This window comes from Acanthochromis polyacanthus, chromosome 11 (genome assembly GCF_021347895.1).
Source record: "Acanthochromis polyacanthus isolate Apoly-LR-REF ecotype Palm Island chromosome 11, KAUST_Apoly_ChrSc, whole genome shotgun sequence".
NCBI classification, from domain to species: Eukaryota; Metazoa; Chordata; class Actinopteri; family Pomacentridae; genus Acanthochromis; species Acanthochromis polyacanthus.
In genome coordinates this window covers 27889009-28030909 of record NC_067123.1, presented here as the reverse complement: position 1 = coordinate 28030909, position 141901 = coordinate 27889009, and the positions used below count along the sequence as shown (strand labels likewise).

Genomic DNA, 141901 nt, shown 5'->3' with positions numbered 1-141901 from the left:
GACAAACCATTTTACTTGTAGTGTCTGCATCAAGTCTGGAAGCAAGGGCTCAATTTTAACAGAATCCACCTTAAAATCTCTCCCTTAACTTATGCCTACCTTCCGCCACTTTGAGTGAGAATATCACAGGACAAGGGGGGAAATAAAGACGCCTTCTGGAAAATTTCGGGTGTTAATAGGACAATATCTGTTCGCGGTGGAGAGGGGAGAGAGACAACAGCACAGCGAGAGAGAGAAAACCGATTTGGTCTTGAGAGAGAGGGGGGTGAGTGCTCTCAAGGCAGAAAATTCGATGATGACCATGACTACGATGGCTGACGGTCTGGAGGCTCAGGACTCGTCCAAGTCTGCTTTCATGGAGTTTGGACAGCAGTCGCACTCACAGCAGAGCTCCCCATCGATGGCCAGCGGCCACTACCCGCTGCACTGTCTCCACTCCGGCTCACACGCTCACCACCAGCACGACAACACCCCGTACTCCGGGACCAACACCTACAACAGGTCGTTACCCTACCCCTACGTGAGCCATCCGCACCACAGCCCGTACCTGCCATCCTATCACAACAACACGGGAGGACAGACAAGGTTAGACGGCGCAGGTAAGAGACCCCCTTTTCACCAGCCAAGTGGGGAAAAAAAAATGCAGCGCGTCGCGTCCATCCCCGGCGCCTGACAGTACCATTAACGCATACCTTCTTTTAGCACGGGTGGCCCACAGTGGGGATCAAACCTTTCTCTCCTGCCAAAGCCGGTGTCATGCCCGAGTCACGGCGCGGTGCCACTCCAAATTCGGGAATGATCTTTCAAGCGTAGGTGGGCGATTACATCGGAGAAAAATCGTGCGTAAATGGCACCGGATAATTCGAGCGAGCTGCAGCCTTTGCTTGTTTTGCCGTCCTGGTTTAGCACTCCCCTCAGTTCCCCACAAAACCTGTTTTAATGCCCGGGGTGGGATCATCTCGACCGTGCAATCCTCACCAACTACTCGTGGAAATTAGGCAGCCCGCACGCCTTGAATGTTGTAATTAGCATTTAATTGACATGTCATTACCAGCAATATCCTAAATATGACAGCGTATGAGGATTGTGGCTGCCACGGCGCTTAAAGGCGATGAGAGATGTCAGCGTTTATCAGCTACAATTTTCATTTTTTTTAAAGACCCCTTCTCGCGGTGCGCTTCTGAATTTATCCACACTCTTACGCACATTCTTTCTTTTTTTTGACACGTTGTTCCTGCACAGTGAACACAAGCCCGGCTGCGGTTTCGAATAATAATAACAACATTGCCTTGTTTTTGTTGCAGAGCAGCAGAAAACGACAGTCATTGAAAATGGGGAGATTCGTTTTAATGGGAAAGGCAAGAAGATTCGCAAACCTCGGACAATTTATTCCAGTTTGCAGCTTCAAGCACTGAACCACCGTTTCCAGCAAACACAGTACCTCGCTTTACCGGAACGCGCCGAGCTGGCTGCCTCTCTAGGACTGACACAAACGCAGGTATGAGGACCAATATAAGCTGCTTTACGTTTTAACTGCATTGCCTCCAAATATATATATATATATATATATATTAAATATGGTATTTATTGCAATAAAATACTTCATCCCTCTTCATCTTTCGTGCTTCTTTTTGTATTCCTGGCTGCATACATTATTTTTTCCATCCATATTCCCTGCACTAACTGCATGCACACCTTTCAAATTCTCCCCCAGGTAAAGATTTGGTTCCAGAATAAGAGGTCAAAGTTCAAGAAGCTGCTGAAACAAGGCGGCAACCCACACGAGAGCGACCCCATCCCGGGCTCCATGTCCCTATCCCCGCGCTCCCCGACCATCCCTCCAATCTGGGATGTCTCGGCCTCTTCCAAAGGAGTAAACATGCCGGCCAACAGCTACATGCCCGGCTACTCTCACTGGTATTCCTCCCCACATCAAGATTCAATGCAGAGATAGACTGAACGAGGCGAGAAAGGTCAGTGAGCTGTCTTGGAGGCCTCCGGATCTCCGCCATGCAGTTTCCAACGTAGCCTACAATTTGTGTCAGCGCAACAGACTGGATGCTGGAGAGGAAGAGGAGGAGGGAAAAAATGCTGCTGCTCCTCTGCTGAAGGATAAAAAACACAGCCAAGCCTCGGTGTGATGACACAAAACAAGGGGACCTAACCATTCTTTTTTAGCGTACATGGCTGTTCAGTGGACTCGCATTTGTTATGCTTTCATTCATGTCAACATCCTGACCGTCAATATACCAAATATTATCAGTGACATTTCAGCCACTTTGGGGCAAATACTGACTGACTCTCCATGCGCTGCGGCGCCCAGAACACTTTCGCCATGGTGGACTCCTGACTGCTTTTTTAAATTTTTATTTTTCTTTCATTTTTTTTTTGGGTTGTTTCTCTCCAACATGCAAAACCAAGCAAATTGTCTGTCTGTAAATATAATCTGCGATTTTAGTTGTACATACACTTTTTATGTTTTGTCAGATTGAGTAAACCGTGACTCAAAACAGACGCCTGCTGTTGCATGATTTCCAAAAAGAAAAGAGAAAAAGAGATTCATTTCAAACTAGGCCTTTTTATGCTTCATATTGGGCCAACATCACATTCTAACAGGCCTATTTCCCGTCAGCCTGCTGCATACAAGCGTAGAACAGACAATAGGAGCATAAGTTAATGACACAGTGCTCAGTGAAAAGCCCATTTCATCCGAGTAAACATATTTCATAAAAAAAGAAGAAAAAAAAAACCCCAAGCGCTCAGTGGAAGATGAAGAACGCCACAGTATATAGATTTATCAAATGCACTCAACACCAGAGGAAATTAACTTACCCTCCACCGCTGCTGTCTACATTCACCTCGAAAGACATTTGCTCCAGGTCCAGCTTATCTTGTCATTTCACCCTCAATTATTAGAAGTATTGACAAAATGTTTTCTCCCTTCTCTCCGTCCTAATGCAGGCCGTTAAATGCCAAGCTCCACGGGATCGATGTTGAACAAAGCAGCCAGCTGCAGTGGCGTTCAATATGAAGGAGATATTTGGGACAATTTGTGGGTTTTTATCCAAGTGAGGCTTTTTTTCCCTCCATTCTCATAAATGCAGGCATAATTAGGGTAATTTTTGATGTAGCCCGCTGATTACAGCGTTTTTACCGTCAAAGATAATTACCTGTAATTTTCTACCACTTTTAATACTAAAAGGCATCTTTATTTGGATTTGAGGTAGCACAGATGGAACAAAAGGGAAAATTATTCGGTTATTCATATACAAATTGCCGAGAAGAGTGAGCGCTCGGGATATTATCTGAAATTACAACGCTGAAAAGCTTCATGCAGCTGTCAAGTCGCGGATGTCCCACTGGCGCACATTCAGCCCGTACCTGGGGCCCCAGGCTGGGGCCTATCTGCTCCTGGGCCGCGCTCGGGCTGCAGGGAGCCCGAAGCAGCACTCGAGTAAACATCAACAGAGCTCATAAATACACAGTTGTGCGCATTCAGCTCCAAGAACTGACGCGTTTTCATCGTGTTTTCTGCACATGGAGAAAGGCTTTGATGATGAGCAAAATGAAACCATATGATAGATAGATAGATAGATAGATAGATAGATAGATAGATAGATAGATAGATAGATAGATAGATAGAGTAACGTGCAGCAGATGGGGGTGGGGATGCAGGATGGGATGTGCCCAACACCACACTTCTTCTCACATCAAAGCTACAAATGGACACACAACCTCACAACCACATTAACTGCCTCCTAAAGACACCCACAGCCCAAACACTGCCTCTAACAAATACAAGAAAGAAAGAAATCAGATTGCAGAGGTAAAAACAGAAGCATTTTCCCTCCTTTCTAAGCTCACAAGCCTGTCTTTTAATTCTGAGTCCACATATCTCCTCTCAGAACGCAACAGAAAACATATTAAGACCCATCCTTACCTTTTCTCCTCTTCTCTACAACCTAGACTAACCAAAAAGCGCTGCACGGTTTTACTGCTGCTGGTTGAATAAGCAAATCCAGGTGGGAAAGTGTTTGCACACCCCGGTAAGCTCTTATATATTGCCTGCAAAATTAGCTGTTATTACTGTCACTGTTTAGTGATGGCGAGCTTGGAAAAAAAAAAGCCCTCTGCAATCAAGAACCAAGCGCATCTTTGCAAATTATAGGTAATTGTCAATGTCCAGATTATGATAATGGAGGCCCTAATCCTGGAGAATAATTATTGTGGAGTGTTACAGTTGAAGCTGTCCAGTAAAGCTAACTGTCATTATTTAGACTCGATTTGCAAAACGGGGGGAAACTAGCTGAGTGGAAAATGTTCGGTTGGAAATAAACGGGGGCTCTCGATATAATGGCACCACGAGTGTGTGTGTGTGTGTGTGTGTGTGTGTGTGTGTGTGTGTGTGTGTGTGTGTGTGTGTGTGTGTGTGTTTGAAGGAGAGAGAGAGAGAGAGAGAGAGAGAGAGAGAGAGAGAGAGAGAGAGATGGATGGTGGGAGACATACAGAAGCTGTGTGTGCATGACAGAAACAGAAGCCTATGTGTGTGTGTGTGTGTGCATCTGTGCGCGCACCATGCTGATCTCATGCACGCGCAACGTGAACATCTAAATTTCTACACTGACCTGCTGGCGTCGTGATTGTTTAGCCTGCAGCAGAAATTAAGTTGAAAAAAGGCACCTTTTTCTTTCCTTCGCAGTGTGCGTAAAAGCGCATTCAGGAGGCTGCAATCAGGACTCTGTGTCAGGTGGAAATGGTAACATGCATGGGTCAGTGTGTGGGTCGGATGCAGTTTTGTTTAGCGTGTGTTCGAGAGAGAAAGAGAGAGAGAGAGGAGAGAGAGATGGAGAGGAGGAGGGAGGCTTCTGTGCTACATTGTAAAATCTCACTTATATCATCTTGGCGCACATGGCCGTGCAAATTCAATTAGATCAATTCTCTGATGTTTCTCACAGCGGCACGGTTTATTTAGCGGTTTTGCAGAGGCTGCGCTGGTATTACTTCCTGCTAATAACATGGTGAGAATGTGTAGGATTTTTTTCCCCCCTTTTCTTTCTTTTCTTAATTTTTTTCTTTACCCGGAAGGTGGGCTGCAGCCGGGAGTGGCAGAGCTCTGGAGCCGGTCTACCCCCACTGGAATGCGGATTGTCTCAGATCTCTGTGCCGCCCCCCTCGCCTCCTCTCTGCCATTCAAAGCGGCTAATTGTAGGGGACACAAAGCGAGAGCGGCTGCAGACTGTCTGCTGCAAGAAGCAGGCATTTTTCCTTTACAGCCCGAGCTGGAAAGCAGCTGAAAGGCTCAATCAGGTTCTCCACTAAAAAAACAATACGAATAATAATTTAAAAAAAAAAAAAAGATGATCATGCTGGCTGTGATCAGAGGTAGTATAATAATAATAATAATAATAATAATAATAATAATAATAATAATAACAACAACAATAATAATAATAATAATGTGTTTTCCTTGGAAATATAAAGTGTAAATATTATAAAAATCCCAGCTAATTTGCAAATATTCTATATAATAATACAACACCAATAATACCACCTATAAATCTGGCTGTAATAATAATGCTATCAAGCTGATAAGCCACCGTGACATGCACAAACATAATATTAGCCTTCATAAAATATTATTAAAGCATTATGTTGGTTTTCTGCAGAAATCGGTGCAGCACTATTATAAAATAAATCAAATGGTGATTTTTTTTTTCAATTAAATTAACTGTACTTATTATGGTAGATTGAGGGTAACTGTGGTACATAGTACACATATTTTCTTTAAAATATTTGCAATAAAAAAAACCCCAGCTTAGTGTCTTCTCAGTGAGAAATTTATCCTTTAATTCTTACTTTTTTTCCCCATCCTTCGCAAATGCACGATGAACTGATTTGATTAAGAAAAGGGGCAAATTTTTCACATAGGATCAGATATTTTCCAGACAGTTATTAAGTTTGTCTGCGGAAAAATCTGCAGACATAAACGACACAGTCTGTATAATAAAAATAGAAAATATATATAGACAGATAAAGCCTAAATCGCGGCTGTAGAAGCGAGTGAAAATGATTAAGATGATTCATCTCTCGCTGCTGTGATTTACAACCTTGTGTGAAAACGTCACCTGAGGCTCATGAACATTATTTATGTCTGCGGTTCCTTTCTTTTCGGTGCAAATTAAAATATCAAGAGACTGCAGTGAGGCGGGAGGTTGCAAAGTTCCATTGTCCATTTAAACGTTTAATAGTCTTCAAAAATGCAATAAATTACATGCACACATTTACACATTTTACACGTTTCTTCTATGACTGTCATCAAATACATTGCATATTCCTCTGAAATTTGAACACGAGTCCCATAGAAGGAGGAAAAATAAAAACTGAAATGAACAACAAGGAGTTTTTCAATATAACGTCCCCGCTCCAAGAGCCAACGAGTGCTGTATCGAGTTCGGGTTCTGAAGGTGGGAAGTCATGGAGCTGCCGGCGGAGGTGTACCAAGACCCCGCGTTTTCCAAAAAGTTAGACGCCGTCGTGTTGATGCTTTGTGGCTGTAGGCTGTGCGGCCTCGAGGGACCCTGTGTGTCCCAGACGGCCGGAGACTGTGGGGAGTTGCAGGCCATGGGGTCGCTGGAGCTGGGGCTGTGCTCCGGGGGAAGCTCGCCGTTCTTCATGATCTTCTTCATTTTTGATCTTCGGTTCTGGAACCAAATTTTGACCTAAAAAAACCCCCAACAAAACAAAACAAACCTGTTAATATTTCACATTTAACCTTCCAAACAATAGACGCACGTTGCGTAAATACGCACAAAACAAAGCTCACCAAAACAGACATTATTTCATTTTAAATGGATTTAAAATATTTAAAACGACACAACAAAACATTTCCAGCGCTTTAAAGAGAAAATGAACGTAGGATGATTTTTTTTTTTCCCATCTGAAATCACACCTGTGTTTGCGTGAGTCCCAGCGAGGCGGCCAGCTCGGCTCTCTCCGGCAGCGCCAGGTACTGTGTGTTCTGAAACCTCCTCTGCAGGGCGGCCAGTTGGAAGCTGGAGTAGATTGTCCGGGGTTTTCTCACTTTCTTCGGCTTGCCATTCACCATCCTCACCTCAGGCTCGCTTAGCTCTTTCTCTGTTAGAAATAATCGAAACAAGAATAAGTGCCGATTTGTATTGTCTCAAAAAAAAACGTTTATCGTCTAACTTATATCCCTTTAAAAAAATTTAAAATCCAGTTTTACAAAGCAAATTCAATAAATTCCAACCAAAAACGAAACAACATGCTTTCGAATAATATCAAAAATGACTTTGAACAAAGCAGCAATTGCGTTTATATCTTAGCTTTGGTTTCGGATGCCACATTTATGGGCTTTTCACGCACAGAACAATCAGAAAAAAATGCAGGAAAATGATCAGATCGTGTAGAAATTAGTTGGTAATTTGATGACCAGCAAACATCTACTTTAATTAAATTTTTTTTTTTTTTTTAAAGACATTGAGGCCCTTACCTTGTGGACTCGGCTGGGCTTGCACTCTGCTGTAAGTCCCGGCGTACTGGTGGTAGGCGGGGGTCGTGTACGAGCTGTAATCAGTGTAGGATTTTGTCGAGTAATTTCCAGCGGATCCGTTTACACCCGGGTACTGGTACTGGTAGGCATTCAGAGGCTTCCCATACGAGCTGGAGCTGGGCGAGCAGTAACCGTGAGTGACTCCACCGGCGGGACTGTAGTAGCCAGAATCCGTGGCGGAGGATTCGGGTAAAGTAGGAGATTCCTGAGACGGATGGTGCATGGTGGAGAGTTGAAAGGAGCTCTGGAAGTCTGCGGGTTTCACACTCGGGATCCTTCGGTCGAAAACTCCAGTCATACTTCGCGAAGGAACACGTTGGTTTTGTTTTATTTAATTAGCAAATAACAATAGTAATAATAAAAAAAACGAGACGGTCTGATTCCAAAAGTGGTATGAAAACTACACTGGCATAGTTGCAGGGCTCTCAGGCCGTCGGGCTCTGCTGAAGACTGCAGCCAGCCCCGCAGCAAAGACTTGGTTAAATCCTAAATCGCGCTCTTACGCACTGCAGGGAGGATCTGGTTCCATTGGCCAAGGCGCACACAGACACAGCTACACCCAGTTCACTCCGCCAGCTTTCTTATAAGGGGGGAAACTACCCGGGCTATGAGGCTGCATTGTTGTGTTTTTATACTATCAATCAATAGGAGCAATTAAAGTGTCGCAAATCGCCGTTTTCAGCGGGATAAATTAGAAGGACAAAACCCCTCGTTACCAGAAAGGTCCCTTGTTGCAGCACTGACCGATTAACAGGGTTGTCTTTATTAGCCTGTTCTGTATTTATGCATTTTATCAAAGCAGACTAAGCGTTGTTCTATTTCTTTAGGCACAAACGAAATCGTGGAATCAAATGTTTCAATTACCTCGCATAGAAAAGAAATCATGTACAAAACAGCGCTTAGGTGGAGCATGGAGCTCATTTGTTATCATTTTATAGGCGGATTCTGAAAGAATTGTTGCTCACATCTAACAGATCATCAGGTCAAACGTTAAAAACAACCCACATGTTATCGATTAATACAATATATCCACGCTATTTAGGCCTAACAGGGTAATTAAAGATTCATTTTATGCTGCCCATTCTTAAAGCCTACAGCCGAGCAAATCAATGCTCAGTCCCTCAGTGTGAACATTCATTGGTGGACAGCGCCGCACAGTGGACAAACCGAGGGGCTGCATTGCAAACTCAAATGGCAAACCAGCACAAACACATAAATAAACAATGTTTTAGTAAGGAACCAACAGCGGATGTTGTTTCTATAATTCTTAAATTCTCTAGTTTTCTCTAAATTAATAACTGTAACCATCAATCTTATTCTTTAATTTTTAAACTGCCTAGTTCATTTGTTTGATATGAGTGCTAATCGAGCTTATTATTCATTTAATTTATTATCAGTTTCCTGTATCTTGCTTGACTTTCAAAGCACTTAATACTGTTCTTAATGGTGCTATATGAAGCTATTATTATTATTATTATTTATCTCAACTTAAAACCAGTGTTGTTAAAAAAAATAAGGGCAACATGGTCTGATTAAAACACAAACTTAAATGGATAAATCACATTTTTCAAAAGATTTAAGTGGAACAGGTGTGTGGATATAAATCATAATACCTGATGCACTTAGCTGTATATTGTGTCAGATAGAAGATGCTACCATACATGCTTAGTATTGTTAAAATGGGGACAATTTGCTGAATCTGCCTTAGCTCCCAATCTGATATGATAGAAACATAAACTCACTTACCACAATATAAAGAGAAAAAAATAAAGATTAAGAAAATCCAGAGTGGATGATTCCATTTTAAGCACAATATGATGCTACGGACTTAAATTTTAATTCATATTATAAAATAGAAAGGTTACATTAAGCATTATAGCTAGGATCCACTGTCATATTCACAGTCTGATGGTTATTTTGTCACATATACATGTGTACAGAGACTACTCCTGATAGACAAACAGACAAACAGGATATGAGAAAACTGTTTAAAAACATACACTAAAAAACTAAACTAAAAAGCTTATTTTTTGTCTTTTCTACTTGTTCTACTGCTCTTTGGTATAGTGCATCTTAAATTTGATGAAATTATATCTGGTCTGTAGCTTAGTAGCTTTATTTTCAACAATCTGAAGCCTGATTTTACTCTGTTTTCTCTTTTATCTTTCACTTTTAAAGCTCTACCTCTTTTTTTTTAACTCTAGTAAGTTCCTGTTCCTGTATGATATCAACTTGCTCTCCCACACTGAGAAAAGAAAATTGTTGGACCAACTTAAATTGAATTCCTTCAAATGGTAGCACGCAACTGTTTATCCAAATTAAGTTAACATTTGCTATCAATAGTTGAAGTTAGATTTAATTCAGTCATTTGATTTCTCTAAAGTAATCGCAACTCAAAGTCTCTAAATATATCTCTCTATATATCTAAATATTAACATAAAATATGATTTTGCCATGAGACTTCTCAAATTGTGTTCTGCTCAAACAAAACAACGGTTGAGCTGTTGCTGAAAAATCTAAAGAAGTGTGGACATCCTGAGACCAGATGCAAAATGCCAATAAAGAAGCGAACCTAATTTTTCCATCTTGACCAAAATTAGGATACTAGTCTAAAGGGACTAATTGCAATTTCTAGTTGATAGAATCCACACAAGTAAACTGCCATCACCATGAAGAAAAATGAACAAGATTCATTCCAAGCAGTATTTTACTTCCATATCCTCTCTCCATGTACCTCTTTGCAGTTATTTCTGTCTCTGAAGCTGCACAGGTCTAAACTGGACCCAACAATCTGCCCACTGTTTAAAAACTCTTATTTACTGCCTCTCTCTGCTATCTTTGTCCCCTTCACCCCAACTGGTCAATGCAAATGGCCACCTTCCCTAAAGCCTAATTCTGTTGGAGGTCTCCTACTGTTTTAAGTGAGTTCTTCCTCTCCACTGTTACCAACATGCTGCTCATATGGAATATATTGAAAATCTGCTCCTACAAATCTTTACATTTGATGGGTTTTCCATGTATAATACTGTTGGTAATAACATTGTAGGATCACGATTCCTCAACTTAAAAGTTTGTCAAGTAAATTAGCATTTTATACAAAATTGAAAGGTTTTAACCTTAATACTTAATTAAATCAAGTGAATTTGCTAATTTAATTGCAATGTAGGGAATTAAACGTAATATTTAGGTGAGTCTGGTTCATTTGGATAATGCATCATGTTGCAGGGTTTTAACCCTAATATTTAAATTAGTCTGGCAAACTTTGCAGAATTATGAATTAGGTAGGGTTTTAACCAATGCATTTAAATTGGCTTGGACAATTTGCATGATTATTAACATTGTGGGGTGTAAACCTCCATATTTAAGCTTTTAAACTGATTTTCTAACCACTTTGGCTCAGCGACTGTTGGTTTAAATGTTGTTTATAAAAAACGGTGACAACACGACAAATGTCACTAAACTAATTTCCCTCATCGAACGTCCTGTACAATTCCTCTGTTTATTTCGTATCAGCATTTAAAGTAGTAAATAAAAACAACAAACTACTGACAAACATTTCCAGATTATTCAAATTAGCTTACCTGGTTCGGTGCCCCGGAAACAGTTCTCCATACCTGAACTTCTTCCGGTGGTTATCCAGTCGCTGACGAAGTTTTATTACCTCGGTTTAAGGTTCACAATTTATTCAAGAAAAACAATATTGTTTGCTACAAAATATAGCGTCAATGTGTGTTTTTAATTAAGAAAACTAAGAAAATCGCCTTTGTGTCGAAAACTCGATTTGAATTCGGAGCAACGCCGAGAGCGCGCAGCGTGCGTCTGACGTCACCAAAGAGTTTTTACTGACAAGATAATTCCCCCCAAAACCTGCTCAACTGAACCTCACCTGTGACTAGTATTATCAGAAAACTCTACTGTAAACCTCATAGAGAAGGCACCGAGCAAATTGTATAAAATGTTGTAAAGTTAAACCATCAGTTATTAAGTCTCTTTTGACGTTATTAAAAAAAACTTTGAAAGGGTTAAAGTAGATTTCTTATGATTAAAATTAAATTTCACCTGTGCCTAAAGAATGTTTTGCTTTGTTTCAATAAAGGTTGTAGCAGAAAATCAAAGAATATACAGAAATTACCTGCTTATTCTTTTTAAGCAAAGTTTCATATCCACAAATTCTAATTTAGCATCTCGAGGTCCTTGTGAATTAACTTTGAAAATTAAACTCCACTGTAAAGTGCTACAGAATAATGTCCTTGGAGTCAACTTTTTTCTAATTTCTGGTTGTAAATATATAAGTTGTTTTTCTGGTTAATTGAATTTAAAATGCCTAATTTTTTTTTACACTACTTTAAAATTCAAAAATATGAGTTCCTACAACTTGAGTCATTTGAATAAATGAACAGCTGAGAGTTGCTTTGCTTAGTGCATTAGATTAAGCTTACAAGGAGCGAAACTAGCATATATGTAGAAGCTTAAGGATGCATTGTTGACAAAGGCCAATATCCTGCGCCCCTAGATTTTTAACTTATCTCATTGTAACCGGGAGCAACCTACCAGATTATCTTTGTACTGTTTCTGGTCGAACCTGTCCAGGGTGTCCCCTGCCTTCCCCCGAGTCAGCTGGGATAGGCTCCGGCACCCCCCGCTACCCTAGTGAGGATAAAGCAGTGTATAGAGAATGGATGGATGGATGGATGTCTCTGGTCGAAAATGGCTTTGTTATAAATGAAGATGAGACACAAATAAGAAGTTATTTCTTCCAATAACAACAAAACAATCAAAACAATCATTACTTGCACTTCTTTTGGTGTATTTATGTGAATAAATAATGTACTCTGGCTTTGTAAACACACACTGTCCTCTGGCATTTTGATTTATTTTAATTTGTTCACCTTACCATGAACAATTGATGAAGGTTTTCACATATGAGGATTTTAGCTTGGTGCTTCAGAAAACAGTAACTGCTGAACTCTGTACATGTGTTTCCATTTTCAGGAGTTTGCAACCATCTATAATATAATATATGTGTCAGAAAAGTTGATTCATCTAAGCCGTAAGCAATTTATATAAGAAGCAACACATACAGTATACGGGTTGTTTTATTTTATTTGCTCACTCGCACTCGGATTGTTTGTGTGACAAAAGGCAAGGAAAGGGTGTGAGTTTTGTTCTGTCTGAATGAAAGTGACCAAAGACGTAAGCATGTGGGAGGGAACTCTCTCGCTACGCATGCCTATTTATGCCTCTCCACTCTCTCGGCTCTGGTGGTTTTGTGTGTTGGGGGGATGGGGCCGTGCCGAGGATGAGAGACTCCAAATATTTACCACTTGGCTAACTAAATATCTTTCATTTTCGAACTGGGTTTCCTCCTTTGTTCTTGGGCATCTACTTGCTTTTCGGCCACGCATGAGTTTCGGTGGAATTTGGCCAAACTAAAGTGGAGTAGCCGTACGTCCACGACACACGCTTAAAAAGTCGACAAAATGTATTCCTCTGCTGGAGGTAAGTGCTGCTGCTGCTAGCATTAGCATCGGCTAAGTGATGCAGCTAGCAAAAATTAAAACTCTAACTTAGTTGCTGTATTTTTCGGTTACGTCGCAGCGAGCCGTTGGTGAAACACACACTAAATGTCTGTTTAATTCAGCAAGTTAACATAAAAATCAGTCAATCCTTTGACGAAGAACATGTCGTCCTAGTCTTAAGTGGAGGCATTAGTAACAGAGGCAAGCTTAGCTAGCGTGCAACAACAACAAGCTGCTGTTAGCCAAGTTAGCTTCAGCGGCACCGCGTTTTCCGAACTTGATTTTAGTAAACTTTCCTCTGTAATTCATCGAAATGGGCTCGAGCGGTATACATTTTCTGAACATATCGTGCCATTACAAACACATAGATCTTCATTTTGAGTGGCTCACAGTTGAAGACAAAGCACATAGTTGAAGCAGTATTCAGCGGCCGACCATGCAGCCTAATCTCATCCACAATCTTCGCTATGATTAGCTTAACAGTATCCAACTTAAATGTGATTACTTTTTTCGTGATTAATTGCTTCGCACTCTTTGTATAGTAGCTAACTCCATCAAATTGCATTGTTAAGGCATAGCTGCCTTTGTGGCATTAAAGAATAAACGAAAACTATGTTCATGAAGTTTGGCTGAGGGTGGTACAGTTACAGTGTAGAAACTTACTGTACTCGTTTGATTAAAATAATTTTTTATGCATTGTAGCCATCATCATCTAGCTTTTTTTTTTAAACCTGAGTAAGAGAGGATAAAATCAATACCAACACTTTTATGCATTTCTCAAATGCAATAATTGTTTTTGGGGTTGTTTTCTTTGTGCTCTCTGCAGAACTTAAAATGGCTTGGTGTGTAGCAATAGGCTATATCCAGGAGGAAGGGTGGCTTCAGTAGGGTTAGATTGCCAGCTTGCTCGATAACTTCTGTTTGCACACTGATAAGAGTCTCCTGATTGTGGACGATGGTGCTGTGAAAGTGATAGGAGAGCAAGACATGCTGAAAAAGAGTCACAAATGTTTGCAGTTATTATTAAGAATGAATGGCACGTTGTACTTTCCCTCATTTCTTTACTAAATAAAGATGTTATTCTTAACTCGTGTAAAGTATATATTTTGGCCTCGATTTATATTTTAGTACAGTGTGTATCAGGTCAAGAGGATTTTTGAGCATTTGTAACATGGAATTTTTTGTCCTCTGTAGCTACCGAGATGCTTGAGGGACCCCGTTCCTCTGGGTCAATAAGCTCTGGTAAGTTTTTTCCATATTTGGACTTTAAAGCTTTAAACTGGTCCCAGCACTGGTCCAGTGTAATTGGCCACATTATGATTTTTACATCTTTCAAGCACCACAGTATGTACTTATCTGAAGTGCAACTGAATTTCCAGACAGAATGATGAAATTGTCTGGAAAATAAGACACAGATGAATTGGTGCCATAGGTGAGACTGTACACATGGCATCATTCGACAAAGCCAATTTCCTTCTAAATGTACCACTTTTTTGTGCTCTGAATTGCATTGCACTTTTACACGCACACATATATATATATATATATATATATATATATATATATAGCGAGGTTTTATGGGTGTCCTTCTGTTTGAGTGAGTGGGACTGGAGCACAAAGATAAGACACTGAAGAGAAAGGAGTGTTTGCTCAGACAGTCTGAAATATCTGAACTTGCAGATATGCAGCATTTTGATGTCTACCAGTGATGAAAGCTTAGTTCATCTTTTCCAGGATCATACAAAGCATGCATGCACATTAAACCATGCACACCTGGAACTCCAAACAGTCAAAGCTATGCAGTGTTGCTTACCCCTAACCCTAACCCTTCCTCAGTGTTTCTAAAACGTGTGAGCCGGGTGGAGGAACGACTCAATTAACATGTCAATGAAAGAAACCGGTTCGACTACTGCCTTGAAACGACCCCTTTTCAAGCCACTGGTGGAGTAATTCAATCAGTGCTCATTGAGGAATCTCCTGATTTAAGCAAATGTCCATGTAACTTTTCACATTTTGAAATTTGTGAGGCATCACGACTTGTTAGAATGAAATTCTGTGTTATAATTTTGGCCACATGCTAAAGGCTGATTATCTGACCCGGCTGAGGAGGTTATGCAGAACTCATCCTGACATGTTTCATAAGAGAAGTTATTCATTTAACCACTCTTTTTGTAATTTGGTTTCAAATATGTATGTATAAAAGGTGTACCTGCTACCTCACTTGCATTCATGTGTTGATTACTTAAATAACAGCAGATTTGTTGTTCAATATTTTTCCAATAATGGCTAACTCATGGTTCAGTCAAGGTTTTATTTTGTGTTATCAGCTTAGAAACACACAGTTATCGATGGTGTATAAGCACAGTTCTTATTTTTGAGGTTATATGCTACTGATAAGGGTCTTTCTCATGTAAGTACAGTGTGAGCTTTACTTTGCTTCTGTTGTTTTCCTTCTTCTGACCCCCCTGGCTCAGACCCCCCATCATCCCCGGTGCCAGAATATGTGTTCAAGCCACCTTCACGGCCAGACTTTGGGACAATGGGCAGGACAATCAAGCTCCAGGCCAACTTCTTTGAGATGGAAATTCCCAAATTGGAGGTCTACCATTACGACATCGACATCAGGCCTGAGAAATGCCCCAGGAGGGTTAATCGGTAATCCATGTCTCTTTCTTCAGCAGATTGGTGAGGAAAATGCTCTGGTCCTCGTGGTAATTTACTCTTTCATTTTTGTTCTCAGTGAAATTGTGGAGCACATGGTCCAGCACTTTAAAGCACAGGTCTTCGGTGACCGAAAGCCGGTTTACGATGGAAGGAAGAACCTTTACACTGCCATGCCCTTACCCATAGGCAGAGACAAAGTATGTATTTACAGGACAACTTGCAACAATAAAAATCTACACCTTTTAGGAAAATTGCTTTACATCTGCCATTTTGTTTTTGTTCGTCTTTCACACAGGTGGAGCTTGAGGTGACAATTCCTGGTGAAGGCAAAGACCGCAGTTTCAAAGTGGCCATCAAGTGGGTGTCCTGCGTCAGTCTGCAAGCTCTGCACGAGGCGTTATCAGGACGACTGCCCAGCGTCCCGTTTGAGACGATTCAAGCCTTGGATGTGGTCATGAGACATTTGCCTTCTATGAGGTAGGCCTTTGATCATTGTTGTGTGGATCGTCTTGAACTTTTGTTGTTCAGGCCTTTAAAATGATGCCATCAAATAATCCTATTCTAATGCACAGCCAGCTTCTGCTTGTAGTTATAAAAAATGACCACTTATGTTTGAACATTGTTACAAATTTGCCGTCCCGTTATTGCTACTCCAAGGCATTCAACATGCAGACCTGCAAAGATCAAGCCATTCAAGTCCAAGTCCACTGTCAGTCATTCAAGTCCACTGAATGTGTGAAAATCTGGTCACACTGTATGAGGGAATACACAGATGTACTTACATTAACAGAGACCACATTTACTTAAGGCCAAAAGGTATAAACATAGCATAATAGAAAAGTGCTGAATGGCTTGGTTTTCACTCAGCACTACTTAATTTTCTCCCTTCTAGGCAGGGATTGGTTCCATATGTTCTAATATTGTGAAGGGTTGAATCTTGAAATAGACAATCTGTTTGACTACATACTTAATTTAATATTCGTTATTGCATAGTGTATAGTATTCCGTATCGCTTTTTCCTTACATGTCTTTGTTGAGGAACTTTATTTTAACCTGTTTGTTGAATGGTTTCTCTTTGCTGTTATTTAGAGTTGAGCACTGACTGTTTCCTGTTGCAGGTATACCCCAGTGGGGCGCTCTTTCTTCACTCCTTCAGAGGGATGCTCCAATCCTCTTGGTGGTGGCAGAGAGGTGTGGTTTGGTTTCCACCAGTCTGTCAGACCTTCCCTCTGGAAAATGATGCTAAACATTGATGGTAATAATTTCTGTTTCTTGGAGCAAAAATGATATAAAAGTGAAGTGGGTTCGATGAATCTAATCTCTGCGTGCTCGTTTTGCCTGCAGTTTCCGCCACTGCATTCTACAAAGCCCAGCCTGTAATTGAGTTCATGTGCGAGGTTTTGGATTTCAAAAGCATTGAAGAACAACAGAAGCCTTTAACAGACTCTCAGCGAGTGAAATTTACAAAAGAAATCAAAGGTAAGTAAAGTGTGGAATGTGACCATCGATGCCTGGCTGTTTACTGATTTTTGATGGCAATAGGGGAGGGGGTATGGGGACCAAGGGTTAACACCCCCATGGACAGAAACAGCTCCCCGTGTGGGAGTCCCACCGCCGGGAAAACACTTGGAGAATTAAAACACTAAAACTGAAATAAATAAGATAAAAATAAGTTAAAATAAAAGTTAGAATATATAAAACCACGAAACCCTAAAAGTTCAAAAATGGAGTAATAATAGAAGATGGAAATCAGGACTTTATTCAGATTTGATTTCAACTAATTAGTTTACAGGCTTTGAGGGTACGAATCTTAAATCTAATATCGAGGTTTATAGTAATAACAATAGTTCTATTTCTTGCTTGTGTTCTGTTTTGTTTGTTTTCTAACTATTTCTGTCACAGCAACTCATAATCACATTTTTTTTTCCACGTAGTTTTTGGGTGTTTTTGAACCTCTGCAATCCTTTACTGTGATTTCTCCCATCAGGCCTAAAGGTTGAGATCACTCACTGTGGCCAGATGAAGAGGAAGTACAGAGTGTGCAATGTGACCAGAAGACCAGCCAGCCACCAAACGTGAGAAAACTCTTTTATATTCTCTTTAATCAAAATGTGGGGTGCTCTGTTTATCCACATACAGGGAGGCAGAGAGAATCATCCTTGTATAACCACATCCGGACTGTTTACTATTTATGAAGCACACTTTGGTCCAGATGATGTCTGGGAAATATCCGATACCAAATTAGTGACAAACTGGTGTGAAAAGTCTCCCACTGCCTGTAAACTTAAAAAGCTTCACAGACATGCTGAGTGTTTCATTTGTTTATTCCTGTAGGTTCCCCCTGCAGCAGGAGAGTGGCCAAACTATTGAATGCACAGTAGCACAGTACTTCAAAGACAAGTACAAGCTCATCCTGCGATACCCCCACCTCCCATGTTTACAGGTGGGACAGGAGCAGAAGCACACCTACCTACCTCTAGAGGTAAGCATCACCAACCCCCTTTTGTTTACAGCATTTGCTTTAGGAAAAGCGACCTTTGGCATTATTGATTTTCTTTCAAACATGTTTTGTTTTATGTGGGACCTCTCTAGGTGTGTAACATAGTGGCAGGACAGCGCTGCATCAAAAAGCTGACTGACAATCAGACCTCCACTATGATCCGTGCCACAGCCCGATCAGCACCAGACCGTCAGGATGAGATTAGCAAATTGGTAAGTTTTTCTAAGATAAATGTGTCCGGACATTTTCTGGTCTCTTCTTAAAACCATCAACATCACAAACCTTTAAGGCTCCCGGGTTTTATTAGCGTGGTTTCCAGAATTTTTACGCTTTTATGCAACAACATGAGAAAGAAAACTAAAAGTGTTTGCATTCTGCCGACTGCTACAGACCAGGATTGATCAGGAGTGTTTGCCCGTTGGTGTGGAGCCAATAGCAGATCATGCCAAGATGGTGAGCTTGTGAGCTCACCAGTCCCATCAGGCTGCTGCTATAAACGCTACCAAAAAACAACAAAGGCAAAGTCTGTGTCATTGAAAGTGGCAGACGACGCCGATAGTTCAGAAAAGAAACCTGAGCAGATATTGATTTTTAAAAATAAGAATCAGCCTGCTTTAAGAAAAATGTGCTTTACTTCTGCTCCAGATACAGCTTTTTTCAATTTTACACCAAACCCAGGCATAGTGTTTTTTCTGATTGGTTTATGATGATGTTCACACCTGACTGGTACCTTACCCTTTTTTTTAAATGAATGACTTTTGTTAGAAGCCATAAACATGCTTTGTAAGATTATGCATATTTGTCAGAGTGGTCTCACATTCTGACTTTATTTGATGAATACATTTAAAACATTGTCTGAAGTCTTGAAGATTGACACCGTTCAGATAAAGTTTGAAGTTGAGATACTCGCAGTCATTTCACCTGCTGTGTTTTTTCGCTCCCAGATGAGAAGTGCCAACTTCAACACTGACCCTTTTGTTCGTGAATTTGGAGTGATGGTGAGAGATGAGATGACAGAAGTGAATGGCCGCGTCCTGCAAGCACCTTCAATACTATATGGAGGCAGGGTAGGTTGAATGCTGGTTTTTAATGTGTTGGTGGCTGCCTGGAGCATGTAGCTGCAACACAGTTTATTTATTAAGTTTCATTGGAATAACTGCATTGTGTGTCCACTGACTAACCCTAATATGGTTGTTGTTGTTATTTCACCTTGCAGAACAAGGCAATAGCCACACCAATCCAGGGAGTATGGGACATGAGGAACAAGCAGTTTCACACTGGGATTGAGATCAAAGTGTGGGCCATCGCCTGCTTTGCACCACAAAGACAGTGCACAGAACTCCTGCTCAAGTAAGTGAGATCCATAAAATATATCTGCTCCACCACGGTGCAGATGTATTTCATGCTTTCATGTATGTGTGGAAACACTGATTTATGGCAGTCGGCCTTTAATTACAGACCTGGTAATGGTGAGTAGTTGGAGCATAGTGTAGAGGCTGAAACAAACGGTATAGATGAAACGGAGATTTAAAAAAAAAAAAAAAGAAAACACAGATACATTGAACTTATTGCGCCTTGTGTGTCTTCAGATCTCTGACTCAGTGCATGTGTTAGTTAGAGGATCAAATGATGCAGCCAACGACTTGATGTTGTATTTGTGCTTCTGTTCTTTTTCACCACAAATCTTGTGATAACCCAGTTTAGCAAGTGGTTCCCTGTACAAAGGTAGCTCTGTGGGGTTGTTAGAGCACATGCTGACCATGTACAGCTGTGCTATGTATTTGTAGTGCATACGCCTGGCTTTATCCGTTGCATTCATGTACCTAACTGCATGACTGGCAGGCCCCATTTTATCTAGGTCTGCAGCACTAAACATAATGTTGCTAATAATATATTCAGAGTAAGTGTTCAGTTAAGACAAGCATTCATGTGGTTCAATTCAAAAACGTCTGCTTCGACAGAGTTTGGTAGTCCAGACAGTATATTGCACTTTTAGCAATCAGTATCAAATGTTTGAGTCATTTTTCTACGATTGTTTTCTCTTTGTTGATTAACTTTCCTTTTTTATTCAGAGATAATGTTGGCTATACATACTCTAAACTGCTAGAGACCTGCTAAACATCTCTGACCTTTAAATAATCAAGGTCTTCTTCTCTCAGAGCTTTTACAGATCAGCTGAGGAAGATCTCTCGCGATGCAGGAATGCCCATCCAGGGTCAGCCTTGCTTCTGTAAATATGCCCAGGGTGCTGACAGCGTCGAGCCAATGTTCAGGCACCTCAAGTACAGCTACCAGGGCCTCCAGTTGGTGGTGGTCATCCTGCCGGGGAAGACGCCGGTTTATGGTGAGGGGCCTACATAAAATTCATGAAAATTACACTTTACATTGCCAGTATGGCCTTGACCTAACTCTGCTCCAAGAATCGCTGTAATTAGTCAGTCTGTGTGTGTGCATTTTTGGTATGCACTGGAGCAGGAACACCCACTATCTGATCAAGTTCAGTTAACAAATGCGTCCTTGCTGCTCTGATGTGTTTTGTAGCTGAGGTGAAACGTGTTGGGGACACGGTGCTTGGCATGGCCACACAGTGTGTGCAGGTGAAGAATGTTCAGAAGACAACACCTCAGACCCTCTCCAACCTCTGTCTGAAGATCAACGTCAAGCTGGGCGGCGTCAATAACATCCTTCTCCCGCAGGGCAGGTTAGTGGAAATACTGATACAGTTAAAATTATGCAGTTATTCAGGTGCATTTACGTCTAGCGTGTTTAAGAAATGCTTATCATATCAAAAAAAAATTACGTTTAGCGTTCCATCGCTGCTACAGCTATTTCGTAGAATTTTGTCTGCATTTCTTAGTCTGAGTTTTTTTGTTCCAGGCCATTGGTATTCCAGCAGCCAGTGATCTTCCTTGGTGCAGATGTGACTCATCCGCCTGCAGGAGATGGAAAGAAGCCTTCCATCGCTGCTGTAAGTATCATCACACCACTGCAAGAAGGTTAACTCTTCATTGAACACTTCACTTGTAAAGAGTCAGTCAGTAAAAAAAATCTTGGACAGACACAGAGCCATGTGACACCTTATTTCATCTTAAATGTGACCCTCACAAATGGAGATGTATTCCGAACCTTGTAACCAGTACCTCTAAAAAAGAAGTGAAACAAAAAGTGAAGTGTGGCTTTGTTCTCAGAACTGTCACTTTTTCATTCAGCTGTAGTCTGCAGATCTAAAGCAGAAGTAGCTTTTCAAAGGGGGTTGAATGCATATTACAAAGTTCCCCATTTCACTGGGATTATTCAAAGGTGTGCCACCCTTTATCAGTTACGTTGTCATTCTGGTTTATTCCTTCACTTTAGTTATATTTGCTTTTCCTTTTTAGGTGGTTGGTAGTATGGATGCCCATCCCAGTCGATACTGTGCCACAGTGCGGGTGCAGCAGCACCGTCAGGAAATCATCCAGGACCTGGCCACCATGGTGAGGGAGCTGCTCATCCAGTTTTACAAGTCCACCCGCTTCAAACCCACCAGAATAATCTACTACCGAGATGGCATCTCCGAGGGCCAGTTCAACCAGGTGACACTTGTCAGTGATGATACAAAATAATGTAAAAAAATTTCAGATTATGTGAACAGTTTTATTTATGCATGTGTACCAAGCTAAAAAAAAACAAAAAAAAAAAACAGTTTACAGTGGCTACTGTTAATGTCTAACCCTACATTTGTATCATTGTAAATTTAGTGTATGTAAAACTTGACTTGTTAAGCTTTCTCTTTCTGGAAATCTTTCACATCTATTGACTTTGTTACCTGCAGGTTCTTCAGCATGAGCTGCTGGCGATTCGTGAGGCCTGTATCAAGTTGGAGAAGGACTACCAGCCTGGTATAACCTTTGTGGTCGTGCAGAAGAGACACCACACAAGACTGTTCTGTATGGACAGAAACGAAAGGGTCAGTATTGTGTCGTTTGTAGTGAGCTTAATTTTATACGTTTCATAAGCAGTGAGAAAGTGCATACAAATATAAGGAATAGAAAATGTAATATTGATTGGCGAGTTGGGAAAAATATTCATCAAAGTTGTGTTTTCCTCCCACAAGACTAGGTTTGTAATTTCAAACTTTAACGTGCCGAACGAGCATTGAACCATTTTTGTGTATTTTTACAGGTTGGGAAGAGTGGAAACATTCCAGCAGGCACCACGGTGGACACCAAAATTACACACCCATCAGAGTTTGACTTCTACCTTTGCAGTCATGCTGGCATTCAGGTAAGAGCTGGACTATGATCAGCTGTGGTCAAACTAGTCAAATAGAGTAAAACTTTTGTAAATGTCCCAATATGATTCATAAACCCCTCTGTAGGGCTTGTGTGATACGCTGAAATAAGAGGCAGGGTTCTTGTTAAAAATTGACGGGAAATCCCAGGTAGAATGGACTCGTGTCAAAGTGTCTTTGGTGTCCTCGTACTGGTGTGGTTTTACAGTGCATTCATTTATATAAAGGCATATACAGGCCCGGTCACACCGCCTGAACTTTGCTGGAGCGTTCCTGGAGTGGTGAAAAAAATTCATCACCGCTCGTAACCGTTCACCTCCGTTTAACAGAAGTTGGCCCCCGTTAAAGCAACGCCGTATACGCTCGGCCACCGCTGATGTTTCTGGAGGGGCCCTCCTACCGCTCCGAAAGTTTTGAGCTGCACAAAATATTGTGAGCGGTGAGGAGGGGGCAATTTTCCGCCCCGGCAAAGTTCACCCCCGCTCCACCAACGCCCAGTCAAAGTTTGGCATCGCTAGACGCAAGTTCGTGGACGCTTGGGTCCGCTAGGCCAACGCAGAAATCTTGAACGCTGGACCACCCCTGCTTCGCCAGCGTTGCCCGGGCGGCGATTAAACATTGCACAAACTTCGGTGGAGCGGTTGTAAGCGTTTTATGAGCGGACACGGGGTTGCTGGAACGGTGTCAGGTGTTGAAGCTGTTGACAGAAGGAGAAGAGAGAGAAGGAGAGACGGAGTTGTGTGGGTCAGACAGTGGATACTGAGAAGGCCTGAACATGGACTGTATGACAAGCTGATGGTGGAGCTGAGGAATGAGGATCCACGAGCCTTCCAGCACTTCTATCAAAAATCAATCAGAACTTGTATCAAAACGATCCGTTCAGCTCCATAGTCACAAGCGGTATGCCGCTAAACCAACTTTATACCCCTGCCGAGCCAACGCCCACATGCGCAGAACGCCGCTAAAGCAACGCCGGCTTCAGCGGTGCACCGCTAAACCAACGCTAAGCCAACCCCCGTGTTTTCGTTTTTTTCCCCATTATGTGCGCGGTGACGAGCGTTGTCGAAATTCGGCCCCCCCTCCCTACCGTTCAAGGAACGCTCCAGCAAAGTTCGGGCGGTGTGACCGGGCCATGTAAAAACCAACAACACACAATTGGAGTCCTTCTCTTCAGGATACTCCAGTTCAGGATACATTGGTCTAGGTAATAGGGATTAGGGGAATGTGATTCAAAGGTAGCCCTCTCAGTTGCTCTTTTGTGCCTCTCCTCTTACCCTGCTTCTTTATATTTCAGTGAGACGTGCTGATGAAGCCCATTTTGCTTTAGTCACGGTCAGACTCATGAAGATTTAGGAAAGGAGGATTTTTAAGTTTTCGCAGAAAGTCTGTAGTGTAAAGAATCTTGTTAGACTGAGGGTCAGTGAGCCAGCCTTCAGCCAGGTAAAGCTTCAACAGTGCCACCAGCATAAACGCAGCAGTCCAGTCCACATTGCAAACAGTATACTGAATTCACCACAGTGTAGGTCAAGCAGCGATGACAAACAATGGTAGAAAGAAACAAGTTGTTGAATACATTGTAGGCTGAAAAAAAAAACCTGCGAGGTTCCTTTGTGTGCATATGCTCAAGGAGTACACAACTAAAGTACGGACTGGAGGTTTCCCATGCGCGTGTGTTTTATAAATCTTCTCATAAACACAAATGCTAAACCTGACATCCATTATCACCTCTTGCAGGGAACCAGCAGGCCGTCTCACTACCATGTGCTCTGGGACGACAACCACTTCTCTTCGGATGAACTGCAGGTCCTCACGTATCAGTTGTGCCACACTTATGTACGCTGCACCCGGTCAGTTTCCATCCCAGCACCAGCCTACTATGCCCATTTGGTGGCTTTCCGGGCTCGCTATCACTTGGTGGACAAAGAGCATGACAGGTGAGGACTAGAACATTTACTCTTTCAGACATTAATTGTCTTATTAAACAGCTCCGTGCATCATTTTATGATTAATCAAGCCTTATCAAAGGTTTGTGACATGTGTCTAATGTGTTTACCAATCTGCAATTTGTTTCCCTTCCAGTGCTGAGGGCAGTCATACGTCAGGCCAGAGCAACGGGCGTGACCACCAGGCCTTGGCCAAGGCAGTTCAGATCCACCAGGACACCCTGCGCACCATGTACTTTGCCTGAGAGCGAGCACACAAACCCAGGTTGGCGTGGGTGAGACCCAACTGATGGAACACACTACCCCTCGCTGTCTCACTGTCAGCTGTAGATAGCATCACAGTGGTTTCACATCGTGATCTCCCAACCTAACAAACCTGTCGGTTACAACTATGTCTACAATTGTACTTCAGCCCCTAAACCCACTAAAACCAAACCAGCTATTAGACTGTAAGATGCAAAAGAAACCCTCTTTCTTGAGGAGCTGGAAGAGGTTTTATTTACATGTTTTGCATTAGTGTGTATTTGTATTTGTTGTAGGGAATTATGTTGCAAAGTATGAGAAGAAATGGGAAACTTTTTACACTGATAAAATAAATCCACCATTTCTAAACTATTTGGCTGTAACAGTAAACCATGAGGAGGTCATGAATTTGAAGATGTGACTCACCCCCCTCCTTCTGTTTTGGTTCGTTCGAGTCTCGGTGCTTGAAGGGAGAAGGAAAAATCTAAAGATGAGGGGGTCCATTCACTGTTGATATGCCTAATGATTTAGTCCTCTGACAAACATTATTTATCAGCCAATCAAAGCAAAGTGCACTGACCAGAATGAGTACTTCAATCAGGACAAAAGTACTTAATATATTGAGGGTTGTGTGTGATTTTTTTTTTTTTTCTTTTTTCACATAGGGCACTATGTGATTAAAAGTGCCATTTGAGACCATCTTTTTGTTGTCACTTCTATGTAAAACTTTGAATGAGTTGGCCCACATCCGCTGGGTTTTCAGTATTTGTCCTTGATTGACACCGATGACCATTTAATGCCAAATCTGGTGGCAACCACAGGATTTTTTGCATCAGATTTGTTCAACCCGTGAACCAACACTTTATAGTGTTTAGATAGAGATTGAAAGAACATAATTTTCTTCTTCTCTGCTCCATTTTTAGTCTGAACTGATAAAGTTGCAACAGTAACCTAATTCTCACACAGAGAAATAGTGTATTGGGACTGGCTCCCAGCAAGGACACCTTTCTAATGTATTCTGAGCCGTGTTGATGAAAGACACATGATGTAGAAATCATCGTTAGAGGGGAACACAATGAAACCTTTTTCTTTTTGGTTCCCTTCTGTTTTTAGTCTGTTTCTGTTTTTTTGTTTTGCGATGAATATGCATGTAGCTGACTCATGTTTTAGACATTTAAGCATTTGTGAGAATTGTCTATTTCTTCCTTTCTACACACATCAACCCTATTTCTATGTTGTAATGTACATAGCAGCAGGATAGTGTTTTCTGCAGTGTCGCTGTCGGAGCGGGATTTTTGGGTGGCTTCTCGATATCCGGGCATTCGGTACTGTGGAGTGAAAGCTGCGACGTTTTAGACTTTAACTGATCGAAATTCCCTAAAAGAACCTGTTTTAATACAGTGTTTGCTCCGAGAATCAGGAGTGGTCATCGCACAAAAGCCTTGGTTTTATGCAAATGACTTTTTGTGAGTCTTTATACTATATCGTAATGTTGGTAATGAGGTATATTTTGAATAAGCTTTCAGTGGAGGCTGCTGACAAATTATAGAGAATTTTTTAAAAGACTGGCCCACATGTAGTCTAAATTAACACTGTCTATTTGTATACAGAGTTTAAATGCAAATATTCTCTTGCCTTCTAAGACTGTTAGTCTTACTAATAAACATTATTACTGAATAACATCCCACCTAAGTTTTACTACTAAGTTAAGCTGGCGAATGTTCACATAGTCTTGATTGGAGGCGAGTAGTCTATATTTTCTAACTATGCATCATTTTTAACCAAGAGATTTAGCAGTGGGATATCTCACATGAATTTGGGTCATTTATAGATGTAGATAATCAGGGCTTTATATGTTGTTTTTTCAGCATATTGCATTGAGTAGCGTTTTTAGGGCTTATCAGCGTCTTCATGCCTTTCCAACGGGATGAAGTATTGATGTGGTCATTTGTAACATTGCAGATTTTATAGCCTCAACATTGGCTGCATCCTTTGTAACACACAATCTTTCCTAGCCAAACAAGATTACAAACTTTTACATGATTAATATTCAAAAAGACATGGAAGCACAAAAGGACATCGTGATTCTAGGTGCTAGAAGTTTTCACTGTAAACCACCTTAAATCCTCACTGGACTGGTCCACAAGGCTTTTTAGTTGTGCGCTAAAAAGATGCTTCATCATTTTGAGGATCTTCTCTCTCCCTTTGATGACCTCCTTTATGTTTCCCTTTTTACTCGTTACCTGTTAAGCAACTAGAAATCCGACTGACTGTGTTTGTGGGGCATTCTGAAAATCATGTACTTGATATTTACTGTTATGATGTCAATATTGTTCTTATCGGTGCTGGTCTCACAACATGTAAATTTGGATGCACTTTTGATAGCAGAACATTTGGGTATGACTTCTATAGATGTGTGTTCCTCAATCGAAGCGGGAGGCTCGGCCATATTGCGTGACACTTGCGTAATTGTATGGAAATGGCTGTGTGTTCTACCTCTTGTTACCTGTTCAAGTGTTATGGTAACATCACACTGCTGGCCATTTCCTTATAATTACCCCTGCTATCTATCTAATTGGCATTTGTTTGAGTCTTGCATTGATAGAAGTTTTAAACGCTTGGTGTGCATGATGGTGAACGCGCTTTTTCAGTTTAAATATTTTTTTTTTCATAGTTTTGCTCAAACTGATGAGAGAGAATGTGTTTTTTTTTTTCCTTGTAAGAGTTTTTAGTGCTGAGCTGTACGACCAAATTCTTGAACTGTGTTTTTATCGACACACAGCTTTCCCTGCTTTATTTCCTTTTATTCTATGCACCGCTAAAATGACAGACTTTTTGACACGTTTGGTTTTCCACCAGAGCAGTTTAACAGCAATTGCAAAGCCCACATCTGCTGCGATCGTTGCATATCCTCGGTCAGGACAGTGAACAACAGTGACGCCGTTAGTCAGACTGAGAATCAAAGTCGCTTAGAAGCTAAAAGAGACGAGAAAATACCCAACGTGTAAAAGGTCAGCCAGAGAGATCTCACACGAAGACTGTTGATGATGCGAATTCCAACACAGAACAGTTATTACTCTGTGCAATCATGCCTGTAAGTTCTTCATTTAAGCACCGGTCTTATTCTGATCTGGTCACAATGAATAAATGAATCTTACATTTCAAGTGAAACCTCTGTTTGGGAGTAAATGTCCTAGTCCTAGTGAGTACCGGTCTTTGTAATTCGACCATATGCCTTTCAAATCAGTGAATTTATTGTATTACTATCATTCGAGGTTGTCCCACAGAGGTTATGAAGTGTGGAAAGTGATTAAAAATGCAAAAGTTAATGCCTGCAACATCACAGACATTACCTTTCTTGAAAACTTGTGCGATAACGAGACGTGGGTTTGTACTTGTTGTTACTGCTTTACTGCTTTTTACATTACCTATACCAGCACCTTATGAAACCAGATGAGAATGGCATTGCTTTTCCTGGACGTAAAACTCAAATATTTCACAATGTTATTTTTGCACTAAATAAGAATGGACTTCGTAGCTATTCATGCATTAAGAGTATTTATCAGGGGCCAGACTGGCAGCCTCTTTATTTTCTTTGGCATTGGTGGCTCTTCAAAATAAAAGACACTTAGCCAACAGGCCTGAGAGTGTCGACGTGTACGCTCGCCATTCAGAGATAGGCAGACTAGCTGATCGGGAGGGATTCTGTTCGGCCAACCAGCATTCAGTGTGTCACTTTTCAGAACTATCCTAATGCCTTTAAATGATAACGAAAGAGTGACATTTGCAGTTGAGTGGAGGGTTGCCTTTGTACGATGACGGTGAGAAAAAGGTGCTTTATGCAAAACAAAGTGACAGGTGTTGAAAGGAGGTGATTAGCGGCGGCTAGTAAGGTTTTTGTGATCCCTTCTTGTTGGATGCCAAAGTGCTGTGAGAGGATAAACTGTGCTGGAAGGTTTGACATGGTCCCTGTCAAAGACTGCAAAGTGCATATAAAATCATACTTCAAATGAGGCCTCTTTGTGTCAAACACCACCGTAAACTATACATATCAAGACTCAGAAGAGGCTTTTCCTTTTCGCATAAATCATGTTCGTCACAATGAGTTAAATCAAGAATGTTTTTGAAACAAATACTCCTAGCCTGGATGAATGTGGCACCGTTTACAAGTAAAATGGTGCACAAGGTGCTCAGTAAGGCATTCGGTGACATTACAGGATACTTTTATTTCTCAAATGTAATTAAATGCATACGTTCACCTCAGTTTGGCTGTTCTTCCGTTGTCTTTTGAAGTGGCCAAAACCTGGATAAAGCAGGTTGTAGAAATGGCTGTTTTGTAAAGTTATCGGCATATCATAAGCTAATTTAATCAGTTAATTGTATTTTCAAAATCTTTTCCTTTTCTTTTGTTTTTTTCTAAGGTGTGTGTAAATTTTAAGTTGAAAGAGGCTGAGACAAAAATTCTCCAAGTGTAACGATCAGCCTCTTTACTTTTTTGGACTTTGAATGGTCTTGGAATAAAAGATTTGAAGCAAAGCAACAACCAATACATCCATTTATTCCATACCATTACCCTCTGTATAGTAATGTCTCTCCTTTCTGCCGCTTATCCGTCTCTTGTAGAGAAACTATTGCTGATGTAAAGAAATCTCTTGTAGAGTAGAGCCTATTTTCCTAGCTCCAAATAATAACAATGAATGTAATTAGACCCTGCGTGGTTTGTATTATTGTATAGGCTTATCCATCCAGTACATTTATACTCATCTTTGCTTCTCGTGTACAGCCTTCTTGTTTCATTATTATTTTTTGGTGTTTTTCTCTTATTTATAGGCTTTAATATTTCCGAAAGTATTATTTTCTTCTTTAAGATCTCATTCATTTAGATATTACCCACATCACGGCTGATATCGCGGATCTTTTCACCCATTAACACGAGATAAACAAGTCTACAGTTGAGATGTCTTTCTCTGGATGTTGGCTACTGTAGTTTTAGGAGACAAACGTTTCACACTGGTGCAGAAGAGTAGTCATCTTACCTGTTCTGGCGTCATGCTTGTGTGAGGTGCCGTAACATAAGAGTTGTGTGTGTGTATATATATAATTTTATATATATATGATGGTTGCTTCAGTGTGTGATCTTGATTGCTGTTAGATTTTCAGCTCTCAGTTTGATGTTCCTGTTCAGCCCTTGCAGAGTCGCCCTGTAAATTGTTCAAATCCTCCCTGAGTTTGGCTTTTTTTAACTCCTTAGCGCGGTGAAAAAGCAAAGAAGCTTTTTGTTTGTCGCTCGTGTCCCTTGCTTTTGTCAGGTGTTTTGCTACGCAGCTGTTTTTCTGGATTTATAAATGACCGTCTGTGATTCACATAGCACTCGACTGGCTTCAGCGGGCATGATTTTCCTCTTCCTATTCTTAGATGACAGTTATCACGCCAATATCCACCCAGTTATCTGTAGCCACGTGACACCGGTGTGGCGTCCACAGGGCCCGAGCAGTTAAAGTTCACCTTTGTTATTGTTTTTCGCCTCGATTATTGAGTACCAATTCAAACGGGATACTAACGTACCTGAGGAGCGAACCATGACTCTTCTTGTCTACTGGATGCAGATGTGTTGTGTTTTGAGCGTATTTAAGCCGTTTGCATAGTTTAGAATTGTTTTGCCAATACTTAAAGCCATGCAGGCAACACAGCTTTTACAGAAGGAAATGGTAAATCTAATCTAAATCTAATTCGTTGAGATTTTTATTGTCTCAAAGGAATGAATTCCATTTCATTTTCCTGTCAATTTCTACTAGTTGGGTTGGCGTGGCTGACTAGTACTTGTTTTTTTGTTTTTTTTGCCATCTTATCCTCATCTTTTTATCTGTAATTTGCTGTTTCATGTAAAATGACATTGAATATTGGCATATCTGTACATCGACAAGTAAACTTTAAGCCTAAGAGTCACAGAGCCAGAACATGACAGCTGCATCTGGTGGATATTTGGGGCAAGGCTCGGTATTAATCAGATCTTGACTGAGGAGAACTGTTACAGAGCTTCACCAAACCAAACCAATGCCATCCAGCTGATCTACATGCATCCAATCTTGCAAGACTCGTGGGTATTTTTTTGTAATTTTTTTTTCAAAGCATTTCTAGTCTCGACAATGACTTGGCTTTTTGTTTTCCAACTCGGAGTAAAATAAATTTTAAAAAAAAAACTACCTCAGAGCAGTGTCAGGTGCTAGCTAATAATATCCCTAATTTATAACAATGGTAACAAAATCAAAAATTGTAGTGACCAAACCAATACAAGCCAATATCACACGAGAGCACTGCTCTTTTCTTGAACCTTAACGAATGGAAAACCAAGTGATTGTGTATGACTGGTTGCTCGCTTTAGTTGGTTACATCTTAGGGGACCAAATTTTTGTAATTGGGAGTTTCGTCGTTCAATGTGAGTCCTTTTTTTTTTATTTTGTTTAATTTTTCATTTCAAAAGACTGAAGCAACCCAGCCCATCTAGGACTCATTCACATTCAAGGTAGACATGACTGAATCTTTCAAACGTGCCATCGTAATTCCCATTCACTACGATAATGTGTTCATGCTCCAGCAAAACCTTGATGAGGAATGTTTGTAGAGGCGGCGATGGTTTGTTGAAAGACGTATGTACAGCAATAATGTTAGCATGTGGCTGTAGATCATTGGTACTTTTGGTTTTTAGACCAGACAAGAGCGCTCAGTAAACATGTTGGACTTTTAGTCAGCGGGACAAGGTGGCTGTTTGATTAGATAAACTTTGTCTCAGTATTTGGAACCGGCTCTTTCTGATTTCACCAGAAATACAAGGTTTCATCGTGGATAGAGTGATCAGACGCCTCCATGTTTCTGCCATGTTAACCCACGACAAACTGCAATAAAACCAGGGTGCATGTCCCTGTCTCATGCTCATACCGTCACTTCTGCTTTTCCTACGAGTAGCCGCACCCAGCGCCGTCTTTGTAAAGGGTTATAAGATGTAGTTTGCGTGTGACGATTAACAAAGGGAATCTACACATTTGAATACACGTTACAGCGTATCAGATCATTGTAAACTTCGACGAAAAGGTACATATGAGGTGAGGTGGCGTGGCTGTTAAACCGCAAGTTGTCGTCGTCGTCGAAAACACCCGGCGTGTTTGTAGTGTTTATTTTTTTATGTGTGCCTTTTGTCGGATCTCTCTCTCTCTCTTCTCCATCTGCCCCGAGCGTTGGGTTTGTGAGTCTTTTCAAAATAAAGGTTTGACAAAAATCTGCCATGCCGCATAAAAATGTAATTTCCATTTCTTTTTTTAATTATCATGCAACCTTGCGTGTAGATGCTGCAAAGAACGATCAGTATTTGTGTTTTGCACTTTCAAAGCAGTCTCAAAAAAAAAAAAAAAAAAGTCGCCCACGTGAGGTTGGGCAGAAAGTAAAAAAGAAATAACTGACGAGGTATTTTATGCTATCAATAGGAATTATAAGGAATAATATGACTTTGAAGAGCTTTTCTAAAAAAAATTGATATATCTATATATATTCATGAAGTACCTCATAAGCCTGATATATGCTGCATTGACTTTTTTTTTCTCTTTAGTGTACTTCATATTGTCCAATAACATTTTCATTTTCCCCTCTCGGGAGGTTTGAATGTCACTACAGGCTGTGCACATGCCACAACCAGTTAACCTGACAGTTCTGCTGTTACGCCTTGTGGCCAAATGATAATGTGTCATTTATGCAATTTAAATCTCATCCCAATATTCCTGAGCACATTGTATTTTCTGTCCTTTTTTTGTTTTTTTTTGTTGTTTTTTTGCATATTCCCTGTATCCGTATAGCCAAAAACTATCGAGTGTAGTTGACAAAGAGTTGATGTGCGCCAAGCATCTGTGGTAAAACGCAACTGTTGACTCAGGTATTGCCGTGAAAGGGCTGTATCTGCTCACCGCCACCACCCCACCCCCCCACTCATCCCCCTCTTCACACACCTTTGTCTTAAAATAGCCTTAGATCTACACGTGAGGTTTCTATTTGGCCTTAAAAGTTGAACAAATTATGCACTACAATTTCACAAACTTGACAGAAAGCTTGATTCCCATATAGACACGTTTTGTTTTTTTTTGTCTTGTTTTTAGAGACTTCGCGTTGAGTCGTTGCCATGTTATCTACCTCCTATGAATGTAGGGTCTGTCCTGGAGTTGCAGTCGACTGCAAAACTTTTGATTTTTCTCTTTCGTTTAAGGACAACAGACAATCATCTGTAGACTCTTGAAAGATATAAAACATATTCCCCTCGTCATTCACAGAACTGATTCCAGGACACTCCGTTTTTCTTCGTGTATTTTTCCCTCCGTTTTCATTCTCTACCTTGTGTTTTTTTTGTTTTTTTTTTGTCAAATGTGATGGAGAAGCAAAGTGACCAAAGTCTCTTGGCAAAGGCAGCCCTGCAAAGCTGTGTGAATTCAAACCTCCCTTCATTTGTGTCATTTTGAGCTCAATTTTGAGTTATATATACTTATTTTTTTTTTCTCTTTTTTTCTCTATTCTCCCTTATTTAAACCACAACATGCCAAAACTGAATTTGCTGTCATTCCTGTTCTGGTGAGGGTCTTTATGTTGCTGATTTAATTTGTTCACATCCACTGCTAAGCTCCTTGTTCTTGTTGTTGTAAAGTTGTAAGCTTTGATTTCTATTTTACATTTCCTTATTTTTTGGTAACACTTACGCTTACAGAACACAAGATATGCTGTAAAACCCTGTTAGGACATAATGTGAATACGTATCACTTAATATAGTTCACTCTTTGGCTTGACTGTAAGTTGCGTTAATTAATAAAACTGTTGAAAAAGTCTTCCTGTTCATGATTTCTTTATTTAATACAGTTCTGTGATTTATGCTGACGGTGTATCATTATGACATTTTTATATTCTGTAACCATTTGAACCACAAAACCCATCGGCAGGATAGAAAGCCGTGCTTTCTTTAAAGGGAGGACATAGCTTTGCTCTGCCCATTTGTTGTTGTGGGACACGTTCCATGCATCACAATTATTATTTAAAATATTATGTTGATTAAAAAAAGGTTCCCATAATTGCAAGAGTCATCAATGGAGTCAATAATGCCAAAAAAGGAGGTTTAAATTTCATTTTAACTGTTTTGAGATTCAATTTGGTCATTAAGGCGGTGGGATAAGAGAAAAATGACATTTTAGGGGAACTCCAGACTTATTTGGTCTTTAAAAAAAAAACACTCAAACCTTTTTTTTCTCTGAAATTTTTTAGATTTGGTCTCAGGACAAGTACATTTACACATCTGCATGTTTTAGTATTTTGTACATAGATTATTTGAAATTTGATGGGTGGGATGTAAAATATCCTTAAAAAAACAGGATCCAGGTAAGGTAAGATCATCCTTTATTGCTCCCCATGTCCGGGGAAATTTCCCATGTTACAGCAGCATGCATAAGCAACAATAGACAATATAATGATAAACATAACAATCACAATATGTTCAGGAGTGTAAGATGTAAAATGTGGCTTATGTAATGATGTGAAGTAAAAGTAAAATAGCTCAAGAACTGTGCAGATTATGTGCTAAAGGATGATGTGATAGAGTCCAGTTTTGTGTTAACATCAGCCAGTGATGCTGATGTTATAAAGTCTTGTAGCAGATGGAATGAATGACTTGCGATAGCGCTCCTTGCAAGTTAGGTGTCTCAGTCTACTGCTGAAAAAGCTACTTTGAGACTCCACAGTGTCATGCAGTGGGTCAGAGGGGTTGTCACTGATCCTCTCACCCACCTCCTCTATGGAGTCCAGGGAACAGTCCAGCACAGAACCGGCCCTCCTGACCAGTCTGTTCAGTCTCTTTCTGTCCCTTTCAGAGCTCCCTGCTCCCCAGCAGACCACTGCATAGAAAACAGCAGACGCTACCACGGAGTCATAGAATGTCCGGAGCAGAGTCCTGCACACTCCAAAGGACCTCAGTCTCCTCAGCAGGTGGAGACGACTTTGGCCCTTCTTGTACAGGACCTCTTTGTTGTGTGACCAGTCCAGTTTGTTGTTGAGGTGAACGCCCAGGTATTTGTATGAGTCCACTATCTCAATGTCCAAACCCTGGATGTTCACCGGTGCAGTCTGAGGTGTCCTCCTTCTGCGGAAGTCGATGGTCATCTCTTTCGTCTTACTGGCGTTGAGCTGCAGATGGTTTTGCTCACACCAGTCGACAAAAGTCAGAGATGACTGTCCTGTACTCCATCTCGTCCCCATCAGACACACACCCAACAATGGCTGTATCATCCGAGAATTTCTGGAGGTGACAGCTCCCAGAGTTGTAGTGGAAGTCTGATGTGTACAGGATGAAGAGAAAGGGAGAGAGCACTGTCCCCTGTGGGGCCCCCATGTTGCTGACCACTACATCAGAAACACAGTCCTGAAGCCTCACGTACTGTGGTCTGTTGGTGAGGTAGTCGATGATCCAAGCAGCCAGGTGATGGTCTACTCCCACTCCCTCAAGCTTCACTCTGAGCAGAGAAGGCTGGATTGTGTTGAAAGCACTGGAGAAGTCAAAGAACATGACCCTCACAGTGCTGCTGGTGTCCTCCAGGTGAGTCAGCGATCTGTATAGCAGGTAGACAACTGTGTCATCCACTCCAATGTTCGGTTGGTAAGCGAATTGCAGTGGGTCCAGATTAGGGCTCACCGGGGGGCGTAGATTCTTGAGGATGATCCTCTCCATCGTCTTCATCAGACGAGAAGTGAGGGCCACAGGTCTGAAGTGGTTTGGCTGTCTGGGGTTCCTGGTCTTTGAGACAGGAACCAGGCAGGAAGTCTTCCACAACACAGGAACCCTCTCCAGACTCAGGCTCAGGTTAAAGATGCAGCACCTGACAGAGCTGGTCTGCACAGTCTCTGAGGATTCTGGAGGCGATTCCATCAGGACCTGCGGCTTTCCTGGTCTTGATCTTTATTAACTCACTTCTCACCTGATCAGCTGTTATGGAGAGGCTGGGGGTGGAGGAGGATGACCGGAGAGGGGGTGGTGGTGGTGGTGGGGTGACAAGGAGACTGTATGTGGAGTCCAGAGGTGGTGGAGGGTGGGGGGAGGAGAGGTGGTGTGGAGCTGAGGTGTGAAGAAGGAGCTGGCTGGTCGGTGCTTTGATGAGAGCGGGGAGGAGTGAGAGCAGAGTCAAACCTGTTAAAGAACAGATTCGACTCACTGGCCCACTCCCGGTCTCCTGCTGCAGCTCCCCTCTCATGGCCTCCGCTGTAGCCAGAGATGGATCTCAGGTCTTTCCAGACCTCCCTTGTGTTATTATCCTGCAGGTGAGATTCCATCTTGGTCCTGTATCTAGCCTTGTCCGCCTTGATCTTCTTCTTTCTCTCCTTCTGCACCCTCCTCAGCTCCTCTTTTAGTGGCCTCGTCAGACCACTTCTTCACATACCTTATGGTGGGGGGTTGTTTCTTCACCATAGGTATGTAAATGGGCTGCAGTCTCAATAGGTTGTGATCTGAGCTGCCCAGCGGGGGGAGGAGCTGTATGCATCTTTGATGTTTGCATACAGTAGGTCTAGGGTTTTACTGTCTCTGGTCTAGCAGGTCACGTACTGAGTGAACGTGGGGAGAGTGGCAGAGAGTGATACATGATTAAAGTCTCCTGAGATGATAGATAGTCTTGTCTGGGATTAAATGATGCAGAAAATCATGAGGAAACAAACAAACCACACTGTTTTCAAGTGAAACAGTATTAATATATTATTCAAGCAAAGGCAAACAAACACATGTGGACTCCACATCTTTAGCAGGATTGGACAAACATAAGGAGTCTGAATTACACACCAGCAAGTGGCATTCAAACCGACACATGCAGTTTTCTACATGACCTACAGGGGGAGCCAAAACAACTGAAACCCCATACCTGCCAAAAACAGAATCTACAGTAAAGCTTGACAACAATGAAGTGAGTCTGAATGGATCAGATCCTGAAAATAGCCAACAAATACTCAACAATATCATTTTTTTTTGTTTTCCTTCTTTACCTCAGTTCAATCTGAAGAGTCCAACCTTCTCACAAGCAACTGCAGATTTCATCATTCACACAGTCTGCACCTGAAAAATATCCATAAAAGGCTGCTTCTTCTGCTCAGCTTCTCAAAAATGTTCTGTTTCAGAGATTAAGTATAGCAGTGTCCATACCGGAGGACCCAAAACAAACACATATTAATTGTATAGCGACTGAGAAGTGCTAAACTGTGGCTGACATAAAGAGGGAAAATGACAAAAAAAAAGCAAAGCAGTCCATCATGAGAGGCGTGAAGAGGGATGTGACAGTCTGAATTATTCAAAACAGGGAATATTAAAGTCTCGAATACTGTTGGGAGAACCTGATCTGCTTCCAATCCAATAATAAGCCAATAAAACATTCAATCAAAAATGAGTACGGAATATATGGCAGAATGAAGATTAGTTTGCTCTGTATTTCGGTTTTGTTAATTTAATCACCATAAATGTATGAAAATGGAGGATTTCAGGGCAGAGAAGTGTTTTATTCCCTCCTTGACTCAAACATCAGGTCTAGATCACTTTTTAATTCCATTCTCACCCTAAGAGAAAAGTGTAAATGATAGTAAATTGGTAAATCTAATTCATTTGCATGCAGCTAAGAACAAATGTCTTGATACAAGTGGGGTTTTCACTGCGCACGTTATGTGATTCAAAATTGAAACCGGCCTTTATTTTAAGGTGTTAGTACTGACATTAAGAACGTCTGTGTTGTGCCTGAGTGTCCACAAAAGCTGTGACAGGATCTCAAAACTGAAGCAGCTAAATGGAACTCTCGGCCACAACTGTGCTATTTCTACTGCTACATGTCGAAATGTGTTCTGAGACCACGTCCACCTTAAATCCAGCTCTGAGGGGCCGCTTCTATGTCACTTACAGGAACAGTTCAGAGCAGGTTGAGCTGAACTGGAACATGCAGGAGTTTAAAGCACAGCTGCGACCTCACCTGATTCCTGAGTCACAGGAAACGCTCGCTCTGCTGAACTGCAGATAAAGTGTAAATAAAGCAGATGTATGATGAGGTTAGGTCTGAGGCACAAACAGGATTTCATAGGAGCATCTGCTGTTTATTTACATGGAAAATGTCAATTTTAGAGGGAAATACGGTACCAGTGGAACAATATACATTTTTAAACATTTATAGTCCAGTTTCTGCTTTGGCTGTCACTGAACTCCATTTTAATCAGTCTAATACAAGTTAAATCATATTACAAATGACTCTGTACCTTTACAATAGACTGCACTGTCAATCTTCAATCTCAGTTGTATTAGCTCACATTAAAATTAGAAACACTAGTTGCTATAAAATGGCCAGATAACCTTTAACCACCTGAGGCAGATGTCAGACCTTTAAATATATTCATACAACGCCTTCCCTTCATTTAGCTTTGAGGTTACTTCACCTGAATTTCAAATTTTTCCACTTACCTCTTGTGATCTGTAGCCTTGCAGAAGGTTTTTTCTTCTTAGATTTCTCACCTCGTGTCAGTACAGCAGGACGTTTTCCACAGATGACACAAGGCAGCTTTCGTCAGTGTTAACAGCATCGCCTCCGCTTTTCCTACTGCGACCAGTCAAGACATCTGCTGGGACAAAAGGCTGGTGGAGAGGAATGGGATTTGTGGTGCACTAAGCATCTATATTTTCCAAAAAAAAAGGACTTGCTTACTGCATATTAATCAAAATATGTAAATAATGTAAGTAAAACTGTCTAAACCAATACAAAGTCAAGATTCTGTTTACTGCACCATTATTTGTCTGAATCTTTCCTGCTTGTGTGGCTGAATTACTCCATCGTTACATCTTGACATTGAGTAGCATAGAGTAGTTTTACAGTGTTTAAGGAGAGGCATAGGTGAGCTGCTTGAACTGCCCTGAGTGTGGAGGAGTGAACGGAGAGAGGCGAGGACTTCATACATCTACACATTCTAGAGAAAGAAAAGGTGTAGATGTTTTAATCCCTGCTTCAGCATCTGCCCTTCTTCCTCCTTTTCCCTCTTTCTCCTATTGTTCCTGATCTGTTTCTCTTTTGACCTGTCTCTCTTTGGGCTCCCTCTGTCTGTCATCCCTCCCTCCTGTCTGTCTCTCTCTCCCTGTTGCTCTTCCTGCTTCACCTGCCTGCGCTCTACCTGCTGATTGCTACAATGATTGTCAGCTGCAGTAATCAGCTAACTCAGAACACCTGCTCACTGGCTCACCTCCAGGGATTTAAGCCTTGTTCGTCCACTCACACCCCGCTGGGTCATAAACTCACAACCTGTCATGGACTCAGTACTGTCTTTTGGATTTGCCCCGCTTCAGTCTCCATCCAGTTATTCCTATCTCATTTCCATTTGCCCCTGGATTTCCTCAGTCTGTTTTCCCCTCTGTATTCAGTTCCCCCATCTTGTGAATACCCCTCCTTAGTTTAGTTTTGTAAATTCTGTTTAGTTTTGGTAGACTTCTGTTTTTGTATTCTTAGTGTTTATCGTAGAGTTTTAGTTGTTTGGTTTAGTTCTGTCCTCTCACTTCAATTCTCTCTTTATGTATTGGTTTAGTTTTTTGGGGTTAAATAAATCTCTTGCCTTTATTCACCAGTCTGCCAGTTTCTGTGTGTCTGCGCTTGGGTTCTCCAGCCCCCCCCCCCCCCCCCCCCCCTCATTTAAAAAAAAAACAAAAAAACTTCTAAATATGCAACTTTGATACACAGATGAGTTTTTAGGGGTTAAATCAACAACCAGAGAGAAGTTTTAATACCAGCTGTTACTGGTGGTGTCATTTGAAAGCTTAGGTTACTAATGCCAATACTTAAAAAAAAATAAAACTTAGATATGTCATTACTCCGACAAAGAGTTATGTGATAATCGGCATACATTTCTGTCTGGCAACATTACTCAGAAACGGACTAACGGATTTGGATGAAATTTTCAGAGGAGGTCAGAAATGACACAAGGACCAACTGATTAGATTTTGGCAGTGATGTGGCTTGTAGTCTGGATCCACGGATTTGTTAAGCGTTTCTGTATCATTGCGAGATAGCAGCATGGCGTCACTGTAACTATGACAACAAGTAAACACTACGTCAGCCGCATGATGACGATCACATGATGGTGATCCTACTACAAATCCACCGCTGCAGGCTGATCAGGACTTATGTCGGTAATGATACAAGAAACATTTGATTAAATTGCAGGAGTGTTTCCAGTCCCATCAATTCCCACCGCCTGCAACATATTTAGAAAAGTCAACATGAAGGGAAAATGGCTTCAATGTCCTGAAGCTGTGGATCTATCGGACACCATTCATTGAAAAGATGTTTCCTCATTTGCTGTTTTGATGGTGGTGGAGAGTCTAACACATTGGTTCAACATCTCCCATCAGTGTTAAACAGCCAGCTGATATGCTTTCTGTGGAGGTCAAAAGTTCAGGTTTTTTAATTTGTCACCCATCAAATACATGTTACCATGTTATGCACATTATCTAATAAGAAAGTAGTTTGTGAGATTTATTAAACTTTATTCATCATAACTTTGCTGATAGAAATGTAAAAAGAAATCTGTGAGACATGTGAACAGGCAGGAGGGCTGGCACAGATCCACCTCAGATTTTATAATGTAACATTTATTCCAAAGAATATCCATATAAGCTAATTTATTTGTCTTTATTTTTCCTGAAGTGCAAGATGGGTTTCAGAAGAAATGATTCTGACATGAAAACTAAGGTCACCTCACCTCTGTGCCGTTTGAAAATATTGAACTTATTTTGAGACAGACATCATAAAAACATCACAGGACATACAGTAGTTCTACAGTTTTACCATTTGGCTTTGCTAGATGTGTTTACCATTCAATGTCACATTATTTTCTATCAGATTTAAGAATTTCCGACTTTATTTGGAGCACGATCAGGGCTTTGGCATACTGCAACACTGAAGAGGACCATTAAGGAGAGACGGGGTTTGTGCCACATTCACAGAAATAAAAACATGAACAGATTGGCTTATGTAGACGGTAAAGATGATGGGCAGTGACACTGTGACAGTCATACTCCAGACAAACACAGCGGACAATTGAAAATGAAGCAAAAGATCATGTGTGACCAAACACTACACGCTATGAATCACCACATTGATAAAAACCAAGAGAAAGAAAACAAAACTAGACAAAATCAACAGACACAGTGCTTGATCTTTAAAAAGGAAAATTATAAAGTCATTTTTCTTTTACATACTGGAGGGCTTGTGCACAAACAGGCCTTTTAAGCTCCAGTGGAAAACGCTGATCCGAGAGTTTAAGACCAGCAACACGAAAAACACTAAAGGATTCAGTTGAATGAAGGTGAAATAAAACACAGCTACACAGTTTGATCAGACATGGCAATGATGTGACACAGACAGATTTCTTGGACAATGTTTGCTCAGAGATCTTGTATTCCATCGCCTTTTCTTGTCTTCATTCTGGAGCTTGGATGGCGATCAGGAATGAAAGACAAACACGTAAAATCAAGGGAAACGACTACAAGTAAGACATGTAACTACAACAATAAATTAATGCACAAATATGGCCCACGTACATAACAAAATGTTTTTTTTTGTTTCATTCTCACTGGAATTACACATTGAATAGAAAGATCTTTCATAAAAAGTTATAAAATAAATAAGCACTCTTTCCCTTTGAGTTTTGAGTAGAAAAAAAGTTGCACAGCCTGCAGGCCCAAGAGGAGGAGGAGCAAGAAGATTTCATTAATTATGTTATTTTGCAGTAGTAGTATCTCGGAGCTCTTCTCCTCTGCTTTGGCCTTCGTGGTCGGAAACACACACACATGCTGGTGGGTGACGGTGACCCACTCAGAGCGGACAGTGGAAGCTCCGGTCCTCAGTACACCCAGTTCACTGGGACCCACTGGGGTTCACTGCACAGTTTGTCCACTTCCGCCTGTAACGTCTCAAAGGCCTTGTCCAGGTTGTCGTTTACGATGGTCAGGTCGAAGTAGTGGCTGTAAGCCCTCTGGATGCGGGCGCTCTCATCCACCGTCTTCCTCAGGTCCACGTCCTGATAAAACACAAAGGACAGGTCACTTCTGGAAACATGAAGGCTGTAGACCGAAGACACTTTACACATGTCACCATTCCTGCACAGAAGCCAGCAAGTTTATATATACAGTATCTTATCACACATAGAGGTAGTTTAAAGTGCTCTACAGGCAAATGTAAGAGTGCAACACAATAAAACTTAAATTAGTCAAAAACAGTACAGAAATGTTGAATAAAGCACACACAGATATATAGAAGAATTAAAACTGATTGATATAACAGCTAAAAAATGGAAGATGAGAAAAATAAAAGCATAAAAGAGAGAAAGTCTGCAATAAAATAGAAATGAAATTAACTAAAATGACCTGAATAAAGGTGCAGGCAAACTAAACCAGACTTTAAAATAACAAAGATAAATTAGAAGCAGTAGAAGAAAGAATGAGGGAGAATGAATGAGTGAATGACTCCAGAAAGAAAAATGTACTGCATTTGGTAGAACTTTTCATTTCAGTTATAGCCTTTAAACTAGGCACCACTCCACGATTTTAGTCTTTTAGTACATGATTATTGTGGAAGAAAGGAGTTCACAATCAGAACTACAAGTGTAGCAATATCTAAAATACTTATTAATTAGTCAAATTCATATTTAACTTTGTGTGTTTTGTCTGTGAATAACATGATATCAATATTTCTTTTTATAAACTGTGATTGTCAATACTGGCACATTGCATCACCCCTAATTTGCACACAACATTTTTGAGTTACCTGTAGATCAATATTTTACACATAAAGCATGATTTTTGTGAGTTTTAAGAGAATCTTTTGCTGTTGATAGTTGAAGTAGCTCTATTTTTGCAAACTACAAGGTGAAAATGCTGTGTCCATGTTGCTGTACCTCTACATTTTCCTGGCAATACCTCTTCTGTGTATGTTTACAATGTGGTTAAGCTATTTTTACTGAGGCTAAAGGTGTTTAGCTTCCGCCACTTGCGCAGACCTGGATGTTTAGTTTTCTTTTCCTAGTGGCTACATGTAGCTATCATAAGCACATCGCCGTATGTGTGCGTTGTTGTGTATGACAGTTGGTAGCCTACCGTGAGCTGCTTAGTTGTGATGCCTGCATCCACCACAGCTTTGTGCATCGCCTTGAGAGTATCAAAATCTGGCGCTGCGATGAAGACCACGTAAGGCATGAACTCGGCTGTTTTCAGTACCTTCAGAGCCTGGAGAGACAAAAAGAGTCAAACCAAAAAAATGAGAGATTCTTCAAGACAGTTAAGTTCTACATACATTACAGGCCAAAAGTTTGGAAGCAATTTCAAGTTTCTGCTCTTAATGTCTTTCTTAAAAAGGTAAAAATAATTTTTAAAAAAACAGTGTGAATTATATGGATTTTGATGTAATTAGACTTTGCTTTCATTGATGCGCATCATTTTCCTCAGTTTACCTTTAGGTATGTATTGATGTTACCAAGCAATTGCTGAATAAATGTTAACAATAGAAAAGAAGGGCTTAGTTTTAGAATTGAGAAGATTTGCAGGAGTCACAACTTCAGTGCAAAAGTTAAAAAAAAAAAAATCTCAACTTGCATTATTCACTTCAGCTCTTTGGCTTTGGAGAGTTTGCAGACAAAAATCCCAATAAATCTCAACTGTGTCCATGTCTTTAGAAATACTACAGAAATGACTAGAAATAAACAAGTGAGTAAAGAATCAAGAGTACAGACACAAATACCTGATAATTATAGCAAAAATGTACTCTGATGTGTTACTCTTTATATATCAGTCATGTATATTTTGTTGCAAAGACACTTTAGTTTACACACTTAGACACTTTATGTTCCAACACATTGTGACACTTCACACAAACACTTTTAGAAACTTACATTTTGTACTTTACATTATTTGTTTTTCTATTTTGCTACTAACCTCTGTAACTGTGTATATTCCCCTAACCTTTGTTTATTTTACTCTGGCAAAATAATTTCGTCCATGATCAATAAAGTAGATCTCATCTTATTTTATCTTATCTTGAAGTATACCCATGAAACTGATCTTTTTTGCTTCCAAACCTTTGCCCTGTAGTGTTCATGCCGACCCATTCAGATGTCCAACTACATCAGTGTGGAAAAATCGGTAAAATCCACAAAAAAGTATGTTGGATCTATAAAGGACAGAAAAATGTTTTTTGATATTAACATTTTTAAGATGTATTTTTTAAAGTCGCATCTTAAAAAATCAAGTCGGCAACATCTAGTGTCTATAATGCAAAGGAACATTTTAGATCAAAACTGCATCTGAGGAATGAACATCAAAAGGAGAATCTGCTACAGACGAAGATGTTTTTGCTCCAAAAATGTCATGAAGTTGAAGATATGCTCTGCACCTCTACAGCACGACGCACTCTACTGATGTATGGAGCGAACCGTATGACTTTTACCACACATGCTGACTTGGATTTTTTAAATGATCCATGTGATTTTATGTATATATATACAGTATATGTATATACATAAATATAGTGTGCAGCACGTCTCAAATGGTAAAAAGCTCTGTATAATATGCAGACATTCTGTATAGGCTGATATGTATGGCTTTCTAAATTTAAATGTTCCCTCTGAAATATCAGCTCTGACACATTAAATCCACCCTCAGTACATCAAACCTTTAACTCTGTGAAACATTTCATCCTCTGTCTTACCTGTGGGTTGACATCCAGGATGCAGGTGCGTCCCGTGCCAACCACCTCGTGGATGGACTCGATCTTTGTGCCGTACAGGTTGCCGTCGTACTCGCCGTGCTCCAGGAAGCGACCGGCCTTCACGTCCACCTCCATCTCCGTCCTTGAGGTGAAGTGGTAGGAGTTACCGTCCAGCTCTTCATCACGGGGCCTCCGAGAAGTGTCTGACAGGGGAGACGACTCCGTTAAATGTTGTCACTTTTAAAGCCTTTTTTTGTGCGTTGGAGTGTGGCAGAATTTAGGAACACATGAGCGTGGCGTACATGGTATAGTGGTGCCAAAGCGAGTGGGCTGGAGGACCATCAGCCGGTTCTTCAGGCTGCGTCGGCCGACTCCTTGAGCACCAATCAGAACCAGCGTCTTCCTCTGGAACGCAGGCACCTTTGCCACTTCCTCATAGATCTGCAGCTCGTGTCTGTCAAACTCTGTATAAGCACATTTTGAACCTTTAGTCAACCACATAAACAGAGGATGAGGCTATCAGAGGAGAGGAGAATCTTCTGACCTGCATTCTTGGCTGTTAAATACATCATCTTCTTCTTCTTCTTCCCTGCTATGGTGCCACAAAGGATTCCTGGAGGACCAAACAAGACAAAGCATGTATGCACTTGTACATGTTTTCTATTAAAGCATTTAGCCAGATGGGGGCAGACGTGGACTAGTTTCTGAGTGCTGAAAGTCGCTATCCAGACCTTTTTGCCATAAATCAGCCTTCAGTGGTAAAAGCAATAAAGAAGTGACAGAAGTCTGGCAGCGAACCAGTTCACAGACTTTCAGGCCAATCTATCTTTTCAACATCGGCTTAGCATAAGAGAGAAACTGGAAACTTGGGAGAGTTTAAGCTCCAGCTGAAAGCATCCTTCGGAGTGTTTCAACAGTGATTCAGTAGAGCCTCACCTGATCCGTCAAAGTCTCTGGGGACAAACGCTTTCCTCTTCTCCTCCAAGAACTGACTGGGTATCAGCCCCGTGGCTCCGCCCACTACATGGCACGCCTGGCGCAGATTACAGATCAGTCAAGATTTTTCTGGCTCTTTCCTGACATTCGGTGAAAGAAAATACACGGGGGAAGGCTCACCTGCCACCAATTGGGATCCTCCCGGTTGACGATCTGAAGAATGTCACCTTTATTGAAGGCCATTCCCGCCTCTCGACAGGGGATCAGGTTGTCATTGGCTGGGTTGTAGTCAAAGTATGGCCGCACATGCACCTGGGATGAACAGAGGCACAGATCTGAGCCCTTTGCAGTAACTAAACTTGCAATTATTCTTTATGTTTCAAGGGTATTTCTCAAAGTCTGATTAGTCACTGTGGAGGAGGCACAAAAACCAAAAAAAAGCTTGACCTCAGCATGCCGTCTCACACAATGACAGCAGCTCCTTCACACCGGCTCCGTCCCGTGTCCCACACCGCACACGACACAGCTCTTCACGCTGCGCCGACAGCGGAGGCTTTTGCCAAGAAGGGTAAGTGCTCTGGCCGATGGATTAGATTAAACAAGCAGCCAGAGGAAGCAATAAAACAAGCCAGTAAAATATACTGCGCAGCACACCCCGAGCCACAGAGCAGGATGTGATTTTGCATTATGTCTCATTCACTTTTACTGCTCTTCATTCAGCTTGGGCTTTTATAAGCATTTTCAGCTTTAGGTCTATTTGCTCAAGATGCACAGTGTCTTTTTCTTTTCTTATTTTCCTCCAAAGGGGCATGCATGAGCGAATCTGTCAAAGGCTGTCATAAATTACTGTACTTTTCATGTAGGGTGCATGACAGTACAGGAAGCGTGTGTGTGAGTATTTGGGAGTGTGTGCGTGAGACAAAAACAGCAAGTGTGACCTAGATAGCATGTGGAGTGTTATTAATAGGGCTCCCAGTGTTCACATTCCTGCGCAGGGGATTATGGGAAGGCCGTAGGACACATCACCAGCCCTGGTACCACCGCCCAACATCTGACACTCGTTATGTAAGTGGAAGTGCGCGTGCTTTTGTGTTTACATTGCCATGTCATGTGTCTTTTCTGTTCACCTGTGGGGGCGCGGGAGCGTCTCGGTAGCTCGGGAGTATTTTCAGCGTGATCCCTCCGCTGCAGTCTTTGAGCATCTCCTGCAGCTCGGTGGGGTTGTTGCCGACGTCCTTCCCGTTCACCTCCTTGATGATGTCGCCCACGTGGAGCAGGCCCTGTCTGTCGATCATGCCACCGTGGAGGATTCTAGCAATGACCAGGTCGTCCTTCTCCACACGGAATGTCACGCCCTGAGGGGAGGAAGAGGGAGCAGGGTGATGCTTCATCCTCATGTAACTGTGCACACCTTGTTTCATCCACTTTCACTCACAATCCCTCTGTTCTGGCATTTACTCACACCCTCAATCATTCACTTTCCCCCCGTCACGTGCTCTACAACTGCCCCCCGGCAGCATCCACACTCTCAGTCAGGGTCTTTCTCACCAGTGGCTCTCCGGCCTTCTTTCGGATGCCGATCATGCGCACGGCATCGGCCTGCATCAGAGCGCTGTTCACCGCTGCGTCATTGGCCGTCTCAGCAGGGGGCGGGACTTCATAGCATTTTGAGGCCACCATGTCATGGGCCTCCAGAAGAGACTGAGAGGCAGAAAGGAGGACAAGGTGACTGGGGGGAGAGGAATAATGCTAAAAGCAAAACTATGTAACTTTTGACAGATGTAATCACACATTCTTTCTTTCACAATAAAACACATTCTGGCTCAATGTAATCCAGTGAGAAATACCGCTGCTACAACCTCAGTTAGTCTAGTAGATCAAAACCAAGTCAGTAAGCTGGTTTTATGACTTCTCCATACTTATGCTGCTGTAAAACTATGTTTAAGTATTTACTGTTATCCCATTATTGTCAGCTGACCGCAGTGAATGCTGTTTTGCAAAAGTCAGTGTGGCTTAAAATACTGCTGACAAAACTGAGCCTTGATATTTCAACTGGAAAACAAACTGAGGATGGTAGTATGAGACAAAATATGTATAACAGCCGGTAAAACAATCGAGTGCTTCAATAATTATACATGCAAACAGTTTCCTCAAGGGAACACAGTAGGAAAGAAGTCTCTACCGTTACTGACTAATTGTCTAATTTGCAATTCTGCTGCATTTGTAACAGCTTGTATCATTTAACTTTTGGCGCTTGATTTAGCGAAAACTAAAAAATAAACTGTCTACAAAGGTGCTAAAGTATAAAACTTGGACATCTGAGATGCGCATTCATCAGAATATTAAAAAAAACAATCATCTAATGGCTCAAATCCCAAATATGGATTATCATCTGAATCAAATCACTTTAGTCTTGGATGGCTGAGTGTCCCTCCAACAGCTTTCATCCAAATCTGCTTTTTTCAGATATTACTGGAACTACCTCTTAAAACATCTTGCGAACACAATAACCAACATCATTTCTGGTGAAGAAAGAAAGCAAGAATTCTCGTAAACTCACACGTTCAGTCTGTGATGTAATATCCGCTTCCTGTTCCTACCTATCCTGCCCTCCCCTCCCTCCCCGTCTCTCTCCCTCAGTAGGTCAACAGGGTCTTATCTTTCAGCTTACAGTACAAAGGGCTCTGGTTGGTGCAGAGGCTTCGCTGGGCTCAGAAGTCTCGCTCCTATTGGTTTAGTCTATGTAAAGCCTGTGGTAGGTCCGCGGATAGAGGTCAGTGTTCTACTGATGCATGAGGACTTGATCCAAAACATCAGATGAAGTGCTACTGTAACTACAGTCGAAACACTACGACTACAGTTTCACATTTAGTGCATGGCAAACCACTGAGAGAAGAAAATCTAAACTAACTCACACACATACAAGAAAACATTACAAGAAACTTTAGCTCAGAATGAAGGGAGAGGGGATTGTAATATGCTCAAAATATGCATAAATAGAGGCAGTAAATTGCATTAGACTACGGAAAAGGAGGCAGCTACTTTGGTTTTAATTGTGCTCTTTCTCAGGCAGCATAAGGATTATTACTAATATGTCTCTAGGAACAGGAGAAAATGTTTCACATAGAAAAAAGAACTCAATAGTTATACTGCAATAACGGGATGCTGAACGATTTACAAAATCTGGATGTAGCCATATATAAAGGTGCCACAAAGGGATGAGTAGCTGACTCAATAAGTCAAAAATAGAGGTAGTAAGAAACAAGATCTACACTGATGAGCCACAACACTAAAACAGGTGAAGTGACTGGCCTTGGTCATTTTGTTACAATGCAATGTTCTGCTGGGAAACATCCTTAAATTTATATTAATATTACTTTGACACATATCACTGTAGTGCCCTGCTGCACTGCAAAAACTGCTCAGGAATGGTTCGAGGAACGTGACCAACAGCTCGGGGTGCTCACCTGGTTTCCAAACTCCAACGATCTCAATCTGTTTGAGCATCTACGGGATGCATCTTAACAAGCCTGATTTATAAAGGCCTCATTCCGCAACCCACAGGATGCAAAGGATCTGTTGCCAACATCCCAATGTGCCAGACACCACAGGACACCCTCAGAGGTCAAATGCCCCAATGAAAGAGAGGTGTTTTGGCAGCACAAATGTGACCCACACATATCAGGCAGATGGTTTCAATGTTGTGGCTCATCGGTGTGCATAGACACTCTGGTACAACAGAGGTTTAGATGAAGCAAGGCAGGTTTAATTCCTCATTTAGCCCACAGGGAGACACTGTTCCAAGGTGAATACCCAACTTGCCTCTTTTTGTAATAGAGGTTCAATTACTGTCAAACAGCAGCAAGATGTACATTTATTTCTATCAGTCGGTGGAATTAGATGCAAAGAATATGCTATGATGCTGTGCTTGTTTAAAAATATTACTGGACCCCTGTGCATTATTTCCCAAACTCAGTTCATGTGCAGTTATTCTAAGAAAGCATGTCTGTTTTAGCCCATTCTGACTGTGTTTGTGTTTACTGTTTCCCACCTGAAAGTGCGGCTCCTGAAGGATCCTGGACAGCTCGGCCGCGCTGTCGTCTTTAACCTTGAGGTTGCTGATATCGCCCAGGATCTCCGTCACCAGCTCCACGTTATTGTCCTGCACCGCCTCCAGCTTCACCTCCTCCAGCTGCTCGTGAGCCTGGGAAGGACAAAGAAGCTCAGGGAGGGGCATGTTCCTTACAGGAGGTGGAAGAAAAGGTAACTCTCTGTGTAATGTTAGCAGTTATTTGGATGTGGAAAGCTGACTGATCAGAACTGACTGCATCCATGGCACTGGAGTCTGTATAGAGTGCTGCTGTGAGGTTATTTTGCTCTGTAAGCAAGCCCTTGTCTGTCTCATGTTACAGTGAAAAAAGTCAAAGAAGTATTTGCTTATGTTTAGCCATCCTGTCATTTCTACAAGCAGCCCTGCAGGGAGCAGCTGAAGAACAGAAAATGACAACAGCCTGTCTGGCAGGAGCTAAAGCTGTCCTCTGACTGAACTCACTGCACACTAGATATCAAACAGAAGTGGAGATGTGTGTCGGAGCAAGTGGTTCATCATCATAGGTGCATGCACTACTGACAATATGCGTGCCTTCTTTATGCACTCTGTGTTAGCCAAAGCCTTACTGTACTCGATCACTTCAGTCAGGTCAAAGCAGAGCAAAGCTGGGAGCAGGTGGCCTCTGGAGCTGGCTAGTGGTTAGTCTGCTCACTGCTGCTCGCCCTGACCTATGTGTGTGTGCTACCTGAGCCAGGGAGCGTACAATGGGGCTTTCCATGATGCCGCGCAGGAAGAGCAGGTCGATATCTTTGGCGCCCGCAGAGGTGGGCAGCTCCCCCAGATTATCCAACACCTGCTGCATGGCTGGACAGACAAAAAGAGACACAAAGATACAGATACAGAGAGAAAGAGAGAGATAAGGAGGTTTAGCCAGGCGTGAAAGTCATCCAAAGCATAAACATACAGAACACCGTTAAAAGTGCCGCAGCAACAGAGAGTCATATGCAACGAAGCACCACAAAACTAAACCTAAAGGCTTCAAACTTCTATACTTTGATATTAATGGTGTTGAAAATTCCTTCTGCCATGTTTGCAGTCCATTTGCACTCTATTCTATATACATGGATCAGCTATGCACCCAAATTAAAGCTCTATTTTACAATCACCATTGTTCATTTCAAACTTAAAGCATTTTGGGTCATCTTATGTTTTTGTGACTTGCTCTATTCAGAATGTGCACAATTGCATAACTGTAGTTCTAAAAGTCAGCACATTCCCACAAGAACCCGCAGATAAACAGATGATTCTGACGCCTAAAAAGTCCTGGTTTTATAGTCTGTCAGTTGCTAGAAAGCGTCTGAACAAATGAACTCTGTTGAATCTTGTATCCTGAGAGCAGGAGAGGTGTGGACTGTAGGTATCCTCCCGCTAACGTCCAAATGTCAATGTCTCAAAGCCAGTGTAAGCCAATTTAAGACACTTAACGCCCTGGGAATGTGTGCGTGTGTGTGAGCATGTGTCATTATGCACTTAACGTGGGTAGTAAATATGTCCAGTCAGCAGTCAGTGTACAGTTGATTCACTCTGATTTCTCGGTGTTTTTGCTCTACTGACCCATTATTACTCTTTAAACCCTGACTCATGTTCTTTGTCATCATGTCAAGTCATACTTCGACCTCCTCTTTAGAAAAAAGTGGCGCCTACTGAATTGCTGCCTTGAACATACACATTATAAAATACTGTTGTTGCTTGTGGTGGAGTAAAATGTTTACCAGCTTTCTCTTAACATATGGAAAGCCATTTTATATGTGATAAGTTGCGGATTCGCTGTGTTTGTGAAACGGCATGTGCTTCACCATTTCTTGTCATTCCTGTGTTTTCTGGCCAAAATTCTCATTTGCTTCTTCTGTAATTATAATTCCAGATAAAATCTCAATTTGAATTCTAGCTTTCTTTTAGTTTTCCTGCACAAAAATGATCAAATTACTTCAACCAGTCTTTCTTTCGCGGTTATCAAAAACACTTCATTTGCACATAAGTCACAAAACTATGCTTAAGAAAGAAGAGAGTAGTGAGACTGTTTTTAAAAAAAATCTAATTATCCCACGGTGAAGCAGATACCTCACCATTGCTTGATAAGCACAGAGCAGAGACAGACTGCATAAACAGCAGGCTCCACGCAAAAACAAACCTTAAATATTTATGATCCTCTTAAAGAAGGACAAAATAGGGGAGGGAGGTTAAAAACTGCACTGCAGATTATTAAACCTGTACAGTGGAGTCAAGTCAACCCAAGTCATCCGTGAAGAATTGTATATTTCAACACAGAAAACATAATCTAAAAGTCAATTTGGATATACAGCCGTCGGTGTGAATGAGCAGGGGACCACACACGCTGGTTTAGAGCAGAGCTGTAATTGTAGTAAAAGCATCCACACACAACCACAAACAAGCGCTGAACCACCACCTTGATTTCAGCACGCTCACCCACACTTAGAATTTGTCAAACTGCAACCCCCCATCCTCCAAAATGTTTCCAAATTCTCCGGCGTTTTGCATTTAAACACGAGAACTTGTCAGAATTTTAGTAAGTCTAGCATGCACTGTTTTAGTGAAAGACAGAGCAAGTGAAAAATGCACAAATCTGACACCGCGACTAACTTCCAAGCCATACATCCAGCTAAACTACTTGAACACACAGCTGGATTGCGTTGTGTATCTAGATCTCTGTGCTCTCTGCACTGACCTTTGCCCGTTTACCGAGTTCACTGTGTCGTCGCGTCCTCCAACCACAGGAATGTTTGCTCATCCAAACTCGTCCCCTGCTACGTGTGCTTGCTCATCCCAACTGGAAACCACATCATTTCTACCCAGCAAGAAACTCCAGATGAACTAAAGTATCTATGTTCTTCTGAGATACATGGAAATACTAAGTCTGCTCTGAAAAAGCTGCCAAAGCTGAGAAGCTACAGCGCCACACATTTACAGTTGTTTGTTTTCCAGCTGATTCATTCATCTACATAATGAATCACTCTCCTTACCTGGTTTTTACTTCCCTCCTCTGTGGGACTCGTCTGCGGTCTCTCTCACCATCTAACCACTGCCTCAGTATCTACACCTACCAGCATGATGTGCGCTGAATGCTAATGCAGAGGCTCCCTGCTTAAGAATTCCTACCTCCATTTCTCAAGGAATGCAAGACAAATCCCACGAGAGAAGACCTGGCTACTTGTATTATATGTGGGAATTTTGTATTTTTTGTTAGCTTGTGAGATGAAGATCGGAGGAGCGCCTCAACAGACGCATCACTGATAACAAAAATACACTTCAGTGTGTTTTGTTTTTTAGCAGCGCAGGTTAGGAGCTGAGACACCTCGAGGGAAAACAGGCAACTCTCACAGCTGAAGATCCTCTAAAAAACTCAGCTTCCTGACCAGCGGGTTCAACTGAAAGACTGTCAAGCAGCTAAACTATTTTTGGGGGAAAAAAATCACATTCTGAGTCAGCTATAGCCCCTGAAGATTACCACATTATCAGTTTTTACAGTTAAAAGTGATATATAAATGGCTGAAATAGTGAGCTATCTAGTAGAGAGAGTTGAAACAGAATAAACAGGTCAGATAAAAGGAAAAGTGATAAAACTTTTAGCTAATGGATAAAACGTACACAGACAGTAATGGAAAATGGTTGAAGCACACACAGCATTAATGGGTAAACTATTAAACTTGTTAGTGCAAACTGATGGGTAGTTGAAAAAGCTAAATTTGTCAGATGAATGATATAAATAGTTAATGTTATCTAACATCTAAATGTCTAAAAAAAAAAGGCATGGATTGGTTTAAAGGTTTTGCTTGGTGGTATTAAAAACAAACATGATCAAATCGACCTGAATATTAAATCAAATATGACATGCAGAGCATTGCTTGGTACCCATAAAGGAGAACTTAAGTCCCTCTGACACTGCTGTGCTGTGGGGTTTGACAGTAAATGTTGGGAATCGGTTCTCTGAAGGACTTTTTGATATTTTACATCTGAAAATGAAAAATCTGGCAATCTCATCACCCTCTGGGAGATACTTGCCGAGCAATGCTGCTTTTAGATGATAAATGTTTCATGGAAGGCTTCAACGAACCTCAAAGATTCTAAGATCTGAGATCAGAATCTAAAACTACAGTATCTCTCTGTTCATCTAAACATGTGACAGCCCGCCTCTTCCTCCTCCTTTCCTCACCTCCAGACGTTTCTGCTCCCTGGGTGGACTGCACAGCCGGGGCCCCCTCCACGCCAGCCTGTCCCGGGGGCGTCACCTCCTCCTCCTCCTCCCGTACCCCATTGGGACAGGAATCATCCATAGCTGTGACCATCGCCAAACCCTCTTGTTCCTCCTCAACGCTGCCACAAGTATGCTAAAGGCTAACCACTAGTCAACCACCAGCAGTTCTGCAACTATGTCTTCTGTCCTCCAATCTTGTCTTTTCTGGCACTGCTGACCCTCTAAACTTCCAAAAAAAAAGAAGAAAAAGTAGAACAAAAACACTGAGAGAGTACAAAGGAGAAAGAGGGAGAGAGGGGGATTGAGGACAGAGAATGAGAGAAGAGACACAAAGACGGCAACAATGGAATGGGATTAAGATCAGAAGATATTAAGAGACGAGGGGGAAAGGAGGGAGGAGGACGAGAGATGAGGGGAGAAATTTAAGAAAAGGAAGAGAGGCTGATGTATGGATAAGTTTGGAGAGACAGGCGTGAAATGACACAGAGCGAGGTAGAAAGCTGGATGGCATACACAGATGTGGACATGCATTCAGTACTTGCCAGTCCCCTCCCTCCACTCTGACTTTAATACCTTCCCGTACTACCTCCCACCCCCCATCAGCTGATAGCACACACACACACACACACACACACACACACACACACACACACACACACACACACACACACACACACACACACACACACACACACACACACACACACACACACACACACATATATATAATCCCACAATCCTCTCCTGCTGGGCTCCCCTCCTCCTGTATCCCCGACCCCACCCAAAGTCAAGTTACCCCTCTTGTCTAGACACTCACACACACCAGTTGAATGTGTCATTATGTAAGTAATCTTACATAAGAGTTACTGAAGGGGCCTGACCCTACATTCCCATTCTTTTCCCTCCTCCTTTTCGCTCATTCACACTCGTTCTGAGCTGAGTTTGGGCAACCCGCTGCTGCAATGTGCAGAAACTCTCAGCATGTGCAGATTGTGCTCGTACGTTTTCCCCCAGCGGTCGTCCACCTCCCTAAAGCCCCCTCAGACTAATGGGAGCCTGTTCTCCTCTTTGGTCTTTTTTTTTTCCTTTCTTCCTTCTCTCTTCCTCTTCAAATTAATGCGTCTTTACCACCTTGCTTCCCGCTAAGTCAGTAGACTCGAGGTGCTGACAGGATTATGCACATTTTTGGGAGCTGCAGTTTAAGCTGCTCCACCCCCTGAGCCTGAACACTTCAAGGGAAGCTACCGGCTGCATGACTGTTTCTTAGCAGAAGCCTTGTCGTAATAAATATTCTTCCCCTCGGTGCCTCATTTTATATGGATGATAAAAATTAAGTATTACTGCAAAAGGCATACATGCACGAGCACATCCCAGCGAGAGTCTTTTGGAAATAAAGAGGCAAGAAGACATGTCTGCAGCCTTGATAGCAGTTCAATGAAGCTGCACTAAAGAACAATGTGGCTTCGAGCTAAAAGCGAACACGCTCACAATGGAAATGCTCTAAAAAGTAATTCACGGGATCACTTAATTAAAAGCATGGCTGCAAGATAAAAATTCTAAATTATAAACCCTGTAAATCGCAAACGCTATTAAGTTGAGTTGGGTTGACATAATGATGCTGGTAATTGCATCAACTTAATATTGTGTGTAATTCAAATTTCTGCATTAGTTGATTTTTAAACTAAATTCAATGAAAATGGCTTGATAAATAAATTTTTCTTCACTTTGAGGTCAGGGTTACAATTCTCCCCCACTGCTGACTTAACATTAGAGCAACACAAATTTCTAAATTAACCAACTAAAAACATTTTATGCACAAGTATGGTAATTTAGCAAAAATCACTTTAAAATTCCATTTAAATAATATGGAAATACTAGTTGGAACAACTTCATTTTATGAGCAATCAAGCTAGAACTTTATTTGACAAATTATGAAAACAGTGGTAATTAAAAACACCTTTGATTGTAGTTCATTCCTTTAACTCATTTTAGTCTGTTAGTTGAACATAATTTCTTTAGATATTGTCACAAATCGAAAGAGTGTTGCAAATGGTTACATTAGTTCTTTTTTGTTGAGCCAAAACAATATTATTTTGAGTGTGACACACTAATGTTTAGCAAATATAATGCTTGTCATTACAGTTTAGTAGTTAGCATGTCTGCCTAACATTGTTTAATTAGCACTGAGCACATGAGATCAAAGGGAATGTCATCTGCAAAAACGATAAATAACATATTGAGCAAAGTGAGTTAATTTAATATATTTAACTAAAAGTTAGGAGTCATTGATTCCCTTTACCAAGCATTATATTAGTAGTTGCTATATTAGTTGTTAAAACCAAAAAACTTAATGATGGTGCGAAATCTTCTTCCTTTGGGCTCATGATGGTTGTACACAATGTTAAAGTTGTTATATTTTAGTCTCAGCCACAGCAATAGACCAGCTGACCATCTTAGACCCACCACTCGTGTCTAATAAAAACCACCATCCAGTGACCTTTTAAATCAATGCAAGCTCAAGTGTTCCATCAGGCTTTTATGATTTCCTGTCATTGTCTCCTGTCATTTAAACCACACTGCAACATCGCGATCAGAAGGTGACAATAATCTCAAACAGGCTCCTCCCCCTTCGCCATCCATCAGGCCCCTCCCACAGTGACACAGCTGTGCAGGGAGCAAATCTGTAGGCTTTTAATCCGCCCCGCCTCTCCCTCCAGCCCATCCTCGACCAGTCAACCCCTCCCCCAGCTCAGGACGTGGGATTCTAATCCGGCCGCGAAAGCAGCGGGATTACAGAATCTCGCCCTCCCTCTTCCGCCATATCTGACGTTCAAACAGCTCTACGTGGCTTAAATATGATACATTGCTCGGTCTGGCAGCAGCTGAAGGCTTTATGGTGAATCTCTACCTCTGGCTCTGATGTATGTGGTGTTATAGTACATTTCTCCCACAGAACTACAGGAAATTCTCATTTGGTTAAACATTTGGTTGTTTTTTTTCCCCCTAAAATGCCGACTTAATTGTTCCTCCTTAGAAAGCAAGAAGATAAGAATTGATTTCACACTGGGTTTGACTGAGGCTGAACAGCTGCACGAGAAGAAAACAAGCCATAAAGCAGCATCATGGGGAGTCAGTACAGATTTTTTTCTTGAAGACGACTGAAATCACAAAGTAAGAGTGTGCTATGTGTCATTAAAACAACTGGTTTATGATTCAGGAATGAGCTCGTTTGTAAATGACACGAACAAAAAGGCACACTGATGTTTGAAAAAGGAACAGAGGAGCCTGCATGAGAAATAACTGTACCTGTGATCAGCTTTGAATATTTATCAGCAAATGGAGCAAGTCTGAATAATATTATACACCAGACTTGACCTGCTCTGACCAAATATAATAGAGCCCAATAGCAGCTGATGTGAAAGTGCACTTTGCCGATCACAGTCACGGGAAGAGTCATGGGCAGTAAATGAATACATACATATCTTGGTTATATAAAAACTTCAAGTTCACCCTTAGAGATTAATATTAGCACCGGCTTTTCAAGCACAGAGAAAGTTCTGTCAAAAGTCAAATCCACACGGACACACACTGGCAAACCGGCTGCTTCTTTGCTTCTGTAAAAGCGAGGATATTTTTGACCAACAGAGCTCAGTGCATTCTTGCTTCAAAGACTGGCAGTTCTCCCAGAGAACCGACAAAAATCGTGTCATCGTGCAAAAAAAAACATTTCCCTAAACGTCTCCAGCGTGTTAGTACTGAGGAAGCGGTGTTTACCTGTGCCAGTCGGTGTAGGCCAACCCCGGTCCTACTGGCTGCTCATCAGTCAACTGTGAAGACCTGGAGAGAGAGAAAAGGGAGGGCAGACGATGTGTCAGAAGTTTGCGAGCCTCATCCGTACCAGCCATGAATATTCAGCTCCACTTGCATTCTTGCCCACCAGTTTTCATCATTCCTCACAGACACTTACTTGAGCATTCAGACACTCGTGCTGATCCCTCACACACACTCAATGAGTTTTCTTTTGTTTCGCCGCCATCTATCTATGTCATCCCTGCCTGCAGCGAGATAGGAGTCTCGTCTGCGGAGGGAGGCAGTTGTTCTTTCAGGACGACGCACAGAACACATCCCGCACGATTGATTGTCCTCAGCTATTCAAGGAGGCCTGCATCATCAGCTGGCACTCTGCCATCAGCGTAGTAAATGGCCACTATTCTCTGAAAGTAATGACAAAGCAGTATGCATTCACTCCCAGGAAGGCGCTCCTCTCATTTTCACTTGCAAAACTCATGCACATGCTCCACAGCCACTCTGTATATCATGCAGAGCTTTACCCATATCTAAGATGAATGTGGACTCATTATTGATTTTCCTGCATCAGCATACACATTTGTTGTTTGTTTGTTGATGCAGTACCTATGTCAGAATAGTTCAAAGAAAGAGAGCTGATGAATCTCTGCTAAAAATGTGTGATTATCTGAAAATGTAAAATTGTAGCAGTTAAAATCATTCATTATAAGCTCAAAGTCCACTCACTGGTTCTGAAACTTTCATTGTGCACGAAAACTGTGATCTAAACAACAATTCTTTTTTACTAAGTGCATCTAGAGTTCCACAATAAACCATTTCTACTGATGAAGACCCTGAAATATAAACGAGAAAGTTCAAAACGAGTAGCTTAGCCGGTTTTGAATTGAGATTGAGTTAAGTGTTTTATCCAAAGTCAGGATGAATTGCCAGGTTCAAGAAGTTAGAGCAAGCTTTACACAGAAAATGGATTTTATTCATCAGCCAGAAAACTACTTAAAGAACAGCTTTGAGTTAATTCACAGTGAACGAATATTCCTTTCTTGTGCATCCTTCCAGTGGGAAGTATTGCAATATAACACCTTTATAAAAGACAACAAACTGACCAAAATTAAACTGGTGGTATTCAACCTTTTTGAAATAACAGTGTTTAATAGTTTTGTTTTACATTTTATTAAATGTTCAAATTATCCATAATTCTAAGGTCACAGAAAATCTGAAAACAGATTTGTGCATTTGTTTTCCTTTTCTCTCCTTCCTTCTCTCATTAATCATCTGATAACCACTCAGATGTATCTGCTGTCCCTGTATGGAAAGCTGTATGTAAAGTAGATCCAAACAGCTCCACCTGCAGCAGCTACAACAGTAACATGATGCTAACACACTGACAATTTATCAGTCAGAGGGACAAAACCAGCACTTTCCCTTTAACACTTTAACTACATTTCATCGTCATTACTTTCATAGTTTCCTTATGCAGGCTCTCTACTTAGGACTGAGTATTCTCATATTGCTGCATTGCTACGTCTACTTAACTAAAGGATCTTTGTGCTTCTTCCTCAGCTGTTTCCTTGCTTCCTCTTCAGTGCTTTCTGTTCTCGAGTGATTGTGAATGTAGACAGAAAAGACGACCTCTGCCCCACCTCGCAATGTTTAAAACATTTGTATAATAAAACTGCAAAATCTGCCAGAACTAAACCCATTCATGCAGCCCTGAATAGCCATTGTGAAATGTACCATTTGAAAATGCAAGCCAGCAAGAAATAAAACAATGCAGTGGCGTTATTGCAAAAAAACTGATGTCTACATTCACCAAGAAAACAATGTGTTAGCACTCTCACAAGCTTCATTTCATTCAGCCTCCTCCTGTGTGTTTTTCTTGCCTCCAGCAGTGGAAGGAGAGAGTGGTGTTTGAAAGATGGTCCAATAGGAGTCAAAAGTTCCACCTGCTCACCTGGAGGCTAAAAGCATCTATAAAATATCCTAAAATTAAGATATGTGCCACTGCTAATACACTTTCTGAGAGGCAGACTACAGAGTGCTGACTTGACCCCTGACCTTGAGCTCCTCTTTAGTCAACATGCAGAAGACAACAGCTTCCAAGTGCCAAAACATTCCCAGCAGAGGAAGGCTAGTCATTACTGCTTTGCTATACTGGGGTCTCTTCATTCATCTTGAACTGCTCCTTCACCGTATGAGCATAAGGGCTTGATTCATTACACAACGCAGATTACAATCAGCTCCGACACGCTCATTGGAAGTGAAAGTTATCCCTCAGAAGAATGTTAATGGAGGCCAAATCACCGGGCGATTCCTCGACAAGTCATCCGCACCACAGAGCAGGAGGCAGGACGGACCAATCAAAGATCCAAACGGGCAGGGAGGAGCAAAAAAAAAAAAAAGACGAGAAGGGTCACAGCCTGGTCTTAGCGGAGTGTATAAAAATGAGCAGAGAGTGTGAGAGAATTTTAGAGGAAGAGATACAGAACAGGAGAGCTAGGATGGGATAAAAGTCACATTAGGAGTCCTGAAAAAGAAGACGAACAGAGAACAATCCTTAAAGATTAGACCGAGTCGTGGGAAAAGCCTCTCAAGTCTTGGGAGGATGAGAGGAGGAAAAGGAAGAGATGAGAAAGTCTTTGGTAGGAGTGGTTGCTAAACACCTTTGCAATCTGTTTCAGTGTTTCCAGAAACGACCAAGTCACTGTAGTGAAAACTTTTTTGTACCAAAATGTGCATGAAAATTTCTGGGGAGTTTGCTTTATATGTAATAAATGCAGAGAGTTTTGTCCATGAGCCTATTTACATGTTAAAAGCTGGGTCATCTCAAGGACCAGGAACTGGGTTAAATCACAAATTCAGTTTTTCAGTAGACAGGTTGCTCCTTCTCACAGCGAGGCAGTCCTGCTCTCCTCTGATGTCTTAACACCTCTGCTGTCCCATCCTCTTTCTTCCTCTCGGGATAGAAAAAAAACTGAAAATGGTCATTTGCAATCCCGCCTGCCATTGGCTGCTCTGCACGAAAGGACGTGCCAGCAAAAGCCTCCTGAGTGCCCTTGGTTGCCAAGCACTCAGATGATGGACAGCTCATGGAAGAGGGATTATGAGGGGATCAGAGGGTTTGTTTTTGTACAAAACATCACTGCTGTCTTACTCGTGTGAACGTGTGTATGTGTACATAGGCATGCTTTTAAGAGCACAGACAAACCGGGGTTTTAATTCCTCCTGTTGTAGTCACGCTAGCAGGAAACCTCAGTCTGACTATTTTGTAAGTTTACAGTCTCAGACGGAGTGCGGTGCCATACACCTTGGGGCCATGAAACACAAAAGCACACGCAGAGCTTGACCCATACTGCACCCATCCAGCAGGAGCCCTTCCATTCACGAGTGTATATTCTCTCCACCCCATTCTCCGTCCCGTTGTGCCTCAGGCTTCGTGGTGCACAGAGAGCGGCCATCGCTCTCGGTTCCTCTTAATGACTTGAGAATCACAAAAGAGGCCAGTGAGCTAGAGGTCCAGATGTCATTTCATTGGGTGATCCTGGGTGACCTCAGGGGCAACAAAGGGCAATTTTTAAACTTTGTTGAACCCTGATCTGCGGCCCTCCCAGTATGGTAATGAGCGCCAGAGGGGCACGGGATATGTGTGTGTGTGTGTGTGTGTGTGTGTGGATTGGCTATTCATACAACCGCTCTCCTCCCGTCCTGTCATGCCTCTCAACCATCATCCGCTGCCTCCAGACAAACCCTATGTAGGTCACTCCATGTGTTAACGCAGCCACTCCATAAGAGGATTACACTGCTACCCCTAAGATGGCCATCTTAGCAGATCAATATCCACATAATATTTATCATAACCATGCTTTTTTAACCAGTTATAGCTGGAAAGTGTGCCAAATGAGCTCAGCTTTTTCGTTAAACAAGGAGGAGGCAGCTCTGTCCACCCTTCTTCTGATTCATGCTCACCTCAACTTTTCACCTGACACTAAAAATCTAAATTACCACCATTTAAGCCAATCAATATTTGCCTCTTTTCCAAGCATCACCCAATTTTTTTTTTTTTTTTAAATGACCTCAATTTCCTCTTTGGTGATGTTCCAGCTGGTGGGATGTCTGTGCTTTGCCACGCAGCTTGGGATGATATAATTACACAGCTCGCCAAAAGCCTTCAGCACTGAACGCACAGCGATCTTAATAACGTGCACCTCGTGACATAATCTAACCCGCCACATGGCCGGGCCTGCTTCTTCTCAGTCTCTCTCTCCGCCTTTCCAGCCTCCTGCTACTGATCGTTAGTATTAAGTAAAACAGAGAGAGAGAGGGAGGGGACGGCTTGGCGAGAAGTGATGCAACAGCACTTAGCACGACTGCAAAGTTCAAAAGATGAGTAAAGTGATGCCGTGTGATGTTGGATAGTAAAGAAATGGGATGTGATTTGGGGAAAAGGGGAAGAGATAAGGAAGATATCCTTGTTTATCAATGTCATTTTTTTTTTAAATTGCCAAAGAATTTCAATTAAATGTCCCTTCTTTGTAGAACCAGCCTGGTTTTATCCTCCAGCTCCATCAAAAAGGAACGGGGCTTTGATCTGGTGTGATCACATGACGACCTTATGTGATCTCGGTTCAAATGAGTATTAATAAGAGAATATGCGAGCGATCTCACATGCATGCTTATTCTGCTATCTTCTTCGGCTACTGCGTGTGGAGGTGAATGGGATTCGAAGAGTTTTCCTGATTCGAGTCTGGGATAGAGGATGTTTTCTTATGACACATGGATAATTGCATGTTTTATCTGCAGTGGCATGCCCCTTTAAGATCTTAGTGATTGATGAAATCTGGTGAATCAGCAGGATAGACTGCAGCAAAAAAAATTGCCAAAGACATTCTCCCTCACATGCCTGGTAGCGATTCTGACATAAGGTTCCTTGCTCATTTAGTTGTATGTTTTCCTGACAGCGTTGCAATCAGCTTGTGACAACTGTTAGGGAGTCAGTTATGTGTTAACAGTAGGGAGGTGCAGCCTGCTGCAGAGTTATTGTTGGAGATAACAGTCCTCTGATACTTGTTTTGTTCATAGCTGGGAGGTTTGAGTCACTCCAGTTCTTCCAGTCCATCTCCCCTCCTCTCTAGCTCTCCTGCTCCCTTACTCTTCCTCCTCCTTTTTTTTCTGTACCATCCCTCCCATAGCTGTGTATTAATAATAGAAAAGTAGAAGCTTCAGAGTGTTGTATTCGCTCTCTGAATGGCTCACTGACAACTCCCATACGTTCCAACGTTGGTGGCACGTGTTTGACTTGAAATTCATGTTTTCCGGCCTGCTGACTGGAAGGAATAGTTGATGCATATGAGGGCTTTGGAGTCTAACTACATGTGTATGCGCCTTAATCCACCTCCTTCAGCAGAACAATAAAGGTCATCCTGGATCCTGAGGTCTTACTGGATATCCCTGCCCAGGGACTGCAGATTTCCTCTAATGGACCAACTGTCTCAGTCTCCTTCCCCTGCTGCTTTTGTTCATCTTAATATATTCAACAAATCAGATTATACCATTGAAAGGAAGAACGAACGACCCATAAAGTCTAGTTTAGATGCAACAAGAGCCATACTGCCCCTCTCAGTGGTCTGGAGGCCCTTATAGCCCCTCCCAATAAGGATCCCCAAGGATGTTGCGTATGTCCATGGGCTTCCCCCATCACGTGCGTCGAGGCTAAACTGCTTACAAACCTTGCCAAGTCCCAAGATTCATTGAGAGCTGCAGTCTGTTGTGATATGTAGGTGGTTTTATGTTTCGATTAAGTGCTCCCACAAAGTGACTCTGACATCGTGTTAGTGCATTATTATTAGATGGAGCACTCATGCGTTTCAGTGGAGGACAAAAATGAAAATCAATAGCAGCGTCTGGCTGCGCCTCCGGTCGGCCAGCCTGTGCCAAACATTGGTCACTCCATTCTCCGTTTCCATTCAGCAAGTATTTGTAGATGTTTGTTTCTAAAGTTTGTCCAGGAAACTAAACTGAATAAAATGCTCAACCTGATGTTACTTTGTCTGACTTGGTGTCATGTAAAGAAAACGTGCGCCTTTTTCCCCTCTTCAGCTCATTTTGCTGGGAGATGTTGCAGTCTGTCATTTCGGGACAGTGGCGCGTTCCTGCCCTCTCCTCCTGTCAGCACTATTACCTGCAGCTCCGTCTTTACGCCGCGGTTGTGACGCACGGCCAACCAGATCCGTGCGCTCGACCCGTGCGCCAAATCCATGGACCAAACGCCAGCGCCGTTTTGGCTGGACCGAGACAACCGTAGGTTCACACCGATCTCGCCACACGTGCGGCCATTTTTTGTTACCCATCCGAGCCATTGTGGCGTGCGCACACTTACGACTACAACCCATCCGCCGTATCCTTCCTCACGTTAGGCAGGAAAAGGGAAAGAGGGCGCATCCGAGTCCAAAATAGGCGCCCGAAGCGGACTGATCTGCGCCTGAATGCAGCTGCTTGTGACCAAACAGAGCGGGCTTTACAAGAGACGAACCGCTCCTTCTGTCAAACTCTCCTGCTGCACCTCAAACACGGTTAAGTGTCTTTGTCTGCCGTTTGACTGCCGGCTGATGAATGGATTCACAATCTCCGCGTCTACAAATGTGGCCACGAAGCCGTGACTTACCTGTGAATTGTGCGTGTTCGCGGTAGTCCACCGACCGTCCCGGTTGGACATTCAAACCCCCCTCAGCTGTCTGTCCTGGTCCCGCATCAGACTACCAGAGAACACGATGCCAATCAAAGCTGCAAGCCCCGCCCTCTACACCAACGTCACACAGCACGGGCCAATGGCAGCGCAGGTACAGCCCTCCCTAAGTGAATACATTGTAGACTATAGTATTTCCTTTATGTCACAATGTGATGCACCCGTCCATTCACATAAATGCGTCATGACATAATTTCAAATGAAAACAGGCTATTCATTTTAAAGTGGATTGAATACTACAGAAAACCACTGACCTACTAGCTTCTTTTTTTTTTTTTGCTGCTATTCTGATCTGCAACTATAAACCCAACTGTATAAGATAGTGGCCTTGACAACAGACAAACCGATAACTACACTGTAAATCATTTAAAGCTCATTGACTTTAGAATGTAAGTTGATCTGCTGCCTTTAAAATGTTGGTTAACTACTCTCACATATTTTGTTCAAAGTCATACATGAGTTGTGGAAGTATAAATTTACTCAATCTGAGAAAACAAGATCCATAAACTTAAAATATTAAGTTGAATCGGCTAGTTATGCAGCCAATGGTAATAGATTGACTGATTTTAATATTATATTATCTAAATTTGATAAATTTACTTAATTTAGAGAATTTAGAGCATTAGCTGATAAGGACAAAAGCAATCTGTGAGGCCATTCCACTTACAGTGAGATAAATCATAAGTGTATGGATGTAGTGATGGAATTCAATATTGTCATGGTTAGAATTGCTTTGATTTTTATGAAAAACTAAGCAACCATAACTTAATTTAACACATATTTAAGACACACAACTTTGTCTGTTTTATGAATCTACAAAAATAAAAAATAAGAAAACAAAAGTGCTCTATTGCTTTCACAGTGCATCCTAGGAAGTTTGCCTATATGATAGTTTTGTTTTGTCTGAACTTAAGTTAATGAGTTGAATGAACTTTCAAATTTTCATTGTTTTAACTCATCACTTGAGGTCAAAATGCCTCAGGTTTTAAGAACCGTTTTTAAGCTAAAGTGATCCAAAACTAATGATTAAACATTTTAGATCATTTCACTGGAAATTAGTATGATTTGCATATTTAGATCACATAAACTAAAAAAAACTAAATTGATTAACTAAACCCTTTTGTGTTGTTTTACGGTGTACCAAAAGAGATTACAAGCTTTTATTCACATTCAGTCTTGAGTAGCACATCGATAGAGGATCAAACTATTTTTTTAAAATTCACATTTCTAGATATAGCAGTTCCAATTATAACGCTATAGGTTGCAGAAAGATCATTTTAGGAGAAGTAGTTGGGTTTAATGCAGTATGCAAAGCTTTTTTTTTTTAACCTCACTCAGTGTTTTGTTTTTCAGCTAATTTTATTCTGTTCCCAGAGAATAGCCATAAAGCTGTTTAGCTGGAGAAAGTGAGACAAGAATGTGATGAAGCTGTAAATTTTTCCAGTCTTCAATGATGTGGTTCAGCGACAGCAGTGAACAGATGTTACTGTGACAGTGGGTGAAAACTAGTTTGACTTTTATTAAACCACCACAAAAACCAGTCAGGTCCTGTTCTGAATGGTGTTTTTTTTTTTCCTTTGGTGCATCCATTCTCCATTGCAGGTGTGTGTCTGTGGTGCCTCTAGCTTGATTTGTGCTCTGCGGGTTGATGGGATGTCAGGCAGCGGTGACTAACCACTCGTGTAATTGCAATAAATGCTCCTGGAAATGCTATTTCTCCCTTCATTTAGTTTCAAAATAGGTACTTATCCTTGCGGCCACAAGAGAGCGCCATTAGCTACCCAATTGGCAGATTTAAACTGACTAATGTTTTTCAACAAATAGCAAGCTTTCACTGGACCATTCCTGCCCGCTATCTAAGTGTACTTTTTGAGCATTTGCTCCATTAAACGGTGTGGTAGAGCTGCATCTTCTGCTCAAATCATAGCTTTCGTTGGCTGGCGAGGTGTGGCACAACAAGTCCAAACTTGAACTCACCATGAAAACAGCATGCAAATATTTTCACACTTTTTCACATTATGTAAGCACTCAGGATCAACGATTTCCATATAATACAAAGCGAGGCTCTCATTTCCAATGCTAAATCTGATCAATATTTGCCCATTGTGCATTATGAGATTACTTTGTTTCCTAGGGTTTACTAATTAATCACTGACTGCCACCAACACAGTCAAAAAAAAAAACTATTTACATTTGTCCCGTCAAATACATGCAGAAAAAATGCATTTGTTCAAACAGTGAATCTTTAATAGCACAAATATGCAATACAATCAACATGCCCTTCCTCCACTTTACCTTTGTGTTTCACAGATGATGACTCTGAATAAACTATTTACAATTTTATGGGCTACTAAAAGCAGTGTTGACTGTAGCTGATAAGGACAAGGGGCTGGGCGTACGTGGCGGCTCATAGAGGCAAAAGGGCAGAGGCAGGGAGTTCTTTTGGTATAGGAGGGTATGAAGTGACAGAGGTCAGATTATCAGTGGCGGGGTGGCAGAGAGTGAGAGCCAACACCGATGACAGCATCACCACAATGACGGGTCGTATCTGGAGAGCAGAACGAGAGAAATCACAACAGGAGGATCGAGGTCATCTGTGAAGACTTTGGTGACAAAACCAGTGAGAACGCAAGAGATGACAGAACACATACCTTGACTGTGGAAGTGTGTCTGTGCTTTCCTTCAACAGCAGCTCAGAGACCAGTGTGTCCAGAATCTCAGGATTGGACCTCTTCCCATACCTGAGGCACACAAGCAGACAAGACGGAGAGATGATGATGAGCAATTTAAAGGGTTTAGCACCAACTGTGTTGAATTTTGGAACAAAAAGAAGAAGAGGGAGTTTTCCTAAAATGCCCACAGGAAAATAATTTATCTCGCTGCATGTCTTTGTGTCATATGTCCAATTATGAGCTCAGTGAAAATTGAACAGAGTCAGACCGGGACCCAGCAGGAACAGACAGGAGTTGCTTCACAGGTGGTCATATTTCCCTTTCTGTGCCTCAGATGATAAGCCGTGCCAGCGTGCATGTCCCTCTGGGTGGCTCAACGCCTGCAGAGGCTTCCAAACCCCTGACATTCAGAAGAAAGCTGGAAAACTGTGGGTGATTTGACACGGCATGCTGGTTGTGACAGTAATTTCTCTTCGGGGCTTTTTTTTTACAGGTGTTAAATGGGCAGCGGGTGTTCTCTGCTCTGTAACAAGTTGGAGGGAGTAAGTTATGGGAGAAGCTGCTGGCAGAGCTCGACCTGCACAGTGCAGACTGACAGCTCCAATAAGCAAAATCCTAGTGGAATACTATACTAGGATGAAGACTGTCAGGAGATGAAGGAATGTTTATTTTAAAGAGCAGAAACAGAGGATTTATTATTTTGCATAGTATACACTACTTGTTGGCAGAACTTACAAGATTTCACTCATAAGAATAAATGACCAGTTAAAATAGTGAAATTCTACTTTGCACAGCTCTGAACTGGTACTTTATTCAGGGATTATGAAGAAAATAGCTCCACTGAACCTACAAGCATTTTTTTCCACCTGATAGCAGCCTTCTCATTATATGCATAGATCAAAAATGTGGAGGAAATTGTAAGAAAAGAGTTTTTTAAAAATGTGGCTGATGAAAAGCTTAATATTATCAAGTCAGACATTTGAGGATACAAAATTTACAATGGTCTCTGAAATTAAATTAAACATGGAATTAACTGGTATGCTAAAATGCTTGAAATTATTATTACTGAAGTGAATACTAATTTCTCTTCTACTCATAAGTCATGTCAGGTCACTTCACAAAGGTCAAGACTTTGCAAAATTATGGAGAGAAATCATTAATTCTGTTCTCGCAGAGAGGTTTTAATTAGCCCGCCTACCTCTGTCTTGTGATGAGGTTGATGTAGTGTCTCAGGGCTGAGTAGTACTTGGCCAGTTCCTCCGCCGGGGCGTCATCCCCTGGGTTCTCCGGTTTCACCGGGTATCCCTCCGTCAAGGAGCCCAGGCAGAGCAGCGCCCACAGCAGGAACCCCAGAGTCCCCAGCCAGCTCACCAAGTTAGGATGCATCTGGAAGAGAAAAGCAGAAGGTGAGAGTCCACATGGAACATCTTTCCACACTTGTTCCACTGTGCGTAAAATTCCATTAATTACTGTAATAAATGCTATCACTGTTCAGATTTGAAGCCAAAAGAAAAAAAAAGAAAAGGAAACAGCACGGTAACTGTTCTAAATGACAAAATTCCAAATATCATGACATTAGCGCCTGCGTAACCAGCAGATAAACATCAGAAGTAATATGGAAAGGCTTTAAATAAGTTTAATACTTCACGTCAAGATTTCTGTGAATCACATATCAAAGTACTTACATTTCCTAGAGGGTTAGAGTGAGATTTGCGCGCAGTCTTGTGTTTCTGCTGCTCTTCTGGACGCTTGGTGCGCGCTGGGGTTTATATCCCTGCGCGCCAGACACGCCGCAGAAAATCGCGTCAGAGCTGCGCACTGTTAAGCCCAGGTCTTTGACTTTCTTCATGTGCACGTCACCACTGATGTTGTCATTAGCGTGCGTGTATGTTTCCAATCATTTAAAAGACGTAAAACTACAATGCAAACCAAAAAATAGGAGTGAGTTAATGAGGCTTGTTTATCAGGAGAATAAGAGTGATTATGCACTGTTTTCAATCCAGCTGTTTTAGTTACATTTTGGGACACAAACCAAATGAACAACTTACGTCAATGAAGGAACATAAGATGAATTCTTCAGTAATTTCATTATAGAAAGTATGAGAAGTTCACAACAGAGACTCAACTGAGAGTCTGATTCACAATGACACCTTTGGAGATATGGTTGAGCTTGGTGTGTTGTGAATGAAACAAGCATTACATGCCATTATCTCACAAATGCAGCCTGTAGATGCAGCACACGCACGCACACACACTTAATACATTGATGTAACCCAAACCCATATCAGTTAAGACCTGAACCAAATCCTTGTCCTAACCCTTAACTAAACCTTATTCTAACTTTAACCCTAGCTCTTCAATGAGGCGTGTAAAAGAGATCAAAATATCCTCGATTTTCCAATGAGTCCCCACTCCAAAGGTTTAAAACTCAAAATGGATCTCATAAAGATGCTTTTACAAGTACACACACACACGCCGTCAAACAGATTTCTACACATGCTCTGAGTGGGATGTTTTGGTGTTTATGGCAGCTCCTCATCGGAGGAAGATGCTGATAAATTATTTCACAATCAAGTAGTGATTCTTCTACATAATGAGATCAATAATGCCATCTGAAGTCACAAAAGAATGGTAGTAATGTCACCCTGTGGGCGAACTTCAAATGAATCTCCTATAGACGCCCTCCTCACAAAATGAAGCTCCCATGATGACGCCTCGGGTGATCTGGGATAAAAAGATCTCAACCCGACTCACAGGCACATGAACGCTGTGTGACTGAATCGGTCCACTAATTTCATTTTGCAGCTCATTCCAACAGATGGAAAGAGAAACTGTGACTCTTGATGCGAACAAAAGGCCTAAATGTGAATATCGAGACACGTCAGCCAAAGAAGAGCCCAATCTCCAAGAAACCTACTTAATAAGAAAACCCAAATAGCACTTCAAATGAATCTGTTTCACCAAGTGCTTCATTTACTTCCCATTCATAATCCTTTTGTATACCAGCTTGCAGCCATATAATCTGTCAAAATCAGTATTCTTCAGCAGTGCTGCTCTTTAAGTTGCGCAGAGGATGTGTTAAGAGCTTTTTTGTATGACACAGGATGCTAAGAGGGAGATGAGGAGTGAGACACGAGTGAGAGAATGTGGAGCACAGAGTCATGACCGAATCATCATGATCACAGACGGGAATTAGAACTTCTAGTCCTCTTCAGAGGGTACAGGCACACTCAGAGACTCACTTTAGCAGGTAGAACACCGTTTTTAAGCAAACAGCTTTCACCTATGGAGGTGTCTGGCATTTGAAAGAAGCAGATACACCTCAGAGAAAGTTGAAAGGTCAGTTAGTGTCGGCATAACATAAGAAAGAGCCAGTGTGCTCATTTGGGATATGCATAAGTTGAGCATGTTAGACTGTGGAGATACATAAAGAGTTGACCGAATGTGCATCTTCTGAATGCAGAATTCATCAATCCCTGAAACAGACAAGCTAAAACAGAAGTTGCACACATACAGTCTTCAGTCATGCTCACATCTTTGTGAAGCTGTACTTTTGGACAGCTGCACCATGCTAAAGCTAGCTTGGCCACCTGCCTATACTGACTTCCTAATTCTACTGATTAGCTTTAGGTAACTAATGCTAACATAACGGGGTGAAGCATTCAGACTATGCCATGCTCACCATGTCAGTTATCCAACTAACAGTTGCTAGTTAGCAGTAAAGTACAGCTGAGGCTGGTGGGAATGTCTGTCGTTCTGCAGATGTTTGGTTATTTACTGGACAAATATAAATTCTAACCTGTGGATAGCACTAGATTCAAAACTGAGGAAATGAAAGCACAAATATTTATTGTAATTCAACCAATTATAGTCACTAATGGTTGTGCTAAAAGAAAATCATCATCTGGAAAAATACAGTTCACACCAGTACAGATGCAAACAAGAACATTTATTAAAATGCTACATCATGGTAATGTTCTTCTTCAGATAGAAGAAAGGTGTGAAGGAGAGCATTTCCATTTGAATCATCCTCACAAAGTAGTCATTTAATAAATATTCTTGGGAGTATCTATGCTAGTGGACAACCTATATGTGTTCTGATGGGGGCTCAGAAACATTTGTGCATTGTGCATCTCCTAGAATTCGTCACTTGGATGTGAGTGCCTTTTGATTGTTTGGTGCTAGAGGAAAAGTTACAATTCTTTTTTATATTTTTGCCTGTTGTGCAAAAATATAAATAACATCTAGTAAAATCACTGGGGCTGCACAGTGACTCAGTGGTTAGCACTGTTGCCTTGCAACTAGTAGATAACCGGTTTGCGTCCCAGTCTGGGACTTTTCTGCATGGAATTGGCGTATTTTCCCTGTGCATGTGTGGAATTTCTCCGGGTTCTCTGACTTCTTCCCAGAGTCCAAAAATATCCATCCATTCTCTATACACCGCTTTAGCCTCACTGGGGTCGCGGGGGGTGCTGGAGCCTATCCCAGCTGACTCGACCGAAGGCAGGGGACACCCTAGACAGGTCACCAGTCTGTCACAGGGCTACATATACAGACAAACAATCACACACACATTCACACCTACGGGCAATTTAGAGTAATCAATTAACCTCAGCATATTTTTGGACTGTGGGAGGAAGCCGGAGTGCCCGGAGAAAACCCACGCATGCACAGCGAGAACATGCAAACTCCATGCAGAAAGATCCCAGGCCCACCCCTGGATTTGAACCGGTATCTTCTTGCTGCAAGGCGAAATTGCTAGCCACTACACCACTGCAGCAGTCCAAAAATATGCAGCGGTTAATTAAAAATTCTAAATTTTCTGTAGGTGTGAATGCCAGTGTGCTTGTTTATCTCTATGTGTAACCTGGCGATAGTTTGGTGACCTGTCCAGGGTGTCCCCTGCCTTGACGCTAAGTCAGCTGGGATAGGCTCCAACCCCTTGCGACCCTAATGAGGATTAGGCAGTGTATAGATCAAGGATGGATGGAAAATAACTGATTAAAAGTATTACTTTAGATATTAACATTTCCAAAATCGGCCAAAACTCTAAATAATGTCCAAATCACAGAAAAAAATCCATTATTTTACACATTGACTGAAAAAAGTAAATCAGAACAGTAAACAATTTTCACATCATGAGTCAGATTTTTACTAAAAGCAATTTGTTCTTTTACAGTGCATGACAATGTTTTTTTAAAATTTAAAATCATCTGCAAATGTTATGCTACAGATATTTGCCATTATTTTGACTGTTTTTAGAGTGTTTTGCTTTGTTTTGATTTGTCATCTGAGAACCATTAATGTCAGTGCAAAGGTTTGTTCCAATCCATCCAGTAGATGTTTAAATACTGTGTCACTGTGTTACAGCATATATGTGTAAACTCTAATCTGCTGGTGACACTTAGAGAGAAAATCCACCAATCAGTAAACTCAGCAGGATCAGTTACACTCCCCAGTTGCACTTCATTTAATGATTGTTGAGATGCTTCCCTCTGGGTCAGAACGTCTTCACGGATCCGCTGTGCCTGGTGACTGTAGTGCAAACCGTTTCAGGTGTAATTGTTGAGAAATGTTTCCTTTGGTTCTTCAGCAGCAGCTGTCAACTAAATGCAACCACGTTCATTCCTTGATGGCTCTACTCGCTCTCCTAATAAACCATGAATTCAATTATGTTCTTCAATTTACTCTGATAGTCCGTGCAGGCATAAGATTTCAACTGGGTAGAGCTCCTTTTAGGCAGTGGATGATTACCAAACTAAATATGCTTTTCACGCAGTGGATTAAGAGCCGCACACAGACAAATCTGTGTCTTCGGGGGAAGCATTTTAGCCTTTGAAACAGAAATTACTCTTGCCAGTAAGGAGAATATATTCTTTACACACAGGAAGTTTAGCAGTTATTAAAACACATCACAAACTTGGAATCTTCATGTCAGTGTTGCTTTCAGTGCTTGACTGACACCTAAGTAAATCACACACATTATTCTAGGGAAAATAATATTATGAGAGCTCTACACTGCATTTTAAACTGTTAGCCTTTGACAGGTGTGAAGGATTAGCAGCTTTTTAGTCAGCATTTTTTTTTTACTGTAAGCAAATAGCTGTGTTCTATCGCTGTTGAAAAACTATGAAACACATCAGTAAGACAGTCTTGCACCTTTATTATCATAAACACAGACAATGTAGATTATCTTGAACCATTTCTCGTAAGCTGTCCTGCAACTGTAAATCCTCGTTTTATCATAAAATATGAGGTGAAAATAGTCCCCAATAGATGTGCCACACATTTGTGTTTGAGGATTGTATTCTTTAACCACAGTTTCCAGCTGTTAAGTGAAACTATTTAGCAATTTTTAAAAAAAAAGTGAAATTGTGACTTGTTTTTGAATAGAATATTTACATTGCTAGACGTGATGGCAGCACTTGTAGCAATCCCAACCATGAATGTCAGTAGCCCCGGTAACCACTTCAGTTTAAATCAAAACACTTTCCACTCACTGTGTACAAAAACCCACAACACGTTATTTCATATGACACATTTATTTTGCCTTTGCTGACACACTTAAGTTCTATTTGTTTTAAGCTGTGCTAATCTTTTCTTTGTTTTGCCAGTGATGGGGTATCAAGTCTTTTGTTACTGTGGTTGTCTTGCTGGCTTCTGGTGAAACTTTGTACAAAGAAGAAGCCAGCTTTTATACCAGAGCTGCCAATCAGACCGTAGTGCTGCCACTTCAAGGGGTGTACTTTATTTATGTAATTTAAATTTTAGCTCATTTTTTAAACTTGTGTTGAATAACTAGATACATTTTGGGTTTATCTATTATTTTTCCTTGATTAAGTAGACCGATTGTGCCATTTTGTGCTTTTTGTTGTTTGGATGTAGATCTTTTATGTTTCCCCTACTGTGTCTGATCAACCCGTCACGGTTTTAGGGCTGAACCCGAGCAGAGAACCACACGACCGAGGCAGAGACAGGTTTCAACAGGTTTATTTGAGGGACGGAGTGAGGGAGTACAGGGGGGGCCAGACCTGAGAGAGGTGCGTGGGGAGATGTCCGGGGGTACGGGTAGGGAGATCCGGGGGTCCAGGCTGGGCGGTCCGGTCAGGGAGGGATCACAAGGCAGGAGGGGAGCTAAGGCGGGAACCAAAGAGGGCCACGGTGCAGGAGGGGTCCAAGGAGGGAAGCCAGAGAGGAAACACGAAGCAGGAGGGAGCCAAGACGGGGAACCAGAGAGGAACAAGGTTTGGCGGGCAGGGCAGGAGGGAGTCCGGACACCTCGGTCTTCTAGGTGAAGAGAAAAGAGGAAACACATTAATTTTGTCTTTCAAAACACACAGAGAGAACCAGCATGGCTAGAGTAAAACTGACTGTGAGTCAAGTTTGACAATCTGGCAGGGGTGTAGCTGTCCAGACTCCTGGGAGGCAGCTGATTACCTGAGTGAAGGCAGCCGTGTGACTGCACTCCACTCAGCGCATCGCTGGAGAGAGAGAGAGAGAGAGAGGGAGAAGGAGAGAGAACACGAGGGGGAGCGGAAAGGGGGGAGACAGATGGGAAAAGGGTATTTAGATGCCAGATGTGGAGGACGGGGGTAAGGAGGGAGCTCTGACACAACCAGTATATTTGTCCTCTTTTGTTGAGTGGTTGGTCTGTCAAAAGTTTGTTTTATCAGTACAGTTGGTTTGCTGTTATTTTGTTGCTCCTAGTCTTATTTCAATTCTGTTCTTTTAACCTCTTCTATGGGCCTGAATATAGTATAGTTTTTTTTGTAGCATTATTTGTCATTTTTGGTTAAAAGAAACCACCAAGTGATGACCTAACACATTGCTTTTTTTCTTTCCATGTGATTTGTTCACAGTTTGACCAGCGCATAGCACCACCAGCCATATTGTTTCAATCTAAAGTGAGATAAAAAATTAACACAGCAAGTCATTACAAAAGGTATAGTCAGCTAATTAGCATGCATTTAGGAAAAGTTTTCTCGATGACATCTTCGCCTGTTTGCAGCCGTCTACTCCTTCATCAATGCACATACAATGGATTAGTCCAGGCCTGGGGTTGTATCAGTCCCAGCCATTATTCTATTCATTAAATATTAACAACATGCTCTATAATTAAAATGGCTCTGACAACCAGGTCAGAGTTTGGATGAAATAAACTGAATTTCTGTGCACCACAAAAGAGGAACAGGGCGTCACTCTTCAGCTCTGCAGAGAGAATAATTGCACCATGACAGGGCAAAGAGGGTTCAGGGAAAATGTGGTCATTCATTTTGATTAACATTAGCACTAATAGTATCAGTGCTATTAAAAAGATATACCAATCATCTCCAATGCAGCCCCGGTTGTATGCACTAATTAGACAAATGAAAATACTCCCAATTAATTTAGCAGTGATACATGCAGATTGATGCTGTAGATTCAGCACCTTTAGGTAAATGTTGAATAAAATCATCTCTTGAATGTTGGGTGTTATCAGAGATCAGCTCTGTGGAGAGCAAATCCTTTAGAGAGCAAGCTGTTTAAATGCAAATTTGTTTTCTTCTCTGCTCATCAGCCTCGTGGCTTGTACAATAAGTTATTTTCCAAGATTTGTTAAGATGAAAAGCCATGTAATTTTCTGCCGCTGTGAATCACACTTTTCAAATTTACAGTGGGCATAAGACACACACAGGCTGTGTGGATCTTCTCTATCAGGCAGTTGCATGCAAACGGACTGGGAGGACAGCTGAAAAAAGCTTAAATCCAATACAGCTTTGTGCTTCTTTTGGCTATAGCACCATCTTTATGTACAACCCTGACATCTAAATTGCTGCTTTTGAGTATTCTATTGTGCCACGGTGACAATCTGTTACGAGCAGTAAGCAAGCACCACTATTACTTAGATAGGGCACCAGCAGCCTCTTTCTCACTGTGTGGGCTTCAACTTCAAACTGAAGGTGAGGTAAGAATAGAACTCTTTATATGAGGTGCATATTGGAAGTTGGTGGGATCATTGATTAAAAAAAACGAACCAGAAGATTATCAAATCGCATTAATGAAGTCTGACTGATTTGTGTTAAATCAAAAGTTAAAAAAAGCATCTTATATTTTGATAATCTGCATAAATTCCTTAGCAGCAAATACCTTGTCTTTGCAGAGCTGGTCTACTACAAGAAGCATCATTCTGTTCACTATCCACTTCACCGAGCTCCAGCTATCAACACTTCAAAGACGCATGTCCCAATCTGTTCTTTCTTTTGGCTTTGACATTAATTGACAGCCTTTGCAAGCAACTGCATACAGCATCACGAAGAACACAAGCTTTCCTCCACTTTCAGTTCACACTAAGTACAATGCTGACAACTCCTCAATGAGGAAATAACAAGAAATGAATGTCCTTTGTCGTTTCCTCGTTTGTTCTTCTTCTGCTTTAATTAAACACCCACTGCTTCAACAGTCACAATATCTAGTCTCAGCATTTTAAATTACCTGTCTTTACCTCCCGTCTCAATGTTCCCTGCTGTCTGTTCTGATCTGTGTGAGTGTGTGCTTATAAATGTCTCTCCTGTGTTTCTGGGGTGAAAGCGTCACAAATGTCACATCAAGAGAAACATCATATAAGGTCTTTTGATACGAGACAGACGTACATAAGGTTGCACTGCTGCGATGTGACAGGCCGGGTCTGCTCAGGTGTGCAGGTCAGAGTTCTGAGCCTTGATATTAGGAAACGTGATGAAAGCTGTAACCATGTCAAAGGGCACTAAATTCTGCTTTAATAACTGCTGTGAGCTATGGAAGACCACAGCAGTCTGGATGTGTCACTATATCTGTGGTCATATTAAATTTATGTAATTTATGCCATTAGTATGTTTTAATTTAGTGACTTTATTGCAATTTACTTAAATGCTAATTAAAAATCACTTTAAACATACGCTAAAAGCTTTATTCCTTTTGAGGACTGTGATGGTTGTAATGAAATGAATATATTTAAACACAAAACATGTGGCACAAATAAAGCATGTTGCAGTGTTGTAGTTTGAAACATAAATACGCTGAGCAGACTTTTGATCACACTTCTCCAGCCATTTGGCATACTATAGAAACTGCAGAATAAGTGTGATTTCCACTTGCACAGCCATGATAGATGCACGGCTTTATGGAAGAGAAGCCTGATAATGGAGAGGAAATGTATGATTTGACCTATTAAGACCTGATGCAACAAATGCATGAATCTGCACATGTTTTTAGAGGGTGCCTTAAGTCCTAATGAGTTAATGCGTTTGAAAGCATTAGAAAGCATTTGAAAGCACAAGTTCTCCAGAGTGTGCTGCATTCATGGCAGAACACATTTATATTCACTGCCAATCAGCCATTTGCAACGTCCATGTACAGATTCTGCAAATTAAAGGCAATTCTAGATTCAATATTAATATTCAGATGTCTGGCAGAAGCGTGCAGAATGTATTAATTATTGTAAACGCAGATGTTCCTCACAAGTAACATATTTTTCTACACCGAGCAGCAGCAGAAAACTGAACAGTTTTATAACAAGTGCAATATTAGAAATAGCTAAAATGAGCTTTACATTGTAAGTGATGGAGACATGATGACTATTTTATTGTGATTAAGATGTTATGTTGAAAATTAGGCTTAATCTTGAGACATGAAGGAGATTCATCTTAATCTAGATTATTTTGGCCTGCATGTAATATCACGGTGCAAAGTCAAAAGTGTTTAAAAAACATAGTTCTAGAAAATGTACTTGTTTCCTTTCTTATTCAAAATTAGATGTGACATTTAATACGTATCTTATCTGACCGTTAAAGATAAAGTTGCAGCCAGCTGCTGGTTAGCTTAGCGTAGTCTCAGTTTAAAGACAACAGAATCCAGTGTTACTAATGCTCACTGATTAACCTATTCGTGTATGTAGTGTTTGCTCAATTAAGGAGCTTTTTAACTTTTTACTGTTTGTTCAGATTCACTGTGATGCAAGTTAGTCAGAAACATTAGTCTGAGTTCATTCAAAGGCTCAGCTGAACATAAACAGTCAGGTTCAGAGCACTTGTTGCTAACCTGCTTTCAGCTAACTGTTGAACAGTTGTTACATTGGCTGTTTGCAGTGAATAAATACAATAGCACAGTGGTCAAATATGCACAATTACATATCCCAAGCTCAAAATTAAAAATAATTATGTTTTGTAAGTGGGCACACTTCCGTTAGTAGTTTACTGATTGATGTTGCTAGTTTTGGAGACAGCTAGCTATATGCTAAGCTATGCTAAACTAGGGCTAAGCTTAGCAGTTGACTTGTATGTAACAGACAGCCTACAGTTTAATAGACAGACAAAATAACTGGTGTTGACCCTACTACTGGTTATAATGATATGCGAATTCCTTAAATGTCTAACTAGTTCTTCATGTGTTGAAAAAACCTAGAAATGCAAATAGATAAAGATATATATATATATTTTTAAAAATAGAAACTTTTAGTACAACACATTTTCATTTCACTGCCAAAAAAACAAAGCCACAGTTACAAGTAATTGAAGGTTTGCATGCTAACCTTTGGGTCTGCTGTTATATGATGCACTAAGAAACTGTCTTCTGCAAAATGTAATAATAACGTAGATTAGTAACATTTAGAACAACAGATTATTTTGATGTGGAAACCCCAGCACTCCTTGTAACTGAATTAGTGCTTTTACAGTATGACAACTCATTCCTAATACAAGTGCCTTATCGGTAATTGGAATAAATAACACAGCAGAACACAAGCAAGAACAATCAGTATTATTTCCTGTCTATCTTAGATGCCTTATTCACATTTGTTGATGATCATCTCCATATATGTACTCTATGAGTGGGTGTGTGTAGCTGCATGTGCTTAAACACACTTTTGTTGGTCAAATATTACTATTGATTTAACCTAGCTGTACAATATCCCTGTCCGTCTGTTATCATGGTGCTTTATGAAAAAACAAAACCCATTTCTCACAGCACACTCCTTATCCTCCTCCTCGAGTCTGTTGCCACAGGAGGGGATGGAAGGACAGCCTTTATGAAGTTGCTGCACTGTCAGTTTCACAGTGTTTCTACCACACAAGACGGGCAACACACACAAATCCAATGTGTCAAAGTCATATGTGGGATTGTGCTTTAGTTTTAGGAGACACTTGATGAGTCTTTGTTCTTCTTCGAAACAGAACAAGCTGTATTTTGTTTGAGTCTGCCTTAAACAGAAAAAAAGTTGATTCTTTCGATAATCATAATATGACGCTTGAAAGAAAGGGAATGGTCTGAAACTGCAGAATTTTTACTGGATTATGTTTGAATATAGCTTCCACATAATTTTTAAATAAAAAAATAAACTCATACAACATTTGGCTAACACAGAAAGCTGTTGGAAGTAAATATAGACTTTAGGTCATTGATTAGATATCCATATAGAATAATATTGGAATAAAAGAACAACAATACAGGGCTGCACAGTGGTGTAGTGGTTAGCACTTTTGCCTTGCAGCAAGAAGATCCCTGGTTCAAACCCCGGCTTGGGCTTGAGATCTTTCTGCATGGAGTTTGCATGTTCTCCCTGTGCATGCGTGGGTTTTCTCCGGGCACTCCGGCTTCCTCCCACAGTCCAAAAATATGCTGAGGTTAATTGATAACTCTAAATTGCCCGTAGGTGTGAATGTGAGTGTGATTGTTTGTCTGTATATGTAGCCCTGTGACAGACTGGTGACCTGTCCAGGGTGTCCCCTGTCTTCGCCCGAGTCAGCTGGGATAGGCTCCAGCACCCCCCGCAACCCTAGTGAGGATAAAGCGGTGTATAGAGAATGGATGGATGGATGGAACAACAATACACTGAAATGTATTTTTAAAAATGAATATACACAGAAATCATATTTGTGTTTTCTCCTTCAGTACATCTGACTAAACTAACACACACTGATATATTAAACTCTAAAAATCTCTCAAATCTCTAAAAATCAGTCTCTGGCATTATGCAACTGCCATTATATCTCTGAGTTATTCATATAAGCTGTAGGCTCAAATATTAAAAACCTTCTATCTGCAAAACTGGATGTTTCTTTGCTACACCATGCAATATTGACATTTATTACATCAGAAAGTTGACATGGTGAACTTTTCATTCACTAAGCACATTATAGGGAATATCATTTCTTTAGCATTTTTACATTATCTCTCCCCTAGTTATGGAGTTGATTACTACGTGTGACCGAATACACACAGTACATGCAATCATCGATTTACTGCAGACTGTAGATTTTAGCTCTAATGTCTAAATGAGCTTATAGATAAAATGGTCATGGTGATGTTTGTGAAAAAATAAAATTTAGTTCCCTGAAACTCTTTACAACAAACTGTGGCTTTCTTGACTTGCAAAATAATATTAGAATTTCACAGATCATTTGGGTGGTTCATGGCACATTTCAGACGTGACCACAAAATGGCCTCTTGCAGCCAAACTTGCATATTTTTTTTCTGAAATTAAGGTCCAATGGGATACACTGTAAGGGGTGGGACTTTGTCTGTCTACACAGTTCTGTGCAAATAGACACACTTAGACACAGATGTCTAGATTATTATATGTTATGCAATACCACCAGGGAAATGTCTAATCAACTGCAATTCATTTTGTATCCTGACAGCAAGCCCACACAAACAGTCAGAATCATAAAGAACAATGTTCTGCAACACAAAGAGAAGCTCATGTTTGTTCCTCTGGCAGGTTCCCAGAGGTGCTTGAAAAACTGAGTTGCTTTTTTAAAAGCATTGGATGATACCACCAAACATCAATCTGATTTAGTTTGGTAGTATTTACTGCACTTTATATGAAGCCAGTTGATAGATAAAAAGCATTCATGGCATTATTTTCATCCTCACTTTACATTTAGGTCCTAAAAGTTTTGCACTGCACCTTAAAGTATATATTATACTGACAACATAGCAGCTAATAGGTGATCTTGCCATTTGCTTGTGTGTCTGTAAGCGTGTATTTTCTCTCTGTTGTATCTGGCTGAGACTGTAAATGTTTCAGGTGATTTTTATGAGCCCGTCTGTTGTGTCTCTCTGCCTGAGTTGCTGATACCTATCTGTCTGCAGGGAAATTAGGGAAAGTGTTTTGTTTCTCCAGTCAGCTCTGTATTTGCTTACTCTAACCATCACTGGGGTAATTAACTGTTTTTTTTGTTTTTTTTGTGTGCAGTAATTGCCAATTTATTCTTCTGTGTTTGCATCTGGATTTGCAGTGTCTCATCCGTCAGTCAAGCTGGGCGTGGTTTCCATGGGGATGTAGGAAGCGTAGCAGTCAATCCCTCCAACCAGTGGCCCCAGTAAATTACCTGTAGCTTCCTTAACAGGGTTGCTATGGAGTGGCAATTACCCTAAATTGCAATTGTGCCAGACTAATGTGGCAGACATTTACCCCTTAAAGTAATTGGATTTTTCAGTCTTCTTCCCTCTCACGCCAGTCCTACCCACCCATCCACGAGGTACCGTGTCCAGGAGTAAGCAGTGGAAACAGAGTAAAGGTTTTATAAAGATCGTTTGATTGTAGCCACCAAAGAGGAACATGAATGATGTTTTAACGTCTGTATGACGCAGTGAATGCATACTTTATTACGTGGCACACCAAGGCCTTTGATGTTGCAGATACACACTGAGTCTAAGGTGTCAGCTTTCAAATGTGTTTCCACTTGGTTCCTCTTCAACACTTGCAGAGACCCAGGTGCATCCATGCTCTCCCCCAGGCACAGCCATACTTCCATTCCCCTGAGACCACCTGCTCAGCTCACTGACACCCATACACACTCACCGACTTCCCTCAGGTGATGTGAACATTACGACGCAGGTGACTTGAGATGCACTGGGCAGCACCAGCGTGGATGCTGATCCAGTCTGACTCGCCATCGTCACAGTAGGAACATCTGAGTGGGAGTAAATCCTCATTTAGATTCTCACTAATTGTGTTTCTCAGTTAAAGATGTTGGAAAGTGGGCCGCCACTGGAGAAAACACGACCTGCTTCAATCTCCATTCACTGCATGGATTAAATCAGCTCTCATCACTGCTGATCTGCCGTGAGGAATGGGATTAATCAATTGGAGACAGTACATCTATCTGGAAATTAAAAATTGCGCTCTTCGCTGAGCACGTAGTTCTGCTCCATAGTTCTGGTGTTATTTTGGTGACATGATGAGTGGGTGGCTTTCTCTCAGTCAGAAAACAGCAATAATACAAACTTCAAATGCATAAACTGACCATGCTTGTGATACGTCTGTCAAGAAGAAAATATGACGCACTAGAAAAACTGCAATAAATATAAGTAAGAACAATAAAGCTTGTGAGGATTTTGTTGTGCAGATCATTACATCCTGATGTTGATCTGACAATATTGAAAATTAAAAAGTATAAAAGGCCTCATTCTGAATTGCTTCCGTGTCTATTTAAGTATTCATAAGTTATAAAAATCACTAAAACACAGGCAACATCTCCTAAACATGCACTGTTTACAAAGATGATAAACCTGTTGTTTCATCTTTCAAAAATTGTCAAAAAAAACTCAGTTAAACTTGGAAGTCCTGACCCTCATATTAATGCTGCCAGTGGTTCCCATCACTGAACCCTCTGACTGGACCAGTTTTCTATATCATCCTTACTATATTTTTTATTGGTATGAAGGGAATTAAACATTGCTGTTGCTGACAGGGGCTGCATAGTACCTCAGTGGTTAGGACTGTCATCTCACAGCTCCCTGGTTCGCATCCCAGCCTGGTCCTGGGATCTTTCTATGTGAAGTTTGCATGTTCTCCATGTGTTGGTTTTCACCAGGTTCTTTTCCATCTTTGCCCCAGAGTCCAAAAACATGCTGAGGCTAACTGGTGATTCTAAATTGTCCTTAGGTGTGAGTGTGAGTGTGCTCCTTTGTCTCTCTGTGTTGCCCTGTGATAGACTGGTGACCTGTCCAGGCTGTCCGCTACCTTCACCCTAAGTCAGCTGGGATAGGCTCCAGCAACCGATCCATCCATCCATCCATTCTCTATACACCGCTTTATCCTCACTAGGGTCGCGATGGGGGCTGGAGCCTATCCCAGCTGACTCGGGCAAAGGCAGGGGACACCCTGGACAGGTCGCCAGTCTGTCACAGCTCCAGCAACCCCTATAATCCTAATGAGGATTAAGGAGTGTATAGATAATGGATGGATGTTGCTGACAGTGTCACGATACCGACAAAGACATGCACTCATAGCCATGAGACTAGTCAAATGGTCTTAAAGTCTGGAGAAGATTAAAGGTAATAGATAAGGACAAATGAATGACTTATTTGATATATGCTTACTCTCAACTGTCCAATATATAATGAGCATTCTGAAAGTGCTTTATTTCAGTGTTTTTTTTGCACTTTTTCTTACTGACAACAGAGCTAGATGCTTTAATGGATGTGTGTTTGATCCTTAAGGCTGAGCAGCTCTGTTGGAAGCCATCGTCTCTGTGATCTGAAAAAGACACAGCAGGAAATACAGAAATCAGATGTGAAGGCGACCAACAGAGGATAATAGGTACCTTACGGGTATGTAGCATATTTAAAATCTACAGTATGCCATATGCACTACGAAGTAGGATATGGGCCGAGATGATGCTAAAACCGAAGACACTTTTTGTAAAGGAATGTAATTATCTGCAGATATCAGTGAACACTAAATTTGTTTATCTTCCGTAAACTCCAAGATTAACTGGACCACACATTGAGTGATAACTTTAAGATAGACATTACAATAAGCACAAAAAAACAGATGATGTCCATAGCAGTGTTTGGAAGAGTGTGCTGTACGTGACATTTGAACAGGAGAACTCAGTATATCCGTGTATGCAAATTAAATGCTAAAGTAATCATCTCACAGATTATTAATGACATATAAATGGATTAAAAAATGAATGTTGCACATCCTACGATTAATTAAATTTCAGTGATGTTCAGAGGAATACCTCTCATGAGTAAAAGAAGCCGCTCTTAATATAATAAAATTTACAAACTGAGCAAAGTTTTGGCAACCAGACTAAACACACGTGAAAAGAAAGTAATTGATCCCTCAGGCATGTGAATGGCATGCATTTTTGGGTCCGTGCAGCTCTGTTACAAATCAGGGACAAATCAAAGCGGTAAAACACGTAAGGTTTTTACTGTACACTTTTGACTTGAACAAATCGTTCCTCTGAAGGCTTATTCACTCTCTCCTTCAGCACTGACAACTGCGCTGCTCTTTGCTGCCCTCACATGCCTCTTCAAGGAACTTCCTTCCTTTGTGCCCCAGCAGCCCTTCAACAAAGACCGAATCACTAAAAAACTGACTTCATGAATCAAAGGATGTCAGAGCTGTAAAATATGCATTCATTCTAGCAGGGTGCTGATGTGGCTTCACATGACTACACATGCCGGAATCACCAGTTGTAGAGCAGAGTACCTCACATGCAAGTACACACATTTAAAATGGATTGCTGCCTTTGGTTTTCAGGGCAGAAAAGCAAATCTTTTCCCTTAAGGGCCACAAAATTTTTACCTGAACTGCTGACTTCCAGAGCTAAGTAACCATCCAACAAGGAGGTGAACCCTGTCAGCCCTCCCATGGCAGCATAAGGGACATCCTGGCCTACTGGCTGACCCCGTGCCGTCCTCTCCAGTTTTGTCTCAACCTGAAAGAACATAGGAATGAATAATGTAATTTAAGTTTGGCCTTGCAGCTAGAAGATCCCGAGTTCGTGTCCCGGCCTGGACCTAGGATCTTTCTGCATGGAGTTTGCATGTTGTCCCTGTGCAAGTTCTCCCTGTGCATAGAAAAGGAATATATGGAATTTAAGTTTCAATTGGCAAATGTGAAACTTTATTACTGTACACAAATGGTACCAATACTATATGTTTATCATCTGTTCTTCTTGACCATGGAGCTGTGTTTGATGTTTGACTCCACTCACCAGGGTCTGGTGGGCAGAGCAGGGCTGGCCACATCCACAAGTGTAGGGACTCTGGAATCCAGAACAGGAACCTGAAATTGAGTTATTAGGAAACAGGTATGTGAAAACTGTGCACATGATCTGGGTAAGAAGAGTCTGGGCTACTTCACTCTTTAAATGTATTCATTAAAGACTCACACATCTTGCACAAGTGGCCAGAGGCTTCACTGTGGTCCTGAGGTAAGTGTTTACATCTGCAGCGTACAGGGTTTGGTCCAAGCCGAGGAACATACTGGTAGGTAGGACAGTTACATCCTCTGACTTGGCATGGTAAAGCCAGGGGTCGCTCAGAAGGAACCTCTTCCCACTCTGTCTTATGTTGCTTGTACCTAGAGGATATTGCAATACATACAAATGTATTTGTCTGTGTTTGTCAGAATCATATCTGCATTGTGTTATGGAATAATGTGCTACCTATGTGCACAGAAGCACTGTGTCTCAGGGCCAATTAGTTTGCAGTCAGTACCCCCTGGAACGCCAAAGCTCACATACAGCCTGTTGTTCACTCGCTGAGGAAGCACTTTCCTCTTGTACTCCTCATATTCCTCTGGAGTGAACAGTTTTCCTCCATCATCATCACCCACAATTCTTGGGAAGATAAATCACAAATACATTACTACACCTCTGCACCTGAAAATACAATCTGTCCATAATGAAAGGGTTAATATGTTATTTAAGCCTTTTTCAGAGGTGATAGACGTATTCAGATCCTTTGCTTGTGTAAAAGTAGTGATACCAGTCTCTGAAAATACTCCACTGCAAATAAAAATGCTGCACTCAAGACCTTCTTTAAGTAAAAATGTGTAAGTAATATCAGCTAAAATTACTGTAAGTATCAAAAGTAAAAGTACTGGCTCTACAAAAAAAATAATGATCCTTGTCAGTGTCTTACTATTATATATTTCTGAAATAATATTTGTGCTGCACATATTGCATATGATGCTGCTAATTAAGTAGTTTAATCTACAACAATGTTAGATCATGTTGTGTTTATCACTGCTAAAGCTCATATCTCTTAGAGTCAACTTTTCATTACTTTTTCAACTTTCTTATCCAAGAGGGTTAATTTAAAAAAAAAAGAAAAAAGAAAAGAAAAGTTGTGCATCTTGAGAAGACGAGGAGTGTTCAACTTTAGTTTGTCAGGAAAAAATCTAATTCCAAAGTCAACAAGTTTGGAGAAAGCTGATTTTCACTGGACAGGAGAAGCATGAAATTTCTAAAAGTCACTAATGGATTAAGAAGTTTCTCTTAAATGCAATGGAGTAAAAGAATAAAGATGCACAAAATGGGAAAAGGTGTACAAAGTTCTCACACATTAAATTTGTACTGAAGTACAGTACTTGAGTAAATGTACTTAGTTACATCCCACCAATGGTATTTATAAAGTACTTCATTTGTGACAGTTAGCTTAGCACGAGTTGTTAAATGTAAATGAGGCGTTCACAAATGTATGAAAACTCCTGCAGAGACTCGCTAAGAGAGGAGATAAACTCTGAGTTTAACGTTAAGACAAACCTTCTGTACTCCCAGTAGTCATCCACCGCTTTTAAATCTGATTTATCGAGACTTATGTTCTCCATTGACAGAAATCTACAAGTAACAGCTGTGGGATTCTTGTTTTACACAGCAAACAGCTACTGTTTACGCACCAGCTTTCAGGTTGCCATGGAAATGATTGTAGCGGTCCCTCTAATGGGCGCAAAGCGAACTGCATAAGTATAAAAATAATAATAATAATACTAATAATAAACTAAACCGTAAACACGCAGAACGAAAGGGAAAAACAGAAAAAAAATCCATCAATAAAAATAAATCCAGGTGGACTCATTCGCTTGGTAGTTTCGTGCTCAATACTACAAGTCATTCTTTCCAAGCCAGACGCCAACAGTTAAAGGTCAAGTCAGAGACAGCAGTGTAAGACTACATTTCCCACAATTCCACAGCACTGACGCACGCCGAACACGTCCCGTGGAACCATGACAGTCAGCGCAGTTGCATGCTTGGAATTCTAGCTGCCGACTTTTGCTTTCAAGGACCTCGTCGGTTTTCAGGACAGTGGAGAAGTGGTTCGGCTTGATGATTCCCTGAGAAGAGACTCCTCAACGCGAAGTTTGGCAGCTAAACTTTTCTTTTCCGTCCTCTTCATGATATTTCCCAGCGGCAGCAGCAACAACAGCACCGGGTTGCCAAACAGCAAGCATCATTCAGTGTCAGCCAACGGCAGCGGCTGGAGCTCACTGTCGTCTCGTCCCCGCTTCTCTGCAGCCTGTAAATTTCCGCTTCAGTTTCAAGGTAGCTACTCAGACAACACAGTGGAGTTAAACGTCGTTTTTGACAGTTAAACTGCGTGTTCCGAAAATGTTTTGTCCTTTTGGTGACTGTCAAGTTGTAGCATTGTCAAGCTAACGCTTCGAGCTAACATGAAATGTTAGTGGAGTTGGAAACAGCTTCGGCTAAGCTTGAACGGCTACTAGCAATTGTATTAAAACCTGTTTTAGGTGGAAAAAGTCTCTAAACAAAATATACGAAATTGTTGAATGTTATATTTGCCATACTTCCTGTTCTTAATTTTAATTTACTTTTAAATCATTATGACAAGTTTAGCAAGTCGACATCTTTGCTATTATGACTCGTAGTTGCATTGACATGATCACAACATCTCAGTCTTAATAACTTTTACCTCATCCACCCTTTAATAGACAATTCACAGTTAATTTACTATCCACTGTTTTGTTTGATTAAGTCTGTTGCTCAGCCTATCAGCTGTCAGACCACATGTGGCAGCTGTTGTGGTCAATATTTAACCTCTTCCCTTTAGATTAGGTGGTTTGACTGGTACTGTGTGCCTTATCACTATCAGCGATTCCGCTGGGTACATTATATTTGAATAGCCTTCTAAACAAGTGGAACATGAATTTTAAGCCCTTTCCTCTAAGGTGTGCCTTTCCAGGAAACAAAGATCCGGTCTGAAAGCATGATAACTCTTTTGGTTGACAACATGTTGACTGCATAAATTGCTGTTACTTGTTTGCACATCACCTACAACAGAGAGCCCTACCTTGAACCTGAAATATTATCTGGACTTGATCTTAAATAAGATTACGGTACTTTAGTAATTGTCTGCAAACTTGTTTTACTGTTTTCATTGAATTTGATTTGTTTTCAGTGTTGAACTTTGAATGGTTGAAATCACCTCTAATCAGTATGAGATCCAAAACATGGTTCTGCATTCTCTGAATATAAACCTATGTCAACTACTTATTGAGCGGAGGGAAAATGTTGCAACACCTCAAGTGGGTGGTGGCGGTTTCTTGTAATGACTGACATATTCGACAGTCACAGAACATTTTTCTTCCTGACTCGCTGAATCTGTAACTTTCAGAAAGGCTTTGCACTTTGCTATCCCTTTCCTCCCTAGTTCTTGTCTGCTGATGCATAATTCTGCCCAGGTCATAGAGAGGACATGTTTGTGTGTGGGGGAAACATCACTAACAGATTCTGTTACCTTTCTTTCCATAATTTATCCCCTCAGTTGCTACCCCTTCTCTGACCTCAATAGAAAGTGACACTCCCACACCCAAGAGAGACTGCACAGAATGAACTTGGTGACAAAGTTGTGAAAACTGAGAAACGATCGTCTAATTTCCTCTGCATGTGCATGGTGCACTCACAGGCGGTTTGTCAGTCCAACAGCCATTATGGAGGTGGGATTAGTGAATGAATGGCCTCTATGACTCTGTCTGTTGCCCTGTCTCCTATCTGAAGCTGCATAGTGGGTCTCATGAAATCTAAACGAGTAATCGGGTTTCTGGGCTAAGTGAGCTGAAAAAGATTTGTTGGTGAGTGGGCTATTGTGCACCCTGACCCAAAGCAGCAAAGAAATCTGCCTCCTAATAATAGTTCAATAGTCTAGGAAGCCATTTTGATGTAGCCATCAGCTTTCGCCAAAAGTGATGTAGTGGATTTAGTTCTTCATCCAGCACATGTGGTGGCTTATGTATGTGTATTGGAAAATATTGCATCAATCCACCCAGAAATCCTCACAGCCACTCTGAATTAAAACCACAATGCTTAGCGGCACTGTGAGCCCAAGACAAATCAATGTAAAGGAGATACACAAATATACACAACCTCGGAATCTCTTTCATTAATATGTAAATGTATGTGTGACCTGTGTAACCTTTTACTTTTCATTGTTTAGTTTGCTACGTCAAAATGATTCAAATGAAAAATGAGATTCAGATTTTTAGTATCCTCTTTTTTTTAAAAATTAGTAGACAATTGTTTCAGTTTAAATTTTTATTTTTTTCCCCCTTTAAGTTGTTGCTTCAAAACTTTGATTTTGTAACAAAAGTGGCTCATTATTACAAGTGTCATTTCTAGTTTTATTTCTTTGTTTTTGTTTCTTGTTTTTGAACTTTATCATTAGCACCTGGGAGAGAAACCTGCACATTATTAATAAAACCCTCTAGACAACAATTTTAAAATAATACACTTTATTTTAATCATACTTTTCAAAGCTGGAGTGAAAAGGTGCTTTTCAAAAACAATAAAATATACAAAACATCCAAAAGCAACAATAAGATGGAAAAATAAGCCAATTAAAAAGTAAAAAAAACAACGGTAGTATGGCCTAGTTTGGGGGTAAAATTGAGCATGATGCAGTGATGGCTAGAAGTTGGGACTTTGCATGGCTATAGTAAGAGGATAGATGAGTTTCTGTGCAAATTTGCAGATCTCTACCACCTGTGCTACATTGACTTCAGGGTCCTTGAAAATTAGGTACTTTTCATGGGGGGCAATGTTCAGCAGTCCATATCTCTCTAAACAATGTGCCTAGAGGGCTCCCCCTGTATAAGTTATAAGCCAGTCTGGTCTAGAGCAATACTAAATGGTGCTAAGACATTAATCTGTAAGATTTCTGGTATTTTTAACACCCTTAACCCTACTCGCGAGTGGTTTTTACAAATAATTTATACATTTTGGGCAAGCCCCCCTGCTCTGTACAGACTTCTCCTGAGTGTGTGTGTTGTTTCTAGGACATCACCAACATGTGGGGAGCTTGGAGAAAAAATTTCAAGTCTCTGTGATACCCAGAAGCAGAGATATAAGCATTTTAAAACTTAAAAATTTTGGCCTGAATTATTAGAGTTTGAAAATGCCATAACTCAAAAATTATTGGGAGTATAAGCCTGTAATTTTGCACATAGTTTTTTGTCATGATCTTCCACCACCAGCACCCACAGTAAAATTGAAGATGGTGCTGCAACCACCTTCCTGAATATCTGGTGTTTTGGGATGGAATAAGCCACCTGTCAATGGAGAAATGCTGCACTGTTAAGACGAGTAAACCGTGAGTTTCTGTAGCCAGGTGGGACAAAGACCACTGGTTGGACTTTGGCCATACATCTAATCTATAGATGGTCTGATTGAACCCGAGTCTTATTGCAATGATTAAAGTCAACATTCTGATCAAAAACATCTACCAAGTTTCCCCCTGAGTGCTTCATTGTTAGTAGTCAAAGGTGGGAAGTGATACTGCTAGAAATATGGTTGTAACCAATTACCAGGACTTCCATACTATCTGTGTTTAGTTGTAAAATAGAAGCCCTCTGCTTAATTCCAGTGAGGCCAAGTTGCAGAGTTTCCAGATTGTCACAGTGGGTTTCCAGGAGTTAATGAGACATACAGCTGGGAGTCATTTGTGTAACAGTGGTAGGACTCGGCGGTGAAATGCAGAATAACATGACCAAGAGGGGAACAGAAATCAACAAAATAGGGCCAAGTTCTGAGCCCACAGGATATGAGTGCAGTTGAAGACCTTAAGCTGTTAGGAGTGACTTTGAATACTCTGATTGGTATATTTAGAAACACTTCAAATCAGTTTACTTTTATTAATTTATTCATTAAATTATGTGGACATTGCTTATTAATTAATTAATTAATTAATTAATTGGTCTATAGGCTATATTTGGAGATTTGTGTCATTACACACACACCGTCATGTAAACGCACCAAACCCGTTCAGTCAATTGGAGATTGGTGGGAAGAGGCGCATTCAAAAAGGTATTTTAAGACTGCTATTCTGGTTAACCTGAACAACAACAACAACAACACATCAGCCTCGCGCTCCAGTCTGAGTACGGTTCACATTTGTCTCCTAAACACTCTCACTAAATATGGTAGCCATAAATTAATGCATGTATAGAAATGAGCATAAATGATACGCAAAAGGTGTTGTATTGCAATTGTTTTGATAGATATTGCGACTATGTAATTGCAGTTTCATTTTTGTTGCAATCTGTACCAAACAGGCATGTTCCCTTACCTGTTCAATATTATTTTGTGGGTCAGGGCTGTAGAACCATGATATTTCATTGAAAATGGCATTTTGTGACACAGTATACCTTAATTTAAAAAAAAAACACTAGAAAAGCACTCAGAGCGCAGTAATCCACCAAGGCTGCTCATTCCTTGTATCATTTCCGACAGATAAGTCCCAATAAGTGCGCAGCGATCGATGTTGAAGTAGGATTGTAATCATGTGATCGTCAGCAGGCAGCTGACGTAGTGTTCACTTGTTGTCATAGTTACAATGACTCCGTGCCGTGATCAATGATGTATAAATCGTGGATCCAGACTATAAGTGCAAAAATCTAATCAATTGGTCCTTGTGTCATTTCTGACCTTCACTGAGTATGTCATGTAAATCTGTTTATAAATAATGTTGCTAACAGACAGACAAACCAGTGCCTTCCTTGGCGGAGTTAAAATATGGTAATGGTACAGTTAAACCACAAGCTCAGGAGACAGAAATAATTAATTAGAATATTGAGTCATTTTCAATTTTTTGATCAAAAAAACTAATGTAGAGGCAATACCCCAAATGTGAATACTTGAAAAATAAACTGAGAAATAATTCCCCAGTTATGAAGTAACTGAAAAAACAAGGCTCATGTTTCATTTGTTTAATTTTAATAGTGAGAATTGTACAAAGAATTGAAGAAGAGCTACAGACTGTGTTTTTCATGTAGTGGTTTACTATTAATCATATGTACCTATTTTTTCGTACTTCTCTAATACAGGCAAAAATGTCTGCAGACCCTCTGACTGACCACCCAGTCTGCACTGGTGACTTGGTGTTAGACATCCTGCAACCAAAGCACCTTTCCAAAACCCCCTGACTGCTGGGGTGTATGGGCGTCCTTCCTTCTGCTTGCACTTCCTGGCCTCTGCAGTTGCTCAACACGCTCTCATCTCCTCTTAGGAGGTTTTAAGAATGCTATGTAGCAGATTTTAACCTCTGATTTCTTTGTGGATAAGAACAGCTGAAACGGTAATTTCTCTGCACACTGTCACCCTGCTTTATTGATATCACAAGACAAGACATTCAGCCTCCGGCCAGGCCTCTATAGCCCCCTTCCCTTTCACCACCCGAGTACCATGCTGGGTACACTCCTGCGGAGGAACATGTCCCAGAAGCTGAGTGTGCTGCTGCTGGTATTCGGCCTGGCATGGGGACTTATGCTGCTGCGCTACACCGTGCAGCAGCCTCGCCATCAAAGCAGCGCTGAGTTACGTGAGCAGATACTGGAGCTTAGCCGGCGATATGTCAAAGTCCTGACAGAAGAGAACCAACATGCACCAGGTGGGCCACAGGGAACCTCTATGGCTGGTTATGGTAAGCATTTTAGACAAATTTATAAATGCTGTGCAGTGCATGTTTTGTATTTTACAAACATAACATTACTTGCTCGCTTCTGTGTGGAAATGTATGTGATTTACTCTGTTGAAAAAAAAATCAAAGTCAAACTCATGCTTTCTTCCACCTCTTTCCCATCCATTTACACAAACAGCTGATCTGAAGAGGACTATTGCTGTTTTACTGGATGACATTCTGACACGGCTGGTCAAACTGGAGGGGAAAATAGAATTGGTGGTCAATGCCTCTTCCACAAACACCTCCCACACAGCAGGGGGCATCGTAGCCTCCGCTCCCGCTGCCCTGCAGAAAGCCTCAAAGCAGGAGACACCAGGCAGCCACCCAGGGACGTCACGCCTTCACCCACACGTCCCTAATAGGCATCGACCACTCTGAGGAGGCTAGTTTTGATAGTTGTAGCCATTTTTTCCCCAGCACATTACACTTTTCCATCATTTATCACTGATGTAACAACATCAGGCTAATGAAGCAATAGGGATACTTATGGACATCCAGAGACTTAAAAAGCAGGATGCACCTCAAAAATGTTCTGTCAAGTCCAAGAGAAGAAAGAGAACCTTTCTATTCTCCGGCCTATCATATGCTGATATTTATTTTTTTTACTGAGACTATTCAGCACTTGTTTTTATATGTTCATTGCCGAATTTATTTTGCATACATTTCTGTTGTTTTTTTTTCTTTAGAGAGTTATGTTTGAACGTTGTGCAAATGCGAAGGGGCAAATGCATTGAACTGAAACTCACTTTCGAACACTTTATTATCAAACTGGCTTAAAATCCTCCCCGTCTACAGATAAACCATTATACAATACTGCTTCAACATATCAAAATACTCAACTAAACCGTACACTCATGATAGTTAAGAATAGCTGCATTTTAGTTCATAGCTGGCACGATTGCTAAATACTGTCAGAATAAGGTTTCTCTTTTAGCTCACACAAAATAAGGACTTTAAGAATAAATAAACAGTTTAGTTCACTTATAACAGATAATCCAAAGAATATTACTGCAATCCATGAGAAGGCAATATAAGTATGTATGTGCTATAGATGAGGTTTGTGGAGAATATGAAGGAATGATGCCTATTTGCCGCTGCAGACCTGTGTGAAAGTGCGTGCTTGCTTTTGTCTCACTTGAAATCCAATGTTTCCCTTGCACCATGTTGAGAAATGGATGAATTCAGATGTTGCTGGAACAGATTGAATGTACTGTGCGGACAGTCTTTAGCTCTGTAATGCTGGTAAGATGACTGATCTACTGCTTACCCATGTTCAGGGTTCACGTTGCACTGTGACCGTAGAGATTTTCTAAAAATACCGGGTTCACCCAACTTGGACTTTAGGGATATTTAAAGAGAGTTTCTGGAATATTCATTCTTCCAGCCTTCCTGCTGCACCTTAGCATGGTTTCTGTAATACTGATAAAAGCTGGTAAAATACCTCACCATGTCCTGCCCAGAGGAAGAAAATCTGTAATTTGTTCATCATGACGCTTGTTAACGTGATGACTTTATTCTGCCACACAAATGAGCGACATTTTTACCAACATCATTTGGGAATAGCATGAGACCTAGTCAATGTGGATGAAGTACTCAATTATGAAGACAAAAATTCATTAAAGCTTAAACCTTGCTGTGTAAGGTTGCTCCCAGAAATGTAACTGTATGTTAAGGTCACTACACTAAATTATTGAGTTGGGCTTCGACTGTGTGTGTCTACACTGAGTGATGCCATAAATGTACCGTGCTTCTAATGCTGAAGAAGAAAATATGAGCCAGGGAGCTGCCATGACAAGATAGCTTTACTAATAAACCCACCTCATGGAAAAATTACTGATGAGACTAATTTACGTAATTTGCTTCTATCCAAATTGTTTAGTGGCTCACAAGGATGGCAGCCTCCACGAGTACGTAAGAGTGGTGTCTTTGTGTAAGTAAATATATGAAAAGGGCTTTTCAGTTTGGTTGTGATCAACTGATTTAAAGCTACTCTATTGCTACTTTTAATGTAAAATATGTGACTACTCACTGCTGATCGTGGGAGGCCATTAACCTTCCGCCTACCAACATATTTACCATACAAGGACTTCTGACTTGGGTTCCCGGGGGACCCGAAGAACAAACAACCAAAGACACAAACATCATAACAAAATGTTAGCTTATTTCTTCCCAAAATATTAGTTATGTAATATTGTCATCTGGGAAAAAAGAACTGGTTTATTTTTGGAAAGTTGCAGCTAACTTGTTTATTGTGGGAAAATGAAAATACATTTCTTAACTAAAAATGGCAGATTTTCTGTGAAGTACAATCCACTTCAATAGCTTATTTACCATTCTTTGATTCTGGCATCTTTACATTGTCAGTGATTTTGGGCAAAGTTTATTTCTGTTACATTTATAATGATCAAAAATTCAGGAATGCAAAATCTGACCAGTCATGATCTGCTGATTGTTTCCCAAAATAATTAGTAAAACTATGTTATTATTTGAGAGGTAGCCAGACACCTCTTGGAGGTCTGAGAAACCGAGCTGACTTACTCAAAAATGGTTATATTTGTGTTTTCTTCTCCCTCTGCTTCAAAAGAAGATTCTGGCTCTCATAAAGAAAACACGGTCAATCTGAGATCACGCCTCGTCTGTGAACTGTTCATAACTGCACTATGGCCTTAACTTTTGGAATACACTGAAGAATGAAGGCTCAGGAACATGTTAATTTTCACCTCAAACTGGTGTGAAATTGGGTGCGAGAAACCTGCAGCTCTGAATATGGAATAATCTCTTTGGAATAAGAGCCGCACCTGAGGATCTAAGACTGCAAGCTGGCACACGTTTTGGCCACGCAGCCTGGTGCCAGAAACAGTCAACACGAAATATAACACTGTGGTACACCACACATAGTGTGAGGTGAAGTACAGGAATAATTACTGATTAACTTTTTTTTCAGCGTGTGAAATCAATATAGTGCTGTGTTGGTATTTTTTAAAACTAATAATTAAAACAGCAACAAAACTATTTATTATGACGTCTCATTAGCCAAAATGATGGAAATTGCGTGTTAAACGTTATCATTGTGTCTACAGCCGTGGTGCGTTCAGGTACGCCGTGTATTACATTAAGGAGGCGTAGAAGACAGGAAGTGACGTAGACTCTGCGGCACATAAACATACCACCCACATTACGCGCCATCTTCTAGCTAATAACCGGTCGTAAAAAAGGGTTGCGTTAGACCTGACTGCAGTTTCTTTTTCTTTCAAAATACTATTTTTCATTAGCTATACTGAACAATGAGTGACATTGAGGACGGAAACTACGAAAGACGGGTAAGTAGTTACGTTAAGTGATATCAAATACCTGCCTTTCTTCCTTTTTCTTTCTTTGTGGCTTCCCATAAAGGAAATTGGTTGAGTTCACCACTCATGTAAGCTATGAGCTTAATGCAGACTTAATACGTATCGTTTGCTAGTGTTACTTCTATCATAGAGGCAGAAAAATATATATTTTTTGTCTGCCTCCAGCTAACAGAGTGAACGAACGTATTTTTATACGAACGGTTCTGCTAACAAGACCGCTTCAACCAGGTCCCACTAACGGTGGCTAGCTTGCAAGCTTGCTAGGTAGCCACCGCTAGCTCAAAATGACCAGGGTTAAAGCTTAAACTGCCCCTCTATACTCCTTAAGTTAAATTTATTGCACATGACGTTTTCATAAAGATAAATTAATTCCAAGCCATTTGAGATGTTTGCACGATGTCCTGCAATGCAGGTAGTGCTACCATTGCTGCAGCCATTGTTGGACACATGAAGTTTTGTTTTGCTTTAGCATGTCATTGTATCAGATGTAGTTCTAAGCCACTCCTCCTTCTCAGCTTTCATTCTCTGATTAAGCAAATGGAAACATTGCTAGAATACACTGATGTAACTTTGCTCATTGACATTATTTCTGGAATATTAAAACGTAATGTAGCAACAATGTAATTGTACTGCATTCAGTGTTCCTTTTCATTTCTTTGAAGACATTCTCCTTTTCTTAAACCAATGATCTTAATTTTTATTGAATGTTCTTTTTTCATTAAGGTTATTGAACGTGAAGGATTTGAAGAGTTTTATCCAAGAATGATGAAGAAAAATTTCAAGATAAAAGAAGGCTAATGAAAACATTTACAGAGCAGAACATAGAAGTGGAAAGGGAGGAAATGTGACGGAAGAATGGTGTCATAGACACACTTGCAGTGTAAATGGCTAAAATGAAACAGACCTGGAATCAGAAAATGAGAAAACTGAAAAAAGAAGAATGAAGAAGGATAGAAATCCTGAGAGAAGGGAGTAGCGTGTAAAGAATCTGGAAGAATGAATGTGTCCCTAGGTTAAGTAAATATACTGTTTGTGTCACAAATGTCTTTTCTCTGCCATTGCTCCTTTTCTGTAACGTAAAAATGCATGTTTTATATATTTTTTTCCCTTTATGGCCTAGGTGGACATGGATATAGACCTGTCATGTACATTTGTTATATATGTTAAAAATATGCTACATTGCAAACCAAAGATTTATCTATTAAGTTTACAAGATTACTAACCCTTTTCTCCACAGTACATAAGCTGTACATTTAGACAGATGTATTATTTGTGTTACACATGCACTACCATATTTCACTACTCTATGTATGATTGTTTTTCTATATAAAAAAAATAAATGAATCCGTCCAGGAGAAAGTTGTTAACATGCTGTTGTGGCAATAGGGGTCACGGTCCCCATCTAAATCGGATCATGGGATTCCAACTCGGGCCAAGTCAGAGAGCAGGTCAGGCTCCCCGAGTCCATCCCGGGCCTCCAAACGCTCTGAGTCCAGATCCCACTCTCGGTCAAAATCTAGGTATGTGGTTGCCTTTTATCTCTGACCTCTGTGGTATTATAATTACATCATTTCAGCAAACAAGTAAATGGTGATCAGGGTAGAAATATGTCGTTTTATTGCCGGGTGCTTTGATTGTTGCCCTTTGTTTTCACGTCGTAACTTTGTTGTTTATTGTACCATTAAATTCAGCGCCTCTTTTTTTCAGGTCTCGTTCAAGGCGGCACTCAAACCGCCGCTATAGCCGCTCTCGCTCTCGGTCCTATTCCCACCGGAGGAAGTCCCGCTCTCGTTCTTACAGCCCTGAATACCGCCGCCGGAGGAGCCAGAGTACTTCCCCTATGTCAAACCGGCGCCGTCACACTGGCAGCAGGGTGAGTGTGACGAGATTTGAAGATGGAGCAAAGTACAGAAGGTGATGAAAGGAATACAGATGGACACCCATTTTTATAAGTTGCTGATGTTTTGAACTTATTCAGATTTTTGGGGAGATTAGCTTATTGTACATCTTAGCTTGTAAACTGTACGGTCTGTTACTGTATAAATTGAATAAATAAGGAGTCATGCTAAAACTGTTTTGGGAGGGATTTCTTGAAAAGAGACATTGCCTGTAAGTGAATGTTATGCTACATTAGACAGATTATGATTTGAAGCTGCTACCTGCTTTCACAATCATTAAGCTAATCTCACCAAATTGTTTTTCTTTGACTTTTTCATTTTTATTTGTTATATCTTTTCTGATATTTGAAAATGCATTGACAAGACTTGTTTGCTAGACATTTCAGCTGTTAAAAGTCAATGAGTTTATCTTTCTGTCATGTGGAAGGAAGTATTATTATCAAATGACTGTGGTAAGTGCTGTGGGAATCCACTTTAATATGACGTTTAATAACCCCTTTGATTAATCTTCCCCTCCTTTCATTATATCAACAGAGCCATGACTTCACAAAAGAAGCATACAGTCATGGGGGTGATGCTGATGTTAGGGTATGTGAACCTTCAGACATGTTTTGGGAAACGGTAATGTAATGTTTGTGTGTGGATTAAAGTTTCTGCTCCCATTGTAGAGCTGGATTAGGCATAAGAGTGTAAATTAATGGCATATAGCTGGATGTTTTTAGACAGAGGGCCAGTTTGGGAAGTGGTTTGCAAATAAAATGACAGATTACACCTAATTTATATTTGGATCATCTACCTAATTAAAGTAAATTTTGTTTAACTATTGCAACATGTTCTTTCGTGTTTCTATATTTATGTTCTATACTTATAATCCATAGGAAAGTTTTCTGTGTTAGCTGACCTCATGTTCATTAAATTGTACCAAAAACAGTATTGACTTGAGTGAATGCAATTTTCATACATTTTAGTTATACTGTGCTTTATCTTTTTCACTATGAAATGAATTGGGAAAGCATTAATAGAGAAAATTATGTATGCAAAATAAATGTACTTTTTAAGTTGTTGAATTCTAAGCCTTAACCGACAACTGACAATCTACCTTTATTTAATTACACAGGCCAAATGTTTTGACCAAAATACTAAAGGAAAATACAGGTTCAAACCTGCTGTTGGGAAAGTTACATTTTACATTTGGAGGCATTGATGTTTAGTAAAAACAGAACTGAACATAATAACGTTTTACTTTCTGTATTTATGCTAAGTAAATGGTAAAGTGAATACATTTCTTTGGTGAAATGGTTTTATAGTATGTTTAAGTCTCCCTGTGACATGTTTCTGAAAGCAGTTTAAGGGGTTATTAAAGCTGTCATAGTTCACCCACTGAGAGTAACTAACAACTGATTTTCAACACCCCATTTTAAAAACCTAGATTACTAGCTTTTTAGTAGCAGACCAATAACTGCCTCAGTGTAAGCTAGAAAATATTTTCTGAAAGTGTATATGCAGTGTAGTTGGAGTGGTGTTTTCTCTGTAAACACTACAAACCTGATCTTACGCAGCCAATGTATACATAAGAAGGTTTTACAAGTTGTATAGTAATGTGTTCTTAATGCTGTCTTGTTTTCTTTAAGTGTTTCTGTGCCCAGTGCATTAAACATGTAAAAAACTGCTGTGGACATGAAGTATGTTTTGCCTGCTAAATCCAGTGAATGGATTTTGTATGCAAATCATTAGATGGGTAGATGTGGTAAACCACACCATCAGCTCTGACCCTTATTGTTGACCTTTCCAGGCGAACCCTGATCCGAGCACATGCTTGGGGGTATTTGGCTTGAGCCTGTACACGACAGAGCGTGACCTGAGGGAGGTGTTTTCCCGCTATGGTCCTCTGGCTGGGGTCAACGTGGTGTACGATCAGCGCACGGGTCGCTCCCGTGGCTTTGCCTTTGTTTACTTTGAGAGGCTTGAGGATTCCAAAGAGGTATGGAAAACATTTGTGATTTTATTTTATTTTTTAGATAAGCAATAATCTCCAGTCTGGGTCTTAGTGACTAATTTGTTTTGTTGTCGTTAACTGCAATCTTCAGGTGTCCAGAGTCAACGTGTTCCCTAAATACTAGCTAGATTGAAAAGTGGTATGGACTTAAGTCCAAGAGCAAAAAGTATATGAAGGTCCAGCTTTAGTTATTAGAGTGTTTTTTTATGCTATTTTATTTTTAAAACTATTATTCAACATCTGTATGTAGTAATCAGCTAATTCAGGTTGTGTGACTCCCCCTTTTCACTTGCACACTTCTTCACTAGGCGTGATTACATGGACATACCACTAGGTGTCTGCCTTGCCTTAAATTCCCTTATCTACCTTTATGCGTCCCATAGCATGGGTTTGAAGCGTGTCATGTTGGTGGGCCAACACTTGTGAATTCCAGTTTTTATACAGAAGAGCTTACAATAGTCTGATAACCTTTCTGTCCTCTTCTTCTTGTGGTTCCCAGGCAATGGAGCGAGCCAATGGCATGGAGCTGGACGGGAGGCGCATCAGAGTGGATTACTCCATCACCAAACGTCCCCATACCCCCACACCAGGAATCTACATGGGCCGACCAACTCAGTAAGATCAACACTAATGTCAGATCTAGCATAGCTGTTTCCTTAACTTATTGTGTGGCATCTGTTATTCATCACATTGAAGTTTCCTGGAAGTTTAAATGTACATCTGAGCCGTAAAAAAGAACAAACTGGGATGAGAGCTCACTCTTATCATTTTTGTATTAATTTTTGCATCCTTTCCTGGAACATATTTGTGATTTGCACTTTGTATCAGTTTCAACACAGTGCTCAGTAGGGATGGAAAGTTTCAAATGATCAGATCCATCAGAATTGGATGCCTCTAACTTGATTCTTTCTATCAATGCAGGCATGTTTTTCTGACAGTTGCACATTGCAAGACAATGGTTAAACAGTGGGGCTTTTGCATACCTGCATCACATGCTTGTCCTTGTTTCAGTTCTGTTGATGGTGAAAACCTGTGTAGGCTACCGTCTTTCCACACAGAAATGAATAAGGGAATTGATAAAGACTTCAACCAGTGAGCAGAGTAGAGATAAAGGCGCTGTTATCACCAGCTTCTCAATTCCCATCCCTAGTGCTGCATTTCTGAAGAGACCAAAAGTCATGGTGCACTTTTTAATTATTTTATCTCAACAGCAATGGTGGAGGTGGTGGCAGCAGCAGCAGGAGAGGGCGCGACTCCTACTATGACCGCGGCTGTGAGCGCTATGACAGATACGACGAATATGAATACAGATATAGGTGAGTAGTAATTGATGAGTACAAAGTCAGTGTTGCGCTGTTACATGCCAAAGAGCATTTTATATTTTCTTTGTCTCTTTGCAGTCGCAGGCGCTCTCCATCACCCTACTACAGTCGATACAGGTCTCGCTCACGGTCTCGCTCCTACAGCCCACGTAAGTGTGAAGAAAAATGCATAAAGAAGAAAGCTTGTCTATCTGCATCTATTGTCATTTTCAGACATGAAATCAGGCTGCTATGAGGCATATTTGAACACATCTATGTACCGTACTCGTGAAAGTTGATAAAATCTTAGTTGCATGTTGTTGTCTTGAACCTGTACTAATGCTCATTTTCTATTTGTTTTTGCAGGACGATATTAAGTTTCTTCTTTCAGTACTCAGCTTCCCTCCAACAGTTGATGGTGTGTGATTCATCAAGGGGTTTCAGAGGGGAACGTTTTGAATAAGCATGTCTATATGAATAGAACTGTTAAGTTTGAGGTAGTTCTTGTTTACATGCAATAGATGTCTTAATTTTTAGACATTTTGATGCATCGATGTTGAGTGTGAGCAAAGAGCTCAGCGACTTTTGCTTAATCTGGCTTCATTCATCGACTTGCGTCCTTCCTCCTCGCTTCATTTTCTACAGCGCGGATTCCCTTGTTTTTGTTAATTGGGAGTTTATCAGATTTATCTCACTGATCTCTGTTAACATTGTCTTCATGATGGGGAAAGAAAGATTTCTAAAAATACTGGTGACACTTGATTTTACAGCCTGTATTAAGTAGTTCTAAGAATACACTCTGTGTGTACAATGAAAAATAACGGATGTATCCTAATTTTACTTGGCGTTAATTGAGTTTGCTGGTAAGTAGCAGGTAACTGTGGCTGTAAAATTAATTGTGACCAACAACCAGTAGTTGGGTCTCTGCTCACATTCAGTCACTTTTTTGGACAAGGGAAGTCATTGTTTGAGTTTTCAGAGTTTTAATATCATGTATCACATTTTTTATTGTTGTTTCTTTGTATGGAAATACAAATATATGAAAAACTTTATCTTGCTAAGGTGTTTTTCTGACTTAATATGCATCAAATTGAGATTTATAGTAGTTGTATGGGTGGGAGGTAATGCTGTAAGTTCAGTGGGTGAGGTGGGAAAACAAGAGTTTCACAGTAAACGACCAGTGCCAATGTGTTATGCATAATACTCTTAACACAAATCTAAAGTAGTTGAGCTGTAGTCACTGTATGAAACTACAGTTTTTTCTCCATACATCTAGTTTGTCATAATTCAGGCTACACCAATGGAAAAAGTAAACGCAAAGACATTTACCAAGCTTTAATACACAAGGTCTCCATGTGAAAACAAGCAATAGGTAATGCAGCACAATACATATTCACAGTAACACAAAGGAGCTGAAATGGTGGGTACTGAAATGCAATAACTTCTTTGCTTTCATGCCTTTGAAATGCTCTTAACCTGAGTGAGAACAGTTTAAATGTCTATAGTGCTGATTTGTGCTTTACGTTACCAAGATGACAGAACATGGTCAAGTATGTTTTTACATTAGACAATGCCACCAGTCCTACAGAGACAGAGGTTCAGATTTTGGATTGATACAAATTGAGATCAACCAGGATCTTAACGCTGAGTGGCTAATCACAAAAGTAAACCTGGAGGAATGGAGGAGCTCTTTGTCTGTAGACCATGGGCCCAATAATAAGGCGCTTCATTCCAAGGGGGTTAATAATCACTGCTGATATTTCATGGGGCCCCTCAGAATTATGCGTTTATTCACACTGATTCAGAGGTAATTCTTCGGGTTCCAAGGTAAACCGCTAGCTGGAAGGATACAAAGGTCAAAGTATGAGGTCTTTCTCAATAAAGACTCGCCGCCAAGGCATTCTCAGACATGTCTACGTATGCGCCTGTTTTCACCTTTGATATTTATTCTGCGTGAAGTTGCATTTTTAAGTTTGAATAACAGCAGGTAAATTATGAGTGCTTCATTCTATGGCTACATCTGGGGTCGTGTAGTGATAAATGCATTGGTTCTTCATCACTGACATTACATTATATGACACAGGTGTCATGGCAGGGGTCGTTTACCAACAGGCTGACCAGTAGGGGACAGCCTGGCTAGATATATGCACTACTGGGGCTCCATGTAGACAAAATTCACCTATAAAAGTCAACATAAATATTCAGAAAAGAAAAAAAAGGCACATACGCATTGTTTTTCAGGCTCAGAAAACTTCTAAGCAGTAAGAAACTATTTACGTAGAGTTGGCAGCCCACACCTACTATTTCACAAAAAAAGATGAGATCCTAGCAGTGTGTGTTGAGAAAACACATAATTTTTATCTTTTCTGAATCCTTAATGAGCTTCATCATGTACTTTTACTGTAGAGGCCATTGTTTTACAATAGTGACCCAAACACACACAAGTTCTACACCAGGAGCAACCTGTAGCTGTAACATGTTTTTGTGTCCATATTGAAACTGGGTTGTTACTCTGGTAATGTACAGGACAATGTCCGAAGGTTAACTGGCAGCAGCTTGCTCATGTATACGGTTTAAACGCAGGAAGGCTGGTGGGGGATGCAGGCTTAAATTCTCCACCTCTGACTTGTTCACGTCTGAGCAGTAAACATAGGGTTCCACTTAGACTCACATATATGAATATTTAGTCCACATGATGATTATCTTACTTATTAATCAGACTTTGGAGGATATATAGGTCCAAAAGAAATATAGCATAACTATTTTTTTACCATTTGGGTGTGGGGTTTTGTCAAATTCGCAACATTAGTGAACAGAAGTGATCTTTTTGGGGGTTAAAGACATTTATATATTTATTTCTAAAAGAAATTAGAGCAAATTAAACACAAAGCAGTACTTTTTCTGCAGTAAATGTTCTTTATTACTTTTTTAAAAACATGAGCTCATTTCTATCAACATAAAACAATCAAAAATTCCTCATCAATTTAAAAACTATTTGAAACTTGAAATGTTTTGTACATATTTACACCTCAGATTTAACTTCCATCAGCAATCCACAAACAGCACAAAAACTTCATTATTCTGCTTCAACATTTAAAAACTTTCTGGTTAAAAACCTGTTAAAATACACAGAAATCATTTGTATTTCTTCATGACAATAAATACCCCAAATCATCAAGTTAATATAGAATTACACCATAATACTTTTACTGTAATATTTAAGATCCAAATGCAGTAATTAACAGCTGTATTTCTAGTAGGAGAGAATACACAACTTAGGTCATTCCAGAAACAGCAAATAATACACTTAATCTTTTACAATAAACACAATCTAATGTGAAATTCCAAGTGTAAAAACTTATAGCACAACTAATCAAGTTTCTCTCCTCTTTCAAAAAACAACATATCAAAGAAGATGATTGCTTTTGAGCTGATTAGGGAGAAATTTCTGTCAACACAGTGTAACTAATCAATCAAGGTGCTGAAAGCAGAAAACAACAGCAGCCAAAGAGGAGTTTTCCTTCAGGCAAGACAAAGCCTCATGCTAAAGCATGGCCGTACAGTATAGCTGCAATGTGTGACAAAGTCTGCAAATATTCATGTGACTGTACGAGAAAACACCCACTTTTGTTCCATACGAACATGTGCTGTTAATCTGACCAAAAGGCTTCAGGAGCAAAAAAAAAAATCAGGCATCTCCACATCTCAGTAAAATTAAAAAAAATCAACAGATGTTTGTTACATTAAGCTACATTTTTTTTTGCAGAAATAGTGAAAAATTAAAACAAATAAAGAACATCCAGTTACTCCTTTTACACACCATGCAACGTATGAAATGCAGTGCACAGAATTTCACCAAATTAGCAGCTTTAAATATATATTTCACTAAAAATACAGGGAAAGTTGCTGCACACAGACAAAACAATAGGATGGCGGTGACTGCGTAAGGCTGCTATTAATAGCTTTTAAAGCTGTTCTCAGCAAAACAAAAGAACTCTTGATTCGTGTAAAAATACCCCCACATTTAAATGATCTTTTCATTTGCTGCTGAAGTGGATTGGATCAACTTTTTTACTCTAATTTCCAAGATTTGACTGAACAGAAAGTGCAGGGTGACGAGAAATCAGGAAAAAGCTGCAGCTTCTTTACAAGCTTAACCCTATTAAAAATAACAGAGATGCTAACAGAAATATAGTTGCTCTTTCTGCATTTTTACCAACAAGTGTTAACTCCTTAATTTCTGCTTTTAAACAGAAATATTCCTTTGGCTTGTGTTTTGAAGAGGGGGGCACAAACCGCCATTTTCTAATGAGATGAAGGGTGTCATCCCAGCAGCAGAATCTGTTGAGCAAACACATTTTTTCTTGTCTCTTTGCTTTTGGTTTGCTTCAGCTTTGGAGGCTGCCTTAAAGGCACTTGTTGGCGGCAGAAAAAGCTCAGTGTGAAGCCCGGGTCCTTGCATTAAGCAGCGATAAGGAACATTGTGTTTGCATCCAGTGAGGCTCTCCTCAACATGGCGTTCACCAACACTGTTCCCTGACTCTGTCCGAAGCGGTCAGCCACTGGGTTTTTATAGCTTCCAGCTCAAGTTGGAAAGAAAACATTGTTACAGATGTTGAAATTTTAAACAAAATAAATACAAATAAAAGCAGTCTCACCGGTCAAACAGAATCCCTTGATTCACTGTAGCCTAAAAGGGTTTTTTTTGTGAAAGAGCCTTGGCGACGTAGACTATATCTTGGAGTGAGGCCAGCAGCTCAACAAAGTTGGGCTATAAGCTGCGTTTTTTTTTTTGCTTCTCTCATTTTACTTAAACAATCTCTTCCCTCTAGAAATAACCTCGACTATGTTTAACCAGATCGATTTTGTCAGTTCTCTCTCCCTGCACTGACACTAACCGCTGCAATCTTCCCACATAGGATGCTGTCTAGTCTGAAACTTTATGTCAGTTTGGCCCCCTATGGAATTTGTCCATAGCGAGGAGTCCTGAAACTGGGGGCGGGGAGACTTTCTGTACATTCCTCAGCGATACATTCACTACTCCTCCTGCAGAGCCCTTTAGCCGCACACTCACACTCTCTCTCACTCACACACACACTCACACACATACTCGGACAGGCTGCAGCCATGCATCAGTTCATTTAAACCGACAGACCATCCGAGCACTCACATGGCCGCTGTCTCTATACGTTCAGCTCTGCAGAGGACAGCCATGCACACAAAACACAAGCTCCCCTCCGTTTCGTTACTTCAGTCGCGGCTGTAATCATCAAAGCCAAATGAACCGGGTTATAAAAAATTGTACGAGCCCAGCTAGGCCAATGGAGAGCGCCCGTGCTGGATAAATCAGCAGATACACAGGGAATATATGGATCCTGAAAGTTCTGGAACAACTTTTTCAGAGGAAGTTGAAACTTGAAACAAATTCTAAAAAGGTTAAAAGTGAGTATTAGACGTCGCAAAAGCGACCTTTAAAGGCTCCCTTTTATTCCCCGCTAGTTTAAACTATTTATAGGAGCCCCCCGTGAATGTAAACACAACATAAAGTTCCAGAAACGCAGACAACCGTTATAAAGGAGGGGGGGAAAGAGCCGCGGATCCGGTTCCTGGCTCGTGTTTCGTTACATCTTTATGCCTTATGATGACAAAGCCAAAGAGAGGAAACACGGCAAGGAAAATGCATAATTGGCGCCCTGATTCATATAGAATAGTCGAGCCGAGGAGCCAATGAATGAGCGCGTTGAGGCCGAGCCAGCAGCAGTAGTACGGAGCGGGGCTGCGGCGCGCTGATTGGACGGCGGGCTCGACCAATCGGAGCGCTCGGTGTGTTTGCTCAGCAGCAGAGGGGTGAACCCACTGAGAGCAGCCATGGCCCCAGTGTGAGCCAGTGGCTGAAGGGCCCACTAAACCAACACTGCCTTTGTAACCTGCTTTACATGAATATGCACACCTAGGCTTATTCATTAGCAAACACTGCAGGGACACGGCACTATCATCTCAGCCCTGTGCAGGGGCAACGGCGAGGCTGCAGCAGAGGCTACACCCAACCCCAACCCCACTTTTCACACGCTTTACATTTTGTCATTTATATAAAAAGGACACAGCAAATACGAGCTGTGTAGGTTACAATAAAAATAAAAAAACCAACAACACACATTTGGAAGGAAACTGCCGGAATGACAATGCGATTATGTAACTTTTTCCAGCTTAGGGTGTTATATTTGCACTCTAAAATTCATATTTTGCATATAATATAATTATATTATATTTAAAATATACAATTGTAGAAACTAAAATATGCCCCCTACGTATGTTCACACACGATCCAGACAGATTACACACACTGCGCGCCACACATCCTGTCACATGTTCTGTGTATTGAGCGCATGTGAACACTTACACAGTCCAAACCTCAGTTTAAAGGTGATGGGGTCAAAGTTGAACTTTAAGGTTATGTATATGCTAAATATAGACAGATACACTCTTGTTTCCACTTTATTCTGTACACAAATCCTAAACTAATGCTAACTATGTGCTGTCTTCTTGGGTGTTTTTTGTTGTTGTTGAGTTGTTCTTGATTCTATTTAAAACAGGCACTGATTCAACTTTATGGTCAGCTACAGTTTTGCTGCAGTTGAATTATACTGCAGACTTAAAAGTGTTTTTAATATTTCGTCCGCTGTATTTACATCAACAGGGGGCTTCCAAATATTAGATACACCACTCATGGTAATGCAGTACAGCACGGCAAACTACAGTCTTCACAATGATACAACCTTAATTCGGGTAGAACGATAGATAGATAGATAGATAGATAGATAGATAGATAGATAGATAGATAGATAGATAGAAAATATACTGTAAGAAGCTTTTATACTTCCCTTTCCTCCTTTAAAATCTATTATTAGACTGCATTAAATGATAATCATGTGACCTCTGAGTATGCATTTTCATTTTAGGACCCGTCTTGTTGAGAAACTTATACAACTTCTACTTTGACAGTGTATCGACCTTTCCCCATCAACAGGTATGTATCCATTCGCCTCTCAGTCCTTAAAAACACGAACTGTATCGTTTTTTTTTTTTTTTTACCTGCAGCGTCCAAAGCCCAAACTCTAGGCCTACGACTATGGATTCCAGAAAGACCTTATTGATAGTTGTGTAACGTTTTAGACATGAATTTCAACGTGACTAAATTGGGCTGTGCGTTACATAGGACGCTAGGGGCACTTTGGTGTAGGAGACCCCTCCTCCCTCTTTCAGTAGATTCAAATCCATGCCGGAGGTATAGCGCAGAGGATTCGCCATGTGTGCTCGCTCCACATGGCCAACGCCTCCTCGTTGCGCCAAACTGCCTGAAAGATGTGAAAAAACAAGTATCCTGGCGGCACTCATGGCACCCAAAGACACCCTTTCACTATGATTTTGTGTGACTACGAGCAAATCGGGCCTGCTGTTGGACTTTGAGTTGTGGTTCAGAAGGGGCATGGCTCCACTGTTGCTGGAGAAGATGGATGCCGTCATGTGGACAGTAGTACGTGTCATTCCCAGATTGCGCGAGGGCCCAACCAGTGGCGCAGGGCCCTTCCTGGTCAAGATACTTGGAATTAGATGCGTTCATTATGCAATTTAACAATATCTAGTGCAACATCATTTATGAATGGCCCCACCCCCTTTTCCTTCTACTGTGTCATCAGTACAGCGCACTTAGCACAGCCGTGCGCACAAGCCCCCGCAATATCAGCGTCTCCCTGCTATGGGCGTGCGTGAGCGCACTGCCGTTTTACTATTCCTCAGCCGACCAATGAGAATCGAGGCTTTGCAGAGAAAGGCACACGAATGTGATTCTAGTAAAGATACACTAGTTTCTCACGGAATCCCTTTACGCACATAGCTCGCCAGGTTTTTTCCCATCACCAATCCACTCTTCCCCTCCTTTTTTTCTTCACTCCCCTTTGCTGTCCCCACCCCAGATTCCCGTGCAATTTTCCCCAATCCCAAACACTTAATTGAGCAATTGGGATTCCTCACGTGTGGGCTGATTTGTAGTTTGAACACGTGGCTCATTCAAAAAAGCCGGAATAGCGGTGGATTTTTTTTCTCCCCCTTCTTCTTCTTCTTATTCTAGGCTCTAGACTTAGAGGCGGGCGCCAGCCTTACCGTGTGTGACATTCTCTGTCTCTTTGCCAAGGGGTTTGGAGGAAGACACAAAGTAGTTTCTCCTCCTTTTCACCCAGCCCGCCATCGTTTGGAGGCACGAGATTAATAATTGAGCATTTATTTATTGCGCGATAGAGACAGAGGGGCGAGGGAGCGCAAACGCACTGTGAGGCTGCCAGTTTAAATCTATCTGTGGCTTGAACGACCGGGAAGCACGCCACAGCCACTCCGTAGTAGTAAAGGCGATTTAGGCTACTCTAAACACTGCACATCCGCGAGAGCAAATAACTATCTCTCCCTCAGCGTAAAGATTGTCCCTTTTCGGCGCAGAACATGAATAAGCTATACATTGGCAACGTGAGCGCAGAGGCGAGCGAGGAGGACTTCGAAACTATCTTTGAGCAGTGGAAGATTCCGCACAGTGGTCCATTTCTTGTCAAAACTGGCTATGCGTTTGTGGATTGCCCGGACGAGAAGGCTGCAATGAGGGCCATCGATATTCTTTCAGGTGAGAAATTTTCAGCACCAAAAGTGGGATTTAGAAAATACGCAGCGCAATTGTGTTCAGATTGCCTTACTTCAGAGCCCCTATGAGAAATGCATGTCGCTCTGTAGGGTGGGGGTGTATCCAAGCAATTCTTTCTCTCACACAACCTTTACTTGGCCTTTTGACACCGTGGGCTCAAACAAATAGCTTCCCCCGGTTTGAGTGAATTTCTGCTCGTGTTATTTCCCTGAGTGTAGCTTGGTAAAATGGTCGGGTAAACACAATCATGAGGATGAGAGAATACCAAGGCTTTCTTAACGCAGGTTCTGTGTGCCGTTCAGGGCAGTGGGGCGCATAGGCAAGCGGGGCTGTGGACGCCGTAAAGTGAACCTTATTGTGGGGCTCTTCCCACACAGCCCACTTTGGGGACTGGGAACGGAACAGTGTGTTGCTGCTTTTACCAGTTCCACTCTTATCCAGGTTTCAAAGTGCAGGCCTTCTCCAAGCAGCCAGAAACTCGCTACATTGTGAAGCCATTTCGCCCATGCTGACACACCAGGTGGTTTAATTGTGTTGGTCAAATGTAGGCCAACTAACTGAGCAACACCACAATTTGCTTTTGTATATTATCCACTTCGTCCCCTGGTTTATTAAAGTTAAGGCTGCACACAAAGGACGCAATTTTGCGTGAAGTCGTCTGATATTTCACGCATTTTGTCGTAAACATGAGGCTCATTTGTGTCCTCGTGCTATATTAGTGCCTCGCACACTTTCAACAATTTGCCTGGCTAATATCGCACTATGCTGAAAATATCCACGACATTGCCATGTCTGCATGTGCCTGCTCGGATGTGTATTTTTTTAGTACAGTCCATAAAATGAGAAGTAAACACTAACCTTTCAAATGCATTTCCAAAAAGCACGGAAGCAAGGCCTGTGTGAGGGGTCATATGGCTGAATGGAATTAAAAGTAGCTGCATTTTATTTTTTGAATTTTTTGTTTTCTAGGTAAAGTTGAACTTCACGGCAAAGTTCTGGAAGTGGAGCACTCAGTCCCTAAACGTCTAAGGTAGGTCGAGTTTTATCATATAGTGCTTTGGTTCAACTCGTGGGAGCTCCAGTGTGTTTTTTTTCCCTTCTCACTGTAGCCATTTTCTCCAAGAAGGCTTTTTATTATTATTTTATTTTTCCAAGTGATAATGCTGGAGGTGTACGTGCATGTCGCTGCTGTTAATTCGTCATTTTTGGAGAAATCTTTTTATTTATTTTTTCCTCAATGCTCTGGGGTCAAATAAAAGGGGCGTATGGTGGTGTGCTCCCTCCTCTCGCCATGACTGTAAGGGTTGCTCCTATAACCGGTATGCATTTGGCTTTTAACCTGCACATGCTTGTATTTTTTCATTCGCACCATCCACTGTTGTGTGTGTTTTGTGGTGGTGCTGGTGGTGGTTGTTGTTTGGATACGCACAGTGCTTGATGTTGTCATTTTTGAGCTGAAACGTCAGGGCGACTAGTGCAAGCCCTGAGTGTGCAAGGCTTGAAATGTGTGCAGGCTGGATTTGAGGCGTACAGGCCTTGTGGAGTCGTCCATTTGAGAAGGATCTGCCCGTCATTCTCCGTGTCTGCCCTGCGCTTCCGCCCTCCTCAGCACATTGTGCTGCTGTTGCATGAGATGGACTCCCAAACGCGAGTGCAATGGCTGGCTTTGGGGGCCCAAGTCACGAAAAGCCCCTCAGTTTCCTAGTTAAAGCCACACAGGTCGGTTGCTTTGAGTGCAAGATTTTCTAAAAGTGTGTTCAAAAATAATTCCTTGTTTGTCACGCAATCTCCTCTGCACGTAAAAAAAATCTCCTGTGCGCATTTGACGCTGTGTGCGTATTTTCGCTGGTGACGCCATTTGGTGACAATTAATCCTTGAATTAATTCAAATGGCTCTTGCTCGTTAATTGGTGTAATTATTTGTAAGAGGCATTCCACGTAAATATGCATTGTTTGGCTTCTTTTACGTTTGGATAATACGCTGTTTATATTTATTATTTTTTTTACGCAAAGTGAGATTTGAAAGCAGAAAGTCGCGTGTATGTTTTTAAACTAGAACACGTGGCTCGAATTAAATTAGAGATATAATAGCGAGTCACACGGGGGATTTTTTTGGAATCTTTGACGTGAAATGTATTTTCCACCTGAGTATCGTGGAGGCTTGCCCTGGCTGTTAGTGGGGTGTGAAATGTAGCTCTGGATAAATAAACCAGGTTAACTCCATGAGATTATTGTTTGTATTTATTTTTATTCTCGTCGACATCTGGGAGACCTTCCTCCAAAATGCTCCTGATCACGAAAAAAAAACTGGTGACGTTGCTGTCTTTTTTAGTGTAGCCTGCCATGTTGGCCATGGCAGCAACAGAGTCGAGTTTCAGCCACACTTCAAAAAAGTAAAAACGTGCCCTCCCTTTACAACATGGAACATAGCAGTAGTCAATGGGAACAGTATTCTGAGGATAGGCTACACACACTCACACACACACACACTCACACATTTGAACACTGGGGCCCCCTCTTTGCATTCCAGCCTGCAAATATCAGCTGGGGGCTTGGCCAATCACCATGGCTTAACCTTTGAACCCATCAGGAAGGGGAAGTGCTGTAGCAGACTGGTGCGGCTACACTTTGGGGTTCATAAAGACTGGACTACGTAGGGCGATCCGCTGTGGAGTCTGGGATTTCGCTTTCATGCAAACTCCACAAAAAAATTAAGATTTTCATGTATAATTTTATAAAAAAATGTCATTACTGTGACCAAAAGCCCACCAAAATGATCAGTACTACATTTAGCAAAAACATGATCAATAATAATTCCTGAAAATATACTTTAGCATATTGCAACAAAATTTATTTAATTGTTTCCCCCCTTTTTGCAAATACTTTACAGAACTACTTGGTAAACATTTAGGCTTCTACATTTAACTTTGCCTGCCTTCTAAAAATATGTAGTGCTTTGCTGAATTAAAAAAAAAACAATCTGCCATTTAAAGCTGACACCCACACATTCCTGATCATGTCCTGTGCTTTTATGTATTTATTCTGAGGAAAGCATGCATATTTTTCAATAGGAACTCGAGCAGTAATCAGATTCTTACAGGTGTATCTACTTTTCAAGCAGCCATTTTTTGCACAATAGACATAATAGAGTCAAACGGAAATTATGTGTCAACTTTTGACCTTTTTTTTTTTTTTTACAAGTGTATTGATTTGCTTGTTAGTGGAGCTGTGCCATATTAAATCCATTTTGTCAACAGTTATATATATATATATATTTTTAAATTCAGTCATAATATTTAATTCAACCCATTATAAGGCAAGCTGAGTCTGAACAGTGTCATTGTTGTGTAGACTGACTGAACGTCCTGGTTCAAATTATACTCCTTGTTGGATAAATCCTACAATGTAAAAATGTAGCCTGTCCATCCCCACGTATATACCCGTCACATGTACAGGAAGGGGAAAAAAATGGCGTAGCTATAGGAGGGGTGGCCCCGTGTGTGTGTGTTGTGTGAGCAAGCGGAAGACGGACGTTAAATATACTGTTTTCAAAGGGGCACAGCTTAGTTTTTTTTTTTTTTAGAGCACATGTAGTGTTCCAGTTGTTCAGTGAGTGTAAAGTTTTAGTACTTCTGCTTTTATTTTTTAAAGTGCCTTAAAAAAAGCATTAAAATATGGTCATTAAATTGAAACAATAGTGTAGATCGTATCAGGGTTGTTTATTGAAATAGCTCTTGAGTCTTGCTAATAAGAATTCTGGGTCATGAGGTCACTGTGGGGCCCCACCTGCAAAAACGGGGATTTGGGACGGAGACTTGGGGTGCCAGAGAATTATGAATGTGGCCCCTTGTTTGACTCAGACTGCAGACGAAGGTTTCTTTGACTCCTCCTCCTCCCTCTGGGCTCAAATCAGAATGGCATTGTACTTTTCCCCCCGTCTCGTAAAAATATGACATTTCTGTGTGACCAGGATGTAAAGACACAAATGTGAAATGGTCTTTGCAGAAGTTCTAACAGCTCGTATTGAACTCTCTTTGGTGTAGAATTCCTTTTTTAGAGAAGTTTAGTCATTCCAAATGCAAGTGTAAATGTAGCTTATTGGATGCCCGGTGTGCATATAAGGCCTGTGAGAGGGCAGTGGAAACCAGACTGTGTGGAGTTCAGTCATTCAGAACCTCTGCATACTGAATAGTCAATGGCTGTGGATGGGCGTTGAGCACAGATCTCGTGTGTCCCACACTGTCCACGGCAGTGCTGACGTAGAGCACTCCAGTACAGTATGGGAGTGCTGTTAAGAAGCGGAGATGAATGCAGGTGTGGTGCAGTGTCATGCTACTTGGCGTGTGAATCCTCTGGTGGGTTTTGCTGCATGCATGTGCTCATACGTGTCTCTACAGCCACTTGTGTGCGTGATCGCCACTGTTTGGGCCCATAGGTCTCAGCTGGGCGGCCGTGGAAAAGGGGCCGAATGTGTAGAATGTTGGTCCATTTTGAAAGTAAATAAGGAGCCCCGGCCTCCTCCTGGCCATCACATGACGAGCCAACCCCAGTCACTCCTGGCCCTCCCCTCCCTTCCCTCCCACTTTTAACCCCGCTCTACATGTTCCTGTCAGTGGACTTGTCCGTATCCATGGCAACAGGGCCCCACCCCCACAGGGCAGAGAGGGCCCTTGTTACCCTTGCCTGAAACAGGGCTAGTCCCCCCCCAATACCACACCCCACACACACATATGCACGCACACTCATATATACACACACTCCTCCCCAAATCAAAGGCTGGGACTAGGGAATGTATACCACCCACAACCCCCACCCCACCACATACCCTGGCTGACTTCTTGTGTGTGGAGCTATAGGTTAATCCGACTGGAAGTACTTTGTGCATTTGCACATTTCGCGTGGTGTTCCCACTGCAATGCAGAGCATAGGCTACAGAATGTGTGGGGAGAAGGGGGCTAGATCAGCCAGGAATGGCACAGCGGGCCGGAAAGGGCTGAAATTCCTGCTGGAAGTTATTTGGGAATTTTTCTTTACAATTTGGCCATTTAGAATTAAGTAGCTTTTTAATATCTCATGTTAAATATATTGAAGTGCCGTTAGCTTGATTATGGTCGTAGTGGCTAAGCTGAGGAATTCCAGCTTTTGTGGCCCTTGGTGCACACATGCACTACGCTTTCCTGTACATATATGCTTGAATGGAATGTTTTAAATCCCCCCCCCCCCCCCCCCTTTTTGTTTGGTTTTTTTTTCCATGAACGTAACTTCATGGGGTAAAGGGTGACTTGATGAATTCTGCATTCTGCAAGGGGTTTTCTTAGCCGCATTATTTCTTTTTTTTTTTTTTTTTTGATTACAACACAACCATTAACAGTGGGGCAGTTTGTACAAGTAGATGAGCTGCATTTAGACATCATTTAACAGCTCAGTGAAGCTTGAGGAAACAAGGAAAAAATGTGTGTTGTACAACTCTTTAAGGTCCAAATTTTACCAACGTGTCTCCGTCTAATAACTTTGAATTGTCTGCACATACTGCATCTGTTTCGTGTGGCGTGAATGTAGTGCTGACAGGGTTGGGGTCTGGGTCTGTTCCTACATTGTGTGTGTGTTCACGCTTCAGCTCTCAGCCGTATGTACATTTTGTTCCTGTAGATTCATGTGTGTCAACATGGAGAGGACTTTGGAGTGGCCTTCACTTTTCTCACATTTACTATACAACAATCACGCGCAGGCAGACACTTGTGAAACTCTGACTCATTGATCCACAAGTTCCATTGTCTGAGTGACCTCCACAACTGGCCCAGTATACTCTTGCTGTTGTACACAAAACATAACTAAACTGGGAGCCATAATGCCAAAGGAATGAATTGGGGATTTCTGTCCTTGTTGTTTCTAGTGACAGAGCACAGCAGCACCATTGTAACCGCCAGTCTCCACTTGCTTCTGCTGTATGCACACTCTCTGTGAAGAAGCACGCAATTTTGACTCTTCCTATTTAGTGTGACGTGGCCAGCGGAGGTTCCCTTCGGTTTCCTAGACCACCTGCCCCCCTTCCCCTATTTTTGATACAACTGCTGGATGCTCCTGGATAAGTGTGTGTTTCTGTTTGAAAAGAGTAAACCTGAGCCGTGCAGTGGTTGAAACCTCATCATTCAATGCTACGGGGCACATGCTTGACTCAGTCTGCAGATATGGCATCCAGATACTGTATCTTTTTTCCTTTTTCAATCTTTTTTTTTTTTTTAATTCCCCTCATCTTGTTGCATCCTACCACTCCTTCCTCCCGCTTCCCGGTCCTGTTTCTCTTCCCTATCTCGTCCTTTGCGCTCTGTGCCACACAGTTGATTTGTAAGAAGGGTGTGGTCTTTCTTTCTTTATATTTTTTAAGCTTAATTGTAATATTGGACACCCTCACCTCAATTTACTCCACTGTGTGGTGAGTCCCGTCGCCCACCTTTTTGTCACTTGTTTTACACAGGGTGTCGCGGTACACCTGCTGAGTTGGGAATGGGATTAAAGAAGTCATATCTTCAGCTTCTCTACTGTGGTTGCTTTTAGTAGATGGCAGAGGGAATGAAGACCTGCCCTTCTATTTATTTGTTTGATACATTTCTGTCATTTGTGTCATTATGCCCTTAATATTGTCAGCTATTAACCGTCTTTCTCTTCTTTTCTCTCCCATCTTTCTCCCATCTACCTTGATCAATTTCTTTTCTTCTCTCCGTCTGTCCTCCTTTATCCATCCCCCACCCTCTTCCTCTCTTGTTCTCTCTCCAGGAGCTGTAAGCTGCAGATCAGGAACATCCCGCCTCACATGCAGTGGGAGGTGAGTGCTAACAGGCTGCTAACCGCTTCCAGGGCGGGGCACCATGGGGCAGCCCAACTGGGCTCTCATTTAGTGGCCTCTGGAGTCACCTTGCCTCCCTTTGGGTTTCAATTGAGCATGCACTTGATGATTCATTTGACTGGAGGTGCAGCTCAGGCCTTTGGCACGTAGTGACCAGTGTGCGGAACTGTGATTGGTAGAACAGAAATTGTTGCTAATGCCACCAAACAGTTGACAATTAACAGTGCAAGACTGATTTTGTTACGCTTTATTTTGTGTACATAAAAGCTTGGGAAGGCCAGGATAAGTGCTGAGGTTTTACCATACAAAGACACTGGAAAAATTTCAAAAGATTTCATGAGCAGAGTCTCTAGTTGATTTTGGCTGGCTCGCACACACAGGAGCATGTCGTTTGTAGCCTTATAATCCTACATTTGTTGGCTACCTAAAAGCCATGTAGCACAAAAAAACAAATGCTGTTGATTCATACGGTACACAGGATCTGATGTACTTGAATGGGAAATGTGACTTAATTGTTCTGTCATGGCGTCTTTCAACACTGCTCACTCGGAACAGTTTGAAAACCTTTTTTTTAACCATGTGTTTCTTTGCATGCATACACAAATGTGTGGAAATGAATTAAAAACAAATTGAGTTTTGTCTGAGGGGTTCTGAAAGATTCATGCAACATGGTGCGTGTGACCTGGAGAACCCAAGTGTGCAAGTCCTTATATGGTGTATGGGACATTTAAATGCACTCATTATTTTTCTTAAGGTCAGCTGATTTGTTCACAACTCTAGGTTGTAGTTTTCTTTGGGTTTCATTTAACTCTGGAATCTGGGTGATTTGAATTTCTTATGTCAGTGTTTCTTTGACATGCTGAGGCTGGACAAAAAAAAAATCAGCAATTTAATGCAATCCCTTGCAGAACCTCTGCAACAGATACATTTGTCGTGATTATTATGGCAGGGGTTTTGAATCTGTCAGTGGGGCTGATTCAAATGCTATGAAATTTAAGGACACAGTTGTGCTGGAGAATACATTATAAGGCATTTTTATGGTCAAATTTTAACTAAATAACACATCACGTATACCACAGTGCATAAATGCCATCTCAACTTATTATCCATTCCTGACACTGTTGACAAAATACAGCTGTGTAAGCTACAGAGGTACTTGTTTCAGGTTTACTGTGCTATCACATTAAATTATACAAGTGTTTTTTTAACTTCATGTCTGTCTGCTACTACATTCATATACAAACAGCTTAAAGCTAAAGGTTTTACATTAACAAAATTAAACTAAAATAAAAATTCATGACTTGCTGTTAATCAACTCTGACATGAGTTATATACACAACTACTCCAACACAGGTAACTCAAATTGTGTGAATTATTTGGCGTGATGTTGGATTAAGCCTGGAAGTGAACTTTGGTATTTTAGGCAAAAATACCCCACCCACCCACCCACAAATTTTCTGTGACAAATTCTTCTGCTAGCCATGTTCAAATTGGTCATGCAAAACTGTCCACAGTTGCATAAGTTGACTGAATGTTTTCAAGGCAGATTCCTACACAGGATTTTAAACTGAGCTGAAGCAGGCAAAGTGACACTCAAAGTCGGTGTTTAATCTCAACTGCAATCCAATTTTTTTTGTGCTCCTTAAAGAGTCAACATGCAAAAAGCTGTCATGTAAAAATGAATAACATCAGTAGGAAGCGTGAGCTGCAACATGGTCAGATTTCAAGGCCACTGCCTGATTAGTGTAAAACTAGCGAGTGTTAAGCAATAGTCGCGTGTGTGTGTGTCATACATTTCATGTCTTTCTTTCTGTGAATGTGATAAGCGTTGAATTTAAGTTATCTGTATTCAGTGTGCGTTGCACATTTTGCTTTGGTTACTCATCAATCTGCTGGTCACATGTAAATTATGTGGACTTTAAAATTTGCCAGTCGACCTTAAAAATTGCTTTTAAGCTCCTTTTATAATAGAAATCATTTGTGTCAAACTCAAAATTCCACTGCTAACTTCCGTGTGGAATCTCGTGTGGCGTTTCCACAGCTTTACGTGACTTCTCCCCCCCCCCCACCTCCTTGTGTGGAGGTTTAGCTGTGATAGCGTGTGCTTGTAGTGTAGAATTTAATTTTCTGCTCCATAAAGACTATAGAAGCCTAATGAGAATTTTCTTATTGAATTGCACAATTGTTCAGTGCTATTGTGAAGTGTAAGATTGTAAGGTTATAATATGTGGCTTTAGATTTCAGCCTGATTCACTCACTGTGATCAAATGGCTACGGACAGGCTCAGTGTTTTGTAATGGTGGGCTCGCTTTTGCCTACGTATGTCCCTTATAACTGCAGCTCCAGATCCACCCATGTTCCTAGTATGTAGCGAGCCAGCTATTTGCTTTCTCAATAAAGTGACATGGAGATGTCTCACCCCTCAGAGGGGGAGGGGTGAGGAGAATGGAGGAACAAGAGTAGAATGAGATCTTTTGATGCAAAGGCCTTGCATGTATCTTATCAGGTAGATAAGACAGCGGGTCATGGTGCGTGTGTAGCCCTACAGCGAGAGAATGGTGGTGAGAGTAGTGGCGTGTTCACAAGCTGTAGTGGGTGGGTGGGCCTGGACTGTTTCCCCTTCCCTTCCATGTGCGCTGATACACAGAATGTGTAGCATGAACTCGCACCCCTCCCCCAGCGGCTGCTTCCTGCTGGAATGTACCCCACCCTTTCCTGAGTGGCCTGGATTCCCATTGGCCAGGCGTGCTGAACGGACAGCCGGAGTAGCCAGCCGGCAGCCAGCAACTCTTGGCTTCAGGGAACTCATATCAGCACTGGACCATCCAATGATGGGGAGTGAGATGGCAGGGAGGCGGGAGGTTGCTTGGTTGGTGGGTTGGTGGAGTGGGGGGGCAGGAACGCGGTCTTGTTGGCTAGAAAGTGGGGTTGAGCTCTTGGGGGCGTGGCCTTGGGTTCAACTGAGCATGGTCGGAGGTCTTAGCTTAGCTTAGAACCCTCGCTCCCCCTCTCGCCAGCATTTGATCACATCTATGAATTGAAATCCTGTGGTTTTCAGGTTTGGGAAGGTGGCCAGCTTGGTATGACTTTCTTTTGAATGCATTTGTGAAATATATTTTTTTTGTTTGCCATTTTTATGTATTGCTCCAAAAATACTGTGGATTAAAATTTTGTGTTTTTATTTTTGCATGTGTTGAAAAAGCCTGCCTGTATTTTTTAAAAACTCACACAATAGAATAATAACAGATTTGTTTTTCTAAAATAGTCACCAATTATATGAATTTAATAAAAACTATTATTTAATTTAAAAGAATATGTATTGTTTAAAACCTTACGTCGCTATTTACAAAGACTTTAAAACAGAAACAGTATCAAACTTGCTCAACACCTACAGCACCGTGCACCAAAGTGCACTTAGGGGAGAGTCATAATTTGGGCTTTTACAGGAAGGCAACAAATTTACCCACGTAACTCAATACTGAACTGAGGGGGGTTCAGAATTAATGGAGTGTGTCCCGGCAGTGAGCTGGGCTGGTTCCCATGGATGAGCTTCTTCTCACTAACCGGATCAGCTGAAAACCTTCAAAATCACCAAGTAATCACGTCTCTTTCTTCTCCTTTTTCTCAGGTATTGGATGGTATGCTTGCTCAGTATGGTGCAGTAGAGAGCTGTGAACAAGGTAAATAGACTTTTGATTAGGCTTTATGTCGCAAGATTGCTTAATGTGATTCCACCAAATTGCATTCAGAAATTCTGTACTATTACCGTACAGTCTGTTTATTTTTTTTAGCAAATGCCCAAATGTAGGATTTTCAAAGTAGTTAATTTGTCACTTTTTTAATTCTGTAAAAAGAAAAAATCCCAGTATAGTACACTGTCACTGACAAAGCGAGAACTCTGTTTTGTGTTCTCCCACAGTAAACACTGACACAGAGACTGCAGTAGTCAATGTTCGATATACAGCCAAGGACCAGGCCAGGCTGTGAGTACACACACGCGCACACAGTGTATTCACATCATTAACCTCCATCTCATCTGTGTTGATGTCTTTGACGCTGATCTGTTCGAGTTTCTTTTCACCCAGCATTCTCTATAGGAAACTACATCTACTTCCTCTGTCTGGTGTTCTTAGGGTGCACCTGATTTCCTCCTTCCAGAAACCAGTCTAGTTTAATTTGACATGCAATGATGACTGGGAGGAGGGGAGTGTGTGTGTGTGTGTGTATATACATATATATATATGTGTGTGTGTGTGTGTTGGAGAAGGAGGGGGGTTAAATTAGCCATCTGGTGCCCCCTGGTGTACATGAATCGTACTACTATGTTGCGCTCTGCACGAGTGGTTAAAGGAGTCTGGAGGCATAATTGATTCATTCAGTAAAAAAATCTAAATCCTTCAGTCTGACAGGAGACACCTGTATCAAGAGAGATGCCAAGATTAGATTGCCGTGAATTTGTTGTAACTCATGACATGTGATGGCCACTGCACCACAGTTTGTTGGACATGTTGCATTTGGTCCCTTTTTCTCATTACTCAAAATATAAACTGCATCAATTTGGACTGAAGTCTTGTTTTTTTGTGTAAGCCTCTCCACTCCTTTGATTCTCCCATTAATACGGGAAATATATCAAATCTGAGTCTTTATTGATGATCTCGAGTGAAATTTGTTTGGCAGTTGAGCCAGTCGGAGCTGTTCCCTCCATGACTCCTGTCTAAAAGCCTTCCTGTGCTGTTAAATCTTGCCCACTTAACGGCAATCAAGCATTTCACAGAGACTGACGCGTTTTTATTGTCTTTAGGGCGATGGAGAAACTGAATGGATCTATGATGGAGAACTATGCCTTGAAAGTGTCCTATATCCCAGATGAGACGGCTGCACCGGAGGGTCCTTCAGTGGGGGGCAGGAGAGGCTTCAACACCCGCGGACCACCTCGCGCCGGTTCTCCAGGTCTGGGCGCTCGGCCCAAATCGCAGTCCGAGGTCCCGCTCCGCTTGCTGGTTCCCACACAGTTCGTAGGGGCCATTATTGGCAAGGAGGGCGCCACTATCCGCAACATCACCAAACAGACCCACTCAAAGTACGTACACGGAGGTCAGGAATTAAACTGCGCATTGCAAGTGACTGTGTCCCGTCTTGTATTGTACTGTTGATCAGCGTTTAAGTGGACTGATGTGATCTTGCTGTACTCCAGGATCGACATCCATAGGAAAGAGAATGCTGGTGCAGCAGAGAAGCCCATCACAATTCACTCCACACCTGAAGGCTGTTCGAACGCTTGCAGAACCATCATGGAGATCATGCAGAAGGAAGCCCTGGACACAAAGTTGTGAGTTTTGCTGAAAGTGAATGTTCTTAGAATTTTATCTTGCCAGTAAAGCTGTGGCTGCTGTGAAGTGGAGTAAATTTGTTAAAGCCACATTTTGCCTGACCATTTGTTAAAATTCAATCGGTGCCAGTGATTTTTTTTTTTTTTTTTGTGCTGTGACGCATAGTTTTTTGCTTAGAACTGGCAAAAATTTGTAATAAAGACTAATGACTTCATGGTTCTATCTGCATGTTAATGCTTAAACAAATACCTTTAAACAGCTTGTATATAGAATATAGAGGGTCTTGTATGCGAGACACTAAAGCTGCAGACAAGATTACATCTCTCTCCTCTCATGTGATCTTTGGCTTTTTGCTCCACTTTCCAGTGTAGCCATTTAGAACCGCAAACATTACAGATTTCTGGTGAGGTTAGACATCATATGGTAGTTCTGTGAGAGCGATGCCCTACTCGGAAGGTTCACAGCATTCCAATAAATGGATACCAGCAGGGCAGGCCATATCTAAACCCTTATTAGCATTTGCTGAGGCCTTAAACATCTCTTCTGTGTCGTGCAGCACTGAGGAGATCCCACTGAAGATCCTTGCACACAACAACTTTGTAGGAAGATTAATAGGAAAAGAAGGACGGAACCTGAAGAAAATCGAGCAGGACACGGGGACCAAGATCACAATCTCACCGTAAGACTGTTTGACATCCTCCTGTTGCCACAGTTTGTAGTCTGTGCAGTGGATTCAGAAAGGTGCCAGTGTGCATTTAGACATTTTTAATATACTAGTATTTGCTGTGATATCAATTAATGCTCTGTATTGGGAACACTTGTGTCATGACCCTGCTCACCCGCTTCATTGTTCTGTCCAGTCTCCAGGACCTGACCGTGTACAACCCAGAGCGGACCATCACAGTGAAGGGCCTCATTGAGGCATGTGCAAAAGCTGAGGAAGAGATGATGAAGAAGATTCGGGAATCGTATGAGAGCGACATGGCTGCTATGAACGTAAGCATCTTTCACACTAACTTGGCAAGGGGAAAAAAAATCATTCCTTTAAATGTGAAATATGTTCTGCTGTGGTAGAAAATTAGTGCTGCTTTGAAAATGACATGGCCAGCTTGTTACGGATAGTAACTGAGCCTAAGTTGACAGAAAATAAGAAACCAGATAATCAAAAAACTGTTTTTAGGAGGACAAGCCGTTGTAGGTGTTTACATTCACAGCAGTGATCTGGAAACACAGCTGCCATAGCAGCAGTTTCATTTCCTGAATTTTCACGTGAAAGCTCACAAAAATCTTTCACAGTGGATCCAGAGCTGTAAAATCCTGTTTAAACAGGTCTGTCTTACTGCCTTAATCTGAAAAAAGATTTCACTTTTTTTGTGAGAAATTTAGATCTCAAAGAATGTCAGTTCCTCCTCAGAGTACTGGTAATATGAAAGCTACACCTAGAAAATAACAGTAAGCATGATGTTTAAAAGATGGACAATCAATCATATGAAAGAATCCGGAAGGAGGCTCCTATTGTGATATTTCCTGAGTGTTAGTAAACTTCCCTGCTGCTGTGACTCTGAGGTTGTCCATGATGTTCAGTTTAGCAAACTGGAAACTTTGCAGTTTGAATTATTCGCTTGCTGAAGGTGTGACCTTTTTAATTAATTCGACATTATTGAGGAGCAAGCAAACAAATTGATGCAAACTGTGTTGATAGAAATATTCTTGTTTCCCTGCAGCTCCAATCCAACCTGATTCCAGGCTTGAACCTAAACGCTTTGGGTTTGTTCCCCAGCGGAGCCCCAGGCATGGGCCCCTCTATGTCCAGCCTCCCTCCTCCTGGAGCCCACGGCGGATGCTCATCATTCGGAGTAAGTAACAGTCTCCGTGGCATCCTGTGCACCGGCTTGCCCCATACACAGCATTAGACCAACCTCCGGACTGGCTGTGTTCTTTTATTTTCTACCTTGGTGTGCTGCATCCTTGGGGCAGGCTCATGAAAACTACAATTAAGTAAAACAAAAGCAGAGATTCAGTCTTTAGCTGCTCAGTTTCATGTTTCTTTTTCCCCTTTAGTGCAGTCCTTATGGGGGTGAGGGGCCATTTTGGGCTTCTATGCTGTCGGCGAGCAGCCAGCCCCTCGCTGTAAGTCACCCATCCCAAAGTGCTTTGCACGGCTTGTGGCTGCTCGCTGCGGGATTAGGGGGTAGGGTTTGTTACGTCCAAGTTCTCCTCCAGCTACCCTCATGTGTCTGCAGTTCACCAGGTGGATGCAGAGACACAAGTCCTGAAGGGTCACAGTGTCTTTTAATGTTTTTACCAGATGATTTGGTGTCATTTCTGCCAAATGCGGAACATTTACAGTTGTTGAGCGTAGCGAACGTTTGAACGGCGAGTACAACATGCTCGGTACCAAAAACCCTTCAGCAGATTTGTATGTTGCCAAAGTGAGTTGTTAGTGTGCCCTCAGCTGACATATTGACTGGAAAATTGGATTCAAGCCCAAATCATCAAGCACTACTTGTTGTTGCGTTTTGACGAGGCAGCCCCCCCCCCCCCCCCCCCTTCTCTTTCTAGAGCTCAAGTCAGCCACACTCGTTAAGAACAAACAATGTGTTGCAGCAGTTTGCATTAAGGCATCAGTAAATAATCATTTTATGACACTGCATTGTGGAGAGTAATGGCCGAACATGGAGCTTCATATGTATGTACCACTGTCCACCGGATGCGTTTTTAGTTGGTATCTATTAGTGTATTACTAATCTAATGCATGTGGCAAGCAAAGATTGTAGCATTTGATAACAAAATGTGACTGAGAATGTTTTACAATAATAATTCTAACACTAATGTAAGCAGTGTAAACCAAACCAGGACTGGTTTTGTGAACAGGCTGTGGGCTCTTCATCAGAATTGAGCAACAACCCGGCAATGTAAAAAAGAGATCCCCATTGGATATTATAACGGCAACAACTGCAAGGACAGATATGCCGCTTCTGACAAACTGCCGATCTCAAGCGGAGGGTGAAAGCTCCGGTGTCACTTGAAGAATTTATCAGTTTTTGCTTGATACACCATCTGCATTTGCGCATTGGTTGCTGACATTGAGCAAATGGGCTGCCGTTACTGTCTGTGTGATCGTGTCCTGGTCGCAGTGGTACTAAGGTGTTTATACCCAGCAGGGACACCCCGAGTCGGAGACAGTTCACCTGTTCATTCCTGCACTTGCGGTGGGAGCCATCATTGGAAAACAGGGTCAACACATCAAACAGCTGTCACACTTTGCCGGAGCCTCAATCAAGGTGAGTGACGGACAGGCGGTGAAATTCTGAATCTCAATGATAACGTGTCGATGCCAGCTGTCTTCCTCTTGTCACTTGATTGATAGGAGTTGGAAGCGTAAGTGAGGGTTGCTGTTTTTTAATGCCGTGTGTCTGCCCTCTTTCAGATTGCACCTGCAGAAGGAATGGATGCCAAGCAGAGGATGGTCATCATCGTTGGACCGCCAGAGGCTCAGTTTAAGGTGTTGTACCCTCACAGCCAAATAAAAGCACCAGACGCTGGTTAGAAATTAAAGCTTGAAGCAGCGTTGTTAAATTTCATGGTAGCAGTTGTTTACAAGGATTTCTTGTTTCATCTAGTTTTCATTTGAAAGTTAGAGGCTTGTTATAATCAGCAAAGAAATATTTGCTGGCAAAACGGCTCTTGTGGACTATTTAACCTGTGCTTAATTTCTAAAAAAAGAAAAAATATATAGTGGTTACATTTCTTAAATGCAGCCTGAGTAATCTGTACTTGAACCTGTTTGGCTGCAGGCTCAGTGTCGTATCTTTGGCAAGCTGAAAGAAGAGAATTTCTTTGGACCCAAGGAAGAGGTGAAGCTGGAGGCTCACATCAAGGTTCCCTCCTTCGCTGCTGGACGAGTAATTGGGAAGGGTGGAAAGACGGTAAACAAGGAGACCCTGATTCATAAATCGCTGCACTATTCAACCAAATTAAAACCAGAATTTCACAAAGCTGGACAATATTAGATGTGATTCAACAAATGGCAAAATAAACTCAAATAGAACTTTGCTTACTCATGTTTCTTTTAATGTCTATATTGCTGCTGCAGGTAAATGAACTGCAGAACTTGACCTGTGCAGAAGTGGTGGTGCCCAGGGACCAGACACCTGATGAGAATGACCAGGTTATAGTCAAGATCAGCGGACACTTCTTTGCTTGCCAGGTGGGTCACTTCAAGAAAAGAAACGTGCAGTGTCTTAGGAAGGTAGAAAGCTCTGGATCTGATTTTGTAGAGGCACACATTGTTGCTTCTCAGCCGCTGTTTAACGGAATAAATGGCCACAAAGCAAGGTTCTTCTCTGCAGACACAATACCTTGTTTGCCTTTGGTGGTTGTCAAAATGGAACTCAGAAAATCCATTTTTTTTAAATGTAGTGCTTGACTCTCTAAACAAAAAAGCAAGTCTGAAAATTACACTATCAGAGCTAGAAGCTGTAAAAAAAGAAAATTGTTGAATTTTCACCTTTCCAACGGTTCTTGATCATCTCATCTGTGATGCACTGTTCTACTAGAAAGCATACTCGAATCTAACTTTAAAATATTTCGACTGTATTCTACAGGTCTCATTAACAATTGCCAAAAATAAACAGTTTACATTTGCTGCTAATAGGGGCAACTGTGAAGCCATTCGTGACTCAGTTGTGACCTATAATCTCATGACAAGACTGACTTTTCAGCTAAACTACAGGTTACAGATCAGATTGGAAACAAAGTATGGGAAGAAATAAAATATGTTTGTAGTAAAACTTTTGTTCCACCTGTACACTTGAAAATGCTGTTTTTTTTAAAAAAAACATTTTTTTGTGAAATAATTCAGTAAATTCAACTTGTATATTTTTTTCTAAACCGTTTAATGCTGCACAGAGGACATTTTTGAGTTCTCTCTGCTTGTAGCCATGGTTGTGCTGTTTCCATAGAGGTGCCGGAAACTGCAAGATGTTGAGTGTTAATTCAGCGAGCTCTTGTGTAGTGTGTCAGCTGTTATCTCCTACAGGGTGAGGAGAGCACTGACTGACCATAAGGGTTGATTCATATCTTCTGTGTGCAGGCTGATCAGCTGACAAACGCATGCGGCTGCTGATCCTATTACAATTAGGCCTGCGTTGGTCTGCATAGATGGTCGCATTGACCCTTATATCAAGCACAGAAAAGCACAACAAATATACAGAAATAACTGCTACTTACAGATTTGACAGTAGAATCGTGGTAGTGAACATTTCCAAGATGTGGCAAGCAGTGAGCAGACATGGTTCACGATATCTGGAGAATTTAGAACTTCCTACGGTCTTTGGGCTCCTCTGATGCCAAGCGTGTGTAAATTAAAGCAACTTAAACGTCCTGCAACAACTACTTCAACCCTTCATTGGGCAAGTGATCGTTCTAGCAATTTCCGCACACATGAATATGGCGTTGCTCCCGCCTCTCAGTGAGGTGCAGAAGCACGTGGTTTTCACCCAGTCAATCAGCGACGTCACTCTACGTTACAGCACACTATGTCGTGGCATTTGACCAATCAGCAGAGGCCTGGAGCGATATCAAACCTTTCCTTTTCTGTGAAGTTGGGAAAAAGACAGACTTGTCTTGGTCTTCTTCCATACTTGCGATCGAAGCGTCAAAACTAACATGGTTAGTTGACTAAACTCACATTTTACGGTTGAGTAGTTGTGCTAGTGATGTTATATTTGAAGGAGTTTTTTTTTGTTTGTTTTTTTTAAGCCACTGACAGGCAAGGAACTATCTATGGTACTTTATTGACCTGGAATTTCAATTTGGAAAGGTTAAATTTTAAAAAATATCACAAAAATAGAAAGTCTTATGTCCTCCAAAAACATTCTAGGTTTAATTTCAAAGTATTCAATGAGTGCCCTATAAGGGTTAATTACAACTTTTTAATAAGTGACAAGTGTGGATGGCTGAGAATCTCCTCACACAGTCTCTCCTCATGAACATTTGTTTTTAATCACCCCTTCTTTTCCACATGCAGTCGACACACTTGTAATGCTGCTTCTCGCCGATTTGGGTGGAAGATACCCAAAAGATGCCATGGCATCCTTTTAGACTCTTTATGGTTGCTTTTCCACCACCAGCTACTCGGCTTGGTTTAGGTCGTTTTCCGATACAATTGAGTACCACCTCATCGTGGGTGGAGTCTTTAGCCCGGCGGCCCGGAAGTTCCTTAATGTCATTTTGTGTGCGACACAAACGCAACACAACGATGGAGGACGTCGAGGCAATGATATACCTGCTGCTCAGTCTGTGGCTTTTGGCCAGATTCAAAGTAAAAAGATTCGTGCACTGTCGCGTTTCCAGTTTTTGTTTTTTTGGTAAAATGGTGGGTTTAGTTTTTGTGAAGGAGTCGCTCTTGTGTGTCGTCACTCCCTGTCCAATCAGTGGCCCTGCACTCTGTAGACGTCACATAAACGGCCCGACTCGGCTTGCTTGAAACCCCGTAGGTACTAAATAGTACTCCGTACTAGGGTACTACATCCTCATGGAAAGCCTCACAAACAGTAAGAGCAGAGTAGATTGCTAGTGGAAAAGCGCCATAATGTAATGATTATGTTCAGTGGTCTGATATTTTCTCCTTGTTGTCCAGCTGGCCCAGAGAAAGATTCAGGAGATCCTGCCCAGGTGAGGAGGCAGCAGCAGCCGAAGCCCACATCTGGAGCCCAGCCTCCACTGCCCGCAGGAAGTAAAGATCAGCAGACCTGGAGGAATGGTGACTGAATCTGCCAGAAGACTCGACAGAAGGACAGATGCAGCAGAGTCCAGGGGAGAATAAGACCGAGGGTCCTAAGGCTCATCTCAGGGGTTAAAGGTTATCAACTCAACCAAACATCCACCCCTCCTTGTCTTGCTGAAGGACTTTCAAGTGTGGCTAATAAGAGACCTGCGCCTCTAAAACTCCACCCTCTCTGCATCTCTGTGAGAATGTACTTCTGAGGGCTCCCACCAACGTCACTGCCCTCACATGTACACACCCCTCGACCTGCTCTCCTCCCCCCATGGGTGTGTAAATTTTTATAGATTTTTTTTTTTCTTTTTTGTTCTCTTTTTACACTAGAAACACAAAGAAGAAATAAGGATCCCCCTCCTATCACCTCCTTGGTGTGGTACTTCAAACATGACAAGATGTTTTGGTTGACTTCAGATTTAGTTTAACACTGTTTTTCTTTTTTAGTGTTTAATTGGTTGATGAAGCTTTCTCATGAGTTTTTTCTGTGGAAAAGAAAAGGCATTGCTATCAAAGGTCCTGCCGGATCAACAGAGAGGTTTATTTGGGGGGGAGGGGTTGGCTCAGACTGGGTGGGCCATGATTAGGAGAAAGATTCTTGTTTTAGGACAGGACCCCTGAAAGGGTGATTATATTGGGCGTCTGCCCTTGTAATGATAGTGGCATTTTATAAATTCGGATGCATTTTATAGATAGACCTATATACATAGATGAATATAATATATATATTTAGAGGTGAGGGCAGCGCCATGACTGACACTTAGGGAAATGGTGCCGAACTGCTGCTGCCCAGGAAAACCAATTTAATATGCATTTTACTTAACTACCTCAGGATCAAGTACCTCAGAAGAGAAAAGAAAAATATTATATATATATATATATACACATATATATATATAAATATATATGGAAAAAATGTTCCTTTCTTTTTATTTTGCTTTGTGGTATTTTTGTATACTTTATAAAGCTGATAGTCTTTTGAACATTTTTATTTTTTTAAGAAAATTTAAAAATTTGGTCAGCTGCCAACTGACCTTGCCTTCAACTCTGTGCTTTAGGTGGCATGTGTACATGTGTATGGTGTGACTTAAGATGACCCTGTACATAGTCTTATTTGTACATAGCAGCCCCGGAGCACGAGTTGGCGCCCCCTCAGCTGGCGGCTGACAGGAGTATCGAGAAGAAAATCGCCTCAGTTTTTCCCCTGAGGGTCCACCATCTTCTGGGAAAAAAATTAGTACTAAACAACTAAGACATGCAAATAATGCCAACCGTACATAATTGGCAGCAATGCCATTTAGTTTTGGGATTGACATTGTTATTGGTACAGGTACTTTAATTTGTCAAAAATTTCCCTTTTCGCCTTCACGTGAGGGCTGTGGTCAGGTGCTGCAGGGTGTCCTGTAATGGGTCCTCCCTGTAGCTGTCCTCGAGTCAGCAGAGCATTCTGTTTTTTGGTCTGTTCTGTTCCCAGGCCATCTGCCACCTTCTTGATGATAGTGTCTTAGCAAGGTCCAAGCCCAACTAGGTTTATTTTCATAGAGGCAAGCTTGTCAGTTCGGAGTTGGCCCTTGTAAGCCAGGCCATCAAGTCGATGTTACCCGTCATTCACTGCATGGTGAGGGTAGGGGGAGTCACACTGATAGAATGCATATATTATAACTTTTTTTTTTGCGCTTTAGGAAAAACGATTTAAAACAAAACAAAGGACATTCTCTGTAACCCACAAATGTACTTGATGTTTCATTTTGTTGTTCATACAGGGAAAACAAGCCAGAAAAAGGCACACATAAAATACTGAATGAACCCTGACTGAAGAAGAAGAAGAATCCAAAACTTAAAAGTATACGATTTATTTCATTTGTTTCCATGCCGAATGTAAATATGTTGATTGTGGTAAAAGTGCTCGAGTGTATCCATGCTTCCTCAGAACGCCGTCTACCTCAGCTGAGGGGGTGGGGGGTTGTTGTGGCACTAGGCACCCCCCTGCCCCCACTGAGCGCCAGCGCGCACCGATACCTCAGTCCCCCTCCGCCTCCCGCCGAATATTTCTTTCTTTACATGGGCGCGCCTTCCCACCACCGCGCGCTGAGGGGCACAAGTGATACTAAAAATTCTCCCGACATTTACCCCTATTTCCCCCCAGCTTCCTTCCTGCGACCCCCTTCCCTCACTCCCTCCTCCAGTTTGTTTTGATCTACCTCTTTAGACACGTATTTGAAGTAGAGGCATTCTTCTATTTGTTAGGTTTTACCCCCCAGCCCTCCCTTTTTTTGCCTCCTCCTCCCCCCTCCCATGCTTCTCCCACGAGATAAGACTGAAAACTTTAAAAATCATGAATTCTTTAGTATCGAGAGATTAATTCAAGTGATGCACAAAATAATTTCTTTTTGCCAATGTTTATATATACTCTTTTTGCGTAATGAACTTCTAAACAAACAATGTTATTTCTTCTGCTTTCTATTTTGGTGGTGGGCCTCCATGTATTGAACTTTTTGCTTGGGTTTTTTTCTTGTGATAAAGGTCAGATCACGTGTTTGATTTGCATTCTTAAGTTGAGACAAGAAAATACAGTTTTGTTTTGTTTTTTTTAATAAGGGCCTGCCTTTTGTCTTTTTTTTTGTTCTGATTTGTAAGACATTCAAAAATAGATACAAGTCCTGTCTTTTTTTTTTCCCTTTTTTTAAAAAAAAGTCTTTCACACATGCTAACACTCACTCGCTGATTTGGTAGCTATTTTCTTCTGTTAGCATGTTCTTGCTGTGTTAATGTGTGAACATCTCCTGGTATGGGACAAGATATGTGGGACTGGATCTGAGTTTTTTTGGAAAAGTGATCGAACTTCAGCATGATATTCCCTCCTCCCCCTCTCTGCAACCATGCTTGTGCCCCTTCACCTCCCCTCACACACAGCTCCACTTGTCAAATGCCTCTGAATTAAAAAAAAAAACAACAATAAAAACTGGTTTGTCCCTTTTTCCTCTGTAGCTGAGCATATTGAGGTTCTTACACAGGAAGTTAAATCAGTCAGTAGTTGATCTTGAGCCATTATGATATTCAGAGGGTGACATCTTTGAAACTGCATCTGTACATTATCAGTTTGTTGACTGGCATGCGGTCAGTTATTGCAAGAAATCTCCTACGTTGACATCGTTGGATTTCCTTGTTACACAGTGGGAAGACGGTGATGTTCTTCCCAAACACTGCTGGTCACTAATAAGCACTTTTGGTAACCAAATTGGGTTATTAGACTTTGATCAGATGAGTCATCACCTGCAGAAATATTTATTTTTTTGACACAAAAGATAAAAAAGAAAATGTAGAATTGCCTGCAACATGCTTGCAATAGCTGAGAAACTCAACAGTTGTGATTTTTGCAGAAATGTCTCCTGAATTTACAGAAATCCATTGTGCAGACAAACACTGCACACTTTCATATTTGGATATGGGTGGACAATAACAGGTAATTATGCACAGAATCTGAAATCGCAAGAAAGCTCCAAAATGTTCTTGCAAACTTTTTTGTTTTTAAAAAAAATTGGCTTTAGAAAGCTTCTCCATTGCTTGTGTGTGTTGCATTGGCAGAAAATATTGTACATCAGCAACATGCAAAAAAAATCAGTGATTTTAGAGTTTTTCCAGTGTTGGTATGTCCTATGGCTCTGGGATATAGCTGATATTTTGTGGTGCTTCTGTGTTGTGATGACAGTAATACACAAAATGTCTTGTCTCTTATTTAGGTTACAGGAAAGTTATTTAGCCATGATGGATATTATTCTTATTTTAATATCCTCAACCTTGATTCAAAAATACTAACTAAATTTCATCCCCAGCATTTCAAGTGATCTGCAGCTGATTGTGAGATACTAGACTCAAGCCGTGAAAGAGTTCATTTTATACAGACAAAGACAAATCAGAACATGTTGAAAATCGGGCTGGTTAGTTCACCTTTATTAGAGAGACGTCAAATTCCCCTGAATTCCTTTATTTTTTGAGGCTTAAACGTTCCATTTAATTCACTCAATTGAAAGAGAAGCATACATAGTCACTATTAAGACATTTATCTATCAATGATTATTTGATTGTTATAAAAAAAACATTAATTTTAATCAAAAGCAGCCATGACTTTAACCTGAATTCATCTCCTAGTAACCATTTCATCCATGTTGAGATCAAAATGAGGTCTCAGTCAGACATTGAACAGCCTCTTTAGTAATCATCTCACTAATCATATACTGCTGTAGCTTTAGCCATTTGCTGGAGCCAAACCTCGCACCAGCTGAATTAAGACATAAAAAGACGCGAAGTATCATTTATGAATATATATTCTGGCTATTTGGAATTTTAAAGGTTACATTTTTTGCTTAGACTTGCATATGACAAATGTGATTTCTTTCGTTTTCATAGGCTTCTGTATGTTTTTAAAGGTAGATAATGGAAGCACTTCAGCGAAGCTCCATGAAGCCTACATCGTGTGTCTCTCAGTCAGCAGGTGGCGGCTCTCCTCATTGGAGGGGAAGAGGGCGTCCCTCAGACGAACCATGTGACCTCCGACCCCAGAAGGGATGCCGGCGTCCTCCACCAGTGACCTGCGGATGGGCCGGTACACTTTGTGACGCCTGGGAGAGGAAGGTAAAAGAATGGGAACACTTGGTGAACAAATGAGTGGAAAAAGTCCAGAAAGAACAACAAAGGTGTTGCATGGATAGGCTAAAAGGTTTGGTTGTAATAAACCTGTGGGCATATGTGTTTGTACTTTTCAGCTTAAGACTCCTCAGTTGAGTGTTCTGTCTGTAGCATATGTTTAGGTCTTCATACTTTCATAAGATGTCCTGGTGTGCATGTGAAAACTACTCACTTGTAAACCATATAGGCAATAAATGCAAAGACGGCCACCAGCACAGCGCTTATGGAAAGAACCACCCCTGGAGTGTGATTAGTTTTGGGCACTAGTGGGCACAAACGACAGCAACAAGAAGGACAAATCAGTTTCATCACCTCCTTCAAGGCTGATAAATCAACAGAATTGGGTTTGTGGTTAGAACAATGTCTAAGAAAACATTTGCTGCCGTGCTTGTGTAACTGACCAGGTGGATCCTGGGACTTGGTGATGGTGATGGTGGTGCTGGCCAGGGACACGCTGCGGGAGTCCTCCAGGGTGATGTTCACACAGTAGGTTCCAGGTTCCAGAAACCTTCGCCTCAGAAGCACTTCGCACTTTGACGATGGCGGCACATCGTCACACATAATGTTGCGTACCTCAGTGCAGCTGGGGTCTGACACGATGGTGCAGGCTGAAGAGGGGATGCTGAGGGTGGGAGATGGAGAGATGAAATGAAAAATAGTCAGGCTTTTTAGAAAACCATTGCCTGTTTTTAACACATTAGAGCACCAAGTGACTGTCGTGGATTTGCAGGAAATTGAACGTTTCTCTTAAAAAAGAGGGTAATTTTACAAAAAAAAAGCTGACAAATGGTGCAAGACATTTTGCTCTCAGTCCCATTTTAACAGTTTTTAAACTACAACTTACTTATCTCCCATTTAACTGAAAGACATCAGCTCAGCAATTACCTAAAAATGTAACTTCATACATTTAAAATATATTTTATCGACTATTATTGGGACAAATGTGTCATTTCACAGCTGTCTTTCTGAATAAAAATCAACATGAATATAGACTAAATAATAAAACAGTTAAATGCACACCTGCCCAGACATTTCACCCTGAAGTTGATGTCGGTGTCGGTCACTCTGGCAGCCGACACGTCCACAATGCGGCCCTTTGGTAGGCTTCTCAGTGAGTGCTTCGGCTCTGTGGAGAACAAATTATTTTATTTACTTCTTATGATAATAAAAGGAAGATGAAAGCTGTCCCACCACAGATTTAGAAGTTGTATAAGTTGATTTGCACACCAAAAAATGATGAAAAAAATGGATTGTAATAATAAGAATGAACTGTTTTCCAACTGTGTTGCATCAAAATGGAGTTTAGATTTTAATTTTTGGGAGTAGTTTCAACATAAGTATGTGTTGGATTGAAATATATGCTATAATCCAATAAAAATGGGGAAAAAATGCATGATAATATAAAACAACAAACATATAAAACAGTTGGGGCAATTAATTATTACATGATACATATAATGTTAATAAAATTCAGGTAGTGGAAACAATTTACACTTTTCAGTCACATCCACATGGTTCAATTACATGTAACGTCATTCGCATTTCTTGCAAAATGTGCAGAAGTTTGTATTTACATGTAGGCATTTTAAAGCCACCAGAGTTTGCTTGGGTAACAGATTACATGTCATTGGGATTGCATGATCAGTTTGGCAAAAATGTTAAGTAAAATCAGTCCAGATTCATTGGGGGGAAAAAAAGTGGGAAATGAGATTATAGTTACATTGTCAAGGATACTTGTTGACATTTTATTTCACCTTTAAAACAAGGCAATTTTGAAAACCCTGCAACTTATTTTCACAATAACCGCATGTTGTAAAACATATTTGTGCACTTGTAGTTTGTGCCAGAGCTGTTTTTACAAAGGTAGTTTGATTTGACCAGCTACATACTGGATAACAATGCCATATCATAACAAAGATATGTAAAGAGGAAAAACAAATATTCATGGAAGTTTTTAGTGTGAGATATAATATTTTCACCATATGATTTTAAATTAACCAAAAGTATTCTGGTTGAATGTTTCATTATTATTATTGTTCTCTATGGATTATGTTGATAATGACCAAACATTTCACATAATTTATATTCATTAACTTGAAAATTTCCAGCTTTAGTGCCCCAGCATGTGCATCCAACACACTGCAGACAGAACAACACAACTCTTCAAATATGCTAGCTGACATTTCACTTTATGTATGGCTGGATGGTTCCAAAGTAAATTCGTAACTTTGTAAAGTAATGTGGCATCATATGTGTTAGCATTTGCCTGATATAAAGACACAGCAGCCTTCCACCTACCGATAATGGTGATGTTTCCTGTGAAGGTCCCGTATGCGTACCAGAAACACTCGTCGTCTTTGAGACGCCTGGTTCGGAGCAGCATGGTCTCACTGGGGTGGCAGCAGTGGGAGAGAGGGGCTCTGTGGTCGGCAACCCCGTCGTTATGGTAATGGAGGGGGAGGCGGGAGTGGTGCTGGGTGGTCCTGAAACAGAGAGCTGGGAAATGAATTCAACTGACAAATGTGTGTTCGGAATGTGCAGGTATTTTAAATTTCTCATTAAAAATTGGTCCAGCCTCTGTTCAGATACAGCCAGTCGGGTGTGGATCCTCACCCTGTGTGGTCTCCGTCTTAGGAACAGCGTGGGTAGCAGGTGGAGATGTGGGAGCCTTCTGAAGGAAGAGACAAAGGAATAAAGATAGAACCATGGCAGGCGTTTTATAATGATCAATGCAAGTCGCTTAGCTCTTTGTCTTTTTCTCAGCAGTTATTCAGTGTCTTATTTGAGGTAAACGGGGTGATGAGGCTCATGTGGAATGTTAAAAAATATCTTTATTGAACACTGAAGTGATGAGAGGGCAGGAGAGAGAAATCCAAGGATCTTGTGATTCATAATGGTGGCTTAAACCTACAGACATATTTTTGGGTGCTGATAGACATGTTTGGAGGTTTGTCTTTACACCAAGCTAAGCTACTCATCTCTTGGGTGTAGCTTCATATTTAACATGCAGGTATCATTTTCTAAAATTTTAAAGCTGTCATTGAAAGTTTTCCGAGTTTCTTCTTTGGCGCCCCCGCTGGTAATATCAGAAAAAGACTAAGATCAATGTGCTGAGAGCAAAATGCATGCCATTAGAATAATAATCCTCTTAAAGTACATCTATTCATGATTTGTGATACATTTTTTCGTTGTCTGAATGTTTTCTCTGCTCAGTACCTGTTGGACTCGGTGTCGTAGAGGTTCTTGGAGTCGGGGGTGCGGCGGTTGGGGGGACACTCGAAAGGAAACGCTGCCTCCACCACCAGCTTCACGCTCATCCTCCCCAGCTTCATGTAGCTGTGTGTGGTCACGTTGCGGTGTGTTACCACCTGATTGCCGTCTCTGAAGTCCCAGATGTAGTCGACGGAGGATGCGGTGTTGAGGAAGCCGCTGGGGTCAATGGAGCTGAACTCTGAAGACCACGTCCTCACCGCTGAAGAAGACATTTTCAGACTGGTTTGATCGCAGCCTTCTGAGAGATGCTGACCGACAGAGGGATCTTATCTGAAAGAGGGTGTGAGGGAGGGATGAATAATTGATTCTCTTGGTGTGTGTTTGTATCTGTGTGGACAGATGAAGCTGTGTAAGCTTAATATTTGAGTTTGTCTCCACCTGTGACGTAGAAGACGGTGTTGTCAGTGGTGAGGGGGCTGTACTTCCTGCGCTCACGCTTCCTGTAAACCATGACCTCCATGACCTCTGCGCCCAGAGGGAGTTTGGTGGTGTTGATGGTGATGCTGGAGGAAGATCCATCGCATGTCTCAATGTACTGACCTGGGAGAAATGAAAAAAACCAAAAACAAATCAAGAGTGTTTCAGATCCATGTTATCTTTGCATTTGCCAGTGTATAAACCTAAACATCTCCACTTGTATCTCACCCATTGTGTGCCAAACGTAAACATAACTCTTGCGCCTCCAGTCGTTGCTCTGAGGGAAGGGCTTCCCATCGGGGAACACGTTGCATTTCGTCTTGTCTGTGCACTTTCCAAAGCCGTAGTCGTCCAACCAGGAGGTCCAATTGTACACGTAGCCAGAGCGAACCTGTCCATTGGCTGTTCAACAGAAAAGAAAGCCAAAAACACTTAAAAATGACGAAATCAAAGCTGCACTCTTGAAATTTTGTTTTAAAAAAAATCTGTCAAATGACTTTATATGATGTCATCAGGGTGTCTTATAGGTACAATTCCTCAGAAATATTAGGCAGTTCTATATTTTAGCCACTTTCATCTTGTTTTAGTTTTGTGCACCCAGCTTTATGTCTATCAGCTCAAAAGATTGAGTTGATGGAGGTGGTGGAGTGGAGTCTAAAAGACTTTCATCGTTCACCAGCCAGATTGAGCTGTAGCTCCAAATGAAGGCCACTGTTGTGTTTTAGGTGCTTGATTTGTAAAAGAGAAATGCTGGCTAACATGTTTCTAAGGGGCCTATTATGTTTACTTGTTGCACTGCCCCCAAGTGGACAAAAAGCATATCCACACTAGTTAAAGTGTGTTAGTGCACTGGAAAAATGCCCCTCTCAAAACAAGAAAGACAACTTATTTCAAGGAACTTTTACCTTGAAGTAGAACAAGTGAAAAATGGCTTGGTAAGATTTCTTGAAATAAGATGTAATATTTAGAATCTTGAGATCTTAAAATTAGCTGGGAAAACTTATTTTAAGCTATATTTTACCAGGATCGTCAAGCTTAGGTGTCTTAAAATAAGCAAGACATGCTAAAAAAAAGCAGTTTTTCACTCCAAAATAGATTTTTGCTTTCATGTAACCGAATTTGAGATGTATCAACCCTCCTGTTTGCACCAAAAATATTGTTTCCTTCTCTGAAAAACAAAAAATCAGAAAAAAAATCCCTCAAATTTCTGAAAATTTGCAAAACCTTCAGAAAGAAAATTCCAATCATTCCTTAAAATTTTCCCTTACAAGTTTTATTTTCAAAAAATCCCCCCAATTTGGCAAGAAAATTCTTCTAAATATTTTCAAAAAAGGAGTTAAAATCTTCCAAAAACGTCTAAAATGATTACATACATATCAGTTAAACTTCTCATATTTTCTTTAAGAACATTCTCAAAAAAATCAACCAAAATCCAGTGAATTTCACTGGATTTTGGTGGATTTTTTGTGAATGTTCTTAACACACATTTTAAACATTTTTTCCAACAAAAATGTTCAAAGATTTCCCAAAATTGTTGAAAATGTGAACATCAAAATTTCACTCTGAAAATATGTATTTTTTCCATATTTTCAAACTTTAAAACGGGTGAATTTGACCCACAGGATGACACGAGGGTTGAACTTATTTTGAGTTTTCTTGTAAAATTCACCTCAAAACAATTTCAAGATTGTTTGACTTAAGATATTTAAGATGCGTTGTCTCAAAACAAGTCCCTCCATCTTTCTGAAATGTCTCTTGTTAAGTGAATTTATCTTAAATCAAGTGGGATGAGTCATTTTGACTAAAAATGAGACAAATAGACTTGGTAAGATTTAGAATTTTTGGCTCTTGTCAGTAATCTTAACATGTTGCAGTGGTGTTTTTTAGGGGTGTGTGCAGCTGTGTGACCAGGCCTGGCTTTCTTGGCAGCACCTGAGGCCTCCAGCTCCATACCATCCTCGCAGTGCTCATCCCAGATAAGGTCCCCGTTGGCGTCCTCCTTCTGGCACGGAGGATACTCCAGCTTGGCGGTGAAGGTGATGCAGGAGCCGTTGAGAGCCGGACTGTCGCTGGTCAGACGGACTTTGGGTTTACCTGCAGAGAGGTGGACGTTCCAGGTGAACAGCCTGAAGTTCAGCAGCAAGTGTTTCAGAGGTTAAAATACCCACCTCTGTGGCGCATGAGCTCGTTTGCCTTTGGGTTCAGTGGTGGGTAGAGGTAGTCGTCCCATGGGTTGGTGTCAGGATCCCAGCCAGGGATAGGAGGGATTGGAAATGGAAACTTTCCTGATATGGAGTGCTTGTGGGGGAAGACATCAGCGTATGCTAGAGAGAGAGAAAAGAAAAGGGCTGAGGAGTCTCAAAATATACTCTTTGGATTGTTCGTAAAAGCCTTTATAGTATGTTTGAACTGTTTTCTAGTAGCCCCCAAAGACTTTCATCATAAGCACGTTTTCAGGTACTTATGGGGGAGAAATCCAACTTATCTCCTGACATCTTGTGTAAGTAATTATGAAAATCTGCTTCGAATCCCAGCCAAGAAATGAGAAATAGGGAGTGGTCGGGACACAAACCAGGGTCACTGTGATCTATGTTGGTGCCTTAAACCTACCAGCACATCACTGATTCCTCTGATTTTAAGACTGCAGAGAAACGATACACTCTGGTTTATGTATGGATTACGCAAACAAGACATAGTATTTGATGTAGAGGAGCTGGATTGAAAAGAAAACCTTCTGAGAACAGATTTATCTGAAACTGGTTGATTATTACAAAGTGAAGGTCATTAAATAAGTTGACGCACTGATGGGTGATAAATGAGATCAGGTTTTCTCTTTAAACTAAATATTTTACTAAAACCTCCCCTTGAGAGTTAAACAAACAATAAATTTACTCTGAAGATCAAAAGCCCTCAATTCATAGAAGAAAAAAATATGTGGAAAAATTTAAATAGTAATAATAACAATCATTTTGATATCAGTTTTTTCATTGTTATTATTATAAGTAATTTATCCCTTTAACCCTGCCAAAATACATTTATTTTCCCCCCATGTACTTCACTTCCTTTAGGTTTTTTCTGTCAAGATTTAGACTGAGTGACACATATTTAAAATATGGATGGCAGACAACAAATTCCATCGATGTAATTCGATTAAAGGGAGGGAAAAAAATCCTGATATCTTGCTGGAACGACTTTGTGCCAACAGAAAACAAGTCAGTTCAGGGCAAGGAGGAAATTTTTAACAAAATATGTAGCTGTAAGAAATGAATTTCACTTAAGTTTTTATTAACAATAACTGTAAATAAAATGAGGGTTTGAAACGTGCGCTGTTTCTTTTCTCCCTTGTGACCTCATTTCAATATTATAATAAAGAAATCTGTTTTTTTTTTCCCTGTAGGTGCAGAGAATTTTCTGTGGACTTGATGGCAGTCTGACCAGAGCCTTAATTAGACTCATGGGACTCTGAGTACAGACAGCAGATGACAGGACAGGTAGACTGTCATAAACTGCAAGATAAAGATCGAAAAATCCATTTTATTCTTAATAGCTGCTACACAATACGCCACAAATCCTTTTAGTAACAACAAATACGATTAAAGCCACTCTGTAATCTCAATGTGAACATTTAAATTCAAGCGCAGACATCTAATAAATGCATCTTTCAATCAACATCAGTCCTATTTAAACTGTTTAATATATCGATTTCTCTCCGATCGATTGAAGGTAACATCACTTACTTTTACGTCCATCCGCTTCATAAACAAAAGAGGCACAAGCCAGGAGGAAAATACATTTCAAAACGTCCATGTCTACTATTCAGAGGTAAAAAAAAATAAAATAAAAAATAGCTGTCACAATCTGTCAAAAACCACCAACTAACAGCTTCTATCTGCTTGTCCTGTCTCTCCTCCTCGTCCAGCTCTCCTCCAACTTCCCCCTGTTTGTCCTGTTGCTCAACAATTTAATGGGACTCCGCTGAGCGCACAAACATGTGATGTTTCCTAACGAGACGCAACTCATCACTCATTAGTCTCCTGGACGCAGGAAACGCACGGAAGACGAGACATCACATGTGCGCATGCTCACACCCCCAACTTCTCTTTAAGAAGTAATCACTAAGGTGAATGCTTCGAAATAACCTTTATTTTCCAACCAATAATTAGAAATTGTTAGGCTGCTGTAAAGAAAATAATGACCTCCCATGGTTATATGTTTATGTCTGCACTGATTTATTATATTTTTTTCATATTATTGCTTTATAATGATACTTCTAGAATGTATTTTATAGGGGATGCTTGATACTAGAGTAAAATTTTCGTGATTAATTTCATTTTTACTTTTTTCCTCACGTTTTAGTATCTTTATAAAGTACAAATTCATATTTATTTTTGTGAAGTATCAAAACAGATATAGTTTGGTCCTTTTTTTCATCTTTTGAAGAAAAATCTGACTATTTTTGATCAGTTTAAGTGGTTAAATAAGAGGGGCAGACAGAGGTGGACCTCGTGCCTTTAAATTAAATAATCATAAATCAAATGTGATTAGGATTGAAATATGACTTTACAACCTGAGGTCATGTTTTCCTTAAACTCTAGTGTTGTGACCTTAAAATATCCTCTGAACTGGACTGAATGATTAGATTT

General features: G+C 41.1%; 10 protein-coding genes and 1 long non-coding RNA gene across 16 annotated transcripts in view; 5 read left to right on the top strand and 6 right to left on the bottom strand.

The window, feature by feature from the left end:
- Nucleotides 1-2514, top strand: part of dlx6a (distal-less homeobox 6a) — a 2601-nt gene extending 87 nt beyond the window's left edge. Inside the window, exons 1-3 of the mRNA XM_022200594.2 lie at nt 1-599; nt 1305-1498; nt 1715-2514. The exon at nt 1-599 is cut by the window's left edge and continues 87 nt beyond it. Of these exons, the coding sequence (XP_022056286.1) occupies nt 293-599; nt 1305-1498; nt 1715-1954 (741 nt within the window). The 5' untranslated portion in view covers nt 1-292 and the 3' untranslated portion in view covers nt 1955-2514. The remainder of the gene's footprint in view (nt 600-1304; nt 1499-1714) is intronic.
- The window catches only part of LOC110955554 (uncharacterized), a 14432-nt gene extending 10500 nt beyond the window's left edge, over nt 1-3932 (bottom strand). The window contains exon 1 of the long non-coding RNA XR_002595996.2: nt 2833-3932. This is a non-coding gene — a long non-coding RNA (uncharacterized LOC110955554). The remainder of the gene's footprint in view (nt 1-2832) is intronic.
- Nucleotides 3933-6212: 2280 nt separating this feature from the next.
- Nucleotides 6213-8125, bottom strand: dlx5a (distal-less homeobox 5a). Its single transcript, XM_022200588.2, has 3 exons — nt 7511-8125; nt 6950-7134; nt 6213-6719 (listed from the first exon to the last, which is right to left on the bottom strand). Exons 1-3 carry the CDS (start codon nt 7866-7868, stop codon nt 6405-6407), a joined length of 858 nt encoding a protein of 285 aa, XP_022056280.1. The 5' UTR covers nt 7869-8125; the 3' UTR covers nt 6213-6404.
- Nucleotides 8126-12816: 4691 nt separating this feature from the next.
- Nucleotides 12817-33567, top strand: ago2 (argonaute RISC catalytic component 2). 4 transcript variants are annotated; one of them, XM_022200595.2, is made up of 20 exons: nt 12817-13069; nt 14284-14331; nt 15564-15744; nt 15830-15950; nt 16049-16230; nt 16872-17008; nt 17098-17232; nt 17741-17828; nt 18088-18235; nt 18346-18465; nt 19198-19320; nt 19470-19603; nt 20413-20597; nt 20795-20954; nt 21131-21221; nt 21631-21825; nt 22065-22199; nt 22415-22516; nt 24258-24457; nt 24603-33567. In XM_022200595.2, exons 1-20 carry the CDS (start codon nt 13051-13053, stop codon nt 24709-24711), a joined length of 2613 nt encoding a protein of 870 aa, XP_022056287.1. In that variant the 5' UTR covers nt 12817-13050; the 3' UTR covers nt 24712-33567. The 4 variants fall into 4 exon arrangements, with proteins under 4 accessions (XP_022056287.1, XP_051811043.1, XP_051811042.1 ...); XM_051955083.1 differs by having other exon boundaries at nt 21631-21834; XM_051955082.1 differs by having other exon boundaries at nt 15549-15744.
- Nucleotides 33568-40247: 6680 nt separating this feature from the next.
- On the bottom strand, nt 40248-64353 carry pals2b (protein associated with LIN7 2, MAGUK p55 family member b). Of its 3 annotated transcripts, none has more exons than XM_022200597.2 (14): nt 64213-64353; nt 57522-57584; nt 53706-53973; nt 50238-50338; nt 49475-49627; nt 46972-47124; nt 46551-46778; nt 45604-45735; nt 45424-45520; nt 45032-45100; nt 44790-44951; nt 44488-44690; nt 42882-43010; nt 40248-41806 (listed from the first exon to the last, which is right to left on the bottom strand). In XM_022200597.2, exons 3-14 carry the CDS (start codon nt 53836-53838, stop codon nt 41630-41632), a joined length of 1737 nt encoding a protein of 578 aa, XP_022056289.1. In that variant the 5' UTR covers nt 53839-53973; nt 57522-57584; nt 64213-64353; the 3' UTR covers nt 40248-41629. The 3 variants fall into 3 exon arrangements, with proteins under 3 accessions (XP_022056289.1, XP_022056288.1, XP_022056291.1); XM_022200596.2 differs by having other exon boundaries at nt 53706-53968; XM_022200599.2 differs by lacking the exon at nt 53706-53973.
- A 2165-nt stretch (nt 64354-66518) lies between these two features.
- Nucleotides 66519-68791, bottom strand: npy (neuropeptide Y). The gene is made up of 4 exons (XM_022200600.2): nt 68651-68791; nt 68164-68351; nt 66945-67034; nt 66519-66841 (listed from the first exon to the last, which is right to left on the bottom strand). Exons 2-4 carry the CDS (start codon nt 68349-68351, stop codon nt 66820-66822), a joined length of 300 nt encoding a protein of 99 aa, XP_022056292.1. The 5' UTR covers nt 68651-68791; the 3' UTR covers nt 66519-66819.
- A 13598-nt stretch (nt 68792-82389) lies between these two features.
- On the bottom strand, nt 82390-86651 carry fam221a (family with sequence similarity 221 member A). The gene is made up of 6 exons (XM_022200618.2): nt 86492-86651; nt 85391-85564; nt 85115-85305; nt 84938-85008; nt 84526-84658; nt 82390-83463 (listed from the first exon to the last, which is right to left on the bottom strand). The coding sequence occupies exons 1-6, from the start codon at nt 86554-86556 to the stop codon at nt 83309-83311; spliced, it is 789 nt and encodes a 262-aa protein (XP_022056310.1). The 5' UTR covers nt 86557-86651; the 3' UTR covers nt 82390-83308.
- A 267-nt stretch (nt 86652-86918) lies between these two features.
- On the top strand, nt 86919-94529 carry ccdc126 (coiled-coil domain containing 126). The gene is made up of 3 exons (XM_022200602.2): nt 86919-87268; nt 92062-92657; nt 92833-94529. Exons 2-3 carry the CDS (start codon nt 92420-92422, stop codon nt 93072-93074), a joined length of 480 nt encoding a protein of 159 aa, XP_022056294.1. The 5' UTR covers nt 86919-87268; nt 92062-92419; the 3' UTR covers nt 93075-94529.
- A 1318-nt stretch (nt 94530-95847) lies between these two features.
- Nucleotides 95848-102293, top strand: tra2a (transformer 2 alpha homolog). The gene is made up of 9 exons (XM_022200601.2): nt 95848-96016; nt 97433-97566; nt 97754-97919; nt 98479-98532; nt 99737-99925; nt 100440-100555; nt 101152-101256; nt 101341-101411; nt 101608-102293. The coding sequence occupies exons 1-9, from the start codon at nt 95981-95983 to the stop codon at nt 101616-101618; spliced, it is 882 nt and encodes a 293-aa protein (XP_022056293.1). The 5' UTR covers nt 95848-95980; the 3' UTR covers nt 101619-102293.
- A 6799-nt stretch (nt 102294-109092) lies between these two features.
- On the top strand, nt 109093-129807 carry igf2bp3 (insulin-like growth factor 2 mRNA binding protein 3). The gene is given in 16 exon segments (XM_022200603.2): nt 109093-109909; nt 110897-110957; nt 116702-116750; nt 120400-120451; nt 120691-120754; nt 121573-121851; nt 121966-122100; nt 122658-122780; nt 122962-123097; nt 123826-123957; nt 125263-125385; nt 125532-125606; nt 125899-126030; nt 126198-126311; nt 128745-128772; nt 128775-129807. Coding segments are annotated over 16 exon segments (1779 nt in total). The 5' UTR covers nt 109093-109734; the 3' UTR covers nt 128876-129807.
- A 3091-nt stretch (nt 129808-132898) lies between these two features.
- gpnmb (glycoprotein (transmembrane) nmb) lies at nt 132899-141289 on the bottom strand. The gene is given in 16 exon segments (XM_022200606.2): nt 132899-133501; nt 133741-133831; nt 133970-134190; nt 134589-134694; nt 135867-135959; nt 135962-136051; nt 136182-136238; nt 136785-136839; nt 136841-137005; nt 137007-137066; nt 137068-137111; nt 137220-137381; nt 137487-137660; nt 139191-139352; nt 139427-139582; nt 140996-141289. Coding segments are annotated over 16 exon segments (1860 nt in total). The 5' UTR covers nt 141066-141289; the 3' UTR covers nt 132899-133347.
- Between the last annotated feature and the right edge of the window lie 612 nt (nt 141290-141901).

Excerpts from the sequence above, each read along its gene's own strand:
- dlx5a (XM_022200588.2), bottom strand. The coding sequence starts at position 7,868 with ATGACTGGAGTTTTCGACCGAAGGATCCCGAGTGTGAAACCCGCAGAC. Across the intron at positions 7,135-7,510 it reads AGCCCAGCCGAGTCCACAAG|AGAAAGAGCTAAGCGAGCCT; the intron begins GTAAGGGCCTCA and ends TATTTCTAACAG. Across the intron at positions 6,720-6,949 it reads TGGGACTCACGCAAACACAG|GTCAAAATTTGGTTCCAGAA; the intron begins GTGTGATTTCAG and ends GGGTTTTTTTAG.
- ago2 (XM_051955081.1), top strand. Across the intron at positions 15,745-15,829 it reads TGCCCCAGGAGGGTTAATCG|TGAAATTGTGGAGCACATGG; the intron begins GTAATCCATGTC and ends TTTTGTTCTCAG. Across the intron at positions 15,951-16,048 it reads TACCCATAGGCAGAGACAAA|GTGGAGCTTGAGGTGACAAT; the intron begins GTATGTATTTAC and ends TCTTTCACACAG.
- pals2b (XM_022200597.2), bottom strand. The coding sequence starts at position 53,838 with ATGGTCACAGCTATGGATGATTCCTGTCCCAATGGGGTACGGGAGGAG. Across the intron at positions 45,101-45,423 it reads CAGAGACTTTGACGGATCAG|GAATCCTTTGTGGCACCATA; the intron begins GTGAGGCTCTAC and ends TTGGTCCTCCAG. Across the intron at positions 43,011-44,487 it reads TCCTGGATGTCAACCCACAG|GCTCTGAAGGTACTGAAAAC; the intron begins GTAAGACAGAGG and ends TTGTCTCTCCAG.
- npy (XM_022200600.2), bottom strand. The coding sequence starts at position 68,351 with ATGCATCCTAACTTGGTGAGCTGGCTGGGGACTCTGGGGTTCCTGCTG. Across the intron at positions 67,035-68,163 it reads AACCTCATCACAAGACAGAG|GTATGGGAAGAGGTCCAATC; the intron begins GTAGGCGGGCTA and ends TGTGTGCCTCAG. Across the intron at positions 66,842-66,944 it reads GACACACTTCCACAGTCAAG|ATACGACCCGTCATTGTGGT; the intron begins GTATGTGTTCTG and ends TCTGCTCTCCAG.
- fam221a (XM_022200618.2), bottom strand. The coding sequence starts at position 86,556 with ATGGAGAACATAAGTCTCGATAAATCAGATTTAAAAGCGGTGGATGAC. Across the intron at positions 85,306-85,390 it reads CAGTGCTTCTGTGCACATAG|GTACAAGCAACATAAGACAG; the intron begins GTAGCACATTAT and ends AATATCCTCTAG. Across the intron at positions 84,659-84,937 it reads GCTCTGCCCACCAGACCCTG|GTTGAGACAAAACTGGAGAG; the intron begins GTGAGTGGAGTC and ends ATGTTCTTTCAG.
- ccdc126 (XM_022200602.2), top strand. The coding sequence starts at position 92,420 with ATGCTGGGTACACTCCTGCGGAGGAACATGTCCCAGAAGCTGAGTGTG. Across the intron at positions 92,658-92,832 it reads AACCTCTATGGCTGGTTATG|CTGATCTGAAGAGGACTATT; the intron begins GTAAGCATTTTA and ends TTACACAAACAG.
- tra2a (XM_022200601.2), top strand. The coding sequence starts at position 95,981 with ATGAGTGACATTGAGGACGGAAACTACGAAAGACGG. Across the intron at positions 97,920-98,478 it reads GCCGTCACACTGGCAGCAGG|AGCCATGACTTCACAAAAGA; the intron begins GTGAGTGTGACG and ends TTATATCAACAG. Across the intron at positions 100,556-101,151 it reads TACATGGGCCGACCAACTCA|CAATGGTGGAGGTGGTGGCA; the intron begins GTAAGATCAACA and ends TTATCTCAACAG.